Source organism: Chelmon rostratus, chromosome 1 (genome assembly GCF_017976325.1).
Source record: "Chelmon rostratus isolate fCheRos1 chromosome 1, fCheRos1.pri, whole genome shotgun sequence".
Lineage (NCBI taxonomy): Eukaryota > Metazoa > Chordata > Actinopteri > Chaetodontiformes > Chaetodontidae > Chelmon > Chelmon rostratus.
Window position 1 is genome coordinate 26,013,991 of NC_055658.1, and position 128,247 is coordinate 26,142,237.

Genomic DNA, 128,247 nt, shown 5'->3' on the forward strand with positions numbered 1-128,247 from the left:
AAGAGCATCACCTGCAGCTGGTTTTCTAACAGTGTATCAGAGTGGATTTTGTTTTGGACATCACCCTCCTATCAGGTGTGCTAAAAGGGTAAAATTCACTGTTTCTACATGGATTTTGTTCACTTAGTGTACATTTTCAATGTGATGATGTTATTTAGTAAATATACACGTCCCTCATGCTCAGACCTGAAATATTTAAAGTCAGAGCAAACTCATCGGGTGTTCATTTTTCCAAATCTCAGCCGCTGTTTCTCTTTTGTCAAGTGCAAGTACAAGCTGGTGCAGTCCAGTAACGGCTCCTGGGCTTTCAGTGATGCACCTGCTGAGGCGACGCCAGAGGCTAAGTAGCGCTGCCAAGGCTGCGGTGATACAATGTTTGTGCTTTCCATGGCCAGCCTGTGACCACCACCTCATCACTGACTCCATTTTGCATATTTTCTTTCCCCAGGACTCTCCTTTGGCTCATTTTTATCTCTTCTTGCTGCACAAAGGTTTCTCCACAGTTCCAGTACTCGATCCGTCTTTTCACGCTTCTCTGTCAGATGTGTTAATTTTTTATTTTTTCCTTTTTTTTTTATTATTTTAGATATGTCCGTCCTTCATGCAACATTATGTTATGATACAGTGTACTGTACAGGGCTGTGGTTGAAGGCAGGGCAGGGTTATTCCAGGTAGATGTCCTCTGTTGGGCACGAGACCTCCACAAACTCTTTATAGTACAACTGGAAGGCTTTCCTGGAAAACAAAGACATGCACTCCAGTCATTTCTAGATCTCACGCAAAAACCGCACACCCTGATTTTCTTATTTCATTTGAGACCCAAAGTTACACCTCATCTCGCGGTTAGCTCCTGTTGCAATCCCCAGTTTATTTTCTTATAGTTCCTTTCACTATTTCTCAAAAATCTGAAACATGATCCCAGTGGTCTTTGTCTGTTGAGGTTCTCAGAAGTTCTACTGCTGGACAGTGGTGTGTTAGCATGCTACAAGCTAGCAGAGACAACCGAGAAATTCAAATGTTGTCTGAACACACTGCTTTTAGGGATTCGTTTTCAGATGAAATGTAATAAACTCATTGAGAAATTCCACATCTGGAATGGAGTCGAGATGAAGGCCGCATTGATCTGCGGTCCGCTCATACTGCCAGATCAATAACTGACAACAGCGACCACAATGTCATTTCCTTGTTGGCAGTTTTTTCAGGAGATGTTGGGATGTCATTAACGTAATCTGATCTATCGAGCTGTTCTGTCTCATTTGTCAGGGGAGAGACTGACTCTGGATTGGATCTAGATCTGTATAAAAATGCAGACAATCATGAGATACATGAATTTAAAAACAAATTTAAGCAGTTCATAAGAAAAATGTCTTCAAATATCCATAAAGTAGTTGCTAGTTAACAGGATTTTGAGATACCTAACAAACCAAGAATATCCTAACCTCCTTGGCAAAGTAAAGAGTCATGACTTCCTGCAATTACGAAATGAGGAGCATGAAGTAAAAGTGAATCTTACATGGGACAGAAAGAAATGTGAAAAATGTGTCGACATTAAGGTGAAATTCAAGTCATTTTTAACAGAGGACTTTAGTTTCCAAGAGCAAATCAGTGATCCATCCATAAGAGCATCCCTACACCGGAGTATTCATCTGCAGGTGTCAGCAGAGACGACGTAAATGCACAACCTTACTCCATGCAAAGTGTCAATATCTAAGCATGCATTCAAAAGAAAGTCCAACTCACCCGACTGACTCAGCAAGAGGTTTGGTGGAGTCTTCAGACACAAACACATGGCAGGCAAATCTCTGGTCTGACGGGTGCTTAGTAATGAAACCAAAATACCTTCAGGTAAGAGAGAGAGAAAGCAGACGAGGCACTCAGAAGGGGGAATTCAGCACTGTCACCACTTTGGTTTGCTGAATATGTGACGGCCCACCCGCCTGACTTCCCACGCTGCTCTGCTGTTTGTTCTTGCAGCCGAGGCTCTAACGGGCTGCGGCCCGCTGCACCAGCTATTCTGCACAGCTCTTAGGTTAAGGTGCAAAACTCCACACTGAACGCTACATTGAAACAAGTCAGTTTAATATGAAAGCTGAGCCCATGTTTGCTTGCACCTCAGAGATGTGAGGTTCATCTCAACTACTCAGGCGTTAAGTCCAAACAAACCAAAATATTTTTGCAGAAAATGACGTTTTCACTTCCTGTGGGCAATTGGTGAAAAGCACTATTCTTAACGCAGTGTTTATTAGCATGCTGTCTCTTTGTGTTCACTTTGCTACATAATAGTGAACAGGCTAACAGCTAAAAATGCTAATCATCAAACAACGAAAAAAGGTATGGAAACTGAGACAAAGCAATTATGATAGGTGATAACTGGACAACCTTAATCTACAGCTAAATCTATCTCCACACTCCATCTTACAGTTTCTTTTATTCCGGTCAGACAGTACGAAACAGGTGACTTGGTGCTCTTGAAGTCCAGCTTCAGGTGTTCTGCCTTTACTCACTTGCTGTTTTTGGGGTGATAGCCGCAGAATGAGACGTTCTTTAGCTGGAAGAAGTGATTGCACTGGTTACTCTGTGAACAGGACACAGAAAAGAGGAAGAATAAATGTTTTTGATTAACATCGAGAAAGTATCACCGGGAAAAGTGCTGAGCGAGAACTGCCCCTTTCTGAGTGTTATTGTATTATCATAACAATTATTAATTGTAGCACTACCGGAACAATCTCCATCAAACTGCTATGATGAGTACACCCATGATATACTTCTGGGAGGTGTGATGAATCACTAGAAAGATCCTTATTTGGGACATTTACGAATAATGTACTTTTTGATTTTCAGGACAAACTGTCTATGCGTTGCAACTTTTAAGGAAAAATATTCTGCTGACAGATACAAAACCAAATTGCAGACATAATTCTCTTACAAAGCAGCTACACTGTAAAGACCAAAAGTCAGATTTCATCCCATAACATAAATGCAACACGTAAATTCAATGGCCTGTCTGATGTGCTTTGTTTCTTGTGTGATTTTGGTTGGACTGAAGTCAGTTTGAAGTTGGTCTCTGATGATTCTTTAAGGGTTAAACTTTAAATGTCTTTCATCTCTGCTAATTCCTGATTGGACAATTATAAAAGATGAGTTGTATTTTACTGCCAGAGCCTTATTTGTCACTTAATCTTTGTCTGCAGTGCATTTTTTAATGCAAGAACTTCTGATAAATGTCGCCTCACAAAAGCAATATCTTTTGTGGCTTTCAGCCCATGTGGAGTGACTACAGCTGTGAAATGTGAGAGACAAAATGCTTAAAGATGCTCACAATGAAGATACTTGAGTAAGAGCTCCTTTCCGAAAACACTTCTGGCATCCTGCAACATATCTGCCTGCAGTCTCTACTGGAAGCCACATGGGGGCGACATGCCACAATTGTTCAATGGGATTCTGGCATGAGGTTGAGCTTGGATCTGACAAAACCTCATGAGGCTGCACTTAATTTATTTAACATCAGACAGAGAAAGGGACAGTAAGAGTCTTACTCTGTCACAGGCATAATAATCCTCTTGGACTTCGAGCTTGATGCCTTTCACACTGATCTCCAGGATGCAGGAGGAAGGCGGGTTATACTTGACTGTCATCCGCCTGTTGGTGGCAATCTGGAAAACAAATGAGAGAGAGAGAAAAAAAAGAGATGACTGCTGGAAACATTCGCACTGTGATTTTGGAAAGTGCCTGTCAATTAAAAGGAAGCTTGTATAATATTGTTTATCCTATGAAATACTACATGAAGTCTTGCAAACTCCAAGTAGCTCCTTTATTGTTGTAGTGTGTTGCACTGTGGGACATTGACAACACATTCTTAAAGTGCAGTCTGCATGTATTTTTGAGCCCTACATATTAAATAATTTGTTTTTTATGGTTACAACCCTGATTCCAAAAAAGTTGGGATGCTGTGCAAAATAATTTGCAAACAAACTGTGTTTATACAAAATGGTGAACCTCGCTCCATCCTCGCTTGTGAACAACTGAGCCTTTCCAGGATGCTCCTTTCATACCCAATCATGATACTATCACCTGTTACCAATCAACCTGTTAACCTGTGGAATGTTCCACACAGGTGTTTTTGGAGCGTTCCACAACTTTCCCAGTCTTTTGTTGCTCCTGTCCCAACTTGTTTGAAACATGTTGCTGCATCAAATTCAGAATAAGCAGATATTTACAAAAATCAATGAAGGTGATAAAGTAAAACATGAAATATATTGTCTTTGTGCTGTTTTCAACTGAGTATATGTCAAAAAGGACTGTTTTTATTTATGTTGCAGAATTTTAGAATATGCAAGTGAGATACATTGGCCGTTTCTCTCTCCGTGATGTTGCTTAGCTGTACACACTCAAACACACACGAAAGTGCACAACATTAGCCTTGTACCTTCTGCATAGCCGCACACAGAACATCGTTGCCTTTGTGGAAGGGCACCTGAACGGAGCCCAGGAACTTAAGCCGGTATCTGTCCATCCACTCACTGCTCTTTACTGCACAAGGAAGACAGCAAAACATGGAATAAGAGCAAATACTGTGAAAATAACAATCAAGTGCAACAAACAACATAGCATAGAAGAAGTGGCGGTAATTTATTGAAGCACTAAAATCCAGGTGGGACCTGAGTAGCTCCTCTACAGATTCCAAATAAATAGTTTTCTCTTGTTTGTTTGCATAGCAACAGAAGGGCAATAATACGTGATGGAGGTTGTTGACCAGTTATTTCTGCTCCACTATGACTCCACATCACAATCTGTTATAAGTCTGCCTTTCACTCTTATTTACCACTTCATACTTCCCCTGGGCTTCATGTTAACCCCACAGATCACAGCCCCAACTCAACATGAGCCCCGACAGGAATCCCACCCAAAAACACAACTGTTTCTGGAACAGCACGGCAAAGTCAGGAGGCACAGCTGCTGGGAACTGAACCTACCCGGGTCTCTGCGGTCGTGGGTTTTTTACACATCCTTAACTGTTCCTTTGTAACATTCATCTGAATTCTCAATCAAATCTGATTCTAACTTAAACCCGAAAACAAAGTCTCAACCCTCACTCAGCAAGACCTCTAATGAGGGAATAAGGAAAGCAGCCTGTCAGACAATCAGCTTTAGTTCTGCCAGATGGATTTGGCTTACAAGCATTTCCATTCTTCCCTTTTCCTCCGCTGTGTGCCTTGTTCACTCATTCACTAAGCAGATGCATCTCTAAGCACAATCAGATGAACAAACAGACCAAACTCCCCCTGTAACCCCTCTGCTGCAGCTTTCCTGTGTCACTTCTCTCTTTTAAAAAAAAATGTTTTGAGCATAAATCACTCCTAAATTTAGAAGTCGCTATTGGCAACAGCAGCATGGCGTGACTCAAAGACGCATCGCTGTAGTCGAGTGTGAGGGCTGAAACAAGCTCGCCATCAACCTAAAACATGATGATTTTCAGCATTTCTTCTATAATTAATGGTAACAGGGTCTGTACCTTTGTAGCTCTCTGGGTCCTTGGTCACCTCTATAGCGTAGTAAGCTGGGAAGATCCCACGGGCACCAGTTCGCATGTTGTAGCCCTCGTACCAGTAATCCTCCGACTGGATCTCCACCAGCAACGGGTCATCCACCTCCAGCTCCAGCTCATCGTCATGTCGAGGGACAAACCTGTCCAGACGGATGTAGTTATGCAGAGGATCTGAGAGAACTCACAGGATTTTCATGAGCGGGATGACCACCTTACACAGTATCTACTCCATCTACACTGCAAACGTGTCAGGTTGTCTGTCTGCCTGGACGTTTGGTTCATTTGAAAGGAACACTTCTCTGAGAACGTACTGTTTGTTCTGCGTGTCACACATTCAGCCCCTGTAAGCTTGAAAAATGGCTCTGAAAAAGCTTGTACGGACATAACTGCAGTCAGCTTTGATTCACAAACGTACAACAGATTCCAAACCAGTTTCAGGATCATCACAGCCACACACAAGAAACTCCTCAAATGTGCCCCAAATACATACATTTTCACCAGAATATCAAAGTACTTCGCCGAACTTGTGGCACGCAACTGCGAGAGTTGCTGGACATAAATGATGAATGACATTTGTGAATCCAAGCTGACCAGAGCTGTTCTCTCCTTCCTACCGCCTTGGGCAGTATGCTTATACTCAAACTAGCCTGATGCTGGCTAGTCAGATGTGAGGCTAATGGCTATAGAGGAACCAGAAAAATCAAGAATATAATACACATGCAAACTAGACACCCATCAAATTGAAGGAGCACAGCAACAAGCCCCCTTGCTTTCAGCTATGCATGTATAATGACATGTCAGTGCACAGAGACGCTGCTCTTCACGTGACTGCGTTGCTGTTGTTTTCATCCCCCTCCCCTTCGCATTTATCAGCCTGAGGTCGTCAGCAGCAGCTGGAACGCCACGCTGCCAACTGGAGTGTGACTGTTGCTGGGGAAACGTGAAGAAATGGAGCGTTTTCTGCTCCGACAGCTACAAAAAAAAAAATAAAAAAGACTGACGGCAATGAGTAACTACACCCTCAAATTCTCTTAATGTATGAGGTGGAGGACCCGGGGGACAAGGGGGATACTGACTGACTGATGACTGCTAAGTGTAGCATGGCCGGCTACGTGGAGCTCAGAGCTAACCAGCCATGAGGAGCTTTGACGCTTTGACAGCCACTAGAAGCATTTGTGGCCCTTTGAGGGAGTCACCGTGTGGGTACCAGTGATGTAGCATCTCTACTAGGAGAGGGTAGGAGCATCAGTATGTATCCGTAGCAATGCTGTTTATCGCGGCTAACGTTACCGTCGTTACTGTTCTATCAACTTGCTCGTGGGTTGCATTTCCTGCCGCTGCAGAGGCATAAAGCTCATTCATCTATGTGTTTTTTTATGCTAATGCTAATGCTAATGCTAAAGAAACTAGTGCTAATTTGTAAGAGGGGCAAACTGAGGCTAACATTAGCCCAGTTTCTGCTATATTCGCTTGGTGTGGCAGCAGCTACCAGGAGGGAGAGGTTGTGTGTTAAAAATGTGTTAAGACTGCTTGGCCAAAGGTCGAGGTAACTGCTGAGATCTGGGGACGTAGCTAAAAGCCTGACAGGGCAAAGAAAATCTGAACTAGCTATTGGAAAAGTCATTATTATGCATGAACATCATGGTGGGCATTTCAGGTGCACTGACCCTCATTTTCACCACTAAAAAGCTATGTTTTGACAATGTGGCTGAACTGTGTCTTTGTTTACAACCTGTCTAATGGAAGACGTCAGTCCTGGACAGGAATCACAGGGTTTGGAGTGACAGCTGCCTGGGAGATGAGTATCACATTATATTTGAATGTGAGAATGTAAGAATAAGCGGTATTACAGCCAGGCCGAATGTTGCCTTTCTGACTAATGCTCTACCTTTATGCAGGTATTTTAGGTTGTACCTCATTCCTGCAGGTTATGATCTATAGTTTGTTTGTACTCCATACTCTGCAACTATGAGTCATTAAATTTGATTCTCTGACTCCTTGTGCGAGATATTATCATAGTCAACAAGAGTTTCAGATGTAGTGCAACATTTAGCATGTATGTAGGTGTGATGATGCTGGTGGTGTAGTTCTTCCTCACCTGTAGACGGCTCTGTGGCTCTGATCTTTCTCCTCTCCATTAATGATACAAGAGTACAAGCCAAAGGACTCTGCACCTTGAAAAAGAGAAGGAGAAAAGCAATAAGGGGAACAAATTAAATAAGGCAATAATGGAGCGTAGAGTGTCAGAATCTGTATTCAGCTGGCAAAAAAGTGCAACAAAAGTCCATCAGATAAACACAGCACAGTGAGGGCACCTAAAGCACACATGCATTCTTTAGGATCTATGAATCACACTTTAATTAGGCGTGAAACAGATGAGCATTGTGTATTTCTACCTACATTTTCCCCCGAGACATCTGTCACCCCCTCCTGCACAACTCAGATAAACTGCTGCTGTGTTCCTAATGAGTCTGTGAAACACATGGACGGCATCCAAGAGGACGGCGGGGACTATTAGAGGAAGTGGCCGCACATGCATTACAGCGAAACCTCTCATTCTCTGTCTTTCTTTCATATGGATCCTCCCTCCTGCCTGTCACTGCTTCACACACACACACAGATTGTGATGTGGACCATCACAGGACCGTCCTCTTCCTCCTCGGTCTTGGTCTTTCTTTTCCAGTGGGGGATCTTTCGTTCAGATCAACCTTTACGCTGCCTCAAAAAGCTCAATAAAAGCAAGTTTTTGCTGATTCAGCAGCAATCGTCATGTCGGAGAGTTAAAGGATTTTTGCTGTGAAAACTTTGCAGACTTGTATAATAGCATTGCAAACTATTTTATTGTCTTATCAACACCTTTAACACACACACACACACAGCAACAAACCATTTGCATATTTTAACGATAATTTTCCATGTGAACGCCTCTTTAATGGATGGCTCTTTTCCTTCAGATTTCACTCCTGGTTGATTTAGCGACACCTGTGGTTACTGGTGGCAACAGCAAGTGAGTGTTAACTGGATAATTAGATTTTTTGAAGCGGGGTTGTATGAGAGTCTTATTAATAGTCAGTGTTTTACCTACAGTAGATGGCGGTCGGCACGCCCCCAGTTTGGAGAAGCAGCAAACGTATTCCTTGCTTATTTTCTTCCTCCGTCTTTCAAAACATTTTCCATTGTTTTAATGCCAAGACTCCAAAAATGTGTTTTTTAATGTGTGACTGGTCTGGAGGCAAATCCAGGAAACTGCAAGCCGCTTTTGGCTCAGTGTCCCTCCACCCAGCAGGCCATGTAAATGTCCAGCTGGGTCTCTGCCCTGAACGTGCTGCTGTCACAGTGCTGATAACGAGATCAACAAAGCAGCAAAAAACTGCGGCCTTCATTTTCAAGACTTACAAGCTGAGCTGCGTAATGTGGCCTAAATTAGAACGACTTTCATGTAAATCACATGTTCAAACTGTTTAATCTTCAAGCCGCCGGTGGAACAAAACAAGATTTTATACCTCGAGCAGCTTCAGATGTGACTCTACATGAGATTGCGTTTAGAAATAGTGCTGCATGTCTTTGGACGAAAGTTGCTAGAAAATCTTTCATCGCAATCACAAAGTCAAATCCAACTCAGTGCAGACAGACAGTCACAACACCCAGAGTTACACGTCATGTGGACGATGATCTGTGCTGCACGGGAATATTCCAGCTCCTGAATATCTCTGTGGCTTTGCTTCATCAGCCACATCGCTTTAAGCCTTTCCCACCGCGCTGCCAATTCGGCTAGACAGCATTCACTGCTGTGCTGCTCTGTGTTTAAAGGGAAGCGCACAGTACAACAGCCCGATGTGCTGATGAGCTTTCCTGGTTGTTTCACAGGTTATTCTGGGGTGGAATATAAAGTCTTTCGCTAAAAAATATCCACATTCTCAAAAATCATATCAGACCTCTGAGAAAAATGGATGCAGGATAAAATAATGATGTTAAAAGAAGCTGTACCTGAGCAAGATGTGTCAGATCATATGCAAACAAGAAGGAGTGTCTTAGTTTGCATGTCTTTGCACACATTATGTCTTTCTGGTTACAGAACAAAACCGAACCCAAACGCTTTCAATTCATCATTTACACCTTTGATTATTCTCTTGACCCTGGTAATAAAACACAAAACCATTTAAATGTACACTCACCTTATTTTATAATTATGGCTAAAAATAAAAAAAACAAACCAAAAAAAGAAAAAAGAAACTCACTTAAATCAAATGAATTGTTCCCTCAGCAGGAGCCTCCCTAACACTTATTAACCTCTTTCAGTTGTGATGTTTTATGACATGTATTTCTGTATAATATGGCTGATTGTTATTTTTCTGTTGTTGACATATCATGTGTTAAATGTATGAAGAATACAAATATTCTGACTCTTTGCAAACACTTTTTTCTTCTTGAAAAACTTCAATTATGCATTTTGTCAGTTTTTAATGAAATATATTTTAACTTAAAAAAATAACAAAAAACACATTAAAGTCTGGTTCAAGTTATGCATTTAAAAAGATGAATTTTTCACTCTGGACATTTACCACTGAGGCCCTGGTTAGGCATCATTTACTATCCTAAACATTGTGCAGTTCTATGTTATATTATTCTGGACTATATTACATATGTTTTTCTTACACATGTGCACAGCATAATATACTGCTGACACTTTATACCTGTCCATCATCACCACTGTGCCTCCTGAGGTTATTGTCTATATCTTCATATACAGGTTTAGATAAAAGCATGTAAACACAGCATTTCTATTCTATTTATTACATTATTACAAATTAGAGTATATTTTTTAATATTTCTATTCTATTTTATTTATATCCATGAGGAACAACGTTTCATTCAGCTGTGTATTATGTATATATGGATGAATGACAACCAACAAACTTGAACTTATACTTGAATGACCACAACAGTCCATATTTCTGATTACACATCAATCAGCCACAGTATTAAAACCACTGACAGGTGAAGTGAGTAACATTGATCGTCTCGTTCAATGCAATGTTCCGCTGAGAAACCAAATGGCAACAGCACTCCCTTATGGCAGCGGCCTCCTCAAGCAGAACAGCGTGCCCCACCATGCTGCAAAAACTGATCAGGAATAGCTCAAGAGGCTGGAACGAGCCTGATCCACGGGGGCCCAACCCCTCAACCCATAGGACCCGAAGGATCCGCTGCCAGACAACCCCAGAGCTCCCAAACCTCAATGAGCCAGAGCTGGTCTGGCTGCATGAAGGGGATCTGCACAACATTAGGCTGGTGGTTTAAATGCTGTGGGTTATCAGTGCTGTGTTTAATTATGGTCCAGCTCTAAACATGTGACAGTCGGCACTTATGAATTGAATTTTTGTGTTCGCATATGCTCATCTTCTGTTATGTGATGATGTTTAATGTGCATATTATTTACATATATTTTATGTAAATAAAACATTTTAAAAATCCCTACATGTACTGAACGTGACATGATGCTAAAAACTCATCGTATCACGAGTGACTTACTGGAGGAGCGCGAGCGTCCATTCATGAAGACATTGAGGAACTTCTTGGAGAAGTGCAGGTCGACCTCCGGAGTGGAGTCTTCAGACAGACAAGCTGTGGCCTCTCTCCTCACTCCTCCTATCCGAGCGCCATCCTCCTCCTCCTCCTCATCTTCCTCCTCGTACTCCTCTCCGATGGCCGACTCGTAGGGAGAAGAGACGCAGTTGTCGTAGACAGTGGCCGAGTCGCTGTCGTCGCTGTAGCCTTGGTAACACTGCCGAAGGCTGACCAGCTCGAGCTGAGCGTGCTCGTCCACCACCAGTGTGTATTTGACCGAGTCGTACGAAAGGCCGCTGGCCTCCGAGCTCATGGAAGTCCTTAGCGGGACTCTGCCGCCGCCTCCATCCCGCTTTCCTCCCCCCTTCCTCATCCTTCCATCCATTATTATTCTGTCCACATCCTCATCCTCCCCACAGTAGCTTTCATCTGTGGCGTCCACATACTCCACCGATGACCCAGCTCTCAGCATGACCCCGGCCCCCGTTCCCGCCCCCTTCAGGCTGAGGTCTAGTGCGAGGGAGGAGCGAGATGAGAGAGCCATGCTGGGTGGCGTGATGAGGGACTCTACACAGGAAGCATATGAGGGTGGGGGGACGTAGACCTCGTCCTCCTCGTAGATCGAGGGGTTTGTCCGGTCTGGGAGGGGCTGGTAAGGAGGCGGGCCCTCTGTATCCGAGCTGATGGACATGCGGCCCTGCTCAGTCTGCTGCGAGAGGAAAGGCCGGTCCTGTGCGTTAGGGGGTTCCAGGGGGTCTGCAGAACGCTGCACAGGAGTCAGATAGATCTCCTCTGTGGGTTCTAGATGAACATCCGTGTGGTAGCGGATCCTCTCCCGGTGGTGTCCGCCTCCATCCGCCTTCCCCGCCGGGTATAGAGGAGCTGGTGTGTAGTTCTGCGGCGGCGGTGGAGCGGGCGGCTTCTCCTGAAGCTTGGAGCGCGTCCCAGCCGCTGTAGATGAGCCGTGCGAGTGTCCCGAGGTGTGGCTGTGTCTGCAGGGGGCGTCGGTGGAGGTCCCGCGATCTTTGGTCTGCGCTCCCCCGCCCTGCACCTTGTCCTCGTCGCTCAGACAGCTGTGCTCACGCGGAGGGGTGAGCTCACCTGGAGGAAAAGCAGATGCAAACAACACGCAGACAGTCGCACAGACACAGACGCACACACACAAGCACGCACAAAGGCCCGACGCACAGAGTAAATACACATGACGCAGAAATTCAGACATGACCGACGAACAGACACAGAGGCAGACATGGCAGCGAACGCACGGACGGATAAAGTAAAGAACAAACAGGAAGAGGGGAAAGTAGACGTGGTTAGGCAACGGATGTCAGGATTACACCGCTAAATCCCCATTACTCATCAAATTCAGAGTGCAGCCAGAAAAAGGTGATTGCTGTGTTATGTCATAATCCGCTGCCAGGAAATCCAGGCATGATGTTTTCACTGCGGATGATGCAGCATGATGTCTGAAAACACAGGACTGCAAACTACATGTGTCTTTAAACAAACTTTCATTGAGCAGGGAAGCCAATTTACTTCAATCTTCTCTGCTTGAAAGGAATTAGGGTCTGTGTTTTGTTAAATTGTTATCTTATCACTGTTGGTATTTAATGCAAATTTACAAAAATTAACCCCCTTGTCATATTCAAAAAGGAAAAGCAGAAATTCGTTCAGACTTGTTCTGCACTGAGTCACTTCGATTTGCAATTCAAATTCTGCAGAATTTCCTGAAAACAAACTTCTCTTCACACTTGTTGGGCCTTTTGATGTCATTTACTAGTTTGCATATGAGCGAAATCACTTGTGTGCATGAATAAATCTGCATGTTCTATCACACACTGGCTGATAATTCTTGCTGTGTGTAAAAACAATTTCTTAGCTGTATTTACAGGAATCTTAATTCTGTGCATTAGCCGTCTGAAGTTAAAAGCTTTTTCAGCTAGTAATCAGCCTGATTCACATCAACTGTGTAAGGGAGGATTATAACCCTATATATGGAGGTTGAGCACGTCAGTAAAGTTTAATCTTATGAAGATCAAATGTTCAAATATGTAAATAATTTTCTGTATGGAATATAAAGGCATTTTCCTTGAATGTTAAAAATGTTAAAAAAACAAAGCTTTCATCTCAGTTTTTCTTCTTGTGTCAGTTTGATGCTAGCAAACAGCTTCTACTTGTTTGTTTTTATTGAGCAACTCTGGACATTGATGCTATTTCCCAGATCATTCCAGAGTCGCCCAGACTGTGACTGTGAGAGGCCAAATGGACAAATCCGCCTCCTAGTTGTAATTCTGGTTCTGCAATGAAACTGTTGCTGGCGGTGAGGCCCTACATCTAAATAAAACCCAAAGTTAAGTCTATAATCTTTTCAGAAAATTAAAAAATGAGCAGAACCAAACATTACAAGCCAGTAAAAATAGCTAACTTCAATTTAGAATTTGGCTAAATTTCAGGTTATTTGGTTTGAATAATGAGCGAAAACTCTCATTCTGTCACCATGGCTGGAATGAAGCATTTTTGAAGGTTTTCCTCTTTTAATCGACTCAAATCAATACAATGTATCACTTTTTCCTTGTTGCTGGTGAGATTGGTGACTCGCCTCACATGGTGCTCTGAAAAGAACTGCAGCTAGCTGAGCCCCAGGCTGGCTAACACACGTTAGCATTGATGCAGCTAGCTGCACTTAGCTCAGCATAGTTAATCCAAGCTATAACACTGACCCCTGAGGATCAGACTCCATGCAAATCACAGCTGCCGAGTAATATCAGAGGTCTGCACATCGCAGCCACCATCAATGAAACGGACGAATCAGACGGTTACTCTAAAACATCAGCTGATCCGTGGGAAAGGAGAGCTCACCTGTTTTCAGAGGCGAGGACGAGCCTGAAACCTTCTCCTGCCAACTGTACTTCTTCCCAAAGGAGTTGTTGTTTAATGTGTCCTGTGGAAAATGCAGACGAAAAGAAGAAGAAGAAGAAGGGAGTGGTGAGAAAGAAAAAGAGATGGAGAGTAGAGAGAGAAAAAAGAGAAGAAGACAGAGAGAGAGAGAGAAAGAGAGAGAGAGAGAGGTCTGGTCACCGAGTTCTGGATCCTCACATTCAATGTACACAACTTTTTGTCTGTCCCTCTCTCTACTCTCTCTCACACACACACACACACACACATACACACATACACACACACACACACACACACACACACACACACACACAAAGCTTTTATTCTGTTGAATGAGCAGGGAGTCTTTTGTCTGTGCTCCGTGGTGTGCATTTAAAGGGAACCAGCCCTTTTAGCCAAGCTAGTGCGAAAACACACACACACACACACATAGGGAGTCTCTTTAGACTGTTTTGGGGGATTGTTGATTGATGATCATGGTTTGAGCCTTTTCCTGATACTTCTCAAAAGCCTCTTTCCTAAAAAGGTTGGTTTACCCAATTCACACACACACACAAAAAAAACTTAAGAGCTCTACAGAACTGTTCCATCTCTCTTATTCCTTTTTTTAAATAAATAAAGATGGGAACCCCACCCCAAACATTGCTACTGTTTTCAAGGAAAAGACAACAGATGGATATCATATGAATCAAAAGAGTGGAATCAGTGAATAATGTCATTTAAAGAGCAGTTTAGCACCAGCTGATTGTCTCCCAGTGATGTAGGGGAGCACTGCAGGGTGTGGTCAGTACGCAGTGACATCACTGCTGGGCGTGGTTACAGGTGCAGCTCACTACACGTCTGACCACACCCAGGCAGAGGATCAACAGACGTGGAAGCCAGAGAGGGCAGTGGAAACCCTCCTCTTCCTGGTGATAAGTTACTCTTTGATTGATTTTTTAATTTAACCACTGAAGAGAACTTTTATTTTCATTTAACATGCTCCAAAATGCTCTGACAAATCACGCTGAGGGGCAAGAGAAAGACAGATAAGACAAAGGCTGGGTATTATTTGAAATGATTCAATACTAGTGTTGATATATGAGTTTTGGGAACACCAAAACAACATCTATTCCAACAGATGAAAAAAAGGTGTCACTCATAGTGATACAGAGAATTATCACCCAAATCTGCAACTCCCCTGCAGAGCTTTTAGCTTTAAGCTCATTTTGGCTGCAGCAGGCGGTTTTCAGCGAAAGTCTCTAAAAACCTACTGCAAACAACACCGAAACAAAGTAAGCCACTAGCTGGCACTAGCTGAGAACAGTGGTGCATCTAGCAGCGGAAGAGCCACCTCTCTCAGGAGTTGGTGGAGATGAAAACAGAGCTAAAAGAGGGGAAATATTGGACTTGGATTCACCAGGCAGACACAGAGACACAGAGATGCTAAAGGGAGGTTTTTACAGGCGGAAGGAGAACTGGAAACTCCTGTGATGACGACGAAGTTTACCAAAATAAGACTGCGTCCTCTTCCCCCTCCTTCGTCCGCCCACCGCTACGCATGACTCACCCCCCATCTACGCGTACCAGGCGGAGACAGAGCTGTTGCCGTGGTAACGAGTGAATCAGCAGGTGGGAGACAGCAGCATTGATTTGGAGGAGCAAAGGCTTGTTTCATCATAGTGGCAAAAAGATCATGGCTCAGGGAAGTGACTCAGATATTGTGTGTGTGTGTGTGTGTGTATGTGCGTGTGTGTCTATATTAATAACCACATGGAAGTGACTCTGATAACACATGACTTTGTCAGCTGTTCGGCTCGGGGCAAAACACACACAAACACACACCACACTACATGTACTCAAAGAAAAAAACAGAAGAGCAAAATAAAAAATGACTTTCCTCTTTTGGAAAAAAAAATGTTTCCATCAGATTTAATCTAGAGGTTTTGGATGTCTTATTACAACATGTTATCATTTCCATCACTAATGATTTATAATCTAGGTGTAATTATAAGAAGAAAAAAGTCAAGAATAAGAAAAGAACATTTTTAATGAAATTTCAAAGAAAATTACAGCTCAAGTCAAATCAGGAACGGTCTCTGAAAGGAGATCACTGACTCTGAAGACCTGATTTCCTCTGGCAGAGCCTCTGGATGCTGACTGCAAACGCTCTGTTCACTTTAGCTTACAGCCGGGCCTCTGGAGCAGATAAAAGACCTCTGTCCGATGATCTCAAAGCATGTACCGGTGCATACGGTAGTAAGAAGTCAGAGATGGAGCAGGGAGAGAGACCATGAAGAGCCTTGAAATCTATCTAATAAAAATCTATCCTAAACACACTGGGAGATGGTGTAAAGCAGTGATGTGATCATGTCTACGATGTAGCTACACCTCCCAAATCACATAATCAAACACACACAAACACACATACTTCAACATAAGGAGTGGGTGGTAGCCAAATAAGAGATTAAAGTCTGGCTCAGACTAAGATGGAGGAATCCTGCCTGAGATGGATCAGTCTTTATGTTTGTTGGCTTCACAGGAGACAATCTGTGGAATAAAACTGTTTCTGCAAAGAGCTCATCATCATTTTTTTTTTTTTTTTAGCACTGTAGCTGATCTTCTCTTTGATGCCTGGATGCAAACCCCACTAGTCTTGCAAACTGTTCCAGTGTCACAGTTTGAGGCTTCACAGGATTTTTCACCTTGTAATTGTCTGGCACAAAAAGCGGCACTCAGACAGATTATTGATCTAAAAATATTGGTTTTAAAAAGCTTCGCTGCTCCGACCATGATCAGCGACTGTTCAATCACAGAACTCGGTCTTTCACTGCCAAATGATGCACAGCCAAATGTATATTTTACATTTTTACCGATCCACTGACCTGGAAACAGTCACACAGTCCGCTGCCTCTCTCTCTCTCTTCTTATTGTACACAGAAAAACTGCCTGGAGATCATCAGCACACATCTAGCTCATCTCATTTGAGCTTTGTCTGCACCGCCTGACTGAACCTCGGTTTCCACTGTCAGCTGGAGCTGGTGGAGCTGTTGCAGTGTTTCAGTGTCTCAGTTAAAGGTGTGCAGGAGGAATAAAAACACGCTAAAAACACCTTTGCTATAAAGTTACTGGTCTTCCAAATCTCTGCATTTTTGTCTCTTTGCACAAAGCAGGTAAAATAGCAGTGAAAGTGTGAGGCTGAGAGAAAAAAACACTTACTTTGCTTTTGTGACAAATCCATGACAGAAGAACAACACAGAGTCCAATTTCTACACCCACAGGAGCAAGAAATAGACCAGAATGCACTGCAGACGTGCTGTGCAGATCTGTCATCGCCTTGTCAGCAGCAATTTTGTGATATTTTTTCTCAGCTTCTTTTTTCTTGACTTGAAAAGACGTTTTGTGCACGTTGTCCTTAGCAGAGCCAAATTAGGGTTGTAAAAGGCATTCTGGGAAATGTAGGAAACCACTAGCTGGATCGCTTACTGAAGTAGTCGAGTCCGATTTGTGGGAATATTACTCCACTGTACAAAAGCAGAATATAGACGTGTTTTATCCATTAAACAGAGCATCTGTGTCTGTAATCGAGGCTGTTCTCATTTCATACCAAATGTCCAGAAACATTTTTCGTCAGTTCACAGTGCAAAAAATATTTTCCAACCACCAGGTAGTGCAGGTAGCTGGAGCGCTTGAGCGAAAAATTAAAGTTAATGATTTATAGATGAAGGTCGTAGCACAAAGCATAAAGCTAGATCCTGATGGATGTGTTAACAAGATGCGGTTTGTTGCTTAATGTCTTCACATATTAAAGTGGAACTATTTTAAATCAGGTTTCGATTCATGTTTTTTTTTTTTTTCTAGCTCATGTATGAAGACGGTGAGCAATGTCCCAGGAGACAGGAAGACTTGTCAGGAAGAAAAATGTTTCAGAGCAATTATTTCCTTTAAGCTTTACATTTCTGACAGCTCAAATGCACAGCAACCCCCCCCCCCCCCCCCAACACACACACACACACACACACACACACACACACACACACACACACACACACAAACACACACACTTCTTTCCATCACTTGTCGGGGCATTACATAGACTTTCATTCATCTCCTGTAGACTTAGCCTAAACCTAACCGGGTTTAGCATTTTGGTCCCTACAAAGTTTTTAGGCCCCGCAACATGACTGGGCTTCTGGGGGAAAAACAAGCGGCCACCCTTCCAACCACCCACCCACCCACACACACACACACACACACACACACACACACACACACACAAACAGAACAAAGGCACAGCAGAAAGAACATTACGTTTGTTTCAACCTGCTTGGTTGATCATGTTGACAGCCTGCACGGTGGAGTGTGTGTATGTTAGAGTCCCAGGCAGAGTCACCCTAACACACACATTACTTTATATGTTGCATAACAAGATAATCAGCATACAGGCATTTACACTTCTACTGAACCTGGCAGGCATTAAAGAGCATCCTTTTTGGAAAAGTAAGTGCACAAATGGGCATGAAATGTATAAAACATACCCTAACATAATTTAATTTGTTGGCTTAAATTATTTATTCATGCCCTCAAATTACTTAATTCTTTAATTAAAAGATTCAAGCAATAGCAAGTGAAGTCATAGGCTGTTGTGGCAGGTTGGGTCAATCAAATATCTTTAAGTAATACTTCTATGGTGTAAATTAACAATGGGCCAAATGGCTACATGTAGTGAGAAAAGGGTCACTCACAGTGATGAAGTCACAGAATTATCACCAACTGTGCAGCTCTACAGAGCTTTTTAGCCTCTTTTAGTGTTTAGTTTTGGTTTTACAGCATATTTACAGTAGGATTTACTCTGATTTCTTTCATTAATCTCATTTCCGGCTGCAGCGGGCAGCTGTTTCAATGTAAAAAGTTCTGATAAACACTTACATTCATCAGGTGGACACATGACTCCAAAATAGTGCTAATGTTGCTCTGCGTCTGCTGAATGTGTAGGCAAATGTTTGCTGACATATTAGTGATCACAACCGACAGCTCATATTCTTAGCTATGCTCAGCTCTGTTTTGGTGATCTCAGCAGTTACTTTGGTGAATACAATATTATCATAATAAATATTAAACTAGAATTATTCTTATACCTATTTTGCAGGACAACAGAATAACTCCTTTTTGACATTTTGTGTACATGTTCTTACTGTGCATGAACTTGGGAACTGTCCCACCAAGAACGATGGCTCTCAGCATTCGTTTCAAGTCCCTCAAAATGACAAGTGGCAAAAAGCCGTCTAACGGCTGTAGGAATTATGATGAGAGAAAAGCAGGGAAGTAGGTGATGCTATAGGGCGACAAAGCCAGTATACATATCAGATCTGGAGAGCATTTCTTTATTGAAAGAAGAGCAAAGAATGACACTGAAGGCTTTTCTCCATGGAAAAGACTCTTCTTTGATCTGATTGGTTGAAATTAGTCCTTGATAGACAGATGGTTCATCCAATCACCTGCCAAGTATTTTTCTAAAAGCCCTTTTCCAAACAGCTTTAATGGACGACTTCCCAGATGGTTCTATGTAACAAACCATCTGGAACGTCAGGTTACAAAGCTCCCCCAACATTAACAAAGTAGACATTTTAACCACGATGTGCCTTAACTTAACCATAGTGTCGTCCATTTATTTGATGCAGTGATTTTTTTACTGTCTTCAGAAGGCACAGACACCATGCGGTCCTGCAGGTCTGGGCATCAGATCACAAAATGCTTCTACGTGTCGTTCTAGGGTGCAGTTAAAAAATGACACACACCAGTAATATTGTCCATTTAGCGAAGGAAAGCTCTGCTGTATGAAGAGGTGGACGGACACACATGAGATCAACAGGCAGTGATTAATACTCATGCATACTGTCACACGCATACACACACACACACACCCTCATCCAAACACACATACTCATCTTTTTGCCTATGCTTCTGAGGACCCTTACCGACACTGTACATTCTGTACCTGACAATTTAATACTAACCTAAATTTAATTCAGACCATAAGCCTAAAAGTAATCCCCGAACAGCCATTTGAAGGCAAAATTTCTTCCCTCTTGAGGTTTAAATCTGACGCTGGTCCTCACAAAGACTGAAGAACTGGAATACACACAGTCACGAGCTCGAGCAGCATTCAAACTCAAACAGAGACGGGCACCAAGGGGAAAAAAATCTCAGTGTCTCTGTGTCTTCACAATTGAGGCTATTGTTCAGTCCAGTAAACACATCCTGTCACAGGAACAATTGTAGTGAATCCAGGGGTGATGTCACGCAGGTTGTCAATTCATATTTACATTTTTTAATGTCTGTTTGTGTGTTTGTCTGTGTGTGTGTGCGTGTGTGTGTGTGGGGAGGAACCCAGACAGGTAGACACACAGACAGACAGAGAATAACATCTTCTTCACTGACACTCAACTCCGTCTGCAGATCAGTCTGATCAATATACAGTCCTCTGTGACAAACTGTGTGTGTGTGTGTGTGTGTGTGTGTGTGTGTGTGTTGAATAAGGTTAATTCAGGCTCTACCTGTGTGCGTGGCACAATCGGGAAGAGGTTAAGGGTCGTGGGTCTCTTGGGACGGTAGGTATCCATGGTAACAGGTGCTGCAGGGTCCTTGATGACTGGCGGGGGTGCGATGGCGGACGCCTTCGAGGACTCTTTATCACCGCGGTAACCGTCAGCACCGTCGATGAGTTCCAAATGCAGCATCTCTGCCTGAAGCTGGCCGACGGCGCCCAGCTCTGCCCTCCCCGACATGCTATTGGTTCCTCGCCTCACATGGCCCTGCAGGGATTGGAGGAAACACTCTGTCAGTCAAGGCAGAGAAAGACAGAGAGAGAGAGATGGACAGAGAGAGAGAGAGAGAGAGAGAGAGAGAGAGAGAGAGAGAGAGAGTGTTTGTCTGTGTGTGTGTGTGTGTGGATGGGATGAGGAGATTGAGCCAGCCAATTAGAAGCTGCTCTGTCGTCAGCCTGTAACACACCAACGCTGAGCTGCTTAAAGCACAGGGCAGAGAGACGGGGCTATTCCCAGCATCTGCTTCTCCACATGACAGCATCTACCTGCAGTAATGAAGTGTGAATAAAAGCTCTTCAGTTTCACAGTGTTTTAATCTGAATCTCAACTCAACTTTCTTCTGTCTTTAATTTCTCACCTGGCCTGACGATCAACTGAACTGTCTTTTCGCTTTTCGTTTCATCCTTCAGTCTGACATTGTGTTCATGTTCACCAGGTTCTTTTGTAGGGGTTGCTATTTTGCCATTACCAGTCAGAATTGACTGATGTACTGCATCCATCCTATTCATGTCATTTAACATGTGAGCTAGCGGTTTGTTGCGAGGAGCAGTTTACCAAATGTTTGTCATGTTAATACAAGAAATATTTGAGAATTGTTCAGAGCTGTTATTTCTGTAAGTCTATCCACAACGATCAGTAGAGCCAGGCCATTCTTATCCATGCTCAGCGCCATTTTTGGACTATTTCTAGCCATGCTAGCCGCACCAGACTGAAATATCTCAGCAACTCTAAATAGATTGCCATGAAATTTTCTACAGACATTCATGGTACCCAGAGGATGAATCCGACTGAAATTGGTGGTTCCTTGACCGTGGAGTTGACTTCCTTTTTTATGTTTCAGCGGGAAATATCTGGACAATTATTGGATACCATAAAATTTGCTATGTACAGTCATGGTCCCTTGAGGATAATGTCAACTTTGTTGATCCTCTGAATTCTACTCTTGTGCCACTAGCAGGACACAGTTTCCACATTCCTTTGGTGTCCCCTGACCTCTCCTCTGGTGCCACCAAGTTACTGAAATATGTTAACAACTTAGATGGATTGCAGAAACATTAGGCACAGACATTCATGGTTCACGACGGATTAACTGCAACTGCTTTGATCCCCTAGCCTTTTATCCAGCACCAGCATCAGGTCAAATTTCAATCTGTCCAGTATTTCAGTGACCAAATACCTTCAAAACCAATGACATTACACCTTGTAAACATTTGCATGTTAGCATGTTGATGTGAGCATTTAGCCCAAAGCACCGCTGTGCCAAAGTACCTCCTTGCAGAGCCACTAGCATGACTGTATAGTCATAGCCTTGCTCTGTTGCTGTTTTCTTCACTACGGCACAGAAGAATGAACTCCCCCTTCTCATCCCCGCTGACAAAGCTCTGCTTTTGTTGAGTGTTTTCCAACCAGGGAAACAGCTCAATGAACACAACACCAGGCCTTTGACTTGCTGGAAAAACAAAGATGTGGATAGTGTTTCATGGGTCTGGGACCAGGCTAGTTTTTGCACTTCATGATTAAGAACCAAGGTTCAATACCCAGCAGCGATACTTCCAGTCTGACTGTGAATTCTAACAAACAAAACTGACCCTGCTCACAAACGGGAAGCTGAGAGATCACGACTTTGTTTCTGCACTAGTAACCCAGGCTGATCAGGATGCCTGCACAGTGGTGGGACTGGGGAAGATTAAGTGTACCCTGCTCCTGCTACACCATCATTGCTGCAAGGTGAAAAGAAGCAGCTAATGACACATGACTACATGTCTGTCTGCATGCAGCTTCCAACTTTACAGGACAACTGTGGAGGTAGCAGAGACAATGATCACAAATTCAGAGTAAAAAATGTCAGAAAATGCTGCCCCAAAGGAAAAATAAATCCCATTCCAGTAAGAATTTATGGAAAATGTGGGACGATAATCTAATTCTGCTATAAAACACATGAAAGTATTTCAGAATTTAGCAAGGCAAGTATTTTCTTGACACGTCCATGTATCATTACACATACTCTCATTTAACAAAATGCGACAATGTGCTACAGTTGTTAGCATGTAAACCAGTCAGGGCTAAGACACAAAGAGGAGATTTAGATGACAATCCCCTCTTCACATATTTCCTGAGGCGACTACCTGCCGAAAAACTCTAACAAATCAGAGCAGTTGTTTCATTTTGCGATGAGATTCACTCTGGCTGCCTTTTAAATCACCACTGAAATCAAAGCAAGTGACAAACACAAGCGTGATCTGAGAGACAGTAAGTCAGAGGTCACTGGGACAGCGCAGTCTGCTTCACTTCCCATCACCATCCCTGCAGCTACATGAACAGAGGACATGGTAACTCCTCCTGGCGGCTGATGTAGATGCTTTGACATGGACACCAGAGTCACTGCTAAGCCTATTACAGTCTTTAGCTCCCTCTTTGCTCTACAAGTATAAACAAACTCATCGCAAACACACTAACATGCGGATATAGCAATGTTCAAACACACATGCACAACACCAAAGTCTTAAGCTCTCAAAAGGAAATCTGACAGAATCATGCATCAAGTTAGAGTCACTTTGACTTAACAAGCTTCTAAAGCGGAAAAATCTTCATCAGTCTGATTTTAGTGTCAAACAGCTTATTACTGTTCTGAGTCTTTTCCCCTTTACATGATTTTGGGTGAATAATGTAAGAATATTACCAAACTTGCACAAAAATGAACAAGTATAATCCCACAACCCATAACCCAGTGCCCTGTATAGATGAGTGGCATATGATAACACTGATTACACAACATTAGAGCTGTGTTAGCTCTATCTCAGTACATTATGTTACTAACTATTCAGAATCACACAGTAAACTCGTATTTATCCAATTTTGCCAAATTAATTTTTAATGCTCTTATAGAAAAAAAATCATAATTTCTGTAATCCAATAAAACATAGAAAAATTCTTCTTCAGCTGCTCCTCACTGGAGGTTGCCACAGTGGATCATCTGCTCACTGGCAGACCGAGCACAACCCATCCCGGCATGGAGATCCACATATTTGATTTGACGTAGGCTTTTTTTTTTTTTTGCCCACTGGATGCCCCTCCCTATTTATCTAGGTTTGGGACTGCAATGAAGAATGCACTGGATTGTGCTTCTCCAGTGGCTGAGGACCAACGCAGGGTTCAGTGACTTGCCCAAGGACACTTCAACATGTGGACATGAAAAGGCTGCCAACCTTCAGCCAAATGAAATATATAAAAAATGTACATAAATAGAAATAAATTATTTAGCAATATATATGTTCTAAAGCCAAATCTAACAGTGGCTCAGACTGTTGTAAAATAAAGTAAATATGAGAACTATGAGGCACAATTTAAAGATATGAGAATTTTGTCACTACGCAATTACAAAAGGCCAAATGATAAATGGTATTGATTTATCGCTTATGTCAGTTACATTCTAATTGGAATCAGATGCCAATGTGTAGCAAGGTGGATATATCACCACATATCACCACCAGGTCAGTGGCGATCAGGGCTCAAACTAATGTGGGGAAAGAAAATGTTGATCTGGACCAGAGCTGATCCAGAGAGAGGAGATCAACAATGTAACAGTTGTATCAACGCTCAGCCACCATGGTAACAACATTCGACACAGCCCGGGGTCTGTTTCAGGAGAGATCAGCGATAGCAGAGCTGTGAAGTAAACTACACTCCTTTCACATTAACCCACATTTAACATCAGTTCACTGAACAGCAATCATATCCTAAATTAAAGTCGTTTCCAGGAATGATGCCAAAATTGTCATGTGCACAGTATTTAAAATCTTGATCATGACAGCATGTGTTTATTTAAACATGCAAATACCTCCAGAAGATTATTATACTGTATGTGTTTTCCTTTGTAAAGGAAGCAGAGTGGGTATTAACATGTGCGCGCACAGCTGCAGACAGTAAGCCAACTCACAGTTGAATGGAATGGAGGTTAATCCAATTCCATCGGCTAAGTGTTGCCTTCAAGCACATTTGTATGCAGCGAAACACCGATCACAGATATCCAGAGGTCTCTCTCGCTCTCTCAAGGAAGAGGCTTGTGTGTATTTGAGAGGGGGCTGCTGTAATGATTTGCTAAAAGCATAGAAACCTGTGAATAGGGTCTACAATGGGAAGCATTTGTGTGGCTGCATTCCTGTTCAAGAACTGCATCCTTTAAAGTCCACATCCACAGACAATACACAGCAGATAATCATAATAAGGTAATTAGGGCACAGAAATGATTTGCATGTAGAGTTCTGCAGTTTGGCCGGTCTCCTGCCCCTTCAGGCTTCTTCTTTTTTTGTTTACTGCCCTAGTTTAAAGCCTTTAATGTTACACTGAAGGACCAATATGACAGTCCAGAGATTACTTTCAAACTGGATGATTCTGCAGGACAGGAGAGGATTTACACCAATGCCAACATCCAGTGTCAACTCAATAAATAATGTGCTGTTCATGAACGTACAGTGTTTGACTTTGTTTTCCCTGAAAAAAACCAACAACCACAACAAGGATCTTGTCATGAGTTTTAGCTGCCCAAATGTAATTATACAGTAGTTGCCGTACAGATATTGTAAGAATAACACATCTTAAAAAGATGTCACTGACCATAATCAACCCAATCAAATAAATATTGGCACTATATGTTTCTGCAAACCACATGTATGTAGAAACTTTACATTTCTTTACGTCTTTTATGTTGAAACTTACAATTTAATTTTTCAATTTTGTGACAACACTGTTAGTTGCTGCTTGTTAGTCGTTTGCCTTGCTGTCAAGATGCCATCATCCCCTCCACCTCCGGATAAAAAAACTCATCTCATATACATGTATTCATAAGATGAAGTACCTCTCTTTAATACCTATTGTAAAACGTTGATATGATAGAAATGAAACATGCAAATTTCTTCTGGCAACTACTCCTTTCAGATTTTCAAAAATCATCCAACAGCAATCCTCTGTTTGGAGAGTGAGTTCATAACATGACCTCTATTGAGTGAGTTCTAATTGCTTCCATCCATCCATCAATCTCCTGTCTGTCCATCCGTATATCCATCCATGTATGCAACCATCTATCCATCAATGTCCATTTATGATCATCCATCCATCCATTTATGCATCCATCCATGCATCCATCTACCAATCGTCCATTCATCCATTCATCCATTCATCCATCCATCTCCTGTCTGTCTATCCATACATCCATCCATCCATCTGTCCAACAGTCTATCCATCCATGTCAATTTATAAACATCCATCCATCCACCCTGCATCCATCATCCACATCCATTTATCAATCATCCATCTATCCATCCATCCATGCTTCCATCCACCAATCATGCATCCATCCATCCATCCATCCATACATTCATCCATCCACCTGTCAATCCTGCCCACCCATCCTGCAAGTACCCATAAATCACCCCCATATCTGATGAGCTGTCAGAAGATGTGTCACTCATCCTCCTTCTCCTGTATTTACAGCTCAGTCACATGACACCACTGCCTTTCTCTGCATCTGTAATTACAGCATTGCTACTCTCCCGACATCATTTTTCTCCCTTCTTCTCTCTCCTCTCTCCTCCTGCTCACCTTTTCACCTGCTGAAGATCGATACCTGCTAATGCAGTGAGCTTCTGCTTTTCCTCTCCTGTTTTATGACCTCAATTATGACTGGCCCCTTTAAGAGCGCTCCGGCCCCTGTTGCTAGGAGACAAGGGGCTCAGTGACAGTGAGGAGGCTGAGGAGATGCAGCTGCCCCGAAGATGCTGTGATGCTCGGCTCTCGTCCAATCAGAGTAGCTCGAGCAGGGAAATCACACAGCCAACAGGTCAGATACAAGAACGCAAGACTGAAATTGCTAAATCACTCAAAACCTGCTGCGTGGCTCTATCCGGTGGTAAAACATTAAGAACCAAAACAATCAATACAGCCAACAATAACCACATTTTCAAAAATCCATAAAAAAACAATATATAAAGATATATAAAGATCTGGTGTAGGTTTGTTCCAAGCAGGACATCAGACTTGTTTGTCAGCATATTAAATATTTGAATCATGATCACTTTGAAACACTTTGATGAGACATTACAAAAATCTAGAGGTTCTTATCTTTGGTTTTTAATTCTAAGAAAATCTAGACTATGTCTTATATATCAAAAACCACACCGTTCTCATTCCCAGGTCGTCAAATACTGTCTCACCCGTCTGCGTGTATGAGACACACCGGGTTTCAACTAGCTCAACTTGTGTCCTCTTTGAAACAAAAAGACAGCGCTGACTTATTTTTACTTACGTTGAAAGTTACGTAACATGCTTGCATGAATGGACTTGTTTTAACCCAAACCACGATCTATTCCTAAACCTAAACAAGCAAGTTTTGGTGCATAAAGCTAACCAAACAGCGACTGTTTTGTTATGTTGACCATGCGTTAGAAAGGTTGTCTAGCAAGCAAACAGCAGATAAATGTGTGGAATAACATGGAATGGACCATTCACACTAACAAACCCACAAATATGGCAGTTTTCCTCAGCACTACAGAGTATTAATCCTGTTTCAGTTTATTGTTTTGATTTCCAGGTCAAAAACGCTGGTCTCATCTAGATTGGCTGCAGCAGGTAGCATTGAAAAAGCTTTGATGTGCGTCCCTCCACACCAAGCAGCAGACTGACACAGTTAGCTTGTAAAGAAAGGAACGAGTGACTGCTATTTTTTCTTAGGAGTTGCTGGAGACCAAAACGGAGATAAAATGACAATGAAGACTGTGCTTATTTTCATCAGGTGGACAAAAACTTGACGAGTGAATGCTAATGATACTGATTGTTAAATAATATGAACAGGTCATACTGCATGTCGAAGTGTTTTCAACTTGCTCTGCTGCCTCCAACAGTAACATCAGTAAACAACAACATATATGATGGACAATGCTCTAAACAGTATACCAGCGATACGAATGGCTTCTCTAGTTTGTGTTTGTGTTGATGAAGCAGCTTCCTCTCAGCTGTTACCATGTGTGGATCAGATGACGTGAGCAGTATCCATGGGTTTCAGCGTGTGTGTGTGTGAGTGAGCGAATCAACACTGTATTGCATGTATTTTCAGCTCTGACATGTGCAGAAGGTGAGAGAAACACTGTTGCCATGGCAATAGGTCTCTTACATGTGTTTTGCTGGACCCTCTCTCTCTTTCTGTGTCTCGGCTCCCCATTCTATTGCTTCCTCTCTCTGCACACTGTGTCTCCCTCTCTCTTCCTCTCTGGGTTAATGAGATCTGGTTTTACTGATGTGTATAGATGGAGCTAAGCGCTGTTAGCAAAGTGCAAAATTTCACCAAAATCAGTGATCTTTATTGGCACAGACGGTTTTTAAACAATATGCCCAAAGCCATGAAGTACATCAGGAGTACCAATAATTTAAGTCAAATAATATCGATTCAGGATTTTAGCACACAAGTAGCCTAACTCTAATTTGAACTTAACCCTTAAGACCAAGTTTGAACCCTCAAACAGCCATATATGTATATGGAGAGAGAGAGACAGAGAGAGAGAGAGAGAGAGAGAGAGAGAGAGAGACCATGTTAAATGTGGTGTGTCATGTGTTTCATTTCTCCGACTGCTATCTGTTCCTGCACTATGGACACGCTGTGCTTGCACTACATTGCACATTATCATGAAACTTGTTTAGTACTGAGTAAGTAGTTTTGCACTCCTGTATTTATTCTTAAACACTTTCTGTCTTGTTTTATCTTTATTGTTGTCTTGTTTTTACCTTTTTATTTTAGCACACACTGTGGGACTGTGAGAGACGTCCTGTACATATGATGAAATTGACAATAAAGCTGACTTTGACTTGAAACTTTGGTTTTGTTTAACTGTATCCAACATGTAATTTTACATTGCTGTTCCGCGCCTGTCATCTGTGACAACAGAGGGCAGTCGAGACAAAATAACAAGCCTTGAATCTTGTGTGTGGGTAATGCACAGCATTGGGGTCATGTGTGTCTCTACAGTCACTTAATGTTATTGCCCACTCTATCGACCCCCCCCCACCCCGACATATGACTTTTTCAACCATCTACACATGACAAAATGACTGCTAATCAAATCCATTCACCCCTGCACATGTGCACAGAAGCACTCTCTCTCTCTGTCTCTCTCTCCCTCACACACACACACACACACACACACACACACACACACACACACACACACACACACACACACACACACACACACACAGTGGCTGTGGTAATGCATGCTGTCATCTCATGTCTCTGAGGAACATCAGATCTCTTTATGCCTCATTCGGGACTGTTCCACATTAACCCTTCATAACTACGCCCATGTGCACACTGATTCAGAAACATAATCTTCTGTCCACAAACAAGTGATTCTGTTCAAGCGGGGGCTGAACTCTGGAAAGATAAAGTCGCTGCAGTGCATTCATGTTTGTGTTTCCACTGCATCTGAGGGTCTGAGGAGCTGCATTTTTAATGTAAATTAGACTGACAGCAGATCAAAAAGCAACAACTTAGTTTTGGTCGCACATGTTTGTGTTTTCTACTGTCGAAAACTTTCAGTTAAACAGCTGGAGGTGACAGAAAGAAAGATGGCAGACATGCACTAAAGAGGAGAAGACAAAGAACTTTGAAAGCTTTTTATATTCCATGCTGCACAGTTTGACCTGCAAATCTCTGCATCAGTTTGGAAGTGCCCTCTGACCCTCCCTATAAACCCCTGAAGCCCCTCCCTGCTGAGGCAGACACCACGCCTGTCTGAGGTGAGTGATGCTCCGTCTTTGGGACCGTCCATTATTGATGAGACAAGAAGCATCCTAAAACTCCCCTGGGACGATGAGCTCACTGATGAGGTCACAACTCTGTGTAGACACAGTGAGGGCTCCAACTGCCCCCTCCACCCCCGCGATGTTCTGCAGCTGCACCACCTCCTCATACAATTTTAAACAGACCAGGCCTCCATCAAACGCTGTGCACTTTTAAATAGAAAGCAACGATAAAGCTGTGTCTCTAAGGTATGTGATGACATCCCAGCAGTGACATTTTCTGGGCCTCACCTCTGTTTTCCATTTCTAAACAGTTGGAGAGTAACTATGTTGTCATGCACAGCTTCAATTTGCAAACTCTGAAACACTAAGAAAATAAAAAGAAAACCAAACCACTGGCTTAATAACTTGTTAAGACTGACAGTCTGTTCAGCAGACACAGAGAAACAGTGACATTCCATCGGAGATCTGTCTGTTTCCACCTGATGAATTTAAATCCAATGTTCGCTCTCCTTTTAGCTCTGGTTTGGTCTCCACCATTTCCTGAATAAACTATCTGACTCTTTAGCTGCGGATGTTCCACTTTCTTCAACAGCTAGTTGCTATGTTGGTTTGCCTGCCACTTGGTGGGTTTACCTGAACTTCAGCTCCCTTCAGTCTTACATGACAGGGAGCCTTGAGACTGAACCAATTATGTGCAGCCACAGAACAGAAACTATGATTTAAAAGAGGCTAAAAACTGCGTACAGCTGCAAGCATTGCTTTCCTATGACCTGGAATTTTTGGATTAAAAGTTAACATCTAAAATATTTCTTCATTTAGTGGATATTAATAACCTGGATGAAAAGAGCAGCAATACGAGAATAATCACAGTGATGTAATTTTTTGTGGCTTTTGACTTTTTTTTTTTTACCACAAGCTCCTCCACGAACAGTCACTGTGAGTATTCTGGGATCTGCTTTCAGCATAATGTTTAACAGCGTCAGAGGACATAATATACTTTGGGATTAAGTGCAACACCACCGGTCAAATATGTTTTAGAGCAATTATGGATCTTATTACTGACCAGAACAAATGATTATCTCGTCTTAGTGTTGTTTGTACAATCAGCTGGAGCTACAGGGGCCACGAGAAACAAGTTCCCAACACCGTTACACGTGATGATACAGGCTCACATAGCAACAGTAACACTTTGAGGCGGTGTAGGAAGTCCTCACACTCTAGACATTGTTAAAGAAACTCATCAGCACTGATCCAAGCCAGAACAAGTACAAAAACACAAATGACTTTCTACAGACCCTCTTTAATAACAATACATGGGAAGTAAGAAGAAGATCTTTGAAAACCCACCAGTTTCCACCTACAGACCCCTGTTAGCAAACTCTAAATGCAGCATTGATGGAAGTCCAACAAGGTAGATCCAGCCTCACTCAGTCTTTCTTCATGGTTCTGTTGGTAAATGTCCGTTATTTCTCCCCACTCTAATCTTCTCTGTCACTTCAGCGTCCCCTAACTGTCAGAGTCCCCAAGCTCTTTATCTGGCCAATCATCTTTCTGCCTGCATCTTTCATGGAGCCAATGGGTTACTGGATGCTGCTCTTTAAATTTTATCTTTCAGTCCACTGAGGCACCCATCACCTCCATCCTCATCAGCGTGACCTTCACGATCTTCCCGGACATTCTGACTTAATGTAGAAACTCTTTAACTCTAATCCTTGCTGCTCTGATATTTCAAAGCAAGTGGTTGCAATGATTCACTGCGTATAGCCTTGTCTAAATGTAAGTGGAATGGGGACAGGCGCCAGAAAATTTCCCATATTTTTAAATCTCAGTGTTGACAAGTAGTGTTGTTGAAGTATGCATTTGCTATTTTTATGTCCATTTATCATCATACTATCCTTAGCTGGCAAGCTAATTTAAAGTTACAGTAAACTAAGCTCGGTCCTCCACGCAATCCCCACTGGTCATGTGTCAGAGCTCGGTTGCCTTGCCCAGATGGTGTTTATTTCTTTATTTTCCCTTTATTTTAGTGCTTATTTCATGGGTAAGTTGGCTTTGTAGTTTAATGGTTTCTTTTTTTGTCTGTTTCAACTGCGTTTATTGTTGCTGTATGATTGAGAGCCTGCACAAGTGTTTTATTTTGAAAATTTACCAGATTCTCTACACCGTTCCTGTGTCTGACTTCCTGTGTGCCTTGATCTGCTCTGATTGAAGCGTGTATTCTAACGTAGATACGCTTCTGGGACACTTCTCAATGGAGATGCTACGCGCCCCGCGGAAATGCACTCATTGACTAGAACGGCCGCGATCAGCTGTGTCCGAATGAAACGTGGATGTTCTGGAGGTAATTAGGGGTTGCACTACTTATGGGGCAATGCAACTAATTTAAACAACACAAAACACCTTTGGTCCTGCTCTTTTTCACCGTGGGCTCCCTAATCTTCCTCATCTTTATCAAGATGGACACAATCCACAGTCACCAACAGCAAAATGACATGAGGCTGAGAGATGGAGAGAAAATACATTATTGTGTCCAACCAGCAGAGCCTGCTGTTTCCCCACACAACGATGCTACGAAGAACTCCGAGCTGAAACGTCCTCACACTCGGTTGGTTCCATGTCCTGAGAGTGACAGCACTCGATGACACGTGTGGTTTGTTTGTTGTTGCCGCTGTCTGAACCGTTTCATGTTTGCCAGTCAAGCAGCCATTTTGGATTCTGATCTCTGTGAAGCCCCTGCAGGGGGATGAGTCATCAGTGTCCACACACACACACACACACACACACACACACACACACACACACCTCCTGCAGAGAGCTCTCACATTCAATAATCTGGGCTATAATTAGCTCCCTGGATAGGAAGACAAGAAAAAGCAGAGGGAGATGACTTTTCAACCTAAAAATACTCCAGGCACTCCACAACATCTGAGCGTTTTTCTCTTCTGTCAGGTCACCGGCTCACTAAAATAATCAAATACGAGTCACAGAAGAAAAGAATCTCTCATCGTCACTCGTACAAATTACGCTGAAAAAAAGCCCCTCGACCCTCCTGTTGCCTTGGTTACCGGAGCTGAATGGAGGAGGAGGTGATGATGGTTTCACTGGGAACGGAGCCGGAGAGATCTGACAGAATAATAAATTTACCTCTGGTTATTTTTTCCCTCTGTATCACTCCGCATCTCTCTCCCTCTCTCTCTCTCTCAGCAGCACTTCACATTCGCTTCAGTTTTCATTAATGACCTACTCATTTCAATGCCAACTAGAATCACCACCTCGCGGTTCTACACCCCTGCCAACCAGTCACATTCCAGTTTACATCCATGTCTGTCCAGACTCACGTGATATAAGACTTTAATTTAAAAAAAGGCACAATAAAAGGTGTATCTGTTGGCGATATTGGCTAAATGTGGTTTGTGAAGTCCATCCAGGCGTTCCTGAGATATCGCGTTCATGAGAATGGAACGGACGGACAGACGGACAGACATCAGGGACTAGTGGGACAAGTCTCCACTTCAGTGAAGTTTCGGAGGACTTGGGCCATCAGTAAACAGCTCAGAGTGAATTATTTAGATAACCAGGAAGCAGCGGGGCAGTCACACGTGATCAGGCTCAGTGTTTTTACAGAACGTCTCTGTCGCCAACTGTCAGGCCTTTCTGCCTCTGGCCTGTTTCCTCTGCTGGCAGGAAGCTGAATGCAGCAGCTGTTCAGCACAAAATGCCACCGAGAGGAGAGTCCAACCCTCGGCGAGCTCAAACTTCAGAGTGAAGCTGAACGCTGGCGACGCGAATCTGACGAGCTGAGCATGAACATTGTGATCTGCGATTATGTGTACACCTCATTATATCTTGTTTTTATTTTTTCTTTTCTGGGAAAGTATTGTTTGTATTTTAACTATTAACACATGGGATGAATTAGGATTAGAAAATTAAATATCAGTGAAGTAAAAAACTGCAAAAACACCTTCTGCAGCAACTATTAAATACTTATTGGGTCTTTCTGAAAGCATTTCCTGAACAGTGAATGTCACAAGAGGACCTCAATAATTGCGAACTGTAGTGGACAGTACCTACTTGCAGCTGGAAATCAACTATTTTGTGTGGAGGACGTGCCAGTTCACCTGGTAGAGCATGCACAACTGTACTAAGGCTGAGCCCAACCTGGAGCCCTTTACTGCATGTCATTCCCCCTCTCTCTCCTTCCTATCGTTCTTGTTCCCTCAACTGTACTACAATAAAGGCAAAAACAACCCAAAAATAATCGTAAAAAACAGATGTGTGACTGACATGAGTCAAGACCTGCAGCTCCATGCTGTGAAACACTGTTTTCCTATGGAGAGCACGAAGATGCTAAACCTTGCTGCGGTTGTTCTGCATCTCTTGGATTTTGCACCTTCAAACCGTTCGTTCGTTTCAAACGGATCGTGTCAAGATTTCCACAGTGGTTATCAAAGCCAACCCGCCAAGCAAAAACGTTATGATCCTACATGCTGCCCAAACACACTGCCAGGGGGAGCTCGCCATCATCATCATCATCATCACCACCGTGCTGAGACTGGATGAACCCAACACTTTCTTTCTTTCTTTGTTAAGAAGCATACTATCGTTCTCTGGTGACGAGATGCATGAAAGAAAATGAAATTAGTTACAGCTACATTTTTCCTGCAAGGTTTATGCTGACATTCTGTATACCCGTGTGGCAGCATCGGGGAGCTGCTTGATGTCCTACATATTCTTCATCTGTGTTTGTAATCTAACTATGCACTCGTCCGTGATGTAGCCTGAGAGCAACCCACAAAACTACACGCCGCCGCCTCGCAACCAAACCACGAGCTTGACAGAAAGACGGTACGTTTGAAAGTCAGCAGCAAATGCGGCTCGCATATTGCTAACGATGGCGCTTTGCTGCGACCTGCCGCGCTTTGACGAGGCAACTGCCACTACACCTGGAGCCACCATGTGTCTAATCGCTCTGAGGACACAGCCCTTTCCTGATAATGACAGTATGTGCTCTCAGTGTGAGAGCGGACTATGCCGACTATGCCATCAGCTCTAAGTGACCTCTCCAGTTTGGCTCCCGATCAGAGCAGCAGGTAATTTGGAGAAGCTGCTGATTTTGAAATGATTTTTCTTTACTTGTAGCTGTGAAGTCCACCACTGAAGAACTGCTGATTGAACACGAACCCTCACAGATACACAGCAGGTGTACATGAAACTTCTTGAAAAGTGGAAGACTCCATTGGAGGCTTATTTCATGAAATCTGGTGAGAGCCAGCTCTTTGCGGAAGCAGCTTACCTTTATATCCGGGCCATTGCAGTTGAGGCTCATCCCGCGCTCGTCTGTGATCTCTGTAATCTCCGACAGGTCGTCATCTTCAAACTCATCCAGGCTGATGTCATGGGTCAACCTGGTTGAAGGGGGGGCAAGGGAAACGGGGAAAGATGAGAGGGGGAAAAAAAAAAGAATGGTAATCCTTCAGCACTCATCTGTAGCAACAGTACATCTCAAAATCTCTTTTTGACCAAATTATCTCTCTGACTGGGCCAAAATCCAAGCCCAGTGACACATCACACACGTGAACGTGGGTCACAAGCTCCGGTCGTTACTGGTCAACATAAACTGTGACTAACACAAGAGTGTTCCACATTTTGTGGGGATGTCATTAACAACGAGTGCTGTACATGGCCTTTTTCATAAGGGAAATATTCAAATAAATTCTAATTCTGCATCCATGCAAGCATTTGTGTGTTGACCGATAAAGGGAATTTCACTCTCAGATTTAATGTAGTGATCCCACTGATTCTTTTAACACTTCACATAGACACCCTCTCTATATTCAACATTTATAAGCAGCATATACACACTTAATAAATGGTTTACTACACCTGTAATGTAGTTGTAAGCAGAACTGTTTAATCATGGATATGACCTACATTATGGTCTGTTACAAGGCATCAATTAAATGTTTATATAGTATTCTAAATGCTGACTAGAGGGTTGGAGTTATAGCAAAGTGATAAGATTACAACTCCATTAAAGCTGACTTCTTTAAAGAATAACCCATGCTCTTATTCTGAAAATACAAGCAACAGACTTATGGAACATCTACTGGGTTTGCAGCGCAAGCAGGAAGCAGCTGCTGTATTCCCAGTCAATGACAACAACAGACACAGTATGTGACTGCTGGAGGTAATGTATTGGGAAGCTGACTTGTTTATTTGGCTGCTGAATAAGCATTAGCAGCCTGTTAGAAGCCAGCCAGTGATGAGAAGACTGAATCATAGCGGTAGCAGAGTGGAAGGGAAATGCATCATCACAGATGGCGGCTCAGTCCATGAGCACACTGTAACTAAAATCGGCAAACTTGAGAGAAGGCTGGGCTAAGTTACTTTCCCAGAGATGTAGTTTCTATGTTGTTATAAAAAAACAGCAGAAAAACAAAAAGAGTTTAACATGACTAAAAGCTGCAAATGCCACAACGTTCATTCAGAAGACAATGCATGGAAAGAATCAGTAAAAAAAGGGTTTTTCCAGCTTTTGGACCAAAAATATAACAAATGGCGTGAGAAGAAAAGATCATGTGGTTATGAACATAATCAAAAGTCGTCTGTCCTCTGAGGAGCTTCAGAGTGTTCATCAGTCTTTGTAGGAACATGCCAAGAAATATAGTATATTGTGGATGAGATGAAATTTTATCCAAAATCAGAGAGATCAATCCTCTGAGGAGCATTAATGTGCTCAGTAGATTTCAGGAAATGATTTGATCATATATTGTGTCAAGTGGAAATATGTTGACATGACAGTGGTGCTGGACAATTAGCCAGGGTGATGAAATACATAAGAATTTCTCATCTGGTGAGCAGGAGCAGCCACTGAACACACTGTGTGTACAACTTCTAAGTCAACAAAACAGCTGATCTTATAACTGCAAGGTACGCAGTGGTGTGCAACCCTCTGTGAAAGCTGAGCAATGCTTTCATTTCAAACAACAGCCTCTGAATCAGTTTCCTACGACACAGCGTGTTCTGGCTGTCCAAGAAAGAAACCATTAATATTTGGCAGGGAAGAACATACGGTCTTGATTGCTCTTGCAACAACCCTGGACATCACTCCAGTGTCAGGCAGGGAAATAAACTGTCCTGCTGTCTGCGGCAGGATTCAATTAGCTTTCAGTAAACAATGCCTCAGTTTTCCCCATCTGCAATTATGTCCGCCTTTTATCTCTTTACCCAGCAGCCTCCTGGGCGTAACAGACAGCAGGAAAATGTTATTAGAGGGAGGAAAGAGAAGATGACAGCGATCACAATGAGCATAACGGCAAGCTGTCAGAGTGACCTGGTGAATTCGGAGAGCCATGAACCCCCTGTTGCAGCATGATGCTAATGCCATTTCTGGCTACATCGATACTGCTGCTGCCTGCTCTTGCAAAAGTAGGCACAGCTGCAGCCGTCTTTAGCCGTCACGTGTCAGAAGTTGGGTATGGGAGTTAAATAGCCTGGGTAGAAGCATCTGTTTACCTCTATAATGAGGCCCTGAAGGAGGCAGGACAGAAGGGCTGAAGGATGCAAGAGGAGAAAGGGAAAGACAGCTAGAGATTATGTGGGTCTATTGTTAGGGAGTAAAGGATCTCAGATGGGAATACATACATACAATACATACACCTGATTGAGACAAAGAAAGAGAAAGAGACATTGAAAAATCACCAGGTAGAATAATCCACCTTCATCTGAACAATCGTCCAACTGGCAAGACTGTGGGAACAGCACATTTCTAAGATTCTTTGTGTTTCATTCAGGGTTGATTCTCTAAAAATGCCACCTTAATGTAAAGTTGTGTAGCGGTCTGACAAATCAGATTGTGATTGCTTCTGCTACTGGAATTAAAAAGCGGAAAGACCAAAACCAATGAACTGACCCCATTATTAAGTATTACATGTGTCGCCAAAGCCTGATACAGCTTAATTCCCTTCAACATTAAACCACTTTTGTTGACCAAAAAACTATTAAAACACGTCAGTGAGGCACACTTTTGCACTGGGTGACATGTTCCTTCATTACCATGAACACAGGTACTGTTTATTTGAGGGAATCCTGTATCCGGTGCAACGTAATGTTCGTTGGGGTCAAAACCCCAGCAATACTTGAAGAGTAAAGAACCCTCGGAATATGTTCAGGTGCAGTGTCACGAACAGGGTAAGGACATCAGAGAGAATTATGAGAAGGACTAATGTATTGTGACACCAGAATTATCCTTGGTTCTTTAAACATGCTATTACTTTAGGGTGCAATAAGCATTTTTGACCACTAGAGGACTCAGAACTCATAAACTCAGAGAAACCTAAAATACCATTAATTTAACAAGCAACTATGGCTAAAAAAACATTGCATCAGTTGTACAGTTGATGTGAAGCCAGAGAACCAAAACAGTTTGTTTCAACCTTTACATTCACTTGCATCACTTGATGCATATTCATATATAAATGTAAACATAATCAACAGAAGCATTCAGAGTCATTGGGGTTCTTTATTTAGATGAGTAAAATGTTGGTGAGCTCTGCAGCACATGCATGTGAATATATTGAATCATACTTAAGTGAATATATTAGTAAAGACAGTAGTGTCCCATTTTTTCAGCAGCACCCAAATGCCTCACAGCAGGGGTATCATTCAAGGAAATCAGTTCTGCCAATACGTCTCTAGCTCTTCTTGTCTTTACCCACCAGTCATGACCAGCACTGGGCAACAACATGTGACTCAAGGCGCCACCTGAAGTTTTATTGTCCCAACCAAATCGCATTGACTGACTGCTTTGCTTTTGCAAACAAAATACTGTAAGCTTATCAGGTCACTACAAATGCAATCTAATACGATACAGACAGATGCCTGGGAAAGGAACAAAATCAATATACTTCTGAGTGTCCCTCTGTTATCAGCATCACTTACAGGAAGGAGGAGTTAGGTGGAGGGCAGGAGAGGAAAGGAAATGAAATGAAAGGAATGGGAAAGGAAAGACTGCAAACATGATGCATAAAAGAGCCAATCACATGTCACCCTGAATTGCATAATTGGGGCATTACAAAGACAAAAGAGGGGGGGGGGGGGTTTAAAGAGTGGTCAACAGGAGGTGAGAGGAAATGATGTCATGACTGTAGATCACACACCCAGAGGAAAGAGCAAACAGAGGCAGTGGACAGCGAGAGGATGGAGAGAGTCACCGGGACAAAAAATGAATGGAGGGAGGTAGAGGAGGGACAAAAATTAAGTGCCGGGAGATAAACCACCTGGACAGGACAGGGTGACCCCTTCGCTGCAGTGAATTGTGGGTAAGGAGGGATGCAGACACCAGAGGAAAACCAACAGAGTGTATAACACAGAGCAAATTACGTTGTCGCACATCAAGGATCAGACATTACAGGGTCGGATGCAGGGCGGACAATGTCAAGCACGATCACGTCAAACAGGCCGAACAGTCACGTCACGGCTGCAGCGTGAAAACATGCGATTACAAATTCTGGTGATTTATATAAACGATAACAAGGTTCCTTTGCTGGTTGGTTCTCTCAGGTTTTATAGATCCCACAACATTGGAAAATGTAATTCCAGTTTTTCACTGGTTATGAAACAGTCTCAGTTTAACACTGATGCCTCTATGTTATCTATATAAGCAAATGAGACCATCAGCTAGAAGACTGGCTGTTTCTAAAAAGATATTCTTAAAGGTATAATGTGTAAGGAGCACTGGGGAGTTGTTGGTGTTTACACCGTGGGCAGTGGAGCCAGGTTCAGCAGCCTCCCAGCGAACAGAGCCACATGAGGACTGAACACTGACAACAGGGAAATGGTGGTCAACAGTGGCTCCGACCAGGACCCTGACTCTAGGGATTATTATTATTATTATTATTAATCTTCCACACCCACACATAGATACATTGCCTCATTACTGTGCTACAGCTGCTTTAAAAAAGAAAAATAGAAGGAAACATGGACGTTTTTGTCCACAGAGGCCTCCAAAATCAACACAAAACAAAAATTCCTTGTAGTTGCTTAATGAAGGAAAGACATACTCTTCATTTGCTAATATTCATATCATAGCAAACACCTGTCTATACTTTCTATTTAAAATGCTCAATTTATATTTCTTGTATTTTTGATTAAAAAGAAGGGCAGAGGAAAGAAAGAAGAAAAAATGTTAATTTGTATGAATCTGAAATGTGCAAACTCAATATTGTGTACATTCACCTTCCTCCATGTATACAGTAACCTGTTGGCCTGTAAGAGCCAATAGTTGCAGTTGAGATTTTACTTCTGCTAGGGTGTCCTCCTAAAACTCTCACTTAATTTTAGGGCTGATTTTGGGGTATTTGGCCATTTGTGATAGTACACAGTAAATATATGGACAGGAACATTCATGCAGTTATATGAAACACATGAACCACAGAGGATGCTTAGGAACTTGGATTGGGGGTTTATCTTATGCAAACAATCAGCACAGATCCATGTGGACACAGATAAGAAAAAAAAACATCACACCTATTTTTTCCTGAATGATCATTAAATGGACCCAACGGTGCCCTAGAAAATACAGAACATTCACTCTCCTCATTAGTTTCCTCTGGAATTGTTTTCTTGTACAATGCAAATCCATCACCTCACAACACTCAGAACAGCCTCAGTGATCAATGCAGGCTGACTCAGCAGCCCGGCTGAGCTCTGCAGGTCAGACATCCCCGTGTCCCTGAAAATGAGACGCAGCAAATCAGTCGGACCGTAGTAACAACCCCGACACCATCACCATGACACCGTTACCTCACAGGACTCTCGCTACCTGTCATATGAGCATCCTGACAAACAGCAGTATTTGCCTCTGCCAGACAAGTTGAGAGCAGGTTATGTTTTTAAGTGTTATGGTTACGGCTTGTTGAAAAGATTCCAAGAATTGTGAAATCTGCTGGACCAGCCGGGAAATTTAGTTGGTGTCTACACTGTGTTAGCTGTGTACTTACTTGCCTACTGTGTACTAACTTATACAGCACAAAAGTTGTTGGAAGAAGGCCCCAGATTCATCACATTGATAACAGAGAGACATTTGCAACCCATATGCCCCGTGTTAGCCTACTATAATACTGGTCAAGGTTGAGGAAAAACAGCTTTGGTGAAATATCAATAAACTTCATTTAAACCATCTCACGCTTCAAATCAGCATAGATGTTTCGCCAAAGCACAACCATGAACATAATAATCACGCTTGATCTTATGAGGACAGGAATTGTGATGCTACATGCTACTGCGCTCAGCTTGTGTTGTTCAGCATGTGGCTCCAATGTCTCATTTTGTATTTCTGCACGTGTTAAAAGCACACATACAGTAAATAAACCAGCTGCAGCTTATTGACACACAAAGTGAATCCATGCAGAAATCACAGCCCACTGCTGAGGTGACTGCAGATGCAGCACCAACCCCAGCAAATCTAACTCAGAAGATGCCTTAAAAATCTACGTTCTTTCGCACATGATTGCGGAGTTTCATTAGTTAATTTTACTTCTAATGTGTCTTAAGCTTTGAGTTCTTCTCTCCAGGGGTGATTTTAATATTTCATGTGCTATTCAGTGATGATCCCATCCTCAGCATGTATGATCATTCTCCCACTGCCGCAGTTTTAATAACAGTAACTTTGATATTTAATAGGCTTCTGTGATCCCCTGTTTGTGACACCCAGTGTTTTAAGGTGCATCACTGACCTGCACACTGTGTTCTGTATAACATGGATACAATGATGGTTAAAAGGCTTAAAGAAGGTCAAATCTGAGTGCTGATTGTTTGGCTTGCCTGACACGTGCCAGCTGTTTGGTCTTTGGTCATTTCTCAGCTACAATCTGCCTCCTAATTTCAGATAGTTTGGATCCCACATAACAAACAAAATAACAGCCAGTGGATAAAGTCCAGATTTCAAACCGTGCCCTCAGAATCATTAAATCGCAGACTCTGTGTCAACAGTTTAAGTTGTAAGATGACATCAGGGGCAACAACACTGCAGGACGGATGTTTCAGTTTGTTTTACTCAGGATTTGGGATAAACTCCTGCATCACTCTGACGGTGGGGGGTGACAGGGCAGCCTGCTGGCATGTTTGAGCCTCCTCGGCCTGCCTCTCTGCTTGTGCTAATGAAGGACAGCATGACCTCCCGCTCAGGCCATGACAGACCCGGCCAGCTCATTAGTCTTTATCTGAATCCAGCTATGACCCTGATACAAACGGTGCTGTATTTACGTACTGCCTGCTTGTAAATGCTGACTGCAGTTTTTGTGCAAGTGTAGCATGCGTGGTCAAATATTGATAAGGGTCATCATTTTTTGTCTCAACAGATTGCTTCAGTTCACCCTGATCTGATGACAGGATTTTCTGTCCCCACGGGCCCACAAGCTGCTCCAAAAAAAGACACTTTTATGCAGACTGTAGAGTGTAAATATAGTGTAGAGAAAATGCAAATGAGCCTCTAATTATGAACCAATATCCCCCAAAAAATGAACAAAAATGATGAATCCCCCCCAAATAATTATATTATTCATTTATTTATGGCGGTATTTACTAATGTATCAGTGGAAGCGGGACAGTCATGTCACCCACAAATCTAGAGATAGTTTACACTTGCACGTCTCTTGTCATGTTCCAGCCTCACAGGACGAGCATCTGTTATGATTCCATCAGCTCACACTTTCACGCACATTAAGACCAGCATTGAGTCGTCACAGAAGATGCATGTAAACCCTCGCTATGTCCTTTTTTTTTTTTTTTAACCCCCCATCTCTCCCCAATATTTCACACGTTTATGCTCCCACTGAGAGATTACAAGGCTGCATGCTGTCTGTCATTCATCAGCATCGTCCTCCTGCAAGGACGGGATCAGGACAAGGATCAGGACCGTCCTGTCAAATTCACCACATGCAGATAAAACAAGCCCCACTTCCATCATCCGCTGTATGGAAGCAAACTCTAAAGATACAAATCTCACGCTGTTTGGATGATCTGAAACACATATTCACTTACATCAGCATATTTGCCATAATGCACACACACCAACATAAAGTGTGATTTGTGCTCTCCTCCGTGGCTTCCCTGGTCCTATTTTTGAACATGAACCAGCAACCTCTGCCGCACGCTCTACGTCTCTTCTTAAGACAAAAACATACACACAGCCATATGCATCCACTCTCCTTCAAGGGCATGCCTGCCCTGAGCTTTAAGATGCAAGGAGAAGACATACAGCGAGAAACAGGCATGTTAGCATTTACACACTCACAAGGTCACACACAGCCATGTTGCTGCACGCCTGTAAAACAACACAGAAGAAACAAGAGAGATGCCCTACCATTTCTCCCACTGGTCCTCCATCCAGCCCTCTTCTCCTTCCCCTCCCGAGTCCATACTGTAAGTGAGGAGGGCATCCACAGCTGAGAGGAGAGGAGGAGGAGGAGGAGAAGGAGCAAGAGGGTTAGAAAGTGAAGGAGGGAGGGTGGGAGAGAGGGAGGAGCGAGCAGGAAGAGAGCCGGAGGAGAGGGAGGAGGGGTGCAGCTTGTCCGGGTCGATGGGAGAGGCGTCCGATTCAGAGCCCTGCCGCTGCTGCCGCTCATCCGGAGGAGAGCGAGGTAGAGGGGGGAATTATTTAAAGCAAAGGAGCTGAATATGCCACAGAGGAGTAGTGTTATATAATCTCCTCCTCTCTCTCTTTCTCTCTCTCTGTATCTGATGGTTACTCCGTCCTGTGTGCATCAGATTTACTACGCCACCGCAGGAAAGTGCTGGTGTTAGCAGAACATCCAACGCCACGGCAAGCCCAAACAGAAGAAAGCAAGACAGCACAAGAGGACACTCCTCCTCTCCGTGTGTCTCTCTGCAAAACACAGCGGTGCTCAATTATTCATGAGGCTCATTGATCATAAGACTCCTAATTTTCCCTTATGTCTTTCTCTCCATTCATCCGATTAAAGAAAAAGACCAGTTCATCACAACGTGGGTCTTATTCTTGTACTATGGTCCATCATCTCGATCATATATGACAGCATTGGCAGAACCTGCAAAAATAAGGTAAAACTTATAATAAACTAGAATTATCTGGCGCTGGTCTTAGCTTCCTCAGGCAGGTGGTTGAGATTCCTCTCAAAATCAATGTCTGTGTGTGGAATTTTGTGCACGCCCACATGCAGTGAACTGTACAGTCCATTAACCCTGTCACCCCTGCAGACCTGAGAACCTCCCGGCAGCATCGCACAGGCCAAAGCACATGTACTGTAACTGTACATAGGAGCATTGTGCTATTTTAGCCACCAAAGGTTTCAATAAATATACAATGCAAGGAGGTGTATCTCAGTTTGCTAATGTAGCTGCAGGAGAATATCCTAATTACACAAATACAGACTGTTAAAGCTACATTGATCAACATTATTCTATGATAATAATCAAATAACTACTGTGAAAAGTTAGCAAAACACCTGCAGTCGCCAGAATAACATATTGGCAAAGAACGTGTCTGCAAATCACTGGTATGTTAAATTTGCACGTTTCGTATGTATCACATCCACATTTCCACAATGAGTATCAAAGTGATGTATTTCAGATTACAAGTACATGCACATGAGGTGAGGGGGGCGTGACAGTTGACTGACAGATGACTGTTAATCATCTGTGTCTTGCAAAAAAAAAACTGGGTTATTTTAACAAGAGGTCAGGGGACCGCTGGGGATTTTAAGCCAAAACATGACCTTTTCCTCACCTTAACCAAGCAGTTTTTGTGCCTAAACCTAACCAGACCTCAACCGCAGCACTGTCACAACATAAAATTGAAAGCTGAAACATAAAGAGATGTAAAGTTTGAATGTAAAGAAATGTTAAGTTTCAACATCTGTGGTAAAGAAATGGAAAGTTTCAACGTATCAGCGATTTCAGATGTGAATGTCAACAGATGTTCTGGTGAGCGACAAGCTGGTGAAGAAAGTGAAACATTGAGAAGCTAAAAGGCCGAACATTAATGTCAGGATGTGAACCAAAACTGAGCTAAAAAGGAGAAGATATATATGTATATATATATATATATATATATATATATATATATGACTTTGTGTCTGCTGGACACGTAAACCGGTAACTGTTGCTACTTTGAAAGCTGCACCAACTTTATATGCTAATCTATCAGCTGTTTGCCAACTTCTCTGCGCCATAGTGACCAGAAATCAAAGAATATAGCTCGAGATGACAAAAAAAGGCATTTTATTTGTCCATATGTTCATATCACATTCATTACAACTTAACACGTGCAGCTGCATCGGCAGAAGTAAAAGCTTTGGAAAACCCAACGGCAGGCTTTAAACATTCCTTCAGAAAGGTCAAAGACATTCAATCCTTGACTTTATACACTCTGAGCTACCAACACCCAGCCATATGGCTATACAGCATGTCCTCGGCAACTGGCCAGAACCAATGCAGCTCTCTCACACACACACACACACATACCAGAAGCGCATCAAACACTTTTCCGTTGGGTTGTGACATCATGTGACAGTTGTCAGTCAACCATGGGAAACACCCACTCTGAGGGTCCATGTTTACACGCCATTTCCACATATTAAACAGGTTTTATTCTCTTTTGAAAAATGGGTAAGTATGCTCATAATATTTATACACTACACTGTAATGTGGAGGTCACCCTGGTGCTGCCAAAGCAGCTTTGACCCGTCAGGGCATTGACTGTGGTGTCTGGCAGGCAGAGGCGGTTCCTGAGCAGCTTTTGCAGCGTGGGCGGGGCACAATGTCCTGCTGGGGGAGGCGGCCGTTGTCGGGGAGAGCCAGTGCCATGTGAGTGTTCTCGGTCTGCAACAATGCTTAAGTGAGAGTGCAAAGACCCAACAATGACCAGTTCACTTGTCATTGGTTTTATGTTGTGGCTGATTGGTGCACACGCAAAATCTGAGGAGAGCGTCCCCGGCAAATATGAATGAAAGCAGACCAGAATTCAAGCGAGCGTCTTAATTAAAAACAATATTTTCTATTAAGAATACTTGGAGAAGCAATAAAAAGTGGAATAAAAGCCTGAGTATAATATAAGCCTGGCTCAAATAAAGGCCTGGAAAAACATGTCAATATTAGAGAGTTAATGTAAATTCTGTCCAGGCTGAGACATTTTGGACTGAGAGAGAGAGAGATGCACTGTATAAGCAGAGGGGAAGTGCCATTAGATGGAACGTACCATGTCAGCAGAATTGAGCGACAGTAGTAAATAATCAGCTTGGGGGGTGGGTGGGTTGCAAACAGAGCAATAACTGTCCACTCTGTCAGCTTCTGCTGTGGGTGAAATTCAAATCAGCTCAATGTAAATTCTGTGTGTGTGAGTGTCTCTTTCTCTCTGAGGAGAAAAGACAGCAGCAAAACTACAAGCAAACCCTTTTTGTTTTTTTACTTAGAAAACATCAAAGTGGATGCAGCGAATCGGGGAAACTTCAAAATCTGCTCAACCTCCCTCATCTGCCGTCTCTCTCACTTCCATCCCACTCCCTGTGAATCCATCTGTCTGGGCAGATCGTGTCAGCAGAGTCATGTCAAGTGTGGAGGCCGCGGCGAAAAGATGAAAGAAAAGAAAGAGCGAATGCAAATGAATGAGTGAGTGAGAGAGGGAGGAATCACGGACACTTCTGTGCTTTCATTCTGATTCTTCAGTGCATTTTTAAACACCTGCTTAATAAGTCTGAAATACATGTGTTTTCATTATCTATCTGAAATCATAAAATTCAAGCTACATGCAGAGTGAGTTCAAAATCCCTCTGATTGTGCTCTTCTCCTACATGACGACTGCAGAAAAAATGTAATTATTCAAAAGGTAGTCATCATTTTTTTGCCAGTAGGCTTTTTAGAAATTATTAAAAAAACAATTAAATCCAAGTCTATCAAATCCAGATCTTTCCTAACCCTAACCAAGCTCTGTGACAACCACAAAAACCTTAATAATACTGTAATCACTAAAAACGGATATTGGTTATTTTGCTGGAAAACAAATGAATTATAATGTCAATGAACATTTTGCTGATCTGCTCAGTGTCAACATTTTTACACTTTTTTTTTACACTCAGATCCGTAAAACGAACATTTCTTCATTATGTTCCTTCCAACACGTTCTCATTTCTAGGTCGTTGTCCTCCCCACCAAAATGCATCTACTGCTGCAAGATAGCTGGACATAAAGGTGATTTCTAGGTGCCAGTGTGCATTATGATAAACACAAAGGTTTGCATGAATTCACACATTCATTCACTCACTCCTCATGTTTCTGACTGTTTAAGGTGACGTCATTTAAAATACGATAAATATTGAACTGCACATGAGGAGGATTAGTTTTGTCTCTGGTGGATCGGGGATCTCTGGTTTCATGTCACCGACACCAACATGAGGTTTACAGATTCCCAACCTCTTAATCCACTACAAAATGGACTGCAATCCTACATGCTCTTGTTGCTTCTTCCATACTACACACACACAAACACACACATACACATTGTGCTAATAATGTGAAAGAATCTCCTGTGACGCCCTCTTGTGCTACAAATGATCAATGCACTGTGGGAGAATTTAAAGGCACAGTTCACCTAAATATATGATGTGAAATATGAAGTCATTCCTAATTTGTCCAGCTCAGCTCCTGTGAAAGCAGCACAAACACCAAAAACACATCGTACAGCTTTGAAACTACTGAACTGCAACACTCGCGCAGAAAAGCAGACAGCAGACGTGTCCCAAAATTTCTGATCTCAGACCTTCAGTAGTGAATATCTGAGTCGATTTCATGATTTTCATACTACGTTATGTAACATAGTCTTTTGTTCGGTATCAGCGAGGAGATGATTGTCAGTGTGGATCTGCTGCTATCTGAATGTTTGAACAGTCCCCGTCCACCTCCAGAATTAACTAAGTACTAATGTTCAAATGGACTTTGCAGGAAAGTTATTAAAAGGGCATTTTAAACTTTTCTGTCAGTATAAACATTATTAACTGCACACGCTGGCTGCTGTCAATTAGAAGGACCTCGAAATGGGATCACAGGCTCGAAAGGCTGGAGAAGCCCCGGACCGGATCTCGACCTGAAGATGAGCTGCTCCTGCATCTCAGTCGCTGAATAGCTCCACACAAAGAGCTGCACAGACGGCGGCGGATCGGCCGTCTGTTCTCCAACAGCAGCGGGTTGGGGAGAGACGGAGGACTCGACCACGGTGGGTGGAGGCAGGGAGGGCGATGGAGGAAAACATGCCAACATATGGCCGGTCTGGGACTGAGCCAACCCTGAGCTTGTGGATTATCTGGCTTCTCTCTCGAGTCAGCTACAACTCTGAAATATCAATCAATCACGGTTCAGTCTCAGACAACGTGTTGATTTTCTTAATCAATTGAACTTCTTTAAACAGCTGACAGCATTTCTTAATTATTATTATTATTCTTAAGGACAAACTGTGTTTTTCTACCATGTGTCTGAATGTGTCAGAACTATTTACCTACACAAGTCTGACTTACAGCTAATGCTTTGCAACATTAACGACTGTGATTAAGTAGCCCTGTACTGTTTAGTGTCTTAGTGTTTGAATTTAGGCGACGATACAACGCTCCGCAATGCTCACACTGCTGCTCTTTTGCTCATGTTCCCCTCATGGTTTGATTTTTGCTCTGTTTCACTTTGAGGCCATTCTTTTATTTCCATATTTTTGGGTCAGACAAATCAAACACTGCTGGAACGACTCAGAAGCCACCGTGATGAAAATCTGAAGGAATATGGTTGTGGATCCGCCTGTTTGCAGCTCAGCTAACGAGACGGGGACAGACTGAGCCTGAGGGTGTGCACTTCTGTGTGTATGTGTGTGTGTGTGTTGCAGTCTCACTGGGGAATATTGATCACAGGCCTCCATCCGCCCAAGAATGCCACTGAAAAATCACAGCTTCTCCTCATGCAACACTGTAAGGATCTGTGTCTCTCTCTCTGTGTGTGTGTGTGTGTGTGTGTGTGTGTGTGTGTGTGTGTGTGCATACGTGTAAATGGCATGCAGCTAATCCCTCACCCTGCTCAGCTCTCTAACACGTTGAGCTGTTCTGCACGTTGAATTAGCTCTGACTGATCACCTTCTCGATGAACTCTGGCTTATCTACACAGCGACTCCGCAGCGCTATTTTCCTTACGGACCAACCTATCAATTACAGGTGTATGCAGCTGATCATTTATTCATTCTATACAACAAAATGTCCATCGCAAATCCCCACAGCTCAAAGTGATTCTTCAGTCTGAACAACAATCCAAGAAACAAAACTGATTGCAATTAGACTGATATGAAACAGACAAAAGCAGAAAATACTCAATTATAAGCAGCATCAGCAAACATTACCTCCTAGTAACTGATTGGGAAAATTGCCATGAATACATTCTGTGGCAGACTATGCGACTATGAGCTGCATAACATCGAACTTATACAATCAGAACCATTCGTTTATTGTGCAAATACGCAGCTTCTATCCTACAAATAAACATAAACTATAAAACAGGAGCTAAGATATCTGTTTTTTTCTTTCCAAACCCCTGGGAATAATTTGGGTCTGGCATAAAAATATGATTAAAAATGCTTGTTTTACACTTTAAAGTTTCCTGCTAATAGCATGCATAAAATAACAACCTTTATCAGAAAAAAACTAAAGAGTATTGAGGTTACACTGGGGCTCTGATTGCTGTAAACTCACCACTGAGTGCTGCACAAACGCTAAGTTTCTCTAAATGCCTGTTAGAGTGACAGGAGATTAGTATGTAAAGAGCACTGAAAATTAAAGTATTAATGTGCACCACAAGCACATTAAGTCTCTGGTTGGAGGAACAACAGTGATCACAGCAGTAAATACAATTTTTCTGGCAAATCAAGCTCAAAATGAAGCTGTAGAGGAGAACTAATTATCCGTGCTGATGTACAGAAAAAATACCTTAAAACTGGCAATTAGGCCAACATAAAATCATCATTTGAAGCTGGAACTCGTGCAGTTATTTCAAGGGTTTTTTTGGTTGGAGCAGATTTCCCAAAAGTATGCGACATATTAAAAAATGCATGGTTCCAGTGGATGCAGGAGCACACGGCCCGGCTCGGTCCTCCGGGAGCAGACACGCCCAAACACAAAACATGCGACTCAACAACACATCCCGACTTCAATCCGCAAAGCTGAGCGCAGCTGCAGCGGCTTCGGGAACCAGCATCAGCACCTCCGGCGAGGCGCGCTGGCTCATCGCTCATTCACAGCCTCCAGGGGGGCAGCTCGCCACCCCCCCTCCTCAGGCTCCCTCCGCCGGGGCTCCTACCTGAAACTGGCCGGGGATTTCACCTGCATGCTGCGGCCAGACGGCGGGCTGGCTTTCCGCTTCTCTCTGTCCGCCATGCCGCCGCTTACAGTTCCTCCATCGGCTCCGCTGCGCGGCCGCCCAGCGAGCAGACACCTGAGGGCCGGCGATGCTGCGATACGGTGCTGCCTTCGCGGACTGTGGGGGAAATGGGAACTCCGCAAAAGTGTTCAAGAATGACTTCATGATGTTGGTAACTTCGCAGCATTAGGAAAATATTTCCTTGTGCGTTTAATTTATTGGCCACTCTAAGCAACAACAGGTCCGCTTACATAATATTGCGAAGATATATTGCATTTTGTAGCCTAATAGCCTTAAATAAAAGACCACTAAGCACAATAGTTTATAAAAATTGTTAAACATCACATACATCTTGAAATAGCCAATGACTCATTTAACTGTAATGGAGCAGATACAGCCTCTTTTTTGTCATCGTGATTTGGGCCAAGATCACCAGTTCTGTTAACTTTTTTTAATCCTATGACATGATTTAATTTATAACAGGCCTTGTTGGTACAGCATGCCATTTACAGTTTGCTTTGTTTATTTTTTCCATGTTTTCCTTGTTTTGTGTATATTTGAATAAGATGTTATGTGTATGTTGTTTATGACAGAATCAGATCAGATCCCTTGCTACTAAAACGTGAGATTTAGGACGCTATGGCTTATGTTTATCTTAACAGTTAGCTTTAAGGTTGTTGAATCATCTTCTCCAAACTATTTAACATTATGTTCTGCAAGAGCTTATTCCAGACCCTGATTGAAGTTATGATGTTTACAGTGAATAAAATATTCGAAGCAAGGATGTAATAATGACTGTTGACAAATGACAAAAACCCATGGGCTGAGGAACACTTTGTTTGTTTGCATTCTGTTTTTATTGACATTTTACAAAGAAACCCAACTTTTTTGGAATCAGGATTGGAATAAATTCATGCTTCTTACCATTGTAGCACTTCCTGGTCCGGTGAAAAGGACATGACTGGGACCAGGCTGTCTTTGTAAGTGCCTGAATGGGGCACCCAGGTGGAAGTTACCATACCTGAGCTGTTTCTCAGGCTAATTAAGAGTTTTGATTCAACTTGTAGAGCCTAGTACCTAAATTTAAATTCATGTGCAACATGGTGCATTTTTATAAATGCATTTTATGTTGAGGTCATCTTATGTTGTAAATTACTGTTTGTCATCTCTCAGTCAGTCAGCATGATCCAGAGAGAGGCCAAACATGAAGACAGTTTCATTCACAAAGTGTGGTGCCAAGGACGTGGTGATGCTGACACAAGTTTGTGATGCCTATTCTAAATATCTTTCAAACGAGACAGTCATGTTTTCCTTATTTGAGCATGATGGAATAGTCCTTCAGACCAGTGGACATTATCTTGATTTACCACGTTATAGGATGACTTTTGTGCCACTTAAATAAGTTCAGTAGTGATTCTGTTCAAATTAGTTTTTGGATAAAACAAACAAACAAACAACTTGGTGATTTTTTTTTAAGTTTAAGTCAAACTGAAGGACTAAATGCTTCTCAATATAATTCAGTAAAACCCATAATATTGCCTCAAAAACAAACAACAAACGTGTTTTTTTTTTTTTTTTTTTTTTTTTTTTGGATAGCTCATGATAAGCTAACGTTTTGGAGATACGTGTTTTTTACAGGGCAGAAATTATTTGCAAAATAAACCACCCTCGACCTTGGAAACTGTTTTGGTGCTGTGTCTAATTCATAATTCATAATTTCTTTCGATTAAAGGCGCTCGAAAACACAACGTACTGCACGCATGACTATTACCACCAAATTATGGAGTTTACGAGGTGACATGAAGGCAGCAGGAGCTCCCGCAGACAGGAGAGGGCTGGATGAAAAATACTGCCGGAAAAAAAACAGGTGGATATCAAGCAGATGGATGTCCGTCGTCAGTATCAGACTGAACGACTTTGAAATATCTGATCCAATATATTTAACAAATGTGTGACTGCTCTGCGTGTTGCAGGTGTGATTTCTCCTGACTGACGGCAGGTTATAAATCCAGAAAGAAAATGCCTGACAGCGTTGTGAATGAAAGCACTTCGATTTGCTCTTTAACTCCGAAACAAACAAATAAAAACAACCGCACTGGAGACATGTTCCTAATCAAGAACTGAGACCATTGAGGGGTCATACCACAGAGAAACCAGCAGAGGACGGTACTGTGCAGAGAAAGACTGCATGCTGTCTGCAAAGATACTGTGAGGAGTGATGATACCAACAGTACACAAACAGAGAGGAAAAGGCTCCCTTTTTTCACCATTCCACATCCAGTTGTCCTTTCATTTTTCTTCTCTCTCTCTCTCCAGTATTTCACCATATTTGTCTTCTTTCTCTCCTCTAGAGTATATTCAGTTTATATTAGTGATTCCTAATGTTTCTCTCATATGTCATAGGCAAAGTGGGAAAGTGTGAGGAAACATATTTTGGGATATTACACAGCCTGCCTGTCATGAATTCCATCTCCATCAGTTGATGAGTTGATGATCATAATGCTGATATTTTTGACAGCGCTTGAAGGCAGCATAAGAAGAAAAAGGAATGGGATACCTGAGGTTTTCTGAACCTGTGATAAAAGTGAACAGTGGTGTTTAAGGATGTAGTGAATTGTCTGCACAACACATTTTAATGATAATCAGTTAATTATAAGCAGCATTTTCTGAGACGCAAAACAAAAATCTATCCGTCACATAAACTTTACAGTTGTCCATTTATTTTCAGCACAATCAGAGAAAATGAATTTTTTTTTTATCAAACTGCTCACTGCAGAGTGGGAACTTAAGTGAAAACAAGGAAAGGGAATAAAGAAAATAAACTCAAATACAAAAAACATGCTTTTGTGTTCTCCCCTTTCCCTTAAATATCCATATTGATGCAGGCGCTTATTTATGTTTTGGAAAAATCAGCTCTGTCCGTCGTGTATGGCCACCCTGGCAGACTAACTTCTCCTCCTTCACGCTGTTAAAAAAGATAAAAAACAACAACAACTACTACAAAATATGAAAGGTGGGATCATGTCATCTTTGGTTGAGACACAAGACAAGTCATAAACGCTAACTGTTAGCAGCTAACTGCTGTTAGCATTGATATATTAATCAATGGCATATTATTGCCGATATCAGAGACAGTAGGATAAGATAATAACACAGTCACAGTGGAGGCCACACAAAGTAGGATTCTTAACATTGCTGACAGATATAAACAATTTTCGTAAAACGTTCGTCACCTTTGGAAAGAAATGAAAAGTTTTGCCTCTCATCTGTTACCATCTAATCTGAGTCACAGAGCTGAGCCTTTCATTTTTCCAAGAGACACCTGTGAACCCTTTATCACCATGCTAAAGGTATTTCCAGAATAACACCTGTTTTTACACCTTCAATCACCCTATTTGTGACTCTTCTTTTTTAAAGCCCTCAGCCAGAACTGACAAAACTATCAGGCACACATTATCTATATGAATGTTATTTCCTATTCCTATATTTCCCAAGTGAATATGTCAATGTTTTTCATACGTGATACAAAAAGATATGTCATATTTGTCTTTTCTGGATTAGTAATGAATTGCAACTATAAGGAAATGGCTTAAAAATATGCTGCTTTTCTCTGCACCGGGGATTTGTCTTTCAGAAACATGAGAGGCGCAAACTGTCACAGCACTTACAGGTTGTAGAAGTCAGTGTTGTTGAGCTCCTCCCAGTCCCTCCAGGTGAAGTAATGTAGGCAGCCTCTCTCTGGACAAGGTGTGTGCACCTGCTGAGTCAGCCCTGGCCACTGCCTGGACAGCGCAAACAGCTTGGACATCAAAGCCAAGATCAGGTCCCACAACTGGCGGAACTCTGAGGAGGGAGAGCAGCACTGTAGACGTGCAGAGCATTTGGTCCCATCATGAAAAAGAGCGAGCGTAGATTTTTACCCTCATCCTTCTCAGGTCTCCTGCAGCGTAGCTCTATGAACGGATCTCCGTCTTTGTTTTTCTCTCTCACCAGAGCCAGTCTGTTCCCACAGCAGAGGAGACACTGCTGTCTCCCCACCCAGTGAGTCTGGTACAGGGAGCACGTCGCGATGATCACCCTGTTGGTTCCATACAGTAGGTACAGGCGCTTTATGGCAGCTTATTGGCGACGAGCATTGAAAAACATTAAAAAAATTTAAATGGTAACTCTAACTCATCTTTATCACTTTTGCAAGATAAATGTTTATTTAATGCTTTTACTGCAGCCAAAATAAAAAAATAAAAAATTGCAACTTTGGATGACCCCTGATTTTCTGTGGAAAACGTTTTGGTCATATTCTTTGCTAAATATTGCAAACCTAAAGCAGATCACGGCTACCTTTAGAAGAGCTTGACCCTCAACTATCGCAGCAGGTCCAAAAATTATCAGCAAAATCTAGACATTCCTATTCTGGGTTTGTTTTATTTATTTTATTTTATATAGATTTTTTTTCAATTATTAGTATTTTCTTTGTCAACTTCAGTCTTTTGTAGAATTTTGTAAGTAATCAATACTGCGGTATATCGTGTTGTTTTTCATCACGAGCCACCAGACTGTTGGGTAGTATCCTGATTAAAACATAATGAATTTCAGTGATAACTGTTGTTATACATGAAGATATAGACGATGTCAATGTTCCAAGCTATGCTACCTGTGGAAGAAGCCATGAGGAATCTCAGGAAGGAAGTACATGTGAACACTGAGGTCATCTTGCTTGTCCTCACCCCACTTGTGGCACACTATGAGGTCGTCCTTCAGGTAGATGGGGAAGAGGCAGGCTCCATCTGGATCTCTCTTGGCTTCCCCGGCTGACTCCCATTGTTTCTCACCAGGGATGAACTCTGGCGCTTGAGGGTTCAGAGGACTTCTAACGAGAGCTGGGAGGCAGACCTCAAAGTGCTGCAGCAGGGTGAGGATCATGCCTTCCTCCCTTTTGGTTCCCACCACCTCTCCGACCAAGTCGTCATCGTCCTCCACCAGTTTCTCCAACTCTCTGCGCAGCAAGATGCGCATTGCTGCGTTGTGCAGGATGCCTTTGCACCTCAAGTCATCCACCCAGGTGAACTTCTGTTTCACCAGAGCCCCCTCCTGCATGAGAAGGTCTCTGGAGATCCCCTCCAGCTGCTGCACCAGATCATGTCTCACAATGGTCTGCATTTACAGAAAGAGGCGGGAAGAGTGAAACATGGTTTGTAAATCATGTAAAAAATATATGAGCATATGAAGGGATAAAAAGAGTTTAGATGCTATTACATGCTGCTGGAATGCCCAAATTTCCCCAGCTGGGGATAAATAAAGTTTTATCTTATCTTATCTTATCTTATTTTCTTTAATGGAAATTAAAAAAAAAAAAAAAAAACGACTGCTGACCTTGAACATTGAGATGAGGAACGATGGCTGGATAAACACTCTGTCACTGAGTACACGGATGTCTTCGTACCAAATGATCACGCCGATCCGGTGCAGATATCGCAAGAGGAATCGCAAGATAGAGTGGAGACTCTCTCTGCTCAGTTTAACATGGTTGAGAATTAAATCACTCAGTTCGTCAAGAAGAACAATACCTGATATAGAAAACAGAACAAATTTCAATTAAGGTGTAAAATCAACGTTAAGAATGTTCAACCCTACTTTAAATAAAGCAAACTATCGTTAGGGTTAAAAACTGGCTTACCATGTTGGGGAATTTCGTCTAGTGCAACAAGTATATGAATGGCTTGCTCCACCTCTTCGTAACTTTTGGGTAAGATGCTCTCAGAACAAAGGAACACTCTCTCTGACTGAATGCATGTCAAAATATGACTCCTGAGTTTTGCAATATCCTCCGACTTTGTGCAGTCAATGGCTACAAGATCCAGAACCTGAAATGAAGGTTAAGGGCAGCTATGAAAAGCTCAAGGGAAGAAAAAGTTATTATACAGCAGCACAATTCATAGACTAGGGAAGGTTCATGGTGGTTTTCTTGAAATAAAATATTTTAAAGATTAAAATTAAAATGAATGTAAGAGCATTTATTTACACAGGAATATTCCATTTGTAGGAGAAAGTTACTTAAAAAATGCAATCAAAACACAAATGATCAAAAAATGAATTTTTAGAGATAATATAATACATGCACCAATTGATCATACCTTCAGATTGTATTCCAAAAGACAGTCCAGCTTGTCCAGCTGGTCCGTAAAGAGAAAGAGGTCTTTGTTTTCTTCCAGGTTTTTCTTCTGGTGTTTTAAAACCACCCTTCTGTTTGCCAACATGGTTTTGACCTTCTCCTCTATGTCTCTCTTCTTGTCCATCACCTCCTCCTGGTCTCTGCACTGGTCGCAGTGTGTTCCCACCAGCAGGACCACAGAGTCTGGCACACGCAGCTGTATGTTGTTTATCCAGAAGCACAGTTGGTCTTTGAAAGAATGTGGGTCTACAATGCTGTAGCTGATTGAAAATCACAATCAAATAATGTTATCATGGGCTCATTTCCAAATCCTAAAAACCTAACACAGTGTGCACAATCATGTTTGTGTTTATTACTTGTACAAATAAATTACTCCAATAAAAAAACTTAATGAAACAACTGAAAGAGTCCACAGTCATGGTAGTGGCTCTGTGAGGCTGTACTTTGGCACAGTGGCACATTGAGCTAAATGCTACCATTGGAATGCTAATGTGCTGAATGAGCGCAAACATGCTGATGTTAAGCACTTGTTTACCATTGTCGCCATATTGGTTTAGCATTTTAGTATGTTAACATTTGCTAAAGGGCACTAAACACAAAGTACAGGCTACTGGGGGTTAGTTGAGTAGATGTTTGGCCAAAATGTTGAACAAATGAAAAGTTTGGCCTGATGATGATGTTAGATGGAAAGTGATTACAATTCATCCTGACGGGGAGATGGATGTATGTATTAAATTTCATTTCATTCCATCAGATGCTTTCAACGCCATGCTTATTGTCATCCTTCTTCTAGATCTCCTAACAGACAAGCTTTGTATATCACTTTGGTCAGTTATGATTGGTCAAGGATGTTTTGACGTGTCTCTTGGCCAAGTCACAACAGGAACTGAGGCACCTTCGTATTGAGGTATATGATCAGATCAACCAAATATCAAATATATGTCAGATTAAGCATGATCAGGGGTAAACTGATGTTTAAAATGTTGACCACTCCACCTAGGGTCAGATCAGGAAAAGATAAACCAGAGGTGGTAAATTTTATAGAGGGGGCTATTAGGACTAAATCTTCTATAGATGTAAACATAGATTGTCACAAAGGAGAACATTCCTCAGCGGGACCATACCCAAAGCATGATCTGGTCTTTGAGATAGGAAAGGTATAGGTGGAGTAAGACAAACCGTCATGCTATATATTGTGTTGTCTGTATGTTAAGGGCAGAGTTTTGTGACCTGACCCTGAAGCTCTCTCAGATGGTCGGCATCTGATCTGATACTGCTTGTTAATAAAGTTCTCTTCAACTCAAGCTTGTATCAGCAGAGTTCTTCCTACACCATCATCATACCACTGCTTGGCAGGACCTGGCTGATAAACTTTAGTAATGTAATTTGACACGGTAACCATCTGGGAAGACATAAATATCATGTTGCATGATCCTGAGCACTGGATGGTGGTGGCATGTTATCGATATCCGGCGTCTCTAGACATCTACCTCTGACTTGGATGATGTCATTACCGAACGCCGGGCGCTGCGAGCAGCCAGCCACAAGACGGCTAACTCTGCGGCAGTCGGCTACGAATACGCAATAACGAACCATAGCTGTGCCAAACTACAGCTAAACTAGCCGACCGCCGGCTCAGAGAGGAATAGCACCAGCATATCAGAACAATATTGGAATATGAACGAGTTTCGCCGCAGATTATGCGTTAGAGGCTGCGCATGGATGCCCCGAGTACTCGCATTATACGGATATACGCGCCGCTCCTCTGGGGCTAATTTCTTCAAAACGACTCCAAATGCCACCAAAGTTGTCTGGGTGAGTAAATGGTCGTATTTAATGCTAGAAATAAGGTCCAGGTTGTAAAAAACGACAGTTATCCCTTAAGGGGTCAAAAGCCAAAAGCACTGGAATCACTGCTTTAGAAGATGATTAATCGGAATTCTTATTCTTTCTCACCTGGATAAATCAATGGTGAGGATGACAAGGGCTCGTGGTGTGATGAAGACATGGTGTGTCAGGTAGTACTCCTCCTGCCCTGCAAAGTCCCAGAAAAGGAAACGGACTTCTTGGGTGTAGAGTTGGCTGATTTCAATTCCCTGTGTCCGGTCCTCCACTGCCATGGTCACAGGCTTCCCTTCCCTCAGGCTGCGGCAGAGTGTGGACTTCCCTGCCATGGAGGAGCCCAGGAACATGGTCTTCACTGTCCAGGAACTGCATGTGTTTGGGTTCTCCTCCATTTGGAGGAAGTAGCTCTGGATGTCCTTGACCCCTCCAGCACAGACCTCCTCTGGTGGGCACCTCAGTGGGTTCCCCGTGGCCTTGCACACCATCAGCTCACAGCTGCTGTTTTGGAACAGCTGGGACGGGAGCTCGGACAGTAGATTCTTCTCAACAAAAAGCTCTTTCAAATTTGGGAGACCAACTAGTGGTTGGATGTTTTGCAGGCAGTTCTTGGAAAGGTCCAGGTAGGTGATACTGGTGCACTGGTTTATATCTGAGGGAAGCCTGGCCAAGCGATTAGCACTGATATTTAAGAACTTTAACCTCCTAAGACGTGGGAAGATTCCCTCTGGAATGGATCTGATGTTGTTCTGGTTAAGGTAGAGTGTCTCTAGTGTGTGCAGGTTGTGCATTTCCAGAGAAATCTCCACTATCTTGTTCCTGGAGAGATTAAGCTCCATCAGGCGGGTGAATCGGGAGATACCGGTGACCCGTTTCAGTTTGTTCCTCTGTAAATCCACACATGTAACATGTGTTACAAGGTCCTGAGGAAGGGACTTCAGTTTCTGTCCTGACAGGTCCCACTGCTCCCAGCTGTTTCCTGCATATGAATGAGTAGGTTTACAGTATGTGGGAGATCTGGGCTGAAAGCATGGTTTATGGAGTTGTCTAGGAAACCTCACAAAACAAAACCACATATTAGACCGGAGAGTCTGAGAGTTTTAGTGAGCGAAGTTATCCAAATAAGTAAGTAAACCTGCTTCATGGAACAGACCTTGGTGTTTTTGGAACATCCCTTCGTGTCTACTTATCCCACCTTTGAGGATGTGGCAGTTGGATTACTCTGAATGAAACCAGGATATTGTGATACATTTAATCCAAGTTTCTAATCACTGTGCTCGGTCACAACAGGAAGTGGCACAGCAAAATTAATTTGCATGTTCTTGGAAAAAGTTAGTGCTAGAACCTTGGGTGATGTGGTGGCTGCTTGCACGCTTGGCCATTAATCGGACAATTAATGAACACAGGCCATTCAAATGAATGTATTAAGAGCTGCGGCTGTATTATATGCTTTGGTGTGATGTAGGTTGAGCCAGCTCGACTACTCAAATCACTCTGAAGCTGATAAATAAATATGTCTGACTGGTACAAGTCTGCAAGTTAGTACAAAAATAGTGCTTTGGAGATCATGGAGTTTAACAGACAAAATGAGAATCTGGGAGAAGGTTATAATGATATATAGGAAGAGATGAATAATGAGAGTTCTCTTGTTCTATATAAACATCAAATCCAGAATCTGATCAAAGGTGGAATATGAAACAGAACATGTTGCTTTATGTGCAAATGTACAGGTATTCATTCCATACAAACAACCATTTTTGTTGTTGACTGAATCAGAAGCTTTTAGCAGAACTGTTTTTAGAGAACTTTTGTTACTTGCTGGTTAAAAAAAATCAGTGAAGTACTTTCAAAAGCCACAGAACCAGTCAGGGTGGTTTTGTGTGGAACAGGAAGGACCAGCGTGAACCAGCAACACACTGAGCTCACAACTGTGCAGACGAATCGGCGCAACTCAGATTCAATAATTACAGATCTCTACCAGTATTTAAAGTACATGTTAGGTTGCTTACCATGTCCAGAGGCCATTTTATCCAAATATGTGCCTAGATATTTGTGGGATACTGTTCTTGCTGGGTCTTTTTAGGAAGTGAGCTGAGGGTGTAACAGTGAGGGCTGTTTAGCTCAATATGTGCTGCAAACCAATACTTCACACCGCAGAGATAAGGAAGTGAAATGTACAAACTACTTCCCATTTCAGAGATTTAACAGATGGCCCCAGTGCATAAAAACACAAACATATACAGTGAATCAGAATTTCTGTTCCATTATTACAACATTTGTGGGATACGGCGCGTACACCCGTAACACTTTTAAGACCAGCACTTTCCCTAGTGACGAAATGAAAGCGCCTTAGTTTAAAAATATGTGCATTTGTTAACTGCTGCATGGCAAAACGTCATGGCAAACGTCAGCACTGTTGCTCCACAGGAAAAAGGACAAAAGTTGTCTCCGTAGATTTTGAATGTTCTCATTTCTGTGTGAGTTTGTTTCCACCCACAAGCAGAAAGCAAGTGGGTTAAGAGAACTGCCAGTGCAGGAAATCCACAGGTGTAATTGATTATATTAATAATGGCTGCATTCCATTTAGGTGTGCCAGTTACAGGGCTCTGATATTGTGCATTTTGGCTAATTGACATGATGTACTGGAGCATGTTAATGGAATAGAGCCATTATTAATATTGTCATATGGCATCATGTATAAAATACCTGTTGAACTAAGAGAAAAGCCAACACTTTGACCTGTTGATATCTGTGCAGAACTGTCAGGGCCCTCTGGGACTAGTTAAAGCCCAGCTGGACTTTTTCACAAAACAGATTTGGCATGTTGCAGTGGGAATAGCACAGGTGTAAAAAATAAAATGATGACATTCATTTTGTACTGTGCATGCTTGCTCACAGCTGTCATTAGGAGCACATGAACAGAAGGGAGGCGCCATTAATGCTTTTGGTAACGCCTCTGCTTTTCCTGCTGTGAATCAATATGTCTGCTGTGCAAAAGGCCTATTATTGCAAGTTCAGAGTACTTTATTGTCATATGCACAATATTTGGGGTGAAGCAGCCATTGGCAATGAAATTCTTGGTTCTCAGGCTCCCTCCAACAATGCTCAAACCGTAGAAAAAAAGAAAATTCGCCTTTTCAGCATCTGAATCATTTATTGCTTCCTACCATACTCTATAAACAGATATTAAAATGTTCTTCCGATATTAATATTCAGTATCTGGGCTTTTTTTTAATGAATGTTGAGATACCAAGCTATGGTATGTAGGAAATTCAAGTGCTGCCGTCTATCACCCCATTCATTTACACACTACCTCCTGCCACGTTGTCATTCCTGATACTGCCACCAGATGGTGCCAATGTAAGGCATATACTTCACTCGCAGCATTAGCATCACCGTAGTCACAGTTGCGTTGCAAATTTGCTCTAGTGTAAGCCTATTCGGCCTTTTCTAAGCAGTCATTATCATGACACTGCTCCTGTTTGTGGTCTGTGTGTGCCATAACTGTTATATGAAATTCTTGGCAATGGTGAGATTCCCAGTGCAGCTGGGATGCTGCCTTAGAACTGTTGATTCCTCAAATGTTGCATAACATAGTAGAGTCATTTCAGTTCAGTTCACTTCTCTAGGGATGAGAACTGCACTGTTACTGTTATGTGTGCGATAGCACTATCAGAACTGCATTACTACATTGCACTTGTTCACTATGAAAATGAGGGTAAGGGATAAATCAATAAATAGATCGCTTTAATGTTGCATCACATCAGTCAGTGGCATTATTAACATTATATTGCGCAAGTTATGTTTGCTCCGTAATTCAATGTACCAATGCACCAATTGAGAGGTTAATTTAAAGATATGCTACAATGTAAAATCAATCCAGTAGTAAAGATTATGGTGTGCATCATTAATCTCCAGCAAAAAAAGACACAATTTAAAGCGTGGAAATTAATAATAACAATAACAATTAACCATATTTCAGTGTTGTCACACAGTCGTGCTAAGAAAGGCAAAGTTTAATTACAAACATACAAATGTGTATGTTTTGAAATCATATGCAACCTTCACACAACGAGAGATTGCTCATCTCATTCAAATGAAGTTTGGACAGTCAAGCATAGCCATGATTTACATACTTTAGTACTCACTTACTTATCTCATCTCATCTCATCATGTCGTCTCTTCAGATTTAAAGGGGCATTGCACCACTTTTACACATCAGACTGAGTAGTCACACTCCGTCTGTGAAACCAGCTGTTTCATTTGGTTCTGGAGCTGCTTTGTCAAATCAGACAATGACCCTGATGACATCATCAGGGTGACCTGGGCTTCGGCTAGCAGTATTCAAATTTTGAAGAAAAAGGTTGCCTCACATACATGGGTAAAAGAGTTTAAAAGACATGGCCGTTTATCAGTCGGGGGGGTCTAAACAAGAACTCCACTGAGCAAGATTTTGAAGGTTTAGTCCTAAACTTAGGATGTCTCGGTTTCTGTTCTAATTTTTGGCCTGCTTTTGAACCCTTTCAATGGAAATGTACTGATCGCTTCTGAAAACCAGCTGCTTCTGCTCCTTGGTTTTGTAAACCATATGTTTCCACATGAGATATAAAACAATGAGAGTATTTTCTTTACTCCGTAATTTAATTTCGTGGCTTTTGGAAAATACCATGCCACATTGTATGCTGCCAGTAGCCGCTTCCATTGAATGTTAATAAAAAAAAAACAAACAAACATGAACATGTATTTTCATAATTATTTATAAAATAATTTATAAACAAACAACAATATGAGGCCACAAATTAAGTGATTTTGTCTTAACATAATGTCTAATTTCTGCTAAAATCCCACATCTTAAGAAAAAAAACAAAAAGAAAATAACTATCTTAGAGTCACCACAGTGCTGGCTTTCTACTGCACCACAATGAAGGCAACAGGAGTCTTCTCGCACACTGCTGCTGGAGGCATTTATGTTTTCCCCATAAGTTCACAATCCGGTTCCTTTCCATTTGGCAGCTGGGTCCGATTATATTGACTTCCATCAGGAATCTTTGGGATACATGAGTTTCCTGTCACACAGGTACCTCTGGACCCATCTGCTGGGATTGACATCCAGTCGCAGGAAGTTCTGCAGCCACTCACTCCTCTGAGCCCCCTGGACGAACTCGTCCAACGTAATGTGACCTGCAGCACAGACACATTGTCTTTGAAGGAATCATTTCTGGATAAATATTGAGGAAACTTACAGTATTTTTTCAGGGATGTTCTTGAGGATTTGAGTGTGCAGTCAACATACCGTCACTGTTCACATCGACCACTTGAAAGATGTGCTCACACACCTGCTGAGCAGTGAGGTTTTCTGTTCCTGTTCCATCAGACACTGAACCTTTCTTGATCTTGTAGATTATCTGAAAGATAAATCCAGCTGTTAGACGGTTTCTAATGTTGGACCGATAATGCTGATGACAAATGGTGCGGCTTTCGGCCATGCTAGTCATTCTAGGGATGGCAATGTTGGTCTGAAGTTCTGTAAGTTGGTGGGTCGGTCCACCGCTTTCATGGTATCTTCAACAACTATTGGATGGATTACCATAAGATTTTGCTCTGATATTCATGGTCCGAAGAGGATCGATTGTAATAACTTTGGCAATTCCTTAACTTTTGAGCTAGCGCCATCATCAGACAAATATTTTAATGTCAATTACTTTGTGAACGTGCTAAAATGCTAAACTAAGATGGTGAACATCTTAGTAAATATTATATCTGCTAAATAGCAGTTTAGCATTCTAATTGTGAAAATGCTAGCATGCTGACAACAGCTCCTCTTAAGCAGGAACGAGTCAACTTGATTCAATTAAAAATCCTGCTTCTGAAGATCTGATGGTCTTAGTTCGGTCAAAGAGAGAAACTTGCATTCAGAAGGTTTAGCCTTCTGTTTTCTCTGCTTAATAGGCAAAATAGGTGTGAGTATTTCCTTTCTTGAAATTTTGTAGTTTTGTAGATCTGCTTGGTTTGGACCCCGACTGCTGAAGTTGTTCAAAAATACTGCTTCCATATAAGTCCATAAGATGTAGAGAGTTTCTATGCATTAACACTGGACTAGAACTTAAATTCACCCCCAGCAATATCCAAGAGTTTTATGAAATATCGATCTACATGTGTCCATTGGTTGTCATAAACAACTTCATGCCTTGCTTAACAGTTTGCTGGTATTTAATTAAGCATTAAAAACACCTGTATACACAGGGTTAGGGTTAAGATCATTTTTAATCATATTTAATTCATTTAATCTTTAATATTATAAAAACAATACACAAGACATGATATTACTGCTGGATTTACCTTTTAAATACATAATTAGTTTAAAAAGATAATCATAATTGACAACATAAAGCTGGTCTTTTGAGAACGTGAGGCTGTACCCAGAAGCAAACACTCGATTTTACCATAACAATCTTCTGCAGTTCATCTCTGTCTAGATAGCCGTTGCTGTCGCTGTCAAACACCTTGAAAGACCACCGCAGCTTATCTTCGAGTTTCCCACGCAGAACAAGATTAATTGCGGCCACGTACTCTATAAAATCCATTGTGTTGTCCTGAAAACAGGGAAACATTATTATCACAACTCCAGTAAGGACAGCATGCTTGGCTAGAGACAGGTATTTGAAAAGTACACAAATCAGTTGGCAAGTTAGCACTTGGACTTTTGATTTGAAGACTGAAACATATAACTTCAAAGCAGCTTTGTTACTCACGCGATTCATGTCAAATGCTCGGAAGATGCTGTCCATGTACTGTGATTCAGGTGTACCGTTCTGTACTCCAAACATCCTCTTGAACTCATGCAGGTACAAAGATCCACTGGGGCACTCCATGATGAATGACTTGTAGAGGTCCTGGATGCTGGTTAACTCCAGTTCTTCTTCATTTGTCTGTATTTGCTGATTCTGACCCATGCTAAAATCTCAATCCTACCACTGCAGTAAAAAAAAACAACAACCGAATTTCCTATTTTATATGAGTAATAAATAAATACAGATGGTTTAGTAAAGTAATATTCTTATGACTGCCTCGAATGAATAATCCAGCATCCATTTCTTGGCTGACACTGACGGTTTCTTCAAACTGCTCAAGGGTCTTGAACTGAGTCGAGTGTAATAACTGGTTCATGTGACCAGGGAGGAGGCTTATTTTCAGCCAAAGTCTTTGACAAGCTGTGTTTAAAACAGTAATCCACATGCCTGATCCCATCTTGAGCCTTTAGTGACCCGAGGTCACTATAGCGGACTTACGTGATCCTGTCTTGAACCTTTCGTGACCAAAGGTCACAAGTACACTTTACACTATTAAAATAACAACTGTAATAGTGACTGGGGGCCTTTTTCTGTGCGTGGATATACAGTCTGTCCAGTATAAACTAAATCTCAGCAGGGAAATTGTTCTGCAGTTGTTAAGGTTGTTCGGTTACTAGCCAGTCAACATTGATTAAATCAACTTGTACACCGAAACAATCTCAGTTATCTTCCCTTTATTTTCTCAGCTGCTCACTAAAACTTTATAGGTCAGGTCTTAATACAGTAATGCATGCTTTGTCAAGCCAAGTGCTTAACCTTACTTAATCTCTTTGATTAATTCTTTGTTTCTTTGAGTCTGCTTAAGGGAATTCAGCCATCATGAGTTAACCGCTGTATTCTGTGGAAAAGGTCATCACTGTCTGTTGCAACCCTGTCTGTTCTGTTAATACCTGCTCCATCCTCGCTTGTGAACCACTGAGCCTTTCCAGGATGCCCCTTTCATACCCAATCATGATACTATCACCTGTTACCAATCAACCTGTTCACCTGTGGAATGTTCCAAACAGGTGTTTTTGGAGCATTTCACAACTTTTCCAGTCTTTTGTTGCTCCTGTCCCAACTTGTGTGAAACGTGTTGCTGCATCAAACTCAGAATAAGCAGATATTTACAAAAATCAATGAAGCTGATGAGGTCAAATATTAAATATTTTGTCTTTGTGCTGTTTTCAGTGGAGTATTAGCAAATTTTCACATTCTGTTTTATTTATATTTCACACAGTGTCCCAACTTTTTGGGATTTAAATGGTACCTGATTCATACAATAAAATTAAGCTACTAATCACTGGTTGTATTACGTGTATTTTTTCACCTTCAGTTGTGACTTGAAGGCAGGACCGCAGTTTGCCTTTAGATGGCGACAGTGAGGCTTACTGCAGACGACAGTGTGGATGACACGTTCACACTCAGGTAAACCTGCAGAACACACACACCGACAGGTGTGAGTGACTGGGAGGAGGGGGCCTGTCACTGACTAAGAGCAGGCTGGTGGGGGTGTTGTAGATGGTCTCTGTACATCAGCTGGTTCTAAATGAGAACATGATGTAAACCACTTATAATAAAGAGCTGAGCTATTCAGGTCTGTGCCAGTGAAGATATCAGCACACATTTGAAGAGCTGGGAAGCAGGAAATGACAACAACTTTTCAGTTTTTATTGAATTGCAATCACTGGTGTTAAAACCTGACTTTAACAACAGTTAACCAGATGAAACATTACTACTTTATATGATGGACTTTAATTCAATACACAAGATCTAGTTTGTCCTAGTAATTCTTTGCTTAAAAATGCAGTTATAAAACATCAAAGTTACAAATAGTAAAAAAAAAAATATATAGAAAAGCAGATATTATTATCATTGACTCTTTACATATTGACACTCCATAACAAGAGGGCTGAGATGTCAGTAAGCATGTGTACTATTTAAAGATAATATCATTGTCCCAAATTTCCCCAACTGGGGATAAATTAAGTTTTATCTTACCTCTTAAGCTTAATGATTATGTTCATTTTCATAGTGAGAAGGGAGAGTAATGTATACAAAACAACAAGTAATCATATTTTTCTCTGTGTTGAAACTGTTCATTCTGAGACTTTTAGTGTGATTGTTCCTTTACGAAAAAAAAACAAAACAATTGATGGCCATTTGAGAATGACTAATTTCACAGTGTGTGAGTATGAAAAGTAAAGTATTCATGATGAATCCTGATTCTAGTTGTAATTTCAGCTGGATTTTAACCATGATGATTTGTCCACATGGGAAAGGCTTATGTGCTTTGACATTTTAGAAGTGTGCACTCCTTCTCCTCTGCTCCAGCACCCACCCAGCAGGGTTCATGTCCAGCTTCAACATGTTGAGCACCCAGGGGTCCTGCTGTGCACCTCTAATAAACTCTTCCATGTTAATTTGACCTGAGGAACAAAAAACCCAAGCAGGATTAATAATCCATCTGTCTACTGTCACTCCAAAGGTGCTTTCACTGAATTGTAAAACTGACATGTGACTAAATGCTTACCATCTCCATCACTATCAACAGCCTGTAATATTCGATCCACAACCTCATCTACTGTAAGATGTGAATCACTAAACTCTGTCTTTGAGCCTTTCTTTAGATGGTAGATGCTCTAGATCAGAAAAAGAAACAGAAATGTCATGTTAATAACACAGTATATGTTGTCAAATCAAGCATAAAACTTCTTTGATGCAAAACTGAGGACTTTTTTTTAATGTTGCTGTTCTAATTTGATACTTAAAAAAGCACATTGAAAAATAAATTTGTGGAAACACATCTATAGATGGAAAAGCACAGGTGTAGATAATAAAATGAATGATGGCTGAATTTGGCTGCTTTTGTGTGAGGGTCCTGGTGTTGTGCGTGCTGGCTTGCTGTCACCCTGTCAAGACCAAAAATGAAGGCGTTTTAGGGAGTGACAGTGAATATGGGAGAATCAGATGAGATAGAAGACATGACAAGGTCCACAGCCTGTGCTGCAGAGCTGAACAGGAGGAGAAAACATCACATCCTGGATGAACATCATCTAAACATAGATGAACTGAGCTTGAAACTGAAAGCCATACTGTCAAAGGGGAACTTTCTGGAAGAGAATCCTCTTTTGCATGTTAAGTATTTTAGTTGCATCCAACACCCACAAGACATGTCGTTGTAGTCGACTTACATCAATCATTGACCGCAGTTCTTCCCTTTCAACGTAGCCATTGTTGTCTTTGTCATACGCCTTGAATGACCAGCGCAGCTTATGCTCCAGGTCTCCCCGGAAAACAAGATTCAGCGCTGCCACGAACTCAAGGAAGTCAATCGTATTGTCCTGAAAGGGAGGTCGAATGAGAACAAGTGGGTCACATTTTCGCATTTGGGTAAAGATGGAGGAAATGCAAGGCAGTACCAGCTTTACTGTCTCACCCCATTGCTGTCAAAAGCTCGAAACATGTTCTCCGCATAATCAGACGCTTCCCCTGTCGGGTCCACACCAAAGAAACGCTTAAACTCGTGCAGGAAAAGAAGTCCGCTCGGGCACTCCATGACAAACTTTTTATACATGTCCTGAAGTGCCTTGATATCGATCTCCTCAGAGTTCTCTGTTTGCTGTGTTTGCCCCATGGCTGGCTGGCTGGTCGTTTAACAGTCCATCGTCCTGTAGCCTTTGGGTGCCCACTCCACGATGGAGTGGCCAGACTTGAAATGGGCACGTCTACTCTGAGGTGTTTTTTATAACCATGTGGAATCCCGGAGCTCCAGTTTACATTTGACACAGGTGATTAGTGTGGCCTCAGGATTACTAAAGCATTACCTTGGTGGGGTTTCCTCTCTCTGAGTTAATAAGATCTACAGCTAAATGTGGGCCCAGGCAAAACTCGTAGGAGTGGCAGGCATTATTCCAACATGCAAATGAAAGGTATCTGTGTTCTAGTAATGAGACATACAGTATATCGCTACTGCTGATAGCGAAGTACTTGATCACCAACAAATAATGGGCTATGTAAGCCCAGTTTGATGTATTTTTGTATGTATGTCAACATAAATGTTACTCTCTTTGAGTAAAATTGCATATATATGAAATATTGTCACCTTATGGAGGTCTAAATGGGCTGTTTTAGCAAATAAATTACCCACTTTCTTATCCAGCACACACAAAGCAACATTAGCATTCATTTGGAGTCCACCTTCTGATGGATATATGTTGAATATACACTTTCCTTTCAGCTGTTATGGTCTCCACATACTCCTCAGAATAATATCTGGCTATTCAGCGCCTAGATGTTCCACTTCCTTAACCAGCTAGTTTCTAAACTTGTCTGGTGTTTAAAACTAAAAAAGACAACCAAATCATAGACCAACAGAGGCTAAAGCTCTGGGTGCTAATTCTTTTACACACATTGTCAACAAAGTAGCTTACAAAGTGAGCAACGCCAGGTCATCAGGTTGACATATATCTCTTTGAATTCAATATTTCTGCAGCTATTAAGTAAAATGCCACGCGATTCAGCACATTTGTGTCCCTCTCAGGTTAACTTCTAATCACTTAGAAGCTAACATTTGCTAATATGCTAAACTAAGATAGTGAATGTAGTAAACATTATACCTGCTTGGCATCAGCATGCTAACAATATTATTGTGAGCATATTAGCATGTTAATGTTAGCATTTAGCTTCAAGCTATGCTGTGCCATACACACAGCAGCCTCACAGAGCTGCTGGCATGGTTTTAAACTTGGGTTGGTTTTATTTACTGACCGTCAGACTGAGCTGCCTGCTGCAACAGCTAGTCCTGCTTCCTTTTAACTTTAACAACAACAACAAACAACCATGGCAGCGTCAGGTGACGACGAGTGCTCTTTATTCAGTCGGCACAAGGCCGTTAAAACAGTCTTTACCTTTGTTAATCCTAATACAGTTTGACTTTAAAAGAGCTATTTTTGGTTTTAGAGCTGTTAAACAGAAATGTGGCTTCTTTTCCATGATTTTATCTGCCAAATTGCTCATGTCCAAGTCCATTGCTGACCTTAATCAGCCATGGTCTTGTTATTCTGTTCAGAAAAAGAAGCTAAGAGACTAAGACGCTCGAGGTCATGCTAATTTGGAATTGGTGTATCAATCTCTTTTAATTAGATTGCTTTAGCTCTGCGGATAGGCGAGAGAGACAAATCCTACTGAGAGTCAGAACTGAGAGGATTCCTCACCGTGTCCAGATTAATGAGTGTCCGTCAGCTTTTGGAGAACAGTTCATGGTTACTTGCTGGTTGCCGCGTAATTTTATTAAACTGTCCAGCATCCAAAGATATTAAGAGAAGGACAACAGTTAGTCATGCTCACCATGTTTTTCAGTAGCTGTTTCTGAGGTGGTGCCCTGTCAGTCAGCTTTAGTTGGAGAACAGAGGTGTAGGAACTCACTGTTAACTATGCTTTGTGAATTAAGAAACCTGATGTACACTCTATTAACTTTTACACTGTCAGATGACTTGTTAAATACAGATTTGCAGGCTTGTTTCTTTTCTTTGTTAGATGACTATAGATCATAAAACTGAACGGAAAATAGCATTTAGGAGGAAGCAAAGAAAACAGTAACTTTCTACTACTACTACTAATGGTACAGGTACAGTGAATGGATCTTTGAGCAAGGTCTCCAGAGTAGCTGCTCAGTGTAAAATACAATAATTATGTTGTGTTAAAGCAGTCTTCTCTCAAATGATCATGCATAATTATGTGTATGCTGCTTTTTTTTTTACACAAATTATCATAAACAAGCCACCAAGCCAATCAAATGTGATAAATGCCATACAGTGCTAAACTGTTGCAACCTCTATCACATCATTTAACTGCTGATTTCTTGCCCACTAGACTGTTGCGTCCTGTAAAAGAAGAAAAAGAAAAACATTTATTTAATCAGCCCTGATGTAAAGTTTGGAGTTCACTTCATGCTGATGCCTCATTGGTTAATGGGTACTGTGCTAACGGTGTGATCCACATTAAAATCCCTGTGAGGTGATTAGAGGTTGCTTAGATTTACAAACAGCAGGAGGTCCACTGGAATAATGTCTGTAACATGTAGTTTGAACTACCTGTAATTAAATGTAAAGCATCTCTCATGATGATATACTGTATTTCTGGATGGACGAATGAGGAATAAGTATTCCATTGCTTTATTCTTCTTTGACAGCATATCCCTGCAGGATAAGTAAATTGTGGATCATACTGGAGCAACATCCTTGAGTTCTCAATTCACTTTCTTTGGTGCTGTAACCTGAACCCTTTTGTAGGTATGATTATGTGGCTCAGTCAGGCTGATCTGTACGTCTTATTGCACTGAGATTAGGATGGTTCAGACCCTCTAAAGTGAGGCAGAAACAGACTCGGCAACAAAGTAAAAGGATCCCAGTCTACCTAAGAAGATCTGATCTACACCAACACGCCCGTGTCACAAAATGGACAATGGATCATTTAAACGTCTTTGTATTTGGATGCATTTTGATGGATGCTTGAGATTCGGTTTTTGTTCTTGTGTTTTGTTTTTTTTTTCAGATACCCAGATATACAATATATTCCAAACTACCGAAAGTGTGTCTAGCAAAAATATTAAAATTTTTTGGTCATAATGTGGGTGTAACTTTGAAATGGCCCCTTCCTCCAGCTTCCTTCTCTTCGTCTGCTTTTCACACATTTCAGATCTTATCCAACATAAACACCTTTTAAATGCTAATAAAACAAAATGCACACTATTGTTTCAAGAACACAGAAGGGAGTCCCACCATATCCAAACCCCCCAGAGCTCTCAAATGGAAGTTGTTGAATGTTACAAATATTTTGGTACCGGGCTGCAAAACAGACTCACTTTTAAGAGCCACGTGGAAGGAAATTAAAGGCCAAAACTGGATTTCTGTACAGGAACAAATCATGTTTTTCTTCTGCTTGGAACCATTTTTCAATCTACTGCTTATGTCTCCATCCATTTTAAAGCCTCTAGACTCTGTAAAAGCTCTACTGCAAAAACTGCCAACCTATCTCTGCTCTGTGATCACACTGGTATACACTCATTATGAGGGCAGGTTAATTTGCACCGTTCCTTCATGCTGATGACTCTTTCGTACTTGCACGTTGTCTTAAAAGGCTATTTATTTTGTACCACCTTTACTGTTTCCTATTTTTATCAAAACTGCTAAACTTACTCACCATGTGTACTGACATCATACAAAAAGGTTTGAGTCAAAGTGAGTGAATGACAAGCCCTGAGGCACAAGATTTGAGGACTCAAAATGCAGACCACAGACAGCTCAGCAGAGTTTCAAAATAAAAGGTTTATTAAACTCAAAGCGCTCAGGATAAATAGTGCAAAGCAAACTGAGGGAGACACAAAGTACAACAGAAAACGCTAAGGATAACTTGACAAACTAGAAACAAACTATCAAAGCTCGAAGGCTGATGTGATAAAGTACAAACAAAAGGAGAAAGGCTGAACTAATCTCAAGGCTGGATACAAAGTAACAAACAAAAGACACAAAACTAGACTAGATGCAAAGCAGCAAACAAAGATCTCAAGGCAATACTGATAACTAGACTTACACAGACGGAAGGATCAAGGAACGCTAGAGAGCAAGGCGAGTACAGGACAAAGCACATGACAATCTGGCACAGGACAAAGGGAGACGCGGACTATATATACACGAGGTAACAATGAACAGGTGGAGACAATTAGGGCGGGGTAGACAATCAGACAGGCGGGAAACACACCGGGAAGTCAAGGGCCTGAAACGAGAGGAGAGTTAGGTTTCACAATAAAACAGGAAGTGTATGACAAGACATGACGCTCGTGAACAAAAACACTTAACAGATTTGACGAGACATGACAGTGAACATATCTTGCTTAATTTATCCCAGACATGCAAACCAACTGCAAACCTAACGCAGCTATTTCAGTAAGTGGTTTTTACGATTATTACAAGTAGCTACTTGATACAGTTTGCACTACTTTGTACAAGGTCCTTTTATTTTAAAATTAGAGTGCGATTTACTGGGAGAAATATAACAATTCCTCTACATATGACTGTTGTCTTTGTCCATTGGGTGGAGAGTGACAGGATTTTTTACACTTAATATTATGCACATTACAGCCTGTCACATCAAAAAGCAGCAGCTCCTTTGAGGTGGATCTAAAATTAGCAGCTCCATCTCGGCCAAGTTTAAAGCAGGTTTTACTCTAACTTGCGCTTGTGTATCTCTAAGAGGATTTATTGAATGGCATCATGGCTTGTTCCATTCATGCCTTTATTCGGTTGCCAGGAAAAAAAAAAGAAAACAAGATTAATTGTTTTTTGCAATAACACTGTTAATTCCAGCGTTGCGTGGTGTTATAACACATGCATATTTCCACAGCATTCTGTAAATTTAGTTTAAGCTCATAGATCATTTTCTTTAATGTTTTTATAGGATACACTCAATTCAAAATGAAATGACATTAGTATGAAAGTAAAAAATAAGAAAAGCTCCTAGTATTTAAAGTAGACTAAAATAAGTCTGCTCACACTTGTTAATCTCAATTAGGTCTGTGTTTGGGTTTATGATTTGTTGGTACGCGTCTTCAATTATGTTTAACCCAACAGGGTCAAACAAGCCTAACAGGATTAGACTGTTGACAGAGGGATTTTCCTCACAGGAGTTTGACCTCTGCTTCCTCTGCTGTTCCTATACGAGCCCTTCTATCTGTCCATTGACACAGAAATGTCAACGTCACGTAACTTGTGAAGTCTATCTTAATATTGTTTTGTTGCATGAGTTCAGCGTCAGACTAGTTGGAGTCAAATCACTTCCACCTGTTGCTGACACAGACAAGCACGTCCACGTGCTTTGGCTCCGATGGTTAGTAGTGATTTTTATGAGCATGTGCTTCGTCCGAAAAAAGATAAATAAAGAGAAACTGTCAATATATAAATGAAGGAATAGAATAGACAACATTTATGTGGGAATGTGTGGGTATTCAGGTGTAGTGTGAAGCCACTTCATTAGGTACACCTGTATAGTCTCATCAGTTTTTTTTTGTGACATTGTTCAATTGTTCAAGAGATGCTCTTCCCACTTGCATATATGAAGGGAACACTTCTCAATATAACGCATTTAAGTACCAACACCACCGCTAACTGTGACCTCAATGGTAAAACACATAATTTACGTAACATTAACATTTACATTGGTTTTCATTTGTCTGTAGAGGTGTGCCTAATAAAGTGGCCACTGTGTGTAGCATGTTATAGTCGTGTGATTGCAATTTAAAATTCAGTAATTTCAGTATATTCCAGTTCAAGACAAATGCCAGTAAGACTTTAGATAGAATTAATATTAGATTAACAATTTCTAATATTTTATTTATTTATTTCTGTTATTACTTCCTAGATCACCAGGGTCTCTCATTACAGATGGTGATTTGTGTGGTTTGAGGTTTATTCACATTCTGTCCACTAGATGGCGACATTAGTTCACTGCTGGAGCTCGTGGGGCGTTCGCTGTCAGTTAAAAATGATTTACATCATACAGGTTATTGGGAAACTGTTTTAACCCACAAGTTAAAGCATCATAAACATCCATTACTTAACAACAGAAGCATCCAAGGAGTCACCAAATGTAATGCTGGAATTCAGAATGTAGAGGATTAGATGATCAGTGTTGCTCTGAAAACACTCACCAGCATCAGCAGCACATTGTAACGTACATGTTTCTCATATCTTTCACACAAAATTCTACTTCAGTTGAACTGATTCTAATAGATTGTATTAGCACACTCTCAGATGCATTTATCGACATGCTCAATGCAAAATGCGGCATGTTGTCATAAACTTTTCTCTATTACTGACCATAATCATACATGATACATACATATCACAGCACACATTACCACATTGTCAATTAAACTGACACTTTCTGTATTGCAATCTATCATATAATAAGATAAGACTTTATTGGTCCCACAGCGGGGAAATGCAACAGCAAGAAAAAAAAAACAAAGGTAGAAAAAAAAAAATAGAAAATACAAAATAAAATCGACTATAGAGGCTAAAAAATACTGCCTTGTGAAGAACGGCTCAATTTCTTAGTGGAAAATTTTGAATAGCACATGAGTAAGATATGAATAATAAACTACAGTGTCTTTGTACTATTGCACAGTAGAAACTATATAACACAGTAAAATATGTATAAGCACAGTAAAAATATGTAATATTGCACAAGATAAGCTGCACAGACGTAATGGATATTAGCAAATGGTGACATAAATAATGGAGCAGTGCAAAAAGAAGGTTTGTGAAGTTGTGAAGGAAGAAGTGAAGGAATCACGGCCAGTTGAGTTTAGAAGGTGCATTTACTGAAGTACAGTAAAGGCTGTCATTGCTGTCTCAGTGCATCATCAACAGTGCATACACACACACACACACACATATACATACAGATATATATTTGTGTATCATGTCCACTTGCATCAAAATCAATTTGTGTCATAATATATAATAAAAGTTAAACACAGTGTTAGGTGTGTATCACACTGCATGTTTAAATGACACAGTATATCTTAAGTGTTCAAATTATTATCTATATTATCTCTAATGGAAATATATGCAAAGCTGTAAGCTACATACAAAGACAAAATCAAAATGCTGGAAGCATGCCAGCATATTAATGATAAACAGTGACTTATGAGTTGTATATGGACACTTGCAGCATGACGATTCAGTTGAACTTTTTTGCATATGGCTGCTGTTAAATGCCAGACTGCCATTGTGGCATAAAGGTCACTATTTTCATGCTATTTCATGCTGTCTCGTCTTAAATGTCCACTGGGTGGAGACAAAAGATCACATCAACAGCCGCACCAAAGCCCCATTAGTCATATCTTTTTCATCTATTACTCATATCTCATAAAAGCTTTCTGTACTTGCTCGTTCTTCCTCCATCTGTTACCTTCTGTCAATAAAGGAGAAGGGTTGGTTTGTCTTCCAAAGGTTCAGATTACACATAGCGGGCTGTAATTTTTGTTTTTCACAAGTAAGCCTTCAAAGAGAGAGCATCTACGCTTAATTTCAAATCCGACTTAAATCTGACCACAACACACATAATGTGAGTTAAAAGCTGCGACCGAGCTTCATGAGCATCTGAGACTGGCAGATGCATTTTGTTCGGGTCAAAAACATGAAGAGACAGAGCGGTTTCTTTGGATTTATGGGTTTCCGCTGATTAGACTCCATTCAAATATCAGGAAAATGTGTAACCCAGCAGACAAAGTGTGTCTTTCCTTTACCTTTCGTTCACCAGAGCTTTCCCCTTCCTCTCTGAAGAGCGAGCATCATTTCTTTATTTATTTGCTTTATTTATTTATTTATTCATTTCAAGGAGCGGTGCAGGAAGACTGGAGAGTGGTCAGGGTCGCCGCTCCTTTGGAAGGTTTATTTGTAGACTGTAAGAGGCTGTCCATATTTTCCACAGCTCATATACCTCACGGTGTGAGAGACAGCATTCACGGGATGGAGTCATCCATTTCAGATGTGCTCCAATCAGAGACCTCTAAACCTGAACACCTGATCCTCACTTTCTGAAAGGCTTGTATTTCTTAAGTCTAGAAACAGCCATTGAGGCATATACAACACTCCATGCAAACACATTCAAGATTTTTCAAAGAAAAAAATTCTTTGTACCTAAAAGATAAACAGCAACAATGGCAGCAGGTGCAGTGGCTCAAGGTGAGAACATGGAGGTGTGATAAAAGGCAATGAAATGGACAGCCCCGTCGCCAGAATAAAATGTTGGCAGCGTAGGTTTCTGCAGACCAAAGGTATCAAAGTGACGTAGTTCACCTCACCAGTGTGTGTATATGGGCTGAGTTTCTCATCAGGAGGAGGAGGAGGTGGTGGTGCAGCCAGACGACATGACCGCCAAGCAGCAGACCACCGTTCAAGGCCACAAAAGTGTCTATTTTTAACGAGACGGCGGGATATTTTCCAGTCGTGTTTGTGGCGACTAAATAGTGTTTTAGGCTTTATATTTTGGCACTGAAAATGAAATTTTGGCATTGAAAACCAAACCTGAGCTGAAAAGGGAAACAGTGGCACTGAAACACTTGTATTGGCACTGAAAAATACAGAAATCATTTATTTTTATTTTGATATTTCTGTTTTTTGATGTGCTTCTCAGTGACAATCCTCTGACTTTTCCTCCATGTCTGTCTTTTTTTACGCTGTCAGCCTTCTTTCCACTGTCGCTGCTTTTCAGTTTCAGATCTCTGTCGCCGTCTTGGCGAGGATTAGAGGAGAAAACGCCACTCCTCTGGACTCGCGGCGCCCCCCGAAGACTCTGCTATGACCACACGTCTGGCATACAGCGGTGGCGTCCACGAGTTCGCCAGAAACCCCCCAAACCACGAACACATGCTGTCTGTTTCAGTGTGCCATCAACTTTTAACTGGCCTGCTAAGTGCTAACGTCAGCTAACGTTGGCTTCTATGGGAAAAAACAAGCATGTATTGCAGACAAAGTTAGCAACTAGCTAAAGGAAGAGCTAAAAGGAGAGCTACTCATGTTGCTTTGTGTGTGCTGGATGCATAAATAGCTGACTGTTCACCAAACGTCAGTCAGGACAACTTTGTGAAGCCATGATATGTCAGAGCTTTGAGTGTGAGAGGGTTTCCATTGTTCCGCTGCGAGAAACAGACAACCTAAATCCTCTTCTGTATTATATAACTGTACAGGAGAGAGCTTTAATCCCCTTCACTCTAATATTCCTTGATACGGACGTCCTGAAACTGCAAGGAACAGGTGTTTAAATCTCACCGGTTCAGACGAGAGGAGGAGACTTGATTATTTTTATGGTTTGGTTTCATAGAGATTAATGCTGATGTCTAATGGCCAGTTTCATCAATCGTTTAATGAAAAAAAAAAAAAATCAAGGTCGATGCAGTGTTTCTTGGGACCCCCCCCCCCCTCCTCGGCGACTCGTGATGAACAGTCTGTGGAGGTCAGTGGTCACCTCTGCTTGTGATGAAGCAGCGCGGATGATAGGAGGACACATTGATTTTTAATTTCTCTCTGCACAACGCTCTGTCAACATATGATCCTAATGCTTCCTTATTGCCATTTGTTCTCTTTGTGACACACACACACACACACACAAACCAACTAAAATATCCCAAGGACATGGCTGATGAATTCTCTTGCTGGTTTCACAACACAGGTCCCTTGGCCCCTTCCTCCATTCTATCACATCCCCATTTCTCATGTGCAATGAACAACAGTCAGAATAGGTGACATTGAACAACATACTTAACAAACCTCAGAATTTATGGAGACTTGTGTTCTCCTGAGATAGCTGTGGTTTAATTCACCACCCAAATATGACATCTTTTCTTGGTTACAGAAGAAAATATTGGACTGTATAAACCATCGGCTCATGGCTTCAGTGGAGCCTAATAATCTCCCCGGCCGGCCATTAGGTTCACTGTCATCTTTGATCTCGCTATAACTCTTTTGTCATATATCCAGACAAAGGTCAAATTGTGGTCTGATAACAGAAGAAAGGGCTTCAACAATGAATGGGTTTCTTTCTCAAGGAAGAATGAATGAACACAGAATGAGCACAGCACAGAATGGTTCGTGTCTACATGAGTAATGGATCAGGGAGATGAAAACATTTGCTGGGGAGAGGAAAGGTCATAAGGTCGCCAAGATCGATTGGTATTGTCCTCTTGTATATCTTCTTCTGTTTAACCAGGAAGCTCTAGATGCTGTCTATAACCAGGTGAAAAAATATTACAAATATATCATGCTTTCTGATGAAAAAAGTACTGTACTGCGAACTGTGTACTTAGTACACTTTGTAAATAGTTGCTAAATTAGTACAACTTTTTACAAGCTAAAAGTGCAAAGATAAGTTAAGATTCATGAGCATTCAAAACACACTTGCAGTACATTTGTATTATATCACTAATGTGTTGGAAATTTACCTAATTATACTCAAAATGAAGTGAATTTAAAGTACACTTTAAGAATGCCAACAGTTTATTACAAAGGACTTGAAAGAAGTAAACTTTTCGTAAGTACACTTAATTGAAAGTATTTGTAATTTTGTCACTACAATTTCTAATACACATACAATAAAGCACACTTTTATAAGTACTTTGAAATACCACTTTAAGTAGTGCAGAATCAGTATAAGCATTTTTAATACATCTAAGTAGAACTTTATCTATTTAGAAGTACACTTTTTAAAAGTACATGTCAAACATACTTTAGATTAAGCACAAAAAGTAACTATTTGTTACCTCATGTTCATACTCGTTTTGTGTCCCCCTGGGCATAAATTAAGTATGTATGTATGTATCTGAATTGACTGTTAGCTAAACCCCGCCCCTTCATAATGATTGTCCAATCACAGCTTAGCAACAGTAACTAGGCCCAGCAGGCTTATCTGGCTTTGGATTTCTCCACATGGTGTGCGGGAGGCTCTAATGAGAGAGATGCTCAGTATGTGCCCAGAACAACAACAACAAAAACAACAAAAACAGATGAAGATGATAAAGTTTACTGCACACTCTTGCTTTACAGCCACTTCTGTTTTGGGACAGTGTTTCGGTTTCTACAAAGGCCTGTGAGCACCATTGATACCTTGTAAATAGTGAATGCAGTTATTTTGGGGTGGTGAGCCGTGTGCTCATGAGTGCCTGAGAGTGTTAGTGTGTGTTTATGTGGCTTTCTTTGTGCAAGGAGTGTTGTGGGGATAAGAGGGATGGTTTGGGTTGAGAGCTATAGGAAATTCTGAATCATTTATACAGTTTGATCCCAGCAGCACTGCTGAGCTAAAGCAGGAAAAACACCCATAGGTACATGGAGGAGGGTACAGAGAGACAAATCAAAGTAAAGAGGACCGGAGCAGAAACATCAGGCAGTTCAGAACAATATCCTGACATGCTGCTACACTCAAAGACAACATTTCAGAATTGATTTCATCTCCTGGAGCACCTCCCCAGGATTCACGTCTTTGTCAGTATTAGTCATCGACACTATATTTCTGTCTAATGGCATAAATCCTTGATTAACACCAATTTTAAATGAGTTTTTTCTAATCGTAAGGCCTGTTAATAAGAACAGGCATACCCCACTTTTACCACAGCCCCCCAAAAGAGGAGGAACACTAAAGGAATGAGAGATCTGGGGCTTCAGGCCATTGACAGAGATGATGAAAATGGTAACGTGTGGGGCCCGGCTTGTCAATATGTGTACGTCTGCGGCAAACACTTGGTCAGTTAATGATGTTACTGAGTAAATGTGCCGATTGTGCCTGAAGATCAAAGAGAGTCAGAAAAGTGTCTTAACTTTATGGTGCAGCTAAAATTTTACTTTGAAAAATATGGCTGTACCATAAAACGCCTGGTTTTAGAATGGAGTTTGGTTTAACACTGGAAAGACCGCCGGGAACAGAAGTTATTTTAACGTTAATAAGTCATATGAGTTGAGATGACCTAGCTTCTGGTAATGAACCTTGTAAACGGCATAAAGTAACTGAGGAAGTGAGCTAAAGCTGACCTTTTCTACTTCTCTCGGCTCATCAAAAAGATAAAGGGCTATCAAGTTAGAGACAGCGGCTAACAAGTGGCAAAGACCTCAGAATTAGCATTTACTGCCAGTCAAATCAGACGGGTTGCTTTCACCCAAAAAGGGGCATGAGCGGGGGCACACTTCCTGGACGTGCTCTCATCTATACGTACATGTGCCATACACAGTCAAAAGTTCAGGAGATATTCTATCGACAGATGGAGACTTAATTAAATGAGTAGAAACATAGCCTCCTTGCCAGAGGCAAAGCTTGGATCTGAAAATGTAGGATTGTGCTCAAACCCTCAAGATAATTCTCAGAGAGTTTAAAAGTTTACTCCGAAACAATAGTAGATCGATGAGGACGTGTTGAAATTCTGAATAAATGAAAAAAGGAGAGGCCGGTGATTGTTTCCTGTATTTCCTCTCGGTGTTCGTGTGTGATAAAATAGGATAGTTCAACTCTTACGGCTATCATTTCTATCCCATTTAAAAGACACTTACCGTCCACAAAAGAGGCAATTCAGCTGATTATTTAAAGTTGTCTAACTTTTTTTTTCCACTTTTTAACAGTCCAGTGTTGATCTGCCTTAGTCTGGCGGAGACAAGCTTTTATGTTCATCGCTGACAACATTAGAACTCAACAAGGGCTTCAAACGACGTCCCATCTGATATCAGTCCAGTTCTTGTAAACCTTGGAAAATCTTTGAGCAAAAACCCCCGAGGCGATCGCTGAGCTTTCGCCAGAGGCAACTTGCCTGACTCCAGCTATCAGGCCACGTTTAAGCCATTTTCACACCTGATGCTAGAAAATTGATATGTCTGATTTATATCATACCCTGCATTTAGGTTACCGACTGCATGACTAAATTGAAAGTACGGCCTGTGTGAATGTATGTGTGTCCAAAATTCATGAGCGCTTCCCTGTAACTATGTTCCGACCATAAAACGCTGTTATTCTGGTAATATAGCTGGTTCAGTTTGCAGGTTTTAGCCGGCAGCTCACAGATGAGCTGTGTGATTAATTATTGATTAGAACCAGGGCTGCTCGCTCTGTCTGACGAGCTCACGCTGACAAATCTCACACCACACAACAGGAAGCGACAAAAGCCACTCCTTAATGGAAAATACTCTAAAGGCGACATAGGCTCCCTCCGTGCAGAGGCCAGCGTCTGAACACCAGGCTCTTTTCCCCAAAACTGGTCCATGAGAATTACAGCGAGCGCAAAAACAAACGATCTTCTCCAAAGACACGAAAGCTTTCATGTCTTTCTCTGCTCGTCTGCTACTGCGTGAGCTTTTAAGTCGTACGAATAATATCGTTTGTGACTGAATGTAATCCGGCTTTGCAGATGATGTTCCATTTGTTACCCACAACTGAGCATGTGGCTGCAGGTACAGTAATTAATAAAGGCAGAGAATCGCATTAATTTTTAATCTGCAGATGCGGCGAAATAAGCAGTCAATTAACGATGATTAATGTCTACAGATTTCCTGAACACCAGACCAGTAAACTGAGAAGTTTAACGGTGAAAACATCTTTAATATTGCTGCCGTCCTCAGGAGGAACCTTCTATGTGTTTTTCCACCTCAAGGTTACTGTACTTTTAAAAGGAATTGTTGTCCTATCACAAAAACTAACAAATATGGAAGGCAACGCAGCAGAAGATATTTGTAAACATAATCTTTTGATTAATAATCCACAAAAAAATATCCAAATTACATTGAATTATAGCAAGGGATCCTGGGAGCTACAGGAAAGCGTAATTTTTTTTCCAGTAATTTTAAAATTACTTGACTCAATAGGCATCACTGATGGCTGAGCTAATTCACTCCCAATTAAGGGCGCCATTTGGCTGTTTGCTTTGGGATTGTCACAAAGACGGATGAATTATGTAAAAGGTGTAGATTTGCGGGAACAGGCTGTTAGCAGAAGTCAAAGTCTGGAAGCGTCAGATGAATTTTCGTTAAAAACCTTTGTGGGGTGTGTGGAGATCTCACAGTTATCGCTTGAGAGTTCAGAATTCCTTTCACCACGGGACACCAATTATCAGCAAATGACCAAATGAGTTTAAATTCAGGCAGGGCAAGGACGTCTTATCAGCCCTTTGTTTGGATTAAAAAATTACTGTGACGTTAAGTGCGGCCGAGCCACCCCGTTTTTTTTTTTTTTTTTTTTTAGCCCAGCTGTTGATGTGTTATTTCCCCTCTTACGTTCTGTTTCTCTATCTCGCTAATTCAAGCTCTCCATGAGTAAATTGCACAAAGCCATAAGCCAAATGTAAGCCTTTGTTGATGGGCTGTGGAGTAGAAAAATGATTTTCTGCTGCTAGTTTCTCTTTGGTGGGAGAAGCAGGGTGCAGTTAAAGAGGATTAAAGCCAACAGGGCTTCCGACTGGAGTCTGCTTTCACTGCAGCCCTGCAGTCATCAGTGTAGAACAGAGATATCTCAAAGGACATAGGTGTTGCTCCACACCTATCGGCCGATCCAGCGCTCACAATGCAAGACACATGATTAGCAACTCGAAATTTGACAAAAAAATTATAAATGAGTTTTTACATGTTTCCTCACTAGCATGATTTAGAGGCTTAATACAGATAGATTTGAATAAGAAAGATGGCACAAATGTTTAAGGATTGTTGCACCCTTTTGTGAGATTTAAAAGTTGGGCTGTCTAACTTTCTACAATTAAAAAGGGAATCATCCTTTTTTTTTACATTTATGGATTTTAGTTGACATTTTTTGGGGGTCACCGTCAGAATCCACTGATGAACTACACACGTTTTAAAGCTGGATATTCGTTTAAGGCTGACTTTCCTGATAAACCAGAACTTAATAGGGACAATTTATTACAGTTTATTACAATTTGGGCCTTGTTTAGTTGCTTTATATGACAAAATTGACAGCTGTGGACTGGGACACTGTGTCGTCACAACATACCTGCGCGATAGCCTCACTGCTAGTGTCATTTTAATGTCAGGACGCTGCTTGTTCACCACATTTCAAAGTAGTGCATTCATTTATTCATTCATGCAGCATTTGGAGAAGCAAATGACTTTTTCCGATGAACGGCTGCATAGCGCAAAATAAGAAAAGTTACGTTTCGCAGTGAATCGGTCCACCCAGGGCTGTCAACAGACTTGCTGGGGCCCGGGGACAAGAGACCATCATAGGGCCCCCCCATCGGCTTGTCACGACAACATACGCAGTACTTTTAACGCTTTGCAAGCAATGACAGTGTCGATTTTCAAATTATTTAATTGGAGATGGACAGTTAACAGACAGTAATGTGATGTGACACAATATAAACAAACCATTTCCATCTATTGTCCCATGTAGGCTACAATACAATACAACTGAGAGTGCTAAGCAACAAAACAGTATAACTAAACATCCTATGCCTGCCCCCTCCACATCCCTGGGGTTATCAAGCCCTCAAACAGTGATGCGCCTAGATTTTTTGACAGCAAAGTCATTTATAACATCAGTGAAATCCAGTTTTTGAGCAAGCTCACGCTCAATGGAGAGCATGGCTAGGTTGTTAAGCCTGCCCTGTGACATGGTGGGGCGTAGGTAGTTTTTTATTATTTTCATTTTGCTGAAGGCTTGCTCTCCTCCAGCTACAGTCACTGGCAAAGACAAGAAAATGCATAGCATTGTGCAGAGATCAACATAAATTCCTTGTAGGCCCATGCCATAGATGGCATTAAGCAGGTCTAGTGGTCCCAGGTCCTCCTCAAATGTTGCAGCATATATTTTTTATTTGGTCTTCAAGTGACTCTGAAAAGTCAGAAAAAGTATTTTTCTGACAGTCTTGTGCATGCTGATTTGATGCTTTCAATGGTAAAAGATAGGCCTTCATTACTACTAATACAACAACAACATCAACAACCGCATTCATGATGATTGCAGACTCTGACTGACACACGCTCCCTGCTGATCTGCGGCTGTTGCGCTGGGTGGGACCCGGGACACGCCCCCTCCTCAGCTCTGACTGTAGGCTGCCTGACAGCTCCCTGTCTCCCCCTGACAGGCTCCTCTGCTGTTCCACTGCTGCTCGTTTGTGCTGTTTCGGTGATGGATTCGTATTAGCGTTTGCTATAATACACAGTGGGTTGTAAACCCAAGATAAATCCAGCCTCGGACCCGAGTCTGTTCACCCTCGCGCACCTGCTCCCCACAGACTAACATTACCTCCGTGATCTCCCATCACCTTCTCTCTCCTCCGCTCAACGCGGGCAGCATGTCTTGTAATACCGCAGCTCATTAGGCTACAAGTGGCCGGTGACAGACTCGAATCGGGCTTTGGTCACAGTAAACGCGCAAATTTACGTAAATTCAATGACAGATTTACGTAAATTTCTCGCTTCAGGACACGTATGTAGCGTAGCCTTAAGTGCGCCAGAGCGGGGTCAAACCATTCTCTGGTAAGACGGGGGTAGGGGTGTTGTGCAAAAAAAGGAAAATATATATATTTGAAATATTTAATATGTTAAAGTTTTTTAATATTATGTTGATTAGAAAATGATATTTAATTCATCAGCCAATGATTTAATTAGGAATACATATGTAAATGTAAAATAAAATAAATTAAGGGTCATTCAGGGCCCCCTATGGTCCTGAGGCCCGGGACAACATACCCGGTTACCCCCCCCTGTCGACGGGCTTGGGTCCACCACTCACAGAGCTTCTGCACCTGCACCTGTCTCCAACTTCACTGTATTAACCCGAAAATGTGAAATAAGGAGCGCTGTTGTCCATTATATTACTTGATGGTTTTATATGTGAAATTGCTTTATTAGTAAGCTACTTTTCTAAATAGCTTATAGTGTAACTTGTGAACGTTGGAAAATCTACTAAAGTTGTAATAAAGACTTACGCTTGAACACTGGGTGTAACCAATATAGAGACCGACGTTTGCAGATTACATTCATGAACAAGCTTTGTGTTCAAATCTCTGTCATTAGCAATTTTTAAAAGAACAATGCCAAAAAAACAAACAAAAAAAAAACAGGTATTAAATTGTGTAATGAGTTTAATGCAGACAAGACAGAACGATCAAGTCGAACAATCCGGACACTGTTTGTCTAATGAGAAATTCTATGGTCCAAGCTATAGTTTGCCAGGGAAAATTCAGGGAAATTCACACACACACACACACACAGCACATCAATTATTGTCCCTGTTTAGCTCTCTGTGGTGTGTTGCCTGTTTTCTTCTCTAGTCAAAATGGGCACAACCTGCACGCAGGGGAGGGAGGTTGTGCCCTTTACCCCATCATTAACCTTTGTCTCACTTCCCCAGACACAATGACATGCACCAGTGACTATCGACCACATGGCTAAGCAGACAGAGTGTGCGAGTGCATGTGCACCCGTGGTGGTTATCTGTAAATCATGTCCTTTGTCTCTAGAAGCATTCTCTGGGTCAATGATCAAGGTCACAGCCACAGTCCTGCTTCGGTTTCCTGGAAATAGTGACCATTCGACTCCACAGTGAAGCTCACTTAAAAACAAAGTGTGAGTCAGTGGTCAAAGGACGGTCGGTGTCTTTCCAGTCGGCTATGAAAAACCTCTGTGCATGTATGAACATTGATTTTATTGATTTGAATCTCATGCAGTGTTTTCCACTGTCCAATGTTTTTTTATCATCCCCCGCTTACTGTTGTTGGACAGGATGTATTAACTCTTCCATGAAATATACAGTATATAGTCTATGAAATGACTCGATTTTGGTGGTCAAAGGTCACTATGACCACACAAAATAGATTTTTGGCCATTATTTAAGACTTCATAACATAATTATGACAAAATCTTACATAGGATAAAATGTTAAAGGTCAACTTCATTGTGACATCAAAAGGTTGCGCAGAAACACTTTTCTGGCCATTATTCAACACCATAACTCTGGAACAGAAGGCAGATTGTGTCAATGTTTCACATTTGGTCAGATACTGAGCTGAGCGTCCACCTTGAAACCGACTGTATAGCTCTTCAGTGCTGCCGGGTTGAAGATGTGTGTGAAGCGTCCATGTTTTACAGTTTGTAGCTTCTTTGCAGCAACATTCATATTTGAAGTATTGTAGTCCACCACAAGCTGCATCATGTGATGAAGCTCTCCATCAGTCCTCTGGACTCCTCTGGAAAAATAGTCTCAGACAGCATGTTTCTTATTTATTCACTGGAATCACATCTCAGTATAGTGATAACTACCATTTCACCAAAAAATACTCTTAATACCTTTTATTAAATTTTCACTACATAAATTATGAGTCTGGACAAACATGGATGTAAATGCAGCTTGACTGGTTGGCAGAGGCAAACGACAACAAGGCGAAAACTGTAGTTCACTTTTTCACTTTTAGGGCATTTTATCAATATTGGTCAGTTAAATAACTGATGTTTTACCAATAATTTACTAATGTTTGTCAAACCTTTTATTGATGCAGTGTAGATTTTATTTTAGATTGTGAATTATTAGATATGATATAATTATAATAGAACTATATATCACTATTTATTAGAATTAAAATAGGATTTTAAAAATATTTAACATTATTTATACTTGTCAGGTATGTTACTTTTATTCTTTTTTATTTTTTTTATTATTTCATTTTGCCAATATCTTTTTAAACCAGTACAAATGTTTGTCAAATATTTTACTGTTATTTTTCCCAGCATTTTGCTAATGTTTGTTAAATATATTTTACTAATCCTTCTCAGGCATTTTTAAAAAATATATAATTCTGTGATATTATTTTGAATAGTTCAATGATTTTAGAGGATATTTTAATCATGTTTTATATTTTACTGAAATTTCTTCTGATATTTTACGAATGTAAGCCAGCAATGTTAAACATATTTTTGGACAATATACTAATATTTCTAGTATTTTTTATAACTTGTTACGTTATTAATTAAATTATTTGGCATGTATTTGTAAGAACATGTTTGACTTTTTCTTTTTAAGAAGTGCCTTACTGGTCTTAGTGTTTTATAAAGGCTTTCATGAGGACTGCTCATTACTCAAACAATTGTGCCCACAGCCTCTAAAACGTGTATTTTGGCGAGACTCGGGACTCGATAATCATCTTGACTCACTTTGTGTTTTGTCAACTCACAAGTTCTGTTCATGAACAGCTTTTTATTTGCCAGGTGGAGCAAATGTCCAGCAGCCTGACTTGGTGTAATTTAAGTTTGAAGGAAGACCATTTGTGTGATGTAATCCATGCTTAGTCTTCTCTTAGTCTTTGTGTTCCTGTCAACTGCCTTAATTTTAGGGAAAGCTGGAGCGTAAGAGGGGTTAATCTTGACCATAATGCAGTCCAGAACTCTTTTCTTATCTGCTGCTGTCCAGAAGCTTCGAGGCTCCTAAAGCATTCTGTTTTTGTAATTACTGCCGTGTGAAATTGGTCCAGAAGGAGCGAAGAAAGGAAGGAAGAAAAGGTAGCGAAGAGCAGAAAGGCTATAGGGCTCCTGTTCTCACATTCAGAGATGAAAATGGCTTTAATTGCAACTTATTTCCTCTTTACAAAACATAATTCTTAACAACAGCCAATGCAGATCTTGTTTTAGTTATTGTGTGTGAATGTACAGTCTTTTTGGCGCTGGTTAACATGGTGTGTGGTAGATTACACTTCAAATTAGTTCACCTCTCCTCTCCACATCTTAGCAAATGTTCAATTTGGAGTCCTAATAAAATGGCTATGCTAAATGTTAATGATCGCATTACACAAATGCATGATCCATGACCTTTGTGCTTATTACTGAGCACATACGTAGCGGAGAGTACATTTATTTAAATGCCCTCTCACTTACATTTTTGTGAACGCGCAGGATCGTCATGAATGCGACATACACACAGATCCTCTAAGTGAAGTATTGCACACATGACAATACACACACTCAGTGGCAGTTAATGCATATATTATGTTTACATCAACCTCTAACCCTCTTATTCAAGTTACGTCAAACACAAATATACTGTTCCTCCTCCCATTTACAGCAGGCTTAGCTATCAGCAGGCTTGGCTAGCCATTGTAGCATAACTTCATTTGTTCCATTCATGCATGAATAAATGCTGTTCTTCAAAGTCTTACAGCCTTTTTGAAGATGTCATATTACTTTCATGCATAATCACTTCTGTCCTGAGGACACTGTAATGAAAGCCAGCCTGGGTTGTCACTGGCAGTTATGCTTTTGCTACATTAAGCTTTTAGATGATCAGAGCCATTGAAGCTGTCTGGTTTAGTGGATTGGTGTATCATGATGACAGATTTAAAGGTTGAAGGCCAAATTCCACTGTAATTTGTGTATCAAGATGAGGCATATTGAGGAGAGTGCGCCTGTGGAAAGATGTGTTGTCTGGTGTGAGGCTGTGTATTAATGTTCATCAATCTCTGACAGTTAGCCTATCTCTGCAGAAAAAGGTTTTACAACTACAATGCTATTTTAATATGCAATGGGAGATTAGCCCTTTAATGAGCAATGAAGTTAAAAGCCCCATTTGTCCTCTTAATTGGTGCACAGCTGCTGCTGTCAGTAGGGGACTTTCTTAAATAGTCTTAGACTATTTTTGTTCACATTGAACCATTTGGCTATGAAACATACGTAGGCCTTAGAAAATGAAAAATAACATACACATAATTGAGTCTTCAGTTGCTTCACCTGAGGTGTGAAAAATGAAGAACGTGACCGGATTTTCTCCAGAGAGACGGTGGAGAAGTCACACTGAAACAAAGCGTAAGGAGAATATCTCTGTCTTTGAATCAGACCAGTCTGATTTCACAGCCAATCAGGATCATTGCAGAAGTCTGAGAAGTCAGCAGGATGAAAGCAAGCGCATTTCAAACCTCACGGAGGAGGTGGACTGAACACAGAGCCAAAAAGTCCACAGTTGCCCTGAAATCATATCATTGAATGAACGCCTTCGCGATGCCTCAGGCTCGACGCTCGTCGTCACGCGGAAGACAAATGAATACCATGGCGCTTTCCCTGAGAGGCCAGGTAATCTGACTCACTGCAGGACGCCGAGGAGATTCTGATGAAGAGCACAGAGCTCCAAATAAAACCACATGAAGCCTGAGAGCAACCTGGCCTGTGTGGATGGCCCGTCTGCTCCCAAATCAACAATTCTGATGGGCTTACGATTAAATTTTTCCTGATAAAAACAAGGAGAGAAAGAATTAGCTCTGACTGTGAAGAGAAAAATGCATGCATGTGAAAGTAATTTTTATTTTAATAAGGCTCATAAAATTAAGAGACTTCCATCTAATGAAGTCTGAAAAATGAGCCAGACTAATCATAAGCGTCAGGAAAGTGGAATGTATTGCAAAGCAGTTGTAGATGGAAGAAAACATTAATAACCAAACACATCAGTTGTTTCCTGGCTTGGCGGCGTGAACATTTCTGTAGCCTGGCATCCTGGTCACTACCTGAAAAGCAGCCGAGGAGCAGACCGGATTGAAGTTGTGCAGAATATTCCTGTTCTCTAGCAGTCAAACATAAACGCAGCACTGCTTTTTGTTGCTGGAGCAGAGATGGCCAAAATTCATACAAAAACACCACAAAATAATTTCCTAAAAAGGCACCACCTGTTGTTTTAAACAGTAAAGTAAAAGAGCGAATTAACACCCTGTTTTACCCCCTTTGCTTGAAACACCAGCTATCAGACACATCTCACATTGACCAAACAAATGTAGAATGCAGGGGTCGTTTTCTTTGACTTTATTAAATAGCTGCAGCCATCACACAGCAGCCGGATCGATACGAGGGCGGCTGTGCACATTTCATACACGTGACACAGCAGCGGTAACTTCATTTATTATTTAAATCTTCTGGTGTGGTACCGTACAGTATCAGTATTAAACGGCTGTTCTGCAAAGCAGGTAAGCTGTTACACACAGAAGGTTATATAGTGAAATCACTGGCAAACAAATGTTCAGGAATCCAGCACCATCAAAGTGTTGGTACATTTATTTTAAGTCCAAATATTGTTTCCTCTGGAGAATCTGCTTCGTTCGCTGTAGTATTTCCAGGGGTTTTCAGTTTTGCAGCTTGCAACAGCATTTGAAGTAGTGGCAGTACTTGCATGTATGGGACTTATTTAATCATTAAAAAATAAGGCAATAGATACTAGGTCAACTCCAGAAAACACGTTTTTTTCACATAAGTGGTAATTCTCCACAAGACCTGTAAACGGACTTTAGCTTGCAACTGAGACTGTGGTTAAGGGTAGAAAAAAAAAGTTGCTTTAATGGTTATAAAGGAGCCACCGCTGCCTGTTGGGAAGGGGACAGGACACAAGCTGCAGTGGGGCTTCTGAAATTCTAGCCTCAGTAGCAGAAAAACAAAGTGAAGTCTGGATTTTCTGGTAGAAAGCAGCAAACCCAAACACAAGGCTACAAAAAGGCTGTTGTCTTAGCATTTCATCCATGTTCCTCAATAGTTCATATCCACATACAGTATCTAGTTCAAAGGCTCCAAGAAGTGTGTGTGCAACTTAAACTTCTGATTTTAACACTGATCCTTTGACTGAAGACCTGCATTTCTATGACTTAAAAACCCTTTAAAACAGAGACAGTTTTGACATTTTCCTTTTAAAAAGGCAACATCATTAGAGCCAGAAAAACATGCTGCAGGGGATCAGTCATCAATTGAGTGTGATTGTCTCCTCCTCAAATGTACGAGTCAGCATTTGAATATCTGCTGCTTTGGCCCACAAAGACAGTGGGTGCCATCAAAATCCTATGAAAACTGATTTTCCACCAATGATTACTCATGTACCCTCCTGATCCAATCTAATAATTGCATCTGAAAATGAGCTCGAGCCAACACCTGCGGCTACGACACCTCCATTCAATTCAAATTAGCAAAATTAATTTCTTTCGCGCAATTTCTATGCCCTCGTTAATGCCTGTGAACAAAAAGGCAGCAGAAGTAGTTGAGACATCAATTTGGGTTCTTGTTATTGTTAAAATCAAAGCTTTCCTTTAAAAGATTGCTCATGTTAGGTGAAGGCAGGACACAGGTCACACGCGTCCCACAGCTCGCGGAGGCCACTGAAGCAGACACATAGCAGCGGTGAAATCAGGCAGCTGTAGATCATCCTCGGGGAGCAGCCGTTCGCCCGCCTTGGGGCCTACAGCAACCTCATGACATTCTGATTCATCAGCAAGAGCCCTGTTCATACAGCACAGGCTGAGCATTACAAAGGTCTCCGTAAAGCCCATGAAATGATCATGAATACACTGGCTTGTTTGCAGTATCACAGGATTTGGTTTATGCATTCTGTAGCATGGATGAGAATAAACACTTCAGGTTTTTTTATGTTTCAGCTGTACTATCAGCATCTATCTACATACATTCATGTCCCTGTCTGGATGAATTGTAGCCTAGTCACTTTGGTGATCCACTGATTATTCCTCTAGGGTCAACATCAGGTCAAATTTCACTTTGTCCTTTGTTCATTGCAAAATAAACTAAGATGGTAAAAATGGTTTTCTAAACATTAATATGCAAGCACTGTAATTTTGAGCATGTTAGCATGCTAAAATTAGCATTTAGCTCAATCTTGTGTAATTGTAATCTTGTGCAAATGTTGGCATTCTAACATGCTAAACTGAGGGTATCATACTTGCCAAACATGTGCATGTTAGCACTGCAATTCTGAGCTTATTAGCATGCTAACGTTAGCATTTAGCTCAATCTTGTGTAATTGTAATCTTGTGCCAATGTGAGCATTCTAACACGCTAAACTAAGATTGTTAACATGGTTGTCAGAGTACTTGCCAAACATTAGCAGCACTGTGTTTAAGCGGCCTCACAGAGCTGTTGTGTCTGCAGGCTCCGTCTCGTTTTGCTAAAAATCTGTGAAGGCGAAGCATTGCTAAGTGAAGACAGAACAGCACATAGCAAAGCGCAGCTAGAGCAAAAGGGATTTTACACCAGAGTGATGAAATCATCACAACTCCTGGATTCAAGCTTAATGTTGCATAATCAGTCTATTACTGTGTCTCCTTTCTGCTGGATGCTGCATGGATTCAAGTGGTGCACATTCATGGCCAGCAGGCTTGCGTGTATTAGATGTTCATTCCAGTGTTTTCGTCTCTCTCCTAACAATCCTTACCTGCATTTGTGTTGGTTAGTTGCCTCGAGTATCCTCATGCCTTCTTTCTACAGCCTTGTATTTTAATAGATTTGCTCAGATCTAGCTTCTCTTTTACATGAAAAATCCCTGTTTTATATTTTTGTCTTGCACTTGCAACATTACATACATCGTCACCAATGTTCCTCTCCTTTCACGCATACAGATCAGATATCACACATATCAACACATCACATTATCGGGCTATAAAGGTCATATATACCTGCTATAGTAATTTTATCTCACTCAGGCAAGATATATGCTTTTGCTTTTACATCCATCTGTTACACCTGAGGCAGCTTTCAGCCGAGCTCCCTCATGTCAGTCTACTCTATTTTCCTTTTTTTCCATGCAATAACAAGAACAACAGCTGGTTTTATTATGTTGAATGTGTTTATGTGCACAGTGAGTCAACTGACGCATAGAATTATGAATAGCAGGCTTTTTTTTTTTTTTACCTTATAATATTATTCAGCAATAGAAAGGGCCATAAGTGATGTATTATGAAGGTAACATTAGCATAGAGCTAATGAGATGGTAAAATCCAGTTGATATGATAAGGATAAATAGGCTGTACTTTTTTAGAACTATCAGCTTTAGGCTTAATAAACAACGTATTAATATCAACTGACAATATGATAAAACATAACAATTACATTTGTGAGTATGTTTCTTCTGTGCTGTGGGACTGCTTGGTTGGCATTAATTGAAATTTACTTTCAATGGACAGGAAGAATGATAATAAGCTTTGATTGTGAAACAATTTCAAGGAAAACCTTGAAAAAGACATTTTTTTAAAATGTACAAAATTATGTGATTATACAACTATTGCTTGAAAATGAAGCAATAAAAACCTGCTTTTTATTTAACACATTATACAAATGAGTTGGGTCTAGTTTTCTTCCTACTCCAGAATGTACTTTCTTAGCAATGACTACAGAGATCTGAAGTCTGATCTGATGTTGATTCATTTACGTTTGACAGAGCTGTTGGCAAATACAAACTGCACTGTCTCAGACTATAAATTCAGCCAATGCACATACTTAAGGTAGCATAATCTGCCTTCAAACAGCAGAATTTGTTTTTCTCACTTACGCCTACCTCCTTTTGCCTCACTATTTGTTCTGGCTCGCTCCTTTTCCAATTTCATCTCTTTTCTCACTCTGTTTATAGTCTGCCGCCCACCCCTCCCTCTCCGCCTGCGCTCTCTTCCCCGCTGTCAGTGTGTGACAGATCGATGCTGTATCCTTTCGGCTTCCCTTTGCAACTGTATTCTCCTGGTAATTGAGCTCAGCTGGTCTCCCAGGGGGCCACTGATTTCCACAGACGCTTCTTGGAGCTCACTCCCTCCTCTGCCATCTACATCATTGCTCGCTCTCTCCACCCAGCCTCCTTTCCTGCCACCATTTCCCCACTCGCTGCTGCTACCTGTAAAACCCCTAAAACCAATACCCCAAAGCCGTGATTGGTTTTGATTTCCACCCACAGTGTCATCTCTCTCACCGTCTAGTGCCTGCTGAGCGTGGTCATGCCACACTCACAAACAAGCACATTTTCCCCTTTTAAAAACCAAATGCTGGGATTTCAAACGATTAGGGAAAGTGGAGCAATATCGTAAAACCTGACATCAAGATTACAGATAGACATGCCATTTCATTTTAATGTTTAGTGGGTTATTAGACCTCACCAGGCATCTCTCGTGTAGTGTCGAGCTCCTTCAGCCACCTCGCTCGGCTCCTATTGATTACCTCTTGATATTGGAATTGGCTGTTATTTGACACAGTGTCAGGGATCTCCAAGAGTCTTTCAAGGAGTTTTATAGATTTGTGACTGGCAGAGAAGGTAAAGGGTACATTAGAATTCAAAACATGCAAGACACGTTCAGCCTTGTCGGTGTGACAAACATGACAATGGATTGTATTGAAATGTGAGCAAACTACACAGACTGGCTCTTACAAAATTTGCACAAAGCCACAGCAGCTGATTAGAGACAGTGCATGCACAAGACGGCTTCATGAACTTGAACCCTCATGAAAGCTGTACACTGTGTTCTGGGAAGCACATTTCCGTGAAGGTGTTAATGAGATCAGCAGAAGAATGATGTTACGCTTTCTGTGTTCATTTGCAGGTGTGAAACATAGCCCCCCCTCCTATTAATTAAATGTTTGCGTCAAGAGCAGGTACACTGAGCATCCATGAACCTTGTGCAACTATTCCTTCTGTGTAATTTTGACTCAATAACACAGCTTCTAGTCAGACAATGTTGGGTTTATAGAATTAAAAATATATCATGAATAAATCAATAGTCGCTTCCAATATATTGTTCTATGTTCACACAGGTGTTAGGCGGTAGAAGAAGAAAAAAGGTTGGTGAGTGGGGGTCTTTCTTTTCTTCATTGCCTTGTTGCATAGTGCATCCATGTTTCAGTAATATGTTATGAATTTATGGGTGTGCTGAAGGATGGAGCATAAAATTGAGGGAGAGAAATATGGAAATTGATGGCGGATTTGATTTGTTAGCACCAGAGGCTCCCAATTATCCTTTGATTGCACACGCTGCAGTGTGTGTAGGAAAGCCGTGATTTCAGTAGCTCAGTGGATGCATCAGTGTGTGTGTGGGAAAAATATCGTAAAAATATATTGTATTTCACTTTTTTTTTTTTAGTTTGGTATGCATGCATAGCTGTTCAGCCCCTCTTTCAAAAGTCAATATCATGTAATTTCACTTTACTCATCCCTCAGTCTTTTACTAAACCACAGCGGATGCTACTTCTCTACTTCTTAAAACAAAAAGGAAAATATACAAATGACAGGAGCTACAAGCTCCACGCACAAATGATTTGTAGTCCTCACCAGAGGTGTCAGAGCACCTGCTTTATATACATAAGATATTTGATATTTAATCATATGCCACACCAGTTTTCATTGTGCTTTATTGTGTGTGCTCTTGCATGAGGTAATTTATCAGAACATGCCATCTGGAACATCAGGACCAGAATCCACAAGCAGAGGCAGTTCAGAAAAAGGTCAAAACTGAGTTTAATTCGTCAATAGGACACACAGCACACAGTTTGGCAACAGATAGGTCAACAGAGCAAAAACATATCAGAAGGGATCAGGCGGGCAGCCAGACAGAAAAAAAACACTATCGGAGGTCAAAAACACTTGGAGAGAGAGGCAAATTCACAACAGAACGGGGTAGACTGCTATGGCAATGAAGCACGACATACACACAACTAAGGCGACTGGGCAGGTACCCTGTATATACTCTGCTGTGGGGCTAATGGGGTAATGAGGGGCAGGTGTGCAGCCAGGTGGGGGATCAGGTGATTGGCAAAGGCAGGGATACACTGTGGAAAACCGGTGCGCAGGACAGGAATAGCAAGGTCTGAAATGACAGCAGATGTTAATGGGCAGATAAAAAACAATTTACACAAATGATTAATCATACGACTGGAGGGGATGAAGCGGCAGCCATGAAGCGTTTAATGGATGCAAATGTTTTTAATGCAGAGAAAGAATCGTCCAACAACTTTTTTTTTCAGCAAGACATATTTCCAAACGTATTTATTTCTCATGTAATCTGATGCATGACATCCGGAAATATATAGTATGTGCCATGGAGAAATGTGTGCCGCCTTATCTCTCATATTGTTGAGCCGTGTCAATTACAAAATCATATTTCCATGTTTCCTGTCCTAGTTTTTAAAACAGAGGAAGCAGTTCTCCAAGATAACAGGCATACTGTCGAAAGCTGAGGAGGAGTAGTTTATGCAGCTGCTGTTATTACTATTGATAGTTTCGTCTGAGCAAATTAATGGCATCTGGCGTTGCTTGTTCCTCATCTACAATCCAGACCATCCATATTTCATGAGTTTCTATTTACAACTCCCCAAACACCTTTGTAGCTGCCTTACATCTACTTTCTTTGTGTGTACTAACCTCTGTGTATTTTGGATGCATTTAAAGCTGCATTTTAGGCCAGTTTAGTTTTATGCAAATGCAACATGAAACCCATAAATGCATGCTGATGTCAGGCATGAAGCTAGTGCAACTTTCATTTAAATGTCTTCAGCAGTGCAAAAATGACATCTTAATATCTTAATTAAGCACAAGGCATTCTGTTTAATGTTTCTTTTCCTCTCAGTCGCCCTCCTGTTCATTATGACAATACAAACCCCGAAGTAACGCGGCAGCCATGCTCTTGAGTGTCCCTTGTCGACGAGAAAGGTGGCTGTGAGGAGCATGGTTTAGCTTGGGTTCTTGTCAGTTAAAAAGGAGTCTTCACAGCAGTTTTCACAGAAAGCTATCAAAGAACTCCTGCAGCACTCCGACGTCCATCTCAGGATTCAAACACTACAAGTCAGCTAAAATTAGCTCAAGTAAGGTAGGTATTGCTAACGATGCTTTTAAGTCAGTCCACGCTATTGTTAATTACAGTTGATTCCAACTGTGTGTGTTTACATTAATAAGACATGGTCAGTCCACGTCTGCCCACCTGCCCCAAACCGTAAAAATTTCAGTATGCTTCGGACAAATTACTGCATACATATTGTCACCTGAACACATCTGAAAGGAAAAGTGTTAACCTTTTTCTGAAGGGGTACGGTGAAAAGCCTGCTGTCATAAACAGGAGCAAATGCAATGAATCGCACCAATAAGGATAGTTGGTGGTTTGGACAGTCGTTCAAAGGCATTCACAGTGTTGCTTTTGCTTGAGCACATAATGGTGAAAGAGGTACTTATGTGAAGAGGGAAAACTTGAACACTTGAAAGAGAAGTTTAAATTGTGCACAGTTTAGTGTGTCTGCACACCTGGTGAGTCACAAACTGCTTCCACTCCAATGGCCCATCGAAGTGTTAACAGAGTTCAATGCTACTCAATACTACGCTCGTCCATGTTTAGTCCAGGTTTATCTTAACATCTTATTTATGACTGTAGCTCACAAGCTGCAAAGTACACTGTCCCTATAACCTGCTACTGATTTGTCATGACATTAGTAGTATTCTTAACATTCAGTAGACAAGACGAATTGTCAACAACTTTATCAACTATATTTCCATGTCACCTTATAGCAGTAAAAACACACTGCTGGTAAGTCATGTCTGACGATGTAAACTCCAGCTCAATTACTGTATGTCCGACTGACTCTTTATAATACTGTTGTCACCTCTGCTCTGAAGCTGTTAAATTCACAGAAGGACAATTCTCTTATCCTAGTGGCCTCAATTCAGTTGTCAAGATGATAAAGCTTAAAACAATACAATGTAGCCAAACTTTAATTCACTATCTGCCAATTGTTGGTCATTTACAATCGGCAAGAGCCTAACATTAGATAACTGCTAATTTACTGCTTGGAAATTACATGATATGATCAGCATGATTGTTTATCTTGAGAAAAACTGAGGCCCTGAGGGGGTTTGACAGCGAGGCTGCCTGCGGGTAGAGAGCTAATTTGGCATAGCCGCATGCATCAGTAGGGCCTGTCTTTCCTTCATTGCCTCACAAATGTTGTGAAAGCTACTGGTACAGTTTTGATACAGGAATTTAAACCTCACCACCCTCTTCACTTCCTCCCCTACATACAGAGGGCAGAGTACTCAATTCGCCTTGATCCTCTTAAGTCTGATAACATCTTCTTGGTTTTTGCTGTGTTAAGGTCCAGGCTGCTACAGGAACACCTGTCATCTGCAAATTTAATGATGGTGTTTGCAGGCGTAGATGGAGGAACAGTCATGTGTAAAGAGGGAGTAGAGGAGGGGGCTGAGGACACAGCCCTGCGGTGCTCCTTTGTTTGGGATCTGAGTTGAGGAGGTGTTGTCTCTAAACCTTTCTGCCTGGGTTGCACTTTATGTAATATTTTTACCACCTTGTAAATTTTGACAGGCATCTTTCAATTGGATACAGGTGTGCACATGATTGCACTGGTCCCTCAAAGAATTGCATTGAAAAAAAGCTGCTACTACTATCGTATCTACTATCGTATTTACTATCGGGGTGTTTCAGCCGATTTCAGAGCACTTTATAAGTTGGCCAATCTAAATAAGGCAGCTAGCCTATTAAGATTCATCCTTTAGCTAAAACAAATCCAGCGACAGAGTTAATTGATTTGATTATGACTAAACTGCTGCTATTATCAATGAAGACCTTAAGCAAATGGTTGGGTTGGCTAATGCTAGAAAATTAGCTAGCTAGTAAACATTATGCACATATTCACTGAGACAGATTATCAGAAATTGCATATAAAACTGGATGATAAAAATCTATGATGATTTTGTTGAAAATTCATAACATTCTGTGGAAACACGTTTTCCTTGTTAGAAATCCGTTGTCAATTCTCGAAAGACCTGAGTCTCACACATGAAGGTTTAAATAACTCTCTGCAAATATGACGCATTCAGTCTCAACTGTGCGATTAGCAGAGCTCCATAAACTGCAAACTACATGCAAAATTGGACTTTCTACATTTGAAAGTGTAACATTGTGTTATTTGGACAAGTTTGTATTATAGACACAACTACCTGACAATGTAATACTGCGTAGCCAGGAATTCAGGGCTTTGAGGGCCAAAATGACTCCTTTAAACCTTATGATGTCAAGAGACATTTAATGCACAAATTTGCAATAGATGCATTTAATTTGCTCATGCATGACTGTCTGGGGGTCTGAGATACTACATACTGTGGCAGTGTGTGCAACTTTGCAGGGGATTATGTTTTTTCAGCCATTGCTGTAATAACAGCTTAAAGAATCAATCTCTTATTCAAACACAAGAAGAAAAGCTGAAGAAAAGCAATTAAATTGACTATTCAAACTGTGACAGTAGGCTGTATGACAGCTAATCACAAGTCTAAAATGAGTTTGGAGGAAAATTTTTAAAGGGAGCAATCTCAACATTGAGCAGATTAAGTTGTATTAGGATGCTAAACACTTTACTGTGCAGTTTTGTTGAACTGACAGTGAGGACTGTATTTGCCAACTATGGTACTTGACCTCTTACTAACAGCCTTGGCTCTCTGCAGAACCAAAGTTGTGGCAGTCTTATATTCTAGCAGGTTTCTAGTATCAGCAAACATTCACCTGGTATCCCAGATATAAATTATCTCCATCATCTCCAAGGGTAACATGAAAATTAAGAGAACGGTGGGGCGGGGGAGAGGATCACCGGATTAGCACAACCTAAAGGAGTCTTAAAGTAGTAAATAAGATATTATGTTTATTATTATTATGGAAAACCCTTTTGACCCCAATTGCACATGGCTGGACATCAAAACATCAAAAAAAAAAAAAAAACAACATTTGCCATGGATGTTGGTACAGATATCCAGGGTGCACAGAGGATCAACAATAATTATTCTAGTGATCCTCTAACTTTCCAGGGTGCCACCAGCAGATCAATAATGTCACATACACAGTGAAATATCTCAAAATCTACTGAACGAATTGGCACAAAATTTTGTAGAAACATTTGCGTTTCCCAGAAGAACGGCACTGTTTGGTTGATACTTGGGGTCTCATGTGAAATATCTTGGCAACTTTTAGATTAATTTCCATGAAATTTACTGTATATTTATTCAGTCATGTCCCTCTAAGGATGAATTGTAATGACAGATCTCTTAACTCTTCATATAGCGCCATAATCAGGTTGAAAATGACCTCAAACTAATGACATTCACAATAACTTCAGCTGTACTTTGTGTTTTGTAATTAGCGCATGTTAGCATGCTAACATGTAAAACTAAGATGGTGAACATGGCGTTATACCTGCTGAACATCAATTTATTCAGTTGTTCAGGGTGGTGGTGGAATTGCATTTGTTTTGCTTCCTGTGGGTGCACACAGCAAAGTTTGAGAACGCTAAAATAAAAAAACACCTGACACCACATACTCATCTTCTATTTTAGGACATTATGGACATTGTCTTCACCCTTAAGCTGAGGTCTGTCTGGTAATCAATTTTGGATGTGAAAAAGGTGCATCCTTTGATGAAATTCAGGCAAAATGAAAATGGACACCGGTAATCCAATTTGAGTTATGGCCCTTCTAAGCCTTTATTTGACATAGATGGATCTTGTTTTGAAATGAAGCACTTATTACAAAATGAGAAGGGAACATTGAATGACAACTGCATGCCTGAGGTGAAGAACAACGCCTTTACATGCTGACTTACTGAGGTCCTTCTGAATGACAAGTGTTGGCAAGCATTGCATGCCATGTGACAGCGGCTGCACTTCTATTTTTGGTTTGACTGAAGACAATTTGTGACATATCGTAGCTCCACTCACACATCCAGTCACAGCTAATGAATTCTGATACAGGTATCAAATTTGCTTTTTGTAACTGGACTGAACCGTGTCTGGATTTAAGCATATGAGTGACAACGACAGTCCCAAATCATTAGCAAGTTGAGCATATTAGACGATGGTGCCATTACCTAAAAATAACATACTTACAGTTGTCACATTATGATCCCTGTCAACTCATCAAACCTCATAGTGTCCGGGCAAAATTGGCCCTGAAATATGAGTTTATATAACACAAATAACAGCAACAATGCTCTTGAAAATGACACTATAAACTCAGGCTTGCTTAGTAAGGTGTGTGTTATGTGCTAACATCGTAGGTGAGGTTTGGGTTATGAAAATGGGTTGTAGGCCCTGTCTTCTATCTTTTGCCAGGAAGGTTGTCCAATAAAGTTGTTGTAAATAAGAGACGGTTGGAACTTAAAGATTTTAACAATGGAAAATATGAGCATCAGTACAGATGAAGAATTATTACTTTCTTATCTCGAGGTCACAAGTTAAGTATTTTGTTGTGTTGAGAAAACAAGCTTTGTTATCTCGGGACAGCAAAACAATCAACCCGCTATAACGAGAAAACAAACAAGTTGTTTCTCTTATTACTTATAGTGTTTATCAGAGATCAGGAGTGCCCATTATGGATGAATGCATCAGACTCTATTTCAGTCTTACCCATTTATGTACATACCATCAGCATTCAAACACCCAACAATGTGGTCAATTTCTTTTCCAGTTCCTCTATGTCAACATGAATTCTTTTGGTTGTAGCCTATTGGACAGTAAGACATGTCCTTTAAGTTGACCAATGTATGTAAACCTATCCTTTACATAGCCATAATGTAAATAATACCCTTACATCAAATCACTAGGGAAAATACTCTTACAACAAATGGCAAAAGTTCATAAAAAGTTCCACGTTTCGCTTTGAAACTCCTCATCCCACCCCACAGAGCTGTGTATGTACCTCATGGTCGACTCTTATGAATCTTATCTTATCTCGTTATCTCGAGAAATCTGCCTTTTGTTTCCTTGAGATAATGAGATGAATGAACCTGTTATCATTCGAAAATGAGAATTGTTATCTCTAGATGACAAAATAACTAACTCGTGATCTTGAGATCTTGAACATTAAACATAAAAGAATTGCAAGTACAACTGTGCTCGGCTTCCGTACTTCAGGGAAGCCACAGAAGGTGTAATAATATCGCTTGCTCCTCTCCAAAATAAGCACATGTTCACTGGTTTATTAATGCAGCACTGGTTCAGAATTACTTACATTAAATGTAATTAACAAGCAAAATAAAAAGGGATTTGGTAAATTCAATGCCCATGTGTATAAATATACACAAACACAGACACAGGTTGGTATTTCTATACCTCTGAGGACCAATGAGGACCTTAAAACTTTAACCCTTCATTTAATTGTTTACCTTGTAGAGACCATATGTTTATCCCTAAATGAGAAATGAGCGACTGTGAGATGTCTATGGATTTTATCACCCTCTCATGGACATAATGCCTTCCCTGGCCCTCTACCCTAACCTTGACCGTGGCAACTAAATGCTTAAACCTAATCTAAACCTAATTTTAACCAAACCCTTAAACCCAAGTCTGACCCATCAAATAGCCCTTTGAAGTTGTGAGGACAGGCTAAAATGTCCTCACTTGGTTGGTAAAAAAACTTGGTCCTCACTCTGTAGCAAGTACAAGTCCACATACACACACACACACACACCACAAAAATAAGACACAGGGGCATTTGCAAAGGTCAGAAACTGGGAAAGCAGTGAAGTACAAAGATACAGTTCCACACATGAAATTACTTGGCTTCAGAACATCAGTATTCTGCATCTTGTCTGCCCATATTTATGAAACATCAAGATGTAGTATCTTGACTGTGTTTCCATTGCTGGATTTTCAGGGTTAGTTGGTGGTATGGTGCAGACGCAATGGATGTCCAGAAAATTGCTCCATCAAAGGACGCATGATACATGTCTTCAAAAAACAATCCCCAAGAAAAAATGCACAGGCATAACTCAAAGGGATTCATTATAAAGCTTAGAGGATGTGAGGAAAGACTGAACTTTAAGTTAACATGTATGATATCACAATAAAGAACTATTCTGTAAGCAGTCTAAATGTGGTTGCTGATGTACAGAACCAACCTAAATCCTCTTGCAACTTAAGTTCACATTGTGTGTTCATCTGCTTTTAACAGTTTAGCAGATGACATGCTACCACATAATTGATAAGCTGCTGGTCTGATCCAGTGTTTAGTCACGAGCACTGTTAGAAGTATGCATTACAAAGTAACACGGAACCCTAATTCCACTACTTTCATCTGTAACTACTACTAATGTCTGATCACTTTTTTAATTACAGAACAACAATCAATTTAAAACGGTTCAGTAAGCATATTAACATTATGATCTATAGGGATTAACTCGCTTTTGAAATCCGCCTTGAGTGGACATTCGAGGAACTGCAGTTTTTAGCACTCACTCGCTGTATTGGCACACTTTTCAGTCTCAAGCTTGCTGCTAGGCTAACATAAGCATGCTAACGTGTTCATTATGGCAATGTTACCATGTTGACGCTAGGCAGGAAAAATGTTTAATGTTTACCATAGTCACCATCTATGTTTAGTGTGTTAGCATGCTAAGATTTGCTAATTAGTGCTAAACACACAGCATAATCAAGGCTGATATTAATTAGTTTTGCAAATATCACTGATAAAACAACTATTTGACCAGTTAAAATATTCACCTCTTATTACAGTGCTGATATTGATACTGAGGGTGACAGTTTAACCTTAGCTGATCACACTAAACTCTCATCTGGCCACAAGAACTAGTTTCACTATGTAGAATTTTATTGCGAGAGAGAAATGCAGCAGGTCTGTCTGTACGGTTCAGATGAAAACCTGAGAAATACCACAGTCTTCAGTGGAGAAGGTCATGACAAGAAGTACACAATGCTGCTTATTTCACAACAACACAGGATTCTTGCAACTAATAGACACTCAACACTCTATTTAACATTCAGATGTCGATACACAGAGCTTTGTGCAAAGGAAGTTGTTAATTCCACATCAGCGACCAACTCTGGAATTCTGAGAACCTTGAGGGACACTGAATACTCAATACAACACAGAAATGCGTGGACACATGCGTAGAGCTTCTTCCTGTAACTGCAAAACTAGAAAGTTTCAGAAAGACCAAGTCCTGTTGCACCACACTTGTAATCCCTGTCAGATGCGCTCAGCGTCTCATTCCAGACTGCGAAACTTGCTCTCTTGACCAGGCCAAATCAGCCAATCAGAGCAGGCATGGAGTGACCTCCTATGCCCCAGTGAGGCACTTTCGTGATGGCAGGCACTGAAGGAGTAATTGAATGTCACAATAGTTGACAGCCCTTGTGACAACTTAGAAGCACCTGCTGGTAAGACATGTCTTGAAATGAGGATTTCTGAGAGTGAAAGGAGCTCAGAGAGTGTTCAGAATGAATCACAGAATCCTTGTCAAGTTGTGACGTTTGGTAGTACAACGCATGTACAAATATATGGATGAGGTCTTGTCCTTTTCTGAAAACGGATGAAAAAATCGAGCCGTGCAGCGAGTAAAATATGCATCAAAATACATAAATCCAATCAACGTACTATGATAAGATAAGATAAAATCAAACTTTATTAATCTCCAGCCAGGGGAAATTTGGGCATTACAGCAGCATGTAATAGCAGCATGATATCATAATGAAGGCAGGCTGAATAATTAAAAGTTCAAAACATCTATCATTGATCAAATGTAAAGAACAAGGTCTGCAACTGCACAGCGTGCAAAGTGCCAGTATCAAACATCACAATATAATGTATTGTGTCAAGGAGTCCCTAGAAAGCAGTTGCTTGGAGAGTATGGTTAAAAGTGGATTACACTGGTTAAGTGAAGATAATGAATTAATGAGTGAAGGCCTGACATGAGCTACACGAGTGGAGTAAAGCTCATTGATGCAGAAATTCTGACACTCCCCTTGTGAGCAAGAAAACACCATTTGGCTGAGAGACTGAAAGATACACATCTGCTATCATTTGCATGCTTCATTGACTTATTTCCCGAGCAGAGATTTAATCGGTGGTATTTTAACAAAGACTGTCTCCCTTACATGTACATTTTATTAACTAAGGAGACGTGCCTAGCTTTAATTTAGCCCAGCCAATGTAAATTATTAGGGTTTGCACCATTGCACATCAACTTATTGGTTAAACTTTTATATAATTTCTTCCCCTGCACAAAAAATATTGTTTTTTGCCCTCATTGAATATTCCATTAATTTGCAGCCGCACATACTCTGTTAATGTCATTAAAGTGATTATTCGTTGCAATATTTGCGCTTCTTCAAAAGAAGTGCAGATGTGTGTTTCTCCTTCTGAACAGAAATGTGGGATTTTCTTTTATGCATGCATCTCTACTCCTGCCTTGCAAACCGTCGGCCTGTTGGTGTTTATAATGCAGAGCTGATCATAAACGGGCAAGTGCCCATGTGTTGCAAACTGCAGTAAAACCCCCCAGCACAGATGCATATAGAGTGTGTTGTATATAAAGACTGCTCCTAACATTGGCTTATCCCACATATTTAAATCAGAAAATGCTATGTTCAGAGTAAAGGCCTAATTTGGAATATCCAAACAGAATGTGTTGCTTACTGAATATTGCCGTATTTGGAATTATAGTGTTCATGTAAACATAGCCATTAACTGACAACAGTGAATGTAACACATTTAATCACTCATGGGGTCTCTGAGCTCTCTCAACCTGGTTTGACATGCTTGTCCTGTGTGCGTGGCCAGTTATTGCTTTGCTCTGTCAACACACCAGAGGCTCTAAATAAACAAGCATGGAGAGGTTCTGTAGAGTAGGAACTGCAATCAATACAGAGTAGTGGTATGTGCTGCTGGTTCAGCGCCATCTTCTAGGCCATTTCACTGGAATCAATAGCTGTATAGCACGCTTACAACAGGAACACAAGTACTAACAGGGAGACAGATGATCTAAATGACAGCACTCTTTCAGCTTTAGCTTGGGATAAGAGCTATGAGCAGCCCAAAAGGCCAAACAGTTAAAAAAAAAAAAAAAAAGTGGTTGTAGCCATTTAAGCTTACAGAAAATTATATATAGGATGCAGTGTGCAAAAATACCTGTATTCACATATAGGCTCCATAGAAAGGACACTCAGACATCAAAGTCCTCATCTCATTCTTAGAGTCATGCATGTCTATGGTGTTGAGTGGCCCTTGAGAGTAAAATGGTGCAGCAATGATGGATGCCCACCCCACTTATTCATAGTCGAGGCACGAGCAGCAATTAAGTAGTCTAAAGTGGGGAAGTCAAGGTGATGCAATGGCAGTAACAGAGCCAGCAAGCAGTGCTTTGTGGCCCTCCCGAGCTAAATATGATGAGTGTGTTTTCTGCCCGGTTCAAAGGAGACAGTCTGAAGACCATCGGAAACATGCTGACGTACAGTATGCAGCAAAGCAGCATGCCCCATACTTAATGAAGAGAAACCTGAAGACTTTATCTGATGAAACACACAGGAAATAGTGGAGAGTATGCAGGACATAAACCTTTTGAAGTTTACGAGGGCTAAACTGCTCTTGTCACTGACTTATACAGAAGAGAGTCCAGGCTCCTTAATGTATATTCATGATTCAGAATCCCTTTTCTACTATAGTGCTGATCTTTATCAGATAAGGCGTTTCTTGCCGCTCCGTCCTTTTGAGAACTTCAAACAGACTGCTGGCTCATACACAAGCCTCCTCACTTGTAATTACTTTGTGCCCAGTGTTTTGGTTTCGAGGCAGGACCTCCTTCCTTTGCTTTTCACTGTATGCAGCAGGCTAATGGGTAAAATGGTGCTAATGCTGAGGGGGTGGACGCAGCCCCTTCACTCTGCCTTGTCAAGCTGCGGGGGCAGTGAATGGCCACGCTAATGGACAGACACACACACACACACACACAGAGCTGGAAGCATTAAGAGTCAACAAAGCCAAGATGTGTTCGGGAGGGAGGAATTCTCAAAATGACACTGAATAAAACACACCACTGTCTGTGTGGTATGGAGTCTTTGCGGCAGCTTGTTGAGGACGAGATTGGCAATGTTAAAGTCAAAATCATGGCAACAGGTTATCACACCGTATATGACCTGCAAGTTTGAGTGTGCATGCTTAAAAAAAAAAAAACTTTTCTGCCAAGTTAGCCAGCACAACAGGTGCATGTAATGATACAATTAAATAATACATTTAATACCGAAGGCATTCCTCGTCACAAAACAATCTCACCATAGATTTACCACAGAATAATACTACCATGCCCAGGGACATTGGAAACACCATTTGTTGCTTTCATTTTTCACATTCCACAAAGAGATCCCTTTTCAAAGAAATTTCAATGTAGGTGTTGGGGTCAGAACAAATATGAGTCTTAAGAAGTTTGAGTTAGACAAATCTATTTCAAAGCAACAGTCTTTTTAGCACAAACCCCCCTTCTTCTGTAACGATCCCTCCACCACAGGTCAGCAAGAGAGCACCGTCAGTGGAAATAGAGAACAAAGTTGGTGGTAAAAGAAGCGTTACCTTGTAAGATAATGAAAGATGAAAGATAATAAGACTGCTGAAGCCTCATGTTAGCTTCTGCTGAAATTGGAACACATTTTTACACAAATGAGGGCGTACCCCCCACAACTTCCATTGAAATAACTTCTAAAAGGTAAAGACATGACTTACGGGAATTACAGTGACTAATAACTCTTCAAATATATACAGTATGTGCATGTGAGTATTGCATTAAGACTGACCTGAAAAATGAAAACCAGATTTTGAGGGTTTCATGTCCATAGGTGCATTCTGACTGCCTATAGCGGACTGCAAAGGGCTTTCACCTGTGGTATGAGTTCAAACCATAGTGAAGAAAAATAATGCTCAGTTTGCTGGAAGTTGATAAGCAAGACTACCCATCAGTCATTGCACTCCACTTCAGCAACAACAACAACCACCTGCTGGGAGCTAGCTCGTAGCAAAAGACATCATAGGTTAAAACATACAAAGTTGTAGCCTTCATCGGGTTTTCTCATAATGTTGGTGTAACATGAAGAATTATGTAAGGCTAAAAGCAGTGAGAAAGTGCTGAGGATCTGGCATTTTGCTCACTTTACCTAAAGAGGTGAAAGGTTGATAATGTTGTGTCAGAATCAGAATCAGAATTGGCTTCATTGGCCATGTATGTGCGCACATACAAGGAATCTGACTCCGGTTTAAGCTTTTATGAATTTACAATAGCATATGAATAAAGGCCAATATATTTTGTAACTCAAATATTGATATCTCCATCAATCTCAAATATCCACTATCAGTCAGGTTCTAGTTAGAACAAAACACTGTTTAAAGAAAACCCTTAGCCAGCCGCTCATGTTCCTTACAATCACAATACAACACAGGTTTGTGACTGCAGCTACAGTAAAAAGACGAGCACAGCAACCAGCACAACTGAACACAGGTAAGCTCTGGTGTGTGTCTAAGTGACTTTAAATCTATTGAACTTAGAACAAGTAAGCCAAATGACAAAGGTATCAATACCCACATGAAAGAAATGATGGAAGTCTAATACGAACTTTAAAATGTCCATGATTGTTTTAAGGTGTCACACTGCACTGACTGTCCCTGTCCATCTGAGCTTTGAGTGCAGTCAGCTAATGGTTATGAAAGATATAATGGCTGCGAGAAAATGTTCTTCAACTTTATAACAAATCGCAGAATCTGTTCTTAACGAATTCCTAATCAGTTCACCTGCTCTTAGCACAGTTCTAATCACACCGAAATCTAATGAAGGTGTACCCAGAAGCACACCTTCCACATGAAGCTATAAAACGATTGTCTGATGCGCTGCAGGAGCTGAGAGAATAATTACCCACAGGTCTCTCCTTCACAGTTGGAAACAGAGGTGGTCTTATGACAGGTAATTTAACCTATCTCCCTTAAAAGCTGAAATGGGAAAGTTATGAAATTGCCATACTGTAAAAAAATTCTCTCACACAGATGTTCCATAAAAAACATTATTAATGTAGGCTGATGTTAATCCACTCTGCTCCCAGTGGACCACAAACACTCTGAAACTGACAAATTCACTTATGTGCAATATCAGCCTATACTATACTGTGCAATATCAATATTCCCTAATACTGTGAATTAACCACTGTCTGTTTTACTTACTATATTGTTTACTTATTTATCACATCTTGCTGTTTTTCCTTGTGCTTCTTACACGTGCTGCTGCAAGACTGCAAATTTCCCTGATTATTAAAAGATTTTATCTTATTTTTATTTTGTGTATCCAGCTGTCCTTCACTCTGACTTTTATCTCAATTAGTAATTTGCTTTGTTTTAAAATGTCTTGTGTAAATGCCCAGAGAACAGGTGTGAATGTTTCATGTAGAGAGAAAAATAGCACTGCTGAGAGGAGCAATGGCACTGACAATGTTTTGGGGTTGTAATGTGACTACATTATAAAAATTTAGGTTCGTAATTTCGAAATTTGGTGCAAAATCCCACAAATTAAGCCGTTTGTCCAGCCTGTTCAGAAAAACAACCATATTGATGTTGTTATGCAGCGACCTCCAGTGACCATAGTAATTATGACGGGAACAAAAGAAGGAAGTCAGGTGACGATAAAGAGCATACAGAGGAAGGTGGGGTGGATGGATGGGTCAAACAAATACAAGACCCAGGAGACAGCTGTATATCCTGTTTGAGACCGGAACTATGATCTTTTTCTGAACCTAACCAAGTATTTGCTTCCTAAATCTAACAACAGAGATTTGGTGCCTAAACTTACCAAACTTTAACCATTACACAACATTAACCATGTGATGTCAAAGGTCCAGTATACATATGCATGTATATACATGTGGTTTTTGTGAACACAATCCTGATTATTAACCAAATAATAACCTCCAGAGCTGAAAAATGAAGCCAACAGGGAAGTGCCAAAAACTGCAGTTCCTCAAATGGCCACACAAGTCAATGCCCATAGACTCCAATATTAAAATGTCCAACTTTACAGTAGAAATAAACATGTTTCCAGCCTGGTACCAAAAAATGGTTTTGGTCTCTATAGGTAATTTAACTGTTCGGAACGGCAGTATATCTACATACAGTGTAGAACATATTCTAACAAATTATTTCACGTTGAATCTGTAGGCAGAGCAATAGAAAAATCCCATCATTAACTGTACAATGATTTGCAGATGATTGGTTTCACACTCTATTAGTCTGTTTTTGCTTGAGCTGAACTCAAAAAGATCTCACTCGTGAGTTTCTTACCTTCTCATACTGTACATGTACGTAGGAACATCGTTCAGATGGCATTAATCTCCCACATGCACCACCTGTATGGATTAACGCAGGCAGAAAAGCACCTAAACACTTTTAGCAAAGACAACTCTATTAGTTTCACATGTAAGAACACAAGTATTTCCCAGCCTATTAATCCTAAAGGAGTGTGTGTTCATGTTGATTTTTGGCTCATTTGTCCTTCCACCCAACCATGTGGTGATACAATTGTATAGAAATCCTTGGATCACCAACTTAAATACAATTCATCCTGAAGGGGACATTAATGTGTTTATCAAATTTAACTGGTGTCAGTCAGGTGATGTAGTGTAACAAGTGAGAAAGTCTCCATATGGAGGATGAGGTTTGGGTGGTTGGATTGGTCAGTCACAGGACTTATACCCAGAAGAACAAGGTTAATGTCCTATGAGAAACCAAGAGTGGACATTAACCTCTTCTTAACTTAAGTAACCTCATTTTTTTATTGTTGTTCTCAGCAATCTTTATTTTGAAAGTCTAAAACTTCAGTGAACATATTTGGCCATGTGCACTGTGTGTAGGATGCTTCTTCGTAGAAGGAACCCTCTGCTGAAGTTGCTCCTGGCTTAATTATCAGGGTGATATTTTTCCAAGGTGTTCAGATGTGTAGGTGTGTTGCATTCCATCCTGCTGTGTTTGTTTGCTCTCATACTGTGACATACACAGTCAACCATGACTAAAACCTAAATGTGAAAGGTGGAAGTTATCTCGGCCGCGCTAAATAATGTATGAGAGGAATATGACCTTTATTCCCCCATATCCCCCGGATTAATGCTGGTGATGGGTAGTTGGGAACAGGTATCAACAGTGGCATGCGGCAGGTGCAGCTAGTTGGGTTCATAAAGAGCATACTGATGAGTGATTAGTGTGGATAAGAGAGAGAGGCAGTTTTAGGTTTATGACTGATGGTGTGAACCATACATGTAAACGGAAACCCTGCAGCCAATCAGAATCGAGTATTCACCCAGATCATGGTATAAGCTATTTTAAAGCGTGAGTTGTCACGCCATTTTAAAGCGTGACAATGATAATGGAGGGAAGTGGGGAATATGTGAATGATAACAGCTGCGATGTGTGATTTTCTAATGGGAGAGAAGTTAATAGTTGTCCTGATTGAAATTTCTGCAAGTTTCGTTATGTATTTTGGAACATTTCTCTTTATTAAATTTTGCTGTTGATTGTGGGTGAGACAGAGAAGTCTAAAAAGTCAAAATGACTGGTAGTAAATGCAGCATGCAGCAGGACTCAGAGCCTTCTGCATTTGCGCACTTAACCTGTTCACTATTTTGGCATATACTCTATATGGCACATTTTATGCCAAATGCCTCTTCAGTTGTTTCTTTCATGAAAAGTGGATGTTTTTTTTCTTTGCTCTACCTTTTGTGTTGGTCTTGTCTCTGTTTGTAGTTGTCATTTTCTTACTTATGCACAAATATCTACATCATGTTTAAAGCCAGCACCAGCAATATATTCAGCAGGGTTTCTATACCCACAAAAGGTATTGATAAGGATGTGATTATGTGATTTGGAAAAATCAGCAGCTTATTTTTCGCTGGCTGGCTCCTGTACTTGCAAAGATGGAATCACTCCAGCTGTGCACAGGACAGATCCTTTGTCTTACGAGGAGTAGAGAAGCCAAATGCTACCATCCCCCTCCTCCTCTGTCCCTGTCTCCCTCTCCCTCTCCCTTCATTGCACGCTGTTATTTTTGCAGGTGCATCTGCAGTGATCTATTTTTCTCTTCACATCTTTTAATGATTCATGTTTTGGGGTTTCTCGCCCCCTCATTCTAAAAGCTCAGTGAACAGAGAGAGCGAGCGAGAGAATGAGGGGAGGACTGATCAGAAGAATAAGTGAGCGATCATGAGGGTATGAACAAAGCGTAGGATTAGAAACACAAAGAATAAAGAGGAGCAAAATAGTTTTTAAAAAGAGTGACAGAAAAGAGGCTTGTGGGGGAAATTAGCTGTGAGATGTGGATTCGATAGTGAGGTGTTTGCACGAAGTAGTTGCTGAGCAATGAAGTACTTGCTGGACATGAATCTCTGTGATCCATCAAGGGTGGGAAAATTGAATTTCAGCACAGATGACTCACTAAATACATACTTTCTTTATGTCTATATCATGGCACATTGATAACTGAAGGAAACAGGGAACTTCTTTGCCCAAACTGTGAATGGAGAACAATTTGAAATACTTTTTTTTATTGTCAATGATCACATATATGTCAAAAATCGACCTGTAAGTAATTGTTGGAATGCAAAGAACGTGCAATCAAATTCTTGCTTTTATTTCTAAAAAATAAATGCTACTAATAAGCATGAGAGAAAACATACAGTCATATCAAGGTGCAACCTCCAGGGCTGGAAATTGAAGCCACCGTGTAAGTGCCAAAAACTGCAGTTCCTCAAATGACCACTTGAGGCAGCCTCCAATTGCGTTGTTGTATGACAATTAAGGCAGTTTTGATTTTCATACGACTGAATCATCAGCAGGCTTTGGGAGTCATGGTGTTATGTAATTAGGATACAGTAAAAAAGGCAACTATCCTGTTGAAGTTAAAAACAGGAGGTAATCAGGTTACTGATCGATTTAGTAAAATAAAGAATGATACGCTGCCCCGCACATGGACACACATTACAACACTTCACAAGTCTTACTCCACCACTGTGGTCTCGAGTGAAAGCAGATCTTACAGTTGCCAGTTCATTATCATGGCCTCTAGTGAAAAATATCCTTTCACTGGTTGGAAATTTCCCCATTATTTTGTCTTTAAAGCAGAAAAGGGAAACGACAGCATGTCACTGTATAAGTTCTGCCCTCCAGCTGTGAAAATGCTGTGGTCACCCAAGGACTTGACCTGTAATTTGAAGGAACACTTACAGGTATGGGATTTATTGTGCAGTCTGGTCCTGCTCTATAAGAAAGGTGTGGACTTTTGTTGTGATCTGGTGCTACGGAAATAATATTGAACTTAGTACTAGCCCTTCCACTACTATTACTACTGAAAAATACTTTGGGACTGTGGGTGGTGATGCTGGTGACTGGGATGGTCTGTGGGTAAAAACACAAGCACCAGATAGAACCTGTCATACAGGAATTGCAGCTCAAAGTGCTTTACAAGAAAGAAATCACAGGGTTGGAGGGATGAAAATAAAAATAAGGATAAAGCTTAAAATCACAGCATAAAGTAATACAATATAGGTAAAAACTGATCACACAGAATGCATAAAATCAAGTAGATACAACATTTTTATAGCATCTTTCTTTACGTTTGAGTATGAAGTGTGAATAGCACACTTCACAAAGCACATTTAAAGCACATTGTGTGTTCGTGTATCCCACCATTACTCCAATCCACAATCTCCTCAAAACCCACCCCAAATAAGGTTCAGGGGGCTTTTGGTGTATATCATCATTTCATTTTCCATGTTAAATAAATACTCGTCAATCATCCGGAACTACTTTTTCCACCGTACCACACAATGCGTCTAATCTACCATAACAATTACAGAAGAAGAAGAATGCTGCTACTCTGCTCTTCTTCTTCTACTTTTTCTTCTTCATTTTGTGAACATAAATGTCAGATCACCACTACCCTAATGTAGCAAAGTATGTAAAAATTAAGTCATGTGAATGCTGATTGCTACAATTAAAAGCAGTTTTTACTGAGTCAGTGGTGGAAAGTAGCTGTAATCTCCTCAAGTACAAATAGACACGATTGGCCAGGAAATGATCACTTTTTCCATATTGTCATCGAGTGAGCCTGCCAGGTGATTGTTTTTCCTCCATTACTCCATCCACCATCACGCTAATTACTAACAATAATGCAGAATGAAAGTGTAAAGAAGCAGAAGGATGCTAGTGGATATGAAACATGACACAACAACCAGTCCACAGAGAAATAAAGAATTTTATTTTGCCCTTTTCACAACCAGTTTATTTATTTATATGAACAACTCATATTAATAAACATTGCTGTAAATGTGCCAGTGTTAGCCAGTTGGCTAATTTTCAACTGCAGTCCTTTGGGGAGATGTTTTGAAACCTATGAAGTCATAAAATGTACATAATAAAGATGACAATAAGCCACAAAAACATCAACAAAACAAGAATTCTCCAGACAACACAAACAATGCAGAGCAACAGGAAACAGCAAAACACCAGTCCAATAATACAGCAACAACAACAACATGTAACAACATATAGCCATTAAAACATCAAGACAAGAAGAGCACAGCTGAAAATACTAAGCACAGCATCTTTTGATACATGCAGCAATAAACAGCAGACATGAATAAAATACAACAATCATTATGTTGATCATGATAAAAACACACAACGCACAAGTAATGTAATTTTTCATTAGTGTATAATCACCTGAATTAGAATTATGTTTTTGTTACTGTAGAACAAACCCTTTATATCTACAGTGGGAGCAGGTCCTAGGTCTGCTATGGTTCTACAGTAGCCCAGAACGGACAAACCAAACCCTGGCTCTAGAGAATGCCTTTTGTGGTTGTTGGATTTTAGCAGCCACTGTGGGGGAGGGGGAGGTTGCAGTGTGCAATCTCACCACCAGATGGCACTAAATCATACACACTGGCCCTTTATCAATATTTATTATTTAGTCTGCAATTGTTGTGCATAGCACCTCCACTATTAAAACTACAGGAAATGAAAAGACGTTAATTGTCTTGGTGGTCTTGTCATTGGATTCTAGGATTGCCATTGGTTCATATTAGCTAAGGCCCGCCCTCTTCAGGCTTGGCAACCAACCAATGACAAAGGACAACTTGTGACAGCCATCGATTACTGCTAATTAATTTGATTTCATCTTTTCAGTTTCCTGGTTCAGGTGATGGGTTTTAAAAAGTGGTGCAGTGTTCAGTCACAGCCCTAAAATGTCCAAATATGACATACTGCGCCACTCTGGTGGATGTGTGATTGACATGTCATTAGCCAGCTAGCTGAAAGAATGGTAGCTTTCTGACCTCTGTGGAACAATGCAAGGACTATTACAGGACAAACTCATACACCGATCCACTGATCTTTCACGAGAATCCTAAGATGGACATTCCAGTGAGAAAGTAAAATGATACATAATATGGAAACACTCCCACAATGGCTCCGGCTATCAGGTGATTTTATTACTGCAATGTTAACATACCATAATGTTTTAACCTCCCAACAATTACTAATGTCACAAGTGCAAGGGACCGCTGACCACCTGCAGAAGCGTCTTTCTTTTTTCGAAATGCCTCAGAACTTTAAACAGCTAAATGAGCTGAAGTTGTCAGCGCACTTCTTGAGAGCATGTGTTGATATAAAACTGTGGATAGTTTTATTCAAATGAAGAAAATGTAGTGGCACTGATACGGAAAGTAGATGATAATGTATTATAATATAAGCACTATCAATAATAATAAGGGGCAAGCTCAGAGAAAGAAATATATGTTGTATCTGAGGGTCGAGGGTAATGTGAACAGGCCTTAGTCTCAGCTGTTAAGAACTTTTGAGAACCTCAAGCCACACAATAAAGTTGTGAAACTGCTGAAGGCAGCGGAGCGTAGCATGCGAGGTCAGTTTCCTACATTGGATCCCATGCCCGCTGTACATATGGCTTCATAATCCTTTGAGAATATTTCCCTCGAAGCTTTTATTTTAAAGCGAAGAGGCTGCCTGTGCCTGTGCAGACGAGCGAGACGCAACTCTTTTGCTGCACCCTTTTCCTGAACAGTCATAACCGTTCTGAAAGTTGAGAGCGCGTTGGTTACACTTGGAGGAGCAATTTATTTCAAGGTTCATATGAGGAGATGAGGAGGTTAAGCTTGTTCTGTGTATGAATAAGCAGCCCAGTCAGACACACTCAAGCTTGGATGCACTTACCAAGGAGCCATTTTTGTTTTCAATCTTTCTTGCAGCCTTTTCCCAAGCAGAAATACACTGTGTCCGAACTCTTAGGTTACTCAACTGTGGCATACACACACACACACACACACACCTACACTTATAATGTTAGACTGCTAGACTTGTATGGCTCCCTTTCCCTTTATTTTCTCATTTCCAACCTCATCTTCTCCTGAATGATGCTGAAAGAAGATACAATATGAGGCTCCGAGAGGGATGATTAGGCTCATTTATTCATGGAAACTACAACATCAAAGCCGATACTCAGTGAAAGATGAAATGCCCTCTATGTAAATGATATGATGTGAAAAACAAACATGTAGCGAGCATAAGGAAAAAGAGAATATGTCATGTATAATATGCAATTAGGTCAGACACTTTGGAAAAAAAAACAGCAAAGGATTTAAATCACAAAGCATTGCATGTCATTATAACACATTTTCTTTAGAATAACAATACCTGGAGGCTGTGGACAGGATAGAATTTGCACAGTGTTGTATTTCATTATTGGTGTGTCTGGACAAACATAGCAGATATTTGTGATGGACTGAAGTCTGGCATGCACTGTGCCTCCCTGCTCTATGAGTCATTAGCCAATGTCTGTTCCAACCCAGAGAGCAAGGAAATATCAGCCCCGATGAGGAAGGAGAGGAAAGGACAGTAGTTTATTAGCAGAGATAACATCATTGTCACTACTAAAAGACAGAATAAATAGAATTTAATTGAACGGAATTACCTGTTTATCAGAATACATGTACATCATTTGTGATTTGTCTATGATGAACCGTTGTAGTTTATTTTTTTCTTTACCTCAACCTGTCTTGTCTACTTCTATGGTATTTCAGTTATTACAGAAGTATCAATATACTGTAAAAAAATTACTAAATTAAATTAAAATGTCTCCACTCTCGGCACTACAGTCATCAGAAGAATTGTTAAGTTGATTTTATTTATATGGCCTATTATCACAAATCATAATTTGCCTTAAGGAGCTCAACTAGTTTCTGTACCGTTTGTTTGATTGTGGCTTTATGACTGGTCGACATCAGTGAGAAATTGTGAGTCTGGAAATAAGCCACGGCAATTATAGACCCATTTTCTGTCTGCCACCCTTGGAAAATAATGTGTACAGCCAGTACAATTTAAGCTGCAGCTGGGAGATGGTCAGTGGTGTCAAAACAGTTTGATGTGCCACTTAATGCCCTAAGCTTGCCTGCAGCCATAGACAACAACAGGTGAGTGTGCTGACAGCAGCATCTGGCACTTTCCGTCTGTCCAGGTCACATAGGTTGTATGAATTGACAACGTAGATGTGTGGATGTCCTAAGATTTCTGTCAACTTGCCAAAGACGATGCCGCAGTGGTTACTGAGACAGGTAATGCTGGACGACAACAACTCGCAGTCTCTTTCAAATATATGGTGGAAAATACGGCGGCCTTTCAGTGCAGGTGCATATTGTGTGACACACATCAGATCTCTCAGGGTTTTCTATTCAGGACCACAAGAGGCTGTTAATACATAGCCTGTATATAGTATTGTCTGGTCATTGTTAGAAAATATGGCTTGGCAGCTGCAGACAGTGGTGGGTGATAATGTTTTCATTATTTTCTCGTAACTTTATACAATTTGAATAATTCTCAATTAATGTTCCTCTCATATTTTACTAAGAACTATTTATAGACTCCCAAAACACTCGCTTTTCTCGTTTTCTTTGACGAGCCATGACATCTGTTTTTCTTAATTTGTGCATATTTCAATTGTCCGAATATAATCCAAAGAATAGTTTATGTTAGGGAACTAAATGCAGTACTTGATACCTTCTACCTAACACAGCATGTGCAGGGGTCAGCGCAAGAAATTGCCCTCATCATTTCTGCGTTCTTTGATGCGTTTATGTTCCCACACATTCAGAACAGATCTATGACTGTCAGAGAGTCATAAATGATCACTCAGGTGCTCTCTGTGAGCAGGCACTTCAATCTTTGGATGGTTTGCTAAATGATTTGCATGACATTGCTCCTGTAAACAGTGGTGATGGTCACCGACAAACAGAAAGCACCATGGAACCAAAATCACACTTAGACTCCTGAAGAGAGAGTGTAGAAGGACTGAAAGAAAATGGCATGAATGCAAGCTCCAGATCCAGATGAAATATGCAAAATAAGACATGTAAGCAATATTCATGTGCAGTTGCACATTGTGCTACTTATAATTATGTTTGTGTAGTTTATGCACATTCCATTAAGAGGCTTGTGGTCAGCTGATTCCAGGTCTGCTGATGCTCTGTGATCGTCCTCATTACTCTTATCATAGTGGGGGAAATGACTTTAAGCTCTGACAGGAGGTTCAGATGAGAAAAAAACAACAACACATTCTTGCCCTTACTTTTTCCACTGAACGTAGTAAAGCCTTCAAATAGCGCCAGCAGCTAACAGTAACAGACCAAAGAGTGCAGCAGCTCCGGTTGTGAACACAGCTCTGAGGTCAGTACATCACAGAACCATGCTGACACTTTTCTGACAGAGAGCAGAGAATGGTACTGTTGTGTTAAATGTTAAAAAGTTTAACACTACATCCAGACCTACTACTCCTGCTTTCTGCACTTTCTAATGTAAACATATGGAGCCAGTTGTATGCAACTGTACTAACCATATAGTTAAGATCACACAGCCTGATGAAGACAAAAAAAATATACATGCAAAAAAAATCTACTACGTTTATTTTATTTGGACATGACTGACAGAATATTTCGACAGATGGTCTTCCCCAGATCAAAGTGCACACCTGTATTAACAGGCAGTTCATGATGTTGCATCATTGTCTCCTAATTAGCCTAAATGATATTAGACCTTTTCAGTATGATTAGAGACTGATTTGCTAACTAATGTAATACTATTGTATTCATTAGCATGGAGAGATCTGGGTGTGTGTGTGGCTGTCTGTGATGTGAACTGGGATTTAGGACATCTATAAACTGGACGATCAAAGATTAAGGACACTGTAACATGTTGACACAATCTTTTGAAATAATAGACATGGTCAATGCATATCTGATTTGCTAATTCTTTGGCAAAACATTTGTTTTGACGACTACTTTCACCTCTACCTGAGCACAGTTTTCAGCTACTCTATTCCAACCTCTGGCTGCAGATGATTGTGAAGGTGTCTGAAGTGGTGAAACCTAATTTCCATTCAACATGAATTTCCCCAAAGCATGCTTGAAATTACTGTATTATTTTTCTTCAAAGAGATGAGTCTAATTTAAACCACAATATATACGTTGGAGTGCCTCAAGAGACACACAAATAGCATTTGTTACTGGTTTTTCACATTTATATAAAAGTAAGAATCTTGAATTTATTGATCAACAAGCTGGAAAAAAGAGAACAGAGCCACGTGGAATATCAATCAAATATAAATCTTTGTGTATAGTTGGTCCTCAGACAGCAGCCTTCTCTTCACCTTTCCAGAATAAAGTACAGGAAGCTGATTTTAGCTTTTATAGTGCCAGGGAATTAAATGGCCTGCATTAAAACCTGAGCAATGCCCAAAGCAGCTATTTTTTTGTATTTTGAAAAACAATGGGAGTCTGTGTACTGTAACTCCTGAGAGTTAAAAGTTCTGCCTGTGGCTCGTAAACACAGGCTATCAGGACACAGCAAAGTGCACCAGCAGTACCAAACCCAGCCTCAGGCTTTGACTCAGGTAAGGCATAACTGAACAAACATGCTTGACAAAGTGAATATGCATCGTGATTTTTTTTTTTTTTTTTGTGGTGCCTAAATTTTAATCAACACCTACTCTAATAGTTGCATGCAGCACCTCGAACAGTTTTAGTGCAAATGCAGTGTAAATTTGTGTGTTAGGTCAGTCATTGAAACTCACTGAAATTTAGGAAACAGAACACAGCTGAATGCAGTTAATTACTGATCAACAGCAAAGACAATGTGAAGCATCATAAGCCTTGCATTGACGGTCTACAGACCTACTTGTGGAGTTCCACAAGGCTCAATTCTTGGTCCTCTTTTATTTAATATTTACACACTTCTGTCAGGCCAAATCATGCAAAATAAAAAACTCAACTGATGTAATTATACAGATGATACGCAAAACGCTCTCATTGTACATATACAGTATATGAAATTTAAAGAGGGCTGTGAACGACTTTACAAACCAAAAAAAGAAGTTGGTGGTCTTTGTCTAATCTAGATTTCAATGGCCATGTTACACCTGTCTAGTATAAGGGTAGGGATCATAGTTCTTCCACCACAACCCTAAAAACGGAACATAACAGAGCATATCTGAACTGAACACTGAAGAATTCTAAGGGAATGATTCATTATTCATCCATCCATCCAGATCTGTGTCGATTAATTGGAGATGGAAACATCCCAAGTCTCTTGTTTTAATGTTTCCTCACTCCTAGCAACGCTCTTATTTCTGCTCCGAGGAGCCATGAGCGAGGATACACAAGAGCAGCCTTCACAGTCGACAAAGCCCCTTACTAGATATCAGTTGTTGATTGGATGCTGCAGTTGATCGCACTGATCTGATACATCACTGGAGTTTCACACTAGAGTGAAGATAACAGCTTTAAACTCAAGTTTATCTCTTCAAGTTTTATTTTTTATCTGTTTTCTGATTCACCATCTGGTTACAATTCTGTGTTTGTTGTGGGTCTGAACAACAAAAGGACCACAAACAACTTATTAGAAAGATTTTTCTTTTCATAATCTGTTTTTTCTCCCATTAACTTTAATTTTTGGATGCAGCTAAAGTCAGCGAGAACAGGAGAGTGTCTGGCAGCAAGAAACACTTTTTACATCATTAATCGTCATTTCCATTCAGTCATATGTAAAGCTGATGAGCGTCGGGAATATGGGTTTTTAAACATTTTAAACACTGTGGCCTTCATTATCAGCTACTTATCTAGTGCACTATTCCAGAGTACATTTAAAATTTGCTTTTCACCATGTTACAATAACCAAGCTGCAGTCCAAATGCATCATTCAGAAGCGCAACGTGAAATTAAAAAGAAAAGCCTTTTATGAAACCATAAAACCTCGGATATTTTGGTGCTTGCCAATTCAAAAAGAGACAGACTGAAAAATCTATCTAGTCTATCTTTTGCTCTTCAAGCTGGATGGAAGCTGCAGGGTGATGCCCATGAGGCTGCCCAGGAGGCAGGGCAAATAAAAAGACAAAATGCTCTGTGGAGGCTGACCGTTGGACCCGAGTTGTGGTTTTGGATATTACATGAGTGTACGGGAGTGATGCATTCTGCAGACAACCATTAAATCAGAATCACTTGCTTTGAAGAAGTCTCATCACAACACAACAGCCGTGAGGCCAGGCAATGAGTTTCATGAGTGCTGGTGGCGACAAAATATGCAGGAGAAAAAAATGCATGCTTACACACACGTGCAGGAACACTAAAGCATTCACACACACACACACACCATCACAAGTCTTCATAGCTAACCTCAGAGTCCTGCACAGATACAGTTTTGCAAACCTGCATCCGTGCACACCTGCAAAGCTCAGTACCTGAACTGGCTTGTTAGCCGCAGTTATCTCTAAGTCAAATCTGGACCCACCCTAACCCGTTAATGTAAGTCCTGCGACAGGTGATGAAACACACATGCTACTCAGGCACTCACTTTAAAGCGCTTTATTTTCATTTGCACAATCGGAACACATAGCGACATTAATTCAAATCCTAATCAACCGTAGCCCGTTTGGCATAATCAATCACCTAATCGCGATGTTGCTACTCACCTCTCTCAGTCACATACAGCAGTTTGGCAAGGAACACAAGATTGTATGCAAATATTTTAGTGCTTGCATGATAACTGGTCTGAGGTTATGTGCAGTTTTGTGTAATGCACTGTTCCACCGTTCAAATATGCAAAGCACAAATGCAAAAGATAACTAATCTTGCAGTGACCATCTGTCAACATATCCAAAGTAACTGCCCCATTGCTATCAGTCACCTGCATCCTCAAATCTGGGGTGATGCTTTGTTGAAGGTCCTTTGCATATTTTGTCAGTCTGTGCGAAACAGTTGTTGGATTAGGCAGAAGCTGCTGAGTGTCCACATGGCCAGATCAGGCACTGCTGTCAATCAAAGCCTGAGCCAGTTCGTGGAATCTATCGCCACACATGATCTGATGTTATGACCTGGCTCAAGTGGGCACAATAAAAGAGAGAAACACCAAGCGTAACCGTGAACTAAAAATTAATTAAAGTGCCAAATTAAATATTCACAACCCAGGAGGTGGAAATCTGTAAAATCAGTGTTGTGCGGTGAGCATGAGTGAAGGATCTGGGTGCGGTTGTTTGAAGGTGCAAAACAATACATAAGGATAACAAAGGCAACATAACCAAACTAGAATGTGGGGTGCCTGTGAAGAGGAGCGGAGAGAGTGATTAGTCTGCAGCCAGGGCTTGTGTAACCAAGGAACACACTGGGCACCACAGGTCTTCCACATCACGCTGATCAGCTGTTTGCAGAACAAACAGAGATACAGGTTAGTTACCAGATCAAACCCCAAGAGGACACCAGGGGTCATCACATCCCAGGACACAAATCTTACTGCTAACTAGGTTATTGCCTCCTTGTCCTCCCGTTTTTGGCAGTTTGTGAGTGTTGTGTTCTTGGAAAAGTGTCTGGTGCAACTGTCTCCTGCAGCTGTCGATGTGATTCCTCAGGAACAATGTGCTATCAAAAGCTTGCACTTTTTGGCACTTTTTAGAAGCAGCAAAGCCATCGACAACTGTCATTTTTCCCAACCGTCCGACTTGGCCTTAGATGTATGTGTTGTTGAACATCACACTAGAAACGTGACTAAAGTGTCCTTTTATCATTTCAGGGAAAAGTTAATCCAGTTTTTATCTCCAGCAGGCTGGACGACTGCAATGCTCCTCTGTCTGGTGTGTCTAAGAAAGCTTTGGTTAGTTCTTTCATTTCAAATCCTTTCACTGGTTTTTAAATCACTGAATGGCTTTGCCCCCCTCATTGTTATTATTATTATTATTATTATTATTATTATTATTATTATTATTATTATTATTATTGTCCGAAATTTAGTATTCACCACAGGCTAATGTTGCTTTTTTGTCTTCTATTTTGAAATGCATTTTTCACCTGTTACACATCTTTTTGCAGATTACCCGGCGGATACCCGACCCAGTGCAGGACCAATATACGTCGTTTGTCATTGCATTATCCAAATGCAGTGTTGGGGCAATAATTCACTACACACTGTGATTACACTACAGTTACTAATGCTTTGACAGGTATGAAAGTTACCATGACAAAAAACCACTGGCATCATTTAACAGTGTGTGACTTGTCTTAATGAGTAATATAGGATACAATGCAAATAAACTACATAAATGCAAATAAATATTTTTGTGAGGGGGAAATGTTGCTTAGGAGTTAATCCCGATCTTAATGAGATTCTTAATAGTTTAATAAATCTACTGCAGTTTGACTTTATACTAAATCCTTACATTTGGGGGTGAAATAAGACACACATTGTTAATTGCAAAATTTTCTACATTTTGAGAAGCAATCATAATTACATGCATTATATGTTCAGTTATGGCTTTTTTGTAATATTTTCCAAGCATGAGGGACTGCTGTCAGCAATAGTCAGTATTCATAACATTTTTGTTTTTGGGCCTGCAGTCAGTCATGATTATGTTCTCTTTCCTGACAAACTGCACTACTGGGAAGAGGACAGCGACTACAACTTAAACATCTCTGTCCTGATCTGCTGAAACAAAAGCAAACTGAAAGAGTACACGTTTGAGAGTTTGACGCCCGTCCAAACACACTTGATGTGAATGAAGCTTCACCTTCAGGCTTTGGGAGACAGTGTGAGTGCCGTAATTTTGTCAGCCAGCCATTAATAAAGGTAAATGTAGGGATCTGTCACTGTTTTAAAAATTGTGCTCGTTTTATTCTGGAATAAAATGTCACTCTAAAACCCCTTCCTGTCACTCCTGGGTGCATTTCACTTTGGCAGCATATTTCTTCTTACTCCCTGAGCAAGTTTCTTCAAAGGAGGGACATTTTCAGACATTTAATGCAGTACATCAAATGAATGTCAGGTTTTGGTGTCAGTCCCTCAGACCATGCGCTGCTCTCCAGAAAAGCCATTTTGCACCCACGTTGAACAATCATAAAAGCAGAAATCCACTTTAGAACTGAGATGCCAGTTCCTTTACTAACCGCTACTTCAATAGACCAGACTGCATTGCAGCTGCCACAAGACATGTTTTCAGTACAGGTGTGACTCACTTCTTCTCGGCTGGAAACTGACTCTCACCATTTTTATATCTGCCTCTGTCACTGTCTCCACCTACACATATAACCTGACTGCAGCAAGTCCAAACAAGCTCTGTAGGAAGTCACTTTCTGAAGTAGACAAAGCTGTATGAGATAAGATAAATAACTGCATTGCAAAATAGTTGTATTTGCTCAACATCACAGATAACATAGAGATTGTAAAACTGTCCAACATCACATTTTCATTTGAAGTATTTTCAGAATTTTAGTCCCAAATGTCGTTGTTTTTAACAACATTTGCACAATCCATGTTTGGCCACCTTGTCCTTTACAACAATTATATCTGGGGGCGATGCTGCCATGCATTGCTAAACTAATCAGTCTGCCATGTGTATGCAAGTGCCAGCTGTTGTTATGATAATTGCACCAAGTTTTAGATTTATGACTGTTAACCAGCTGCAGTAGCAAACTGCTAGTAGCGAAAGTTGAGATTTGCCACGATGTCGAGAAATTGCTTTAAATTATAATTGAAGAGTCTTACCCACATGTTCTCATTCCGAAAAATCGCACTATTCAGTCGTTATGAGACACGACAATAGGAACTATTTCCAGACAGCCAGTGGTAGGGCACCTCAGGTCAGCAGGTGGCCCACTTAAAGCCGCCGAATCTCTGTGCCACAACAAGTCTCCTTTATGCTCCCACTATTAACAACAGCAGTGGAAGCAAAGAGCAAGTGGAGGAAGAGGAGAGGTCTAAGTGGGTGGGCATTAATCAGATGTGGTGAGGGCTGAGGGCCAGAAAATTGCAGGTAGCTAGGTGTTATCAGGCTCAAGAAGGAAAAAGAAACTACCATGCAGGAGCAGAATGTACATTTTATTATTATTATTCCATATGCAATTCCTCATTCTTTACCGCTTTAATCCACATTGCAGCCGAATCGCGCTGCATTCCTCTAATGCCGGTTTGTGCATATTCAACACACACCTAGGAACCTTTTGCAAGCACTGGTTTCTCGTCAGACCGGTCAAAGTGAAAGAACCCCTGTTCTAATTGTTGTTACAATGTAATGGTTGTAAGCCAATTTTGTGGCTGTTTTGATGAAATAAATGAATTTTGAATACACAAAAAATATGTTTTTACTGCATTTAAGCATTGAAAAAAGTGGACATAAACTGTTTGTTTGAACCCTATTCTAGCTGGTGAAGCTACCTAAATTTATATCTATTGTATGTGCTACAGAAAAATGAACAAACTCCTTTTAATTTAGGATCGCTTTGAAAGGAAAAAAACACAAAGAATTAATTTTTTTATATAATTCTAAATACATTCAGGCGTCAAGGGGTTAACTTTAGTAATATTTTGAATTTGGGACTTTTACTTGTGATTGAATATTTTTACAGTGTGGTATTGTTGCTTTTACTCAAGTAAAGGCTCTCAGTACCTCCTCCACTACTGATAATGGGTTTCCGCATACTGTACAGCCTTATAGTGTACAGTTTGCTGCAGTAAACAGCTGCCTCGCTGCTCTTCTTCTACAACATTTTCATTGCATGAGAAGCACTTGCCTAGCCTCAGGTTCATGCTTCCTTTAAAAATTTAGCACAGAAAATCTTCTCTCCATAGCATGAGATTTAGATTATCCTCCTCTGGATCTACACCATAACCACAGATATGAAGTTACACACAAGCCTATTGTACATCATCCACCCACTAAAGCATGAAATGTGGCTGTACGAAATGTGACTGCAGTTATTACAAGCAAAGAGTCAACAATGTGCACCCCACTACTGCCCAGGGATGTTTGAACATTGAGTAACTCAGCCATCTACTCTCTCTCTCACTCTCGCGCTCTTTCTCCCTCCCTCCCTCCCTCCCCTCTCTCACTCACACACCCTTTCTTCAAGACCATCTGTCCTTGGGGAGCATATGCGACGCAGCGATCCAATACTAATTCTACTGCCTCTGCTCAGTATAATCCAATCTGCTCTACTGGGGAAACAGAGAAATGGGCAAAAAAAAGCAGAGGCCCCACAAACAAATAAACAACTCTAGTCTTTCTGACAAGTGCACGATTGAAATTTCCCCTTCACACATATTCCCTCTTATTCAATTTGACCAAACGTATATGTGAGGTTGAGCACTGAGCAATCATATTGTCTGCTTGCAAATAATCTATGGGTCTGTGCTCCATTTTTATCCGATACTATACTTAGATAAAGCAAAAACAGAATCACTGATTGGAACAGCTCCTCCTTTGCACGTCCCTCCAGAGATTTTTAGAGTGTAATCATTTTACAATTCAGGCTGCTCAACTTCCACCAGAAGAGCATGAATATTTCACCCTCTGCAAATGAGGACTCAGCTATGAATTCCTTGATGGCAGTGATTATGACATGGTAATTAGTGAGATGGTTATGTGATGATGATTGTCATTATTGTGCCCTCATCAAAGGCTGTCAATCACGGCTCATGTGGAGCTAATAAACACGATAGGGAAAAAGCCAGAGGCTTTCTTTCAGAAAATGTAAAGCATTGACATGCTAGTATAATGGGGTATATTCAGCAGACATTGTGTCTGCAACCCAAATAAAAGATAAAAGGATTGTGGTTATTTTTCACATGAAGGCTTGACTTTGACCGTGTTCACATAAACACATGAAACATTAACATGTACGCAGGTAATGGCGGATACGCAATTATTTAAGCAAATTAGGATTCTTGACAAGTACGCAGGTAATTCAAAGTCAGGGTGAAGTAGGCTGTTAAACATCAACATGTGTGCAGTGTACATGGCTGGGAATACTGGCTGTGGGATGAATCCCTGATTGCAGCAGGCACAGCAGTTAGCCAGGACCACTTCAACACACAAGCCTTGAGTTCAGAAAATTCACAATTTCTAGACGAGATGCATTTTACACAGTTGCATGAAAGCATGTAATTCCAATGTTGATCTAAAAATGTACAGTGAAATGATTCGCCTGTGGAGGAGTTGAAGGGAATTAGCAAGGAGGAACAATTCAGGCGTTTCTGTAACATCCTAAATAGAATGCCACAAGCCAGGTTTTACAACATATATCTTCGCTCTGCTTTTCCAGTGTTTTCATTAACCGGCTCTGACTCCCATCCTCTCCTCTGCACACTCCCACATCATTCTGTTCGACTCCCTTCCCTTGAAAATTTAAGTCATGCAGCAAGCAGATTCCTGAAAAGCAGGGGGTGGCAGGGGAGAGAGAAATACCTCCAAGGATTAGAAACTAATCCAGGCTTTGGTCTGGGAGGCTCCGGCCTCTGCCTCCTGTCCTTCAAAACACTGGGAGCTCTGTCGGCAGGGTCACCACTAATGGGCGGGGGGCTTCAGGGGTTTACAAGGAAGGAGTGATAGGGGTGCTCGTTAGCAGGCCGAGGGGGTATTAGCTGCTTGTGTTAGTTAGTGAGGATCAGTCGGTGTTGGGCTGGATGTGCCAAAGAGCAGAAGGACTGTAGAAGGTTTAATCTGAGAGTCCAGGTTGTCAATTCAGGGGATAATTTACACCAAAACACAATGAGGTTGTTCAAGTGGAATCTTGGTGTTATTTGTTGGGATTTGAAACTGATGGTATTTGTTCGTGGTGCACAAAAACTACAAAAATTATATTTGAAAAACTCAAAGCATCAAAACGGTGTCTGTTTTCAAACTGCACCACAGCTGCTCATACTAACCTACAGACCTTATTATTAAAATG

The 128,247-nt window shown here is 41.0% G+C and overlaps 4 protein-coding genes across 5 annotated transcripts; all 4 read right to left on the reverse strand.

Moving 5' to 3' along the window:
• Positions 1–627: 627 nt before the first annotated feature.
• On the reverse strand, positions 628–50,039 carry mapk8ip1b (mitogen-activated protein kinase 8 interacting protein 1b). Its single transcript, XM_041939131.1, has 12 exons — positions 49,963–50,039; positions 34,901–35,012; positions 20,548–20,805; positions 13,973–14,054; positions 11,075–12,214; positions 7,644–7,725; positions 5,513–5,685; positions 4,427–4,530; positions 3,537–3,653; positions 2,505–2,575; positions 1,741–1,839; positions 628–735 (listed from the first exon to the last, which is right to left on the reverse strand). Exons 1-12 carry the CDS (start codon positions 50,037–50,039, stop codon positions 663–665), a joined length of 2,388 nt encoding a protein of 795 aa, XP_041795065.1. The 3' UTR covers positions 628–662.
• Positions 50,040–52,726: 2,687 nt separating this feature from the next.
• On the reverse strand, positions 52,727–60,165 carry si:ch211-210p4.6 (malignant fibrous histiocytoma-amplified sequence 1 homolog). 2 transcript variants are annotated; one of them, XM_041940939.1, is made up of 9 exons: positions 60,043–60,165; positions 58,148–59,012; positions 56,154–56,451; positions 55,697–55,883; positions 55,393–55,586; positions 54,674–55,173; positions 53,943–54,100; positions 53,691–53,865; positions 52,727–52,987 (listed from the first exon to the last, which is right to left on the reverse strand). In XM_041940939.1, exons 1-9 carry the CDS (start codon positions 60,056–60,058, stop codon positions 52,912–52,914), a joined length of 2,469 nt encoding a protein of 822 aa, XP_041796873.1. In that variant the 5' UTR covers positions 60,059–60,165; the 3' UTR covers positions 52,727–52,911. The 2 variants fall into 2 exon arrangements, with proteins under 2 accessions (XP_041796873.1, XP_041796882.1); XM_041940948.1 differs by lacking the exons at positions 52,727–52,987; positions 53,691–53,865 and having other exon boundaries at positions 53,963–54,100; positions 54,747–55,173.
• Positions 60,166–63,071: 2,906 nt separating this feature from the next.
• LOC121608805 (guanylyl cyclase-activating protein 2-like) lies at positions 63,072–64,986 on the reverse strand. The gene is made up of 4 exons (XM_041940185.1): positions 64,786–64,986; positions 64,477–64,626; positions 63,327–63,438; positions 63,072–63,214 (listed from the first exon to the last, which is right to left on the reverse strand). The coding sequence occupies exons 1-4, from the start codon at positions 64,984–64,986 to the stop codon at positions 63,072–63,074; spliced, it is 606 nt and encodes a 201-aa protein (XP_041796119.1).
• A 2,127-nt stretch (positions 64,987–67,113) lies between these two features.
• Positions 67,114–68,500, reverse strand: LOC121606410 (guanylyl cyclase-activating protein 2-like). Its single transcript, XM_041936720.1, has 4 exons — positions 68,303–68,500; positions 68,058–68,207; positions 67,397–67,505; positions 67,114–67,292 (listed from the first exon to the last, which is right to left on the reverse strand). Exons 1-4 carry the CDS (start codon positions 68,498–68,500, stop codon positions 67,165–67,167), a joined length of 585 nt encoding a protein of 194 aa, XP_041792654.1. The 3' UTR covers positions 67,114–67,164.
• Positions 68,501–128,247: the final 59,747 nt, after the last annotated feature.

Bases quoted from the DNA above. Each gene is read 5' to 3' on its own strand.
- LOC121608805 (XM_041940185.1), bottom strand. From the start codon at position 64,986: ATGGGTCAGAATCAGCAAATACAGACAAATGAAGAAGAACTGGAGTTA. The intron at 64,627-64,785 runs GTGAGTAACAAA...CCCTGTTTTCAG, and splicing joins GAGCATTTGACATGAATCGC to GACAACACAATGGATTTTAT. The intron at 63,439-64,476 runs GTAAAATCGAGT...TTTATCTTTCAG, and splicing joins AACTGCAGAAGATTGTTATG to ATAATCTACAAGATCAAGAA.
- si:ch211-210p4.6 (XM_041940939.1), bottom strand. The intron at 56,452-58,147 runs GTGAGAAAGAAT...ATTTTCAATCAG, and splicing joins CTCACCATTGATTTATCCAG to CTACAGCATTGTAGACCCAC. The intron at 54,101-54,673 runs GTAGCATAGCTT...TGGAACCAACAG, and splicing joins CCTCATGGCTTCTTCCACAG to GGTGATCATCGCGACGTGCT.
- mapk8ip1b (XM_041939131.1), bottom strand. From the start codon at position 50,039: ATGGCGGACAGAGAGAAGCGGAAAGCCAGCCCGCCGTCTGGCCGCAGC. The intron at 20,806-34,900 runs GTAAGCTGCTTC...CAATCCCTGCAG, and splicing joins GCAATGGCCCGGATATAAAG to GGCCATGTGAGGCGAGGAAC. The intron at 2,576-3,536 runs GTAAGACTCTTA...TCCTGTTCACAG, and splicing joins ATTATTATGCCTGTGACAGA to AGTAACCAGTGCAATCACTT.
- LOC121606410 (XM_041936720.1), bottom strand. From the start codon at position 68,500: ATGGGGCAAACACAGCAAACAGAGAACTCTGAGGAGATCGATATCAAG. The intron at 68,208-68,302 runs GTGAGACAGTAA...CCTCCCTTTCAG, and splicing joins GAGCTTTTGACAGCAATGGG to GACAATACGATTGACTTCCT. The intron at 67,506-68,057 runs GTAAGTCGACTA...TTTCTGATCTAG, and splicing joins AACTGCGGTCAATGATTGAT to AGCATCTACCATCTAAAGAA.